The following is a 121,896-nucleotide window of genomic DNA, read 5'->3' on the forward strand; positions in this document are numbered from 1 at the left end:
TCCCTGACTGTGAACTGTCTGGAAGCTTTTGTATGAGAGTGCTCCTGTTTACGAAAACTCCCCATCCAAATCATTTAGGGATGAACATTTGGATGAAGGTTTTGGTAAGGAACAGCTTTGAAAGGATGGAGCCATTCATGGTTTCTATCTTATTTTGGGTCAACGTAGTCATTGGAACAGCCAAGGAGTTTGTCCATTCTGGTGCTGGAAAGATGGATCTGAATACAGCAGAAACATGAACAAGCCACACACTGCAATTAAGATGAGCAAGTTTTTCTATTGGGACATCAGCTTTAGCTGGTTGAATTGAGCCAAAAGGGGTGAGCACCGATCTAAGGTGAGCATGTTCATAGCTTAGCACAGGGAGCAGCAAGCTTTGGTTGATTTTCCTGGAGTGGGCTCGTTTGGTAATTGTGGGTAGTTTCAAATAATGCCTTTCCTACTGTGTGAAAACGCACTAGCTTCACATCTGGAGGGTTCACGGGAGGACCCTTGGCCTTTGGAGAGGGCTGCAGGCCTTTCAGCATCAGAGATGAGTGAAACACACAGGTGATGTAGACAGAACACACACATTCCGACAGTCAGCAGATCCAGTTCACCCTGGGTGACAGATAGTCGTAGGTAAAACATCATTCAAATGATTGACATTGTCTAGCATGGAGCTCAAGAGAGTCAGGCTCAAAGGTGAAGGCAGCAGAAGGGCAAGCATGATGTGTAGACAGAGACATGGGCCTCTTACTCTGTTCAGACGCACACCAGAGGCTAGAGGCACTGGTGAAGAGCCAATGTTTTTACTAAACGCACACTGCAAATTTCTGCAGTGACCTGAGCCACACTTCCTGCTATCCATTCATCAAAGGAGACATCCTGCAGCAAATTTAGTGGGAAGCCAGTTACATTCTGTTCAACTGTATGACTTCTGCAGGTCATGATTAATGAGAGCAAGTGAAGAATGAAGATTTTTTTTTCTTCTGTAAAAAGCTCCCCTGTATTTGCCATGTGCGATTCCATCATGATGCCCATTAACTTGGCTAGTCATGGGCTCTCCAAGTCACTTCATGATCTGACTTGGGGACCTTGGACTTCGGAACAAAGCTATTGAGAAGGCACAAGGACAGAGGAAGAAGAAAGTACATGTCACTTTTAGCAGGAGACAGGTTAGTGCCCAGCTTACTGCCATTTGTTTCTTTGTAATGGTCCCCACCTCACACTACACCGAAGCTGGCTGGCACAAACTACTCCAAAGCCCTTCCTGTCTGCACACCTGCTGTAGCCTTTCATTGTGACAAGGTCTCACCCTGCAGCCACAGGCCTAAAACTCAAAGAGATCCTTGCCCCGCTGCCCCGCTGCCCCGCTGCCCATCTCCCTACTGTTTGGATTACAAGCCTGAGCCACCACACTCAGTCTGGATCTTTAGTAGCGATGGTCAATTATTATAAGTCCTTGCTATTTTGTGTCAACGTGACACAAACCTAGACTTACTTGAAAGAAGGACTCGAAGTTGAGACATTGCCTCCATCAGTTTGGCCTGTTGGGCATGTCTGTGGGTAATTTTTTTGATTGCTTAGTCACTTGTAGGTGGTGCCATCCATGGGCAGACGGGCCTGTGCTGTGTAAGCAAAGGAGCTGAGAAGGCCAGAGGGGCAAGCGAGTGAGCTGTGCTTTCCCGGTCTCTACTTCAGTTCCTGCCTGGCTCGCCTTGACGATGGACCGTGACCCGGAAGCTGAAATACATCCTTTCCTCCTCAAGCTGTGTTTGATTACAGTTGTTTATCACAGCAACAGAAACCAAACTAGAACACTGTGCTAGTGGGGGTTGCATTTTTACTGCAGCCCTTCCTGTCCCCAGGCAACTCACTTGTTTAAGGAACTGGCACTTGGTTCTGAAAGCTTTTGCTCTGTGTAGGGTCTTCTATCTTGTTGAAGTGTGTGCTTTTCTTAACTACTACTTTAGGTTGATTTTCCTTCTCCTCTTGATGTAGTCACTAGTCATAAACATTGGGCGTTTTCCAGTGCCGAGCTTCACCGTACAGTGTAGGGTTATTTTAGCTGTGCTTGTCTCACGTTACTGTGCTGTTCTCAGTGTTATTTGCTGTTGAATATCTCCTTGTTTTCTTTTTTATTTCAAAGTTAATCCTTGGGTAATGTAAGTGTGCTGTTTATTGCAAATATTTGTGATTTTTCTTGTTGATCTCTGAAGGGAGCAGGCAAAAGCACCGTGGCCTGAGTACTGCCTTTTTGACATCAGATTCCATTTTGCCTGTGGGGTGAAATAAAGTTTAGTTTCCCAAGCCCTAGGGAAGCTAAGAACCATCCAATGGCTGACCCTCCTCCTCCCTAAACCATAGAAATAGTCATCACGCATCTTTAGTTCTCTAGAAACATTAGGGCTGGTCCTGTTGAAGGAGCAAATGAATCTGATTGGTTGAACTGAAAGACTTGCATTGTTCATCAGTTGACAATGATGGGATAGTCAAGGAAAATCCCTCTTTGATTTCTGATTGGTGAAAATTGTAACTGTAACTTGGCAACAAATGTTTGTCAATTTTATGTTGATAAACCCTGCTTCTGGGCTGGAGACATGGCTCAGTGGTTAAGAGCATTGCCTGTTCTTCCAAAGGTCCTGAGTTCAATTCCCAGCAACCACATGGTGACTCACAACTACCTGTAATGAGATCTGGTGCCCTCTTCTGGTTGCAGACATACACGCAGACAGAACATTGTATACATAATAAATAAATAAATATTTAAAAAAATAAATAAACCCTGCTTCTGCCCCTGCTCAGGCTGTCAGGGGAAACAAGGCTCTTATGTGGTGAACTGTTAAAATCCTTAGAACCCAGAAGTGTTGTCTCTGTCCTTCCTTGTGGCATAAAACTGGCTTGGTGTAACAATCTCTAAGCTAATTTTACTGTGTTCAGAGGGCATCTTCTATATGGTTTTTGGTCTTTTAACTTTGTTGTTGGGTTTTTGAAACAGGATCTTGCTCCATTCATTAGTCCAGGCTGGCTTTAACCTCTCTGAGTACTGGGACTACAAACACCCTCCACACCTGGGTCAGTCCCTTTAACATTGAAAATTGTTGACTGGCCAAAGATATAAGGGCCAGTTCAGTGAAGAGACCGTGTGTGTGTGTGTGTGTGTGTGTGTGTGTGTGTATGTGTTTGGCTATGAAATTTTCAAGTGCCAACTGCTCCAAGGCAGTGGCTGTGAAGGACAACCCATGCTGGTTGTTTTTTGTCTAGTTCCATCAATTCCTCAAAGAGAAGTTTTCAAATCTTACAATGATGTAGAATAATGCTTTTCTCTTTGAGTCTGTCAGTTTTTGCCTCATGCATTTTGAAGCCCTGTTTTTATGACTATAAATATTTATAACGGTTGTGTCTTTTAGATGAATTAACCAAAATGGATGGTTTTGGAATGTCCTTTCTTCCTGCAGTAACATTCTTTGTAATGAGACAGAATTTATTTTTGTGACTATACAAAATATGGTTCTCCCCACATCCCTCACGCTTGCTGCCATCTGGGTGTCTCTTCCCACAGTTTCTACTTGAGGACAGAGTTGTCCTCTGTTGTGGCATGTTCAGTCCTCCTCTAGACATGACATGGCTGCTGCTGCCCTGATCAAAGCAAGTGTGGTTACCCACAGGAGATCCCACAGGATGGACCTATGAACATTGCCTGACGGAGTTGGGGAGAGTAGCCAGAAACTAACTCACCAGAGACTGAAGTGATCCCCTTGTGCCCTCTCCCAAGCTGTATGTTATTCTTTCTTGAGTCACATCCCTAGAGGTGCCAGGATATGTACAAGGTGGAAGATAAAATGACCAGGGAATCTGTCTGCACAGTTCTCATAAACTGTCACCAATGCTGGGGCAGGGGGGACTTTTCAGTGTCACTGACCCAGTTACCCATGCTTTTGTAACCCATCTCTGGTTCACCAAGATGGACTTTAGTGGGGTCATTCCCGTGATTTGTAGCGTCCCTTTCTGAAAAACAGAGAAAAGTTCACAGCAGACTCTTAGAGATGACATATACCTAAGTTGCTTTTGTTTGTTTACTCTTTTACCCATTTTATAATCTCTGCCTTTTTTATTGCCATACTCACACCATTAATATTTAATATAACAGTTGGTATGGCTGAATTCAGTCTCCATCATAAATGTCTTGTATCCTTGTATAGTTTCTATTAGCTTCTTTGACAACATCTCTGCACTTCCTTTGTTATTTTAACTCTTGCTTAAGGGATGGCAGTCTTCACACTTCGCTACTCCCTCAACTTAAGAGATGTCTTGTAACACTTTCCATAAAGTGTGGAAACTTCATAGTCATGTGTGCTGTCTGTTCCCACCCTCACTGTCTTTGTTGTTTGCTGCCAAGCCCTATAACCTCTTTTTTAACATGGCAATGTTTTGTTTATACAATTATATGGTTTTCTCAATTTTAAATTACATTTATTTTGTATGCTTGTCTCTGTCAGTCTGTCTGTGTGTTCGCACACACACACATGCCAACACGCCTGTGTGTCAGGCCGGGCATTGGAGATCAAAGGAAATCTTGGCAAGAGTCAGTTTTTCCCTTCCACCATGTAGGTTTAGGGTCTCAAACTTAGGTCACCAGGCTGGGTGCAAGAGCTTTTTCTCACTGAGTCAGTTTGTTGACGACACATTTATTTATTTATTTGTTTATTTATTTATTTATGGGATTAAACAGTAGATGGTTCGTGCAATAGCATCTGTTTACCAAGTGCTCTGCTGCTCTCAAATGTCTGAGCCTCAGACACTTGTCAGTGAACTTCCCGTGAGGAATTCTCTCTGCTTTTTCTTTTACCTGCAGTGACTTCATTGCAACTTCATTACCTGTGGAGATGCTTGTCACATACAGAATTCTTGACTAACTATTTTTTCTCTCAGATTATATCTCACTTTTTTTGGAATCCAGTTACCCATGTCAGGTTGTCAATCTTGCCCCACAATTCCCTGAAAGCTGCTCTTTTCTCCTCTTCTCTGTCATTCTTCTCATCTTATCTTTTGATTAGATTTTTCTTCTGTTGATGTATCAAGTCACAGCAGATACTTCCTCAGCTTCTTTTGGTCAGTATCATCTGTTTCCTGGCTGATAGGTCCCCCTGTTGCAGTCACTGTGGGTAAACCCAATACTTCCCTTGAGATGTCTCAAAACCCTCTTCTGGTTGCTGTCTTGAAGTCCTTTAGCATCTCTCTGGCATCTCGGAGGAGTTTCCTGAATCCATATACTGATTGTTAGGAGTTGTATTTGCAACCCTGAGTTTTAAGCTATGCTGACTCTGGATCCCCAAGGAGCACTGATGCTTTCATTTGCTGCAGCGCCTTGGTGCATGCTTAGGTGCATGCTTACACTGTGGGTTATGCCTCCCTGAGGCAGTGGCTGGGATCAGTTCAGAGCTGTTGGTCCTTCTGTACCTGGAAAGTTGAGTTCAACCTAGAGACTGTGCCAATCAAAACACTGTCTCCTCCCCTTATGGATTTCCCCCTTTCAAGATTCCTGTCCCTCCTCTCTCTTACACACACTTAGGCAACCTGAGTGTATAGGGTCCCTTGCCTGTCACTTCTTCCAAGGCAGAGATTTTCTGCCATTCCTTCCACCCATGCAGTGTGGCTATTGGTGATGCTCTGACACTCAGAGGCAGCCATTGCTGCCCCGGCTTAGACTTCTGCCCACATTTTCCCAAGGGGCCCTTGGGGGCTGCCTCAGTCCTTCATCTGAGCTCCACTGCAGGGATCTGGGAGTCCTGTATGTTAGCCTCTGGCTCCTCCACGTCAGAATCAGAGCCCTTGAATTTTTTGATCAACATTCTCCTGCCAAATGAGGTGGTCATTTCCCAAATGCCTCCTTTGTCTCCAGAAGTCTTAGTAGCAGAGTTCCAGCACCTCAGGTCCTCATGTAATGTCAAGAATATGTGAAAGGAGTCATAGGAAGAAGCAGCAGTTAGGCCTGATGCCAGGAGCCCCATGTTAGGGAGGTACAGTGCTAAAGATCCCCACACCACCACTCTGGGGGTCACTGCTGAGGCTACAGAACACTGTATACTATGCCCTGGGTTCAGCTTCCCCAGGCCAGCATGACCCCCTGCTTGGATGTTGCCTTCCCAGACCAGCATGAGCCCCTGCCCTAGACCCTGGCACCCTCAGATCAGTGGGATCCTTTGTGTCTTCCCTTTAGGAGACTGGGATTCCTTAGATTGGTGACTCAGCCTGCTCCTGTGATATTAATGGGAATGGGCAAACAGCAAGAAGTACAAGAACAAAAAGAGTTGAGCGACCCATGAGGATACCATTGTCTGAGAAAAATCCAGACAGGACAGGCAGAACTATAGGTCAAAGGCAAGGAAATGGGGCTTTGTGGAAAATCTGGGGCATAGCTGATCCATCGTTAGGAGAACCTATGTCAAATGCAAGGACCAGAGCCTCCACCTCCAAGGGAGTTCATGAAGGACTAGAGCCCAGAATTTAGCCCCAGCTACCTATCCATCCCAAGCCTGAAATCTCTAGCTCACAGAACCTGCCTTTTGCTCAGTTGTTGGAGATTATCCTGTGCATAGTCTCTGAAATTGCTTCAACCTTTAGACTTGGATGTGGAGGAAAACCTTGCCAGTTTCCCACCAGGTTAAATGTCAAAATGTCAAATTGAAGTGCTGTTAACCTATAGCAGGTAAACTAATCAGAACAAGAGATTAATAAACAAAGAGAGCTCACACCTGTGCCCTGACAAAATTAACATTTAAAAAAATGCACCAAAATAGCAGCTTTCTTGGAATCATATATAAGCAACCCTCTTCTCTTGCTTGACATTAGAAGGTGTCAGAGAAGGACAGCTGTGAGATGCCTCTGGCACACTTGAGACTCTCAACACTGAGAGTTTGGGAACTTGACCATCATGCCATAACCATGGTCACCTGCAGCCGCACTGGGCTGATTACCCTTTCAGTGAGTTTTGAGTTAGCACCTTTATGAAAGAAATCGTAATGCATCATCCTACTGGGTTATTATTCCTAATAGGAGGGACGTTAGGAACAAAGCCATTGCCTCAGTCACCATTCTATTGCTGTGACAGCAGGACCAAGGCAACTCTCACAAAAGAAAGCATTTAATTGGCGATTTTTCTCACAGTTTTAGAGGGTTAGTTCATGATCATGAGTAGTAGTTGAGAGCTTCTGCTCTGCAGGCAGCTAGCAGAGAGGGAGAGGGAAGAGAGAGAGAGAGAGAGAGAGAGAGAGAGAGAGAGAGAGAGAGAGGCAGAGACTGGGTCTGACATGGGATTTTGAAACCTCAAAGCCCAACCCCTAGTGACACATGTCTGATAAGCCCACACCTCCTAATCCTTCTCAAATAGTTCCACTCACTAATGACCAAGTGGTCAAACACATGAGCCTATGAGGGGTGGGGGATTCTCACTCAAATCACCACACAGTTTTGGAGTACTCAATCCTAAATAGAATGTCTTCATCAAACCCCTCTCCTTGGGGCTCAGGGAACCGTGCAGAAGAGGAGGTGGAAAGATTGCAAGAGTCGAAGGGGATGGAGGACACCAGGGGAACAGTGTCTTCCAGACACAGCAGGACGGACACACATATGAACTCCCAGGGACCGTGGCAACATGCACAGGACCCACACATCTGGTTGAAGTCAGATGGGGTCTCTCAGCATTAAGATGGAGAAATGGACACAGGCTCCCACCTCTAGCCAAGAAGCTATCTGCAATTAACATCCACTTGCAAAGGAAAAATGTGTTGTCTCTGGAGTCTCATTGGGAATATAAACTACATTTAAGAAAAGGGCCCATGCCCAGCCATAGATGACCAGCACAAAATGAGCTCAATGGTATTTTTGTAGACGTTTTCTCTTAGATGGCTTTTTCTGGGCACTTTTTCCCATTTTGTGTTTTCATGCATCTCTCTTTCTCTCTCTCTCTCTCTCTCTCTCTCTCTCTCTCTCTCTCTCTCTGTGTGTGTTTCTGTGTATTTGTATTATGTGTGTGTATGTGTACAAGTGTTTATGTACACATGTATTTCTTGCGTTTTTTCTTCTTTTAAAAAGTTCTTTGTAGGTGCGTTTGTTTATTTGCCTATTAGTTGTCTAAAGAGAGAGACAGAGGAATTGGATGGGTAGGGAGGGGGATGTATTGTATGAAATCTTTTTTTCTTAATTATCCTGCTGTGTTAGAGTTTGCCTTCTTTTCAAGTTTTTACCAGCATCAGGTCATCAGACTGTGACTGTGAGCTACAAACTCTAAAGGGTTGAATGGGCTTCTGTGGATATATGCTTCTTCCTCGAGCATGTGTGAGCCCCCTCTGCACACACAGACTTCAGCACGCAGCATCCTCTTGGGATAGACAGAACTATAAACACGTCCTGTGACACCAGTGTGTCTGCTGGAGGCAAGCGGGGCATGGATGTTGCACCTGTGGGTGAATATGATGCTAAAATAAAGCCCTAGAACCCCATAGATTGAGGCCCCCTCTGCTGTCATGTTGTCTCAAATTGTTCAAGGGAACCCTAGACATACAGCAAACCTTCTTGTCTGATAAACTTGTGGACCCTAGGAATTTCACATCATTTACGGAGGCCATCTGGTATTACCCACCCCAGCTGTTCTGTTTTGAAGCAAATCTCAACAGTAGAATCTCATGTATTAATATTTCAGTGTATTTCACAGGAACTTGGACCCATTAGATAAATAACTTCAGCACCATGTCTCATTTAAAATGAATGGCAGCCAGCCTTCTGAACCATCACATGCCCAGTAGGAATCTGTCACACCTTGTGACTGTGTGGTTTTACTTTCCTGTCTCAGGATGTTGCCTCAAGACTCAAAATACCTGACATGGGTACTTACCTGTTAGATCGCTTCTGCTTCCCCAATTTCTGCCTTTGCTGTGATGGTCCTCACTCCTTGAGCTGTACCCCCACATCCCTCCTTTCTGAGTACCCCATTAGTGAGACAGTAGGAGCGAGCCATGTTCATACACAGAGTCTTTGGTTTCGCTCAGAAAAACCTCCATCAGAACATAGGTGACATCTGCTTATCTCTCTTTGGGGAGGGGACTGATTATCATTAAACACTTTAGCAGGGAACTGTTTCTGTGGACAGAAAGGAGGGGGGATCGATGAATGAAAAGGTGGGTAGGCAGGAATGGATGGATGGGTATGAGAGTGGGTAGGGGTGTGTGTGTTTGTGTATGGCTGGCTGGCTGGCTGGCTGGCTGGCTGGCTGGCTGGCTAGGAGAGTGAGCAGGGGTGTGTGTGTGTGTGTGTGTGTGTGTGTGTGTGTGTGTGTGTCGATGGGTGGATGAATGGATGGATGTATAAATGGATGAATGGATGGATGGATGATTGGATGGGTGGATGGATGGATGGATGGATGGATGGGAGAGTGGGCAGGTGTGTGTGTGTGTGTATGTGTGTGTGTGTGTGTGTGTGTAGATGAATGGATGGATGGGTTTGCAGAGTTCTGCCCCAAGGCAAGTATGTACACACTTTTCCCTTGGCCTCTTATTCCCTCATGCATGACTTCTTCAGTTTCTTATTAAAATTAATAAAACTTATATGGAAGTTGCAGAAATAATAGACAGATCTCATCTGTTTCCTGGAGACCTTCATCACTCACCCACATGGGAACTCACTGCAGACACTTAGTTCCTGCCATGCTATACATCTAGTACATTCTCCAAGAGCAGTTAGTGTCCTATTATGGCAGCACAGCCCCAGCACTGCCCTCCAGCCCAAGGCCCCATTCAGCCAAAGGCCCCTTTCAAAGTCCAGGGCTGACTTCAGTCACCAGGGTCTGGGAATGAAGCAATTCCTTAACTGCCCTTGAATTTAGAGCTCCCACAAAACAACTGTCTGGTGTTACGCCCTTTAATTTGCCCAGTCGAATGGCTTGTTTTTTCCAGAACACGGTGCTCTCCTTGATTGTTTTCAGGGAGGGCTATCAGCACCACTCATTTGTCCTGTGCAGATCACCTGCCTAACAGGATGTCTGCTGGGCTTCTTTGTTGTTAAAGCAACTTAGCAAGCGTGATGTGGCTGGCAAGGCAGTGGTCCCCAGCAATGTTCATGTCCTGATACCCAGAATGTGGAATCTACGGAGCAGAAGGGTCCCAGACTACAGATAAAGAACAGGTGGCAGACAGCTGTCCTGGAGACGAGAGTCATTCCGAACTCCTCTTGTGGGTTCCGCAGACAGAGTCTAAAGAGGAGAGAGTCTGAGACTTCAGGGCCAGGGAGAGAGCTGAAACTGCACCTTAGCTTTGAAGACTGCCCTTAATACAGGAATGTCATCATCCATACAGCGAAGAATGTAGAGTTCCGGCAGGACGGTGCGACAAGGTCCTTATGACAGGGGACGATTATGTTTAGGCCGTTTAGAGCCACCAGGTTTGTGTTAAATTTTTTTTTCTTTTTGTAGTCGCTGGAAATGAATACATGTGGCACACATTAATTAAAAAGCAATTAATTCTTATTTTCTGGGGAGATGCTTGGAGACCAGTTTAGTTTTCTATACATCGGAAATTTGCCTGCCAAGTTGGCATCCTCGGAGGACTCCTGTCTAAATTAATAGCTGCCGACATGCTGCTAGTGGCAATTGTCAGAGCCGTGCTCAGTGGAAGTGTTTTGTAAGGCAGAGCACTTGAACAGTCCAGCAGCCATGCCTCCACCAGGTGTTCAGGGCTCTGGGGCAAGGCCATCAGTGGGTAGAGGTCCCTGCTGCCCAAGCTGTTTCCCTTCCCTCCTCTCCTTCAAGTCCTGCCCCCAAACCTTTCTCTTCCCACCTCCAATCCATTCCCCCTCCATTTCTGTTCAGAAAAGAGCATGCCTCCCAAGAATATCAACAAAACAGGGCGTATCAAGCTGCAGTAAGACTAAGCACCTCCCCATGTATTAAGGCTGGACAAGGTGACCAAGCGTGAGGAGTAGGGTCCCAAAAGACAGCAAAAGAATCAGAGACAGCCCCTGCTCCCACTGTTAGGAGTCCCACAGGAAGACCGAGCTGCACAACTCTAACATATATGTAGAGGGCCTAGGTAGGTCCCATACAGGCTGCCTGGTCGTCAGTTCAGTCTCTGTGACCCTCTGTGAGCCCAAGTTAGCTGATTCTGTGAGTTTTTTTGTAGTGTCCTTGACCCCTGTGGTTCCTACAATCCTTTCTCCTCCTCTTTTGTGGGATTCCCCAAACTCTCTCTAATGTTTGGCTGAGGGTCTGCATCTGTTTCCGTCAGTTTCTGGATCTAGGTTCTCTGACGACAACTGGGCTAGGTACCGATCTGTGAGTATAACAGAATATCGTTAGGCATCATTATACTGACATTTTTTTTTCTCCAGCCATATTTGGTTTCATCCTAGGTCTCTGCGTCATCCAGCCTGTGGGTCCCGGTGATCCAGGCGGTGTCAGGGGTGGACTGACTCTCCTGGCATGGGCTTCAGGCTGGTCCAGTCTTTGGTTGACCACTACCTCAATCTCTAGGTCACTCTTACTCCAATAAGTCCCTAGGCAGGACAGACTGTATGTAGGTCAAAGGTTATGTGACTGGTTTGGTGTCCCATCCCTCTACCTGGTTCAGGAGATGGCCAGTTCAGGTGTTGTTGCACATTCTTACAAGCAGACAAATAGCTATCCTGCGTTCACCTTGTACTTGTTCCACCTTCACCCCTGAGTTGGTATCTATGTATACACACAAGTATGTTTGTGCATGTGCATTAAGTATGTACATTTGTGTATGTGTGATATGAATATACATGTATTCATGTGCACACCTGTGTGAGCCATTATGTGTGTGTCGTGTAAGTGTGCCGTGTGTGTGTGTGTGTATGTGTGTGTGTGTGTGTGTGTGTGTGTGTGTATACCAGCATGTATGTGCATTCCTTTGCTTAATCATCTTGGTCATCTGATCACTTCCTCTCCCAGCCCAGGTGATTTCAGTGGCTAGAGCCCCTAAACAATCTTAGAAGGCCTATTCTCCTTGGGACTCCTCCTGCTTCTCCGCAGAGGGGATGCCTGCCCTGAGATGTTCTGAGAGCCTGGCTGCCCAGACCCAGAAGTCCAGAAATTCTGTAACATCTGGGCACAGTTTGGAAAACAGCTCATTATGGTCCCAGGATGCACAGATCTGCTGCCTAAGAACATGAGTGAAGCCCAGTGACTCCACGGGTGCCGATGGCAGGCAGTCTCCTCCACAGAGGGCAAATAGCCTAGGTAGATGGTCAGATGGCCTCAGCCTTCTCTATGTCTGGAAGAAACTAGAGGGGCAGCTTTCCTGTGGCCTCTCATCTCAAGACAGCAGGTCTTTGGGCGCTGGGCAAGCTGCCAGCTTTCTAGGAGGAAGAGAGCCATGGAAAGGAGCCTGGGGTCTGGGGGAAGCCCTGATGTTGGGGGTGAGAAGGGTGTTAGGACTGCTGATCTGTAAGCACCCGAGGAAAGGTGTATCGGTTCCTGGGATAGTAACTCTATCTTAACAGCAGTGAAGTATGAAACAACCTCACTGGGATTTGGCTGGCCATGAAAGGGGTCAATCAGCTCACTAACTGGGCCCCCCTGGGGGACACCACAGCTTCTGTAGCCTGATCTTTTCTCTTCCAGGGCCCAGTCTTGTCCCCAGTAGACATTTGGAACCCTAGCTAGCCCAGCCTTCTCTTGAAAGGCAACTTCTGAGGTCATAAGGTCAGGGACTACAGAAAGAAAAAGCAACCTCTGGACTCCTATTAGCTCTTGTGCTACTACCCTGGAATGTCTCCTTATGAGCGAGGGACTTGCAGACAAGCGTTCAGCCAGCCCCTTAGGCTCTGGTTCTGCAAGTACTCTAGTGTCCTGCCTGGGGCAACTGCGCTCTTCTCAGGGCAGTAAGCAGGCTGCAGGCTGCATGCTGCATGCTGCATGTCAGGGCACCTCTGACAACCTACTTAGGTCCAGCTTCCCACCACACTGGAGTTGTGTCCCTGTGCTGGTTGGTCTACCTGTAGGCCTACTCATCCCTCCTTGAGTTTCCGGCTCGAGTTTCCAGCTCTTTACAGCAGAACAGAGGTCCCTTTGCCATGCTCTTGCGACCCCCATACTTGGCAGACATATCTACACTGTGTTTTCAGCCCCATCCCTAGCACCTCCTTGTCTCCCACACTCACTGACATCGAAAACATGTTTGTGTCTTGTTCTGCTTGAGTCTAAACACTACCTTTCTTTCCAGGGGCGTCCTTTTGCATGACAGCCAGAGCCAGGTGGCCAGGTGAAGGTGTCCCTGTGCGCCCCCTGCCCAAGGCCTTCTGTAGCCTCAAAGCCTATGGGTGAAGGGCTGCCTCTTGCCTGGCTTTAAATAGCTCTGCAGGGAGGTGAGGCAACTCAGCTCAGAGGACAGGAAGGTAATCACGCCTGACAAGTGTTATTTTTACACAGATCTGTCCAGCTGCGGGGCGGGGGTGGGGGCGTTATGTAACTAAAAGCAGGATATTTGCTAAGTCTAAGTAAACCCTCAAAAATAGGAAGAAAGAAAGGGAAGGAGGATGGGGCGGGGAGGGAGAGAAGAAGGGCGGGAAGGAAGAAGGAAGGAAGTAAGAGAAGGAGGGAAGGAGGGAGAGAAGCGGGAAGGCAGAAGCATATAAACAGAGATAGAAGGAGGATGGTTGGAAAGAAGGAAAGAAACAGAGGAGGAAAGGAAGAGGAAGGAAGGGCTGCTGATGCCTGGGCAGCACAGACCATTTGCGGCTTTCCTTTGTTGCCACCTGGTGGTCATCAGTATTCACTACAGGTATGGACGGACCCACAGCACCAGAACCCAGAAGTAACCTGGGACACTCACTTAAGTGGGGCACAAGGGAGAGGCCTGCCCAGCCTAGGCTAAGTACTGAGCCTACAGCTCCCAGCACAACTCGTGGCGGTGTGTATCCTGAGCCTGAAGCTTTGTATACGATGGAATTGTCTCTCTCTGAGGTTCGGGAAACTGTCAGGAAAGTGAGCGCCATGATACCATCCTGCCATAGGGAGGTCACTGAGCATGCTGTCAACTACCAGAGTCCTGATATGAGGATGCCCAGACCCTGTCTCAAGGGCTGGGTGAGCCACCTCCCATGAATAAAGGTGTCCCAACTCCTTGGGCTGAAGCCAGGGGTAGTGTATGCTTGGAGTCCCACACAGTGCGCAGAATGGTTTGAAGCTCTTGCTCTCGCTCCTTGGTTACTGGATGAACTAACAGGCCACAATCTGTGCTTCTGTAACAGAGAGACCTGACCTCAGGAGGAAGGTGAAATGGCTTTCCCATAGTTCCCATGCATGAGCCTGTCTAGAATGGGGCTCTATGTCATCTCCATGAACAAAGATCCCCAACTCCAGCTCAGCCCCATCCATGCCAGCAGCCCCAGTGACTCATCAGCAGGCCTAAATCTCTACACTGGTAGAAACCATCCACTTTGAAATAGAGAATATTTTGAAAGTAACAGAAGGAAGGAAGTGGCCTGCTGCACACACGTGTGGAGACACAGAGGGATACGAGAAAGACAGCAGGAAAAACTTCACCAAGATGAAAACATGTTTATAGATCCGCGAAGTCCAACAAAGCGGAAAAAAAACAAAAAATCACACCAGGGCACAGCAACATCAGCTGAAAAGCACAGACCAGGAGAAACCCCCCCAGCAGTCAGAGGAATAAGAATAATGGCCAGATAAAGATTGCGCTGGTGCTGGCTGACTTCAGGGGAAACTGACAGCAGAAAGAACACATTGAAACCCAGAGTTTTTATTTGTGATTTTTATCTGCAAATATAAATACATCTTTGGGTAAGAAAATACTTTTAAAAATAGAAGCTGGATCTATAGTCAACCAGGAGCATTCCAGAGGCAATACGCATGTTATTAAACATGAAGGACTATATTCCTTTGCTGTCTGGTTCTTTTAAAATTATGTGACGGTTTAACATAAAGAAGAAAACATTGCTTTGGAGTTTATTAAATATATAGATTTAAAGTATGAGATGAAGAGGCAATGCTTGGGGCTGTACTGCATTAGGGAAAATGGATCAGTGTTTATTCTAAGATGGAGAAAAGCCGAAGACTTGCTTCCTAACTCTGCGAGCAGGCATTAAAATAATTGTGTAAAGAGGCAGTGGAAAAGCATAGCCAGGAGAGTTAAAATATATTAACTGACTTTTAGAGAGATGGAAAGAGCAGAAAAGCAAGAGGCAAAAATAAAAAAGAAAGAAAAGAGAAAGTAAAGAAAGAAGAAACAAGATAGCAGCCACGTAGCAGCCATGGCATCTCCATTAGTTGTAGACGGATGGACTCCTCTACTAAAGGCTGGGTTGTCGGACTAGAAGGCTCAGGATGTGGGTCAGGTTGGGCGCTTGCCTGGCATGCATGAGGATCTAGACTCAATCCCCAGAGGTGTCAAAATACTAAACAAACAGATAAAAGTTAAAAGGGAAACGCTACTTTATAGTGTAAGAGGAAGCTATGTTTTAAAGACTCCTTTTATTTTTTTCATTTATGTGGGGTCATGCTATGTGTGTGTGGGGGGGGTACAGTGTGTGTGGTTGTCTTCTAAGGCCAGATGAGGCCATTAGATCCCCTCTTCTGGAACTGGAATTGCAGATGGTTGTGAGCCCCTCAATTTGAGTGCTGAGAACAAGCAATCTGGTCTCTTTATGGCTGAGATATCTTTTCAACTCTCAGGCTATATTTCAAATATAGTTTGGAGAAAAGAAGACAAAAATGCCAATAATGAACAAAAGAATTATCTACAGTAAATTAAAATTAATTACTCAATATCAGACAAAACAGATTTTAGAAAATATAGAGACAAAGGGTCAGTTCATCAATAAGACATATAAACCATAAATGAATATACCCCTATCAGAAACACTTGAAATATAAGCCCAAATCATTTATAAAAAAATAAAGCAAAAACTGAGAGTTAAAAAGAAATATAGGAATTTGCAATCTTGATGGAACATTCTGTTTAGCCTCTTTCCTGATCGATAGAATGAGCAGCCGAGACAGGAGCAGGGAATTAACACTTCCATTCACATGGCCCCATGGCTCCCAGAGGACACTCGTGGTTCCTTCAAACTGCGTCATCTTAGGCATACGTGGAACATTTGCCCACACAGTTGCTATGTTTCACCAAAATAAGATTTTAATAAATTTTGAGACATTGAAACAGTATTGAATATTCTCTAATCACAGTAGAATTAAATTAAAAATGGTGCCAGGAAGATATCTAGGAAAATCTTCTGCCTGCCAGACATTTGGCAATTAGGTGACACACTTTGGAATAGCCTGTTGGTCAAATAAAATAAAAAAGTTATAAATATTTCAAATTGATAGTAAACATTCAAAATCCTCTTATGTATCTTACTTGGATGATTTTAGGGAATGAAAATTCAAAACCATTTATTTTAGGCAAGGTGCTGCCGAGAAACCTGATCACCGGTCAGATAGATGGATAGGTAGGTAGGCTGATAGGAAATAGATACACATAGGTAACTGATGATAGGTAGGTAGATAGATAGATAGGATGGATGGATGGATGGATGGATGGATGGATGGATAGATAGATAGGATAGATGGATGGATAGATAGATAGACAGACGACGGACAGTCACAGAGAGAGAGAGAGGGAGAGAGAGGAGACAAACCAACAGGTAGATAGTAGGTGTAGTTGAAAGATAGATAGACATCTAGATAGTAGGTGTAGTTGATAGACAATGTCATCTATCATCATAGATAGATGATAGGTTAACTAATAGAGAGGTGATAGATACAAGGTAAGTAGAGCAGATGGTAATTTAGTTCAAGTTCAAGGGACTGAGAACCCAAAGGCTGATGTCTGAGGAAACGGGTTTTCCAGCTCAAAGGAGGCTGTGTGCGCCTCTGCCTTTCAGTCCAGTTCAGAGGCTCTGCGGTGTGGTGATACCCAGTCACACTGGTGAAAGTGCATCTTCACTCGGCTCACTAGTTCACCTGCTGGTCTCTTCCAGAAGCACCCCCACAGACACTCAGGGAGTCCTGCTTGTCCCAGCTGTCTGTGCAGCCCTAACTGTCACATCAGGCACCAAACCGTGCAGCCCAGCTCGTAACCTCCTAGGAGACATTTAGACAGATGAGCAGAAGGAAGGAATCACTGAAATAAGACTAGAACTCAACACTGTAGGAAATGGAGAAAAAGGAATTTAATTTTAATTTTGTTTTCATACTTATGCGTATGCCACAGAACATGTGTAGAGGTCAGAGGTCAACCTGTGGGAATTGGTTCTCTCTTTCCACACGTGGATCGCCAGGCTTGACAGCAAGTGCCCTTACCCACTGAGATGTCCTCAGCCCCCCAAATATATTGATTAATTATTTTTGTGCATATGGACTCTTGCCTGTAAGTATGCACTGCACCGTGTGTGTGCCCGATGCCCGAGGAGGCTAGAAGGAGGCCATGGATCCTCAGCACTGGAGTTAGACAGTAGAGAGCACCCTCTGAGTTCTAGGACCCAAATGCAGGTCCTCTGGGAAAGCAACCTGTGGGTCGCTCTCCAGCCCCCAAATTTAATTATTTAAAAAGATAAGAATGATCAAGAGAAGTCAGAGGGTATGTTAAATTACTCTATAGCAAATTTTAAAAAATCGGAAGATTTCATGAAAAGTACGGCTTACCCCCAACTCTGAAGAAATGAGATGGAAAGTCTGAATGCTAGCTCACACTCAGCCCTCACAGAATAGTTGGCCTGAACTCTGCAAAGCTCTCAAAGTCCAGTAATACAAACAGGGCTTAAAAGAAAGTCCACAATTCAAAATCAGGGATATGAAAATAAAACCAGTCACGTGATCCTAGATTAAGCACAGAATGTAGCGAAAGGTGAGAACACTTTGACATCTGGTGGCATCTGAATTATTTTGCAGTAGTTATTTTTTCTGGTGTTAATTTCCCTCATTTTTGATAAGTGTACTTTGGTTATGAGAAAATATGCCCCCTTTTGGAAATGTAGCCATGGAGTATTTAGCAGCAAACTGGCATAGCGTGTTCGGTTACCAACCTGATCTCAAACACACACCCATGTGTGTGTGCACACATGCACGCACGCACTTGCGAGGTGGGCTGTCGGGGCAGACCAGTAAGTTATAAAAAACCATCTCAGGAGCCCTTCCTGAGCAGGAGCCCTTGGTGGGCCTTGAGGTCCTTTGTGTGACTCTGTGAGTCTAAAATCCCAGTCCTTCAAGGAGAGATCCCCAGATTGTTCTCTGGACAGAGGAGAGGGTGCCTGAACCGGCCATGGCCCATAACCATACTGATGAATATTTTGCTTATCACCATAGATCCTTCATCTGGCGAAGGACGGCGATACAGACGGAGACCCACATTGGAGCACCGGACTGAGCCCCCCAAGGTCCAAATGAGGAGCAGAAGGAGGAAGAACATGAAAAAGAAAATCAGGACTGCGAGGGATGCTATCACCCACTGATACAAGGGAACAGATCTAATGAGAGTTTACCAAGGCCAGTTGGACTGGGACTGAACGAGGACGTGATCTAACCAGATTCTCGGAATTTGGCCGGATTCTCTGACTGTGGCTGGCCCGAAGTCTTTCTGAAAAGCCATTGACTATGATACTGGGACCTCTTTCCTCTGCATATACTGGATTTTGGGGATCCAGTCTGTTTGGATACTCACCTGCCTGGACCTGGAGGGAGGGGGGAGGAACTTGAACTTCCCACAGGGCAGGAAACCCTGACTGCCCTAAGGGACGAAGAGGGAGGAGGAGAGGGAGTGGGGGGAGTGGGAGGGTGTTGGGAAGAGGGGTGGAAATGGAAACTTTTATAATTTAATAAAATTTACTCTCAAAAAAAAAAATCCCAGTCCTTGGCCTGTGTGAGCAGCATCTGCCTTATCCCAGACATTGCAGAATGGGACAAGTGGGCTGCAGTCTCTGAGCCTTTAACTACACTGGGTCTCATGCAAGGGTTGGTTTCAGGCTCTTTAGGGGGAAGTTTCACAGTGTGATCACAATTAGTAACGACTTCTATTGTCTCATGTCCTCTTCTTACTTCTTGTCAAATTGTCTCTCTACATCTGTAAAAGTTATGAATTGCTGGCTTAGCCCTGATGCCAGACTTGCAGAGTCGGGTTACAGGTTCCTGGGATGAGGGGAGAGCGCAGAAAGATTATTATAATAATGATGTGGAGGTGTTGCTTAAAGAACCTGAGGCTAGGACTCCTTCTGACTCAGACTTAGAGAGAAGAATTGTCACGGAGGGTTGGTTCTTGAGGCGGAATGGCCCTTTAAAGGCTGGGACAGGCTACTTCCCTGTATTCTCCCACCTGTGCCAGCAAGCCTAAATGGTTGGCATCACTGGGGACCTGTTCACACCAGCATCTTGTTTATGTGTGTGTTGTCTTGCAGTCAGGTCTCCTTTTTATCAAAATCTTGAAATGAAGCCCAGATGAAGTCCTCAGCAGTTCTAGAGCCCACTTTTGCCAGTGCGCGGTCCCTGGCAGGGTGAGTTGTACTGTGCTGCGGGAGGTGGGGCTGGCGTTCTAGCTCCTGCTCTGTGCTGGGACGTGCTCAGAGAGCAGCTCAGGTGAGAGCAGTTTGGATTTCGGGTTGGCCCTATGTGGGATGGCTGGTGTCTTTGTAAGAGGCGTGTGAAACCAGACAGACACACTGGAAGACGGAACAAAGACTTCAAGAGAGGGACTGCCTTTCCTGGGACGTTCCAATGGTGCAGCTCTGCTGACCTGGGATGTTAGGCTTCAGGCACCTGGATTGGGGGGAATAGATGTGAGCTGCGTTCAGCACCCCCATCGCTGCTGCAGCCCAGGAAACCAGAGCCCATAGGTTCCCATGGCCATTCCTCCTGATGATGGAGAATCTATCCAGGGAGCGATGGCAGCTCTCCAATGCAGCTGGTTCAGCTGGTGCAGTGAGCTCCTCAATCAGCCGACCTGGTGTGGTGTCCATCCATCTACGAGAGGCTTCCTCAGGTCCTCCGAAAGTGACAGAGCTGCCTCTCCCTGCATACACCCACCAGGGTAGCAGAAAGTGATCGCAATTAGCAGGCTTTGGGAAATCCCCGGGGGAAGTGAAGATACAATCGAGGTTTAAATTAGTCCCAGTCTCAATCCTGGGAGTTGTCGGAATGAAATTTACCTTCGTGAAAGGAGGCACTCGACCACCTTCCGCTTCCAGTCTGTTTGCATTCGTAAACATCTCTATTTTGTTTTCACATTAGACAGGGAAATCGTTTAAAATTTAATTTCAGTGGCTTGAGATACCAGGGTTGTTCGTCTTGCCCATTGTTTTCTGGGGAAAGATTAGAATCATCTTGCCAAAAGGAAAAATAAGCTTAATAAATAATGAATACAGAACAAATTACTAATGCTTAAATTTTCATACTTCTATGAATATTTAAGCAAATAGTGAAAGGTTCTCCCGGCTCGCCATAATAAGGCTGTCAGGGAGACACCTTCTTCCCAAGACCCTCATGATGTCATTGTTTCAGATGGACACAGGAGCCCCTTCCATTTTCCAGTCCATCGGAGAGAAGATTCATAGGCACAGCATCCCTCTAGTACTGCCCAGGTGCTTTCCAGAGGACTCCTTTCCTTTCCTTCAGCTCCTCAGAAGGCCCCTGCCTGGCTTGGGGCTGATGTGCCAGGCACTTGCCTGTGACAGGGCCACCTCAAGTGACATTAACTAAGGAGGTGTGAACACAGAGTATCTGCCTCGGTATGTGTATACAAAGAAGTGGAAACCTCACATACACCGGAACACATATGTGCACACAAACGCTTACACCCCTACACTCATATTAATACCACATAGTCACAGGTACTCCACACTCATACCCCCTAAACATGCCTACATTTATACACTCGTGTTCATGTATGCCAGTGTACATACACTCACTCATACATGTGTGCACCACCCACATACTTCCATGCACTCATACACACACTTATGCACACTGGTATGCATTCACACCCACAAGGTATGCACTTCCGTACACTTGCGTGCACCACATCCACACCCACGTTTGCTGTCTTAGTTTCATTTCCTTTGCTGTTGACAGAAGCAGCTCGAGGGAGAAAGGGTTAAATAAACCCAAATAGGCTCGCACTTCTGGGTTACCATCTGCCATGTGGAAAGCCAAGGTGGCAGAGCCGTGAAGCAGCTGGTCAGGCCACACTGACAGTCAAGAGCAAAGAGAAGTGAATGAATACGTGCATGCTTGCTGGGGCTCTGTTCACTCACTCCACTCTTCCATAGTCTGGGATCTTCTTCCTAGGGATTGTTGTCACCCACAGTAGATGGGTCTTCCTATCTCGGTTCACACAATCAAGATATGCCCACAGATGTGCCTTTAAGCCAACCTGATCTAGACAATTCCTCACTGAGATTCCCTTCCCAGGGGTTCTAGGTTGCATCAGGGGACAGCTGAAACTGTCCACCACATTCACATACGTGGGCACATACACTCATACATGGCCAGCACCCACATGTTCACAAACTTGCATACTCACATGCTCAAATGTGTGCATGCGTGCTCACACACACCACGTCCATACTCATACATGTCCCCACACTTGTATAGGCATGCTTGCACATATTTGCTCACATACATGCCAACATACTCAGGAGAAGGGGTGATACAGAAGGACTCTCAAACCAAAGCCAAGGATGGGAGAACTTTGCCTTGGTTTTGGTTGGGCAGGAAGTGTGACATTTCTGGCATGCTATCATTTCAGCCTTTCGTTCTTACTCAAGCCCTTAGAGATGGAACTAAAGCCAACCTCAGTCAAAACATTTCCAGATTTTCCAAGACATTTGCTGATTTCACTAACCATCTTTTCTACCCTTTTAAAGGCTTAAACATAAAAGTCCTAGATTCGAGCCGTGGGCTGACCCCTGACACTGCTCCCCATCCTCTGGGCAGCACAGGGTTCTGGCTGGCTTCGCTCTTGCTTGTAGACACCAATAATGTCACTGCTAGAACCACGTCCAAACTCATGAGTGAGGACTTTACTTTAAGGGGTGCGTGGGGTACCAAGAAGTGTGGCTCAGGCCCAGGGCCTCCAGACCTGCACGAAGGAGCAGAGTCCCCTTGGCAAGACATCGTCCTTCACATCTGGCACACGCCTGACCCTTGCCTGCAGCAGGAGGCAGTGATGTTAATGGTAGTGATGCTAACGATGTAGGGTTCTGTACCCCAATGAGCTCTTGGAGGCCTTGCTGCCTACGAGAAAAGTTCGGGGGCCCAGGCTGGATGATTAGATGGGAAGTCCTTCTACTACGAACGAGGATATCCCTGTGACAGGACCTGTAGGAACTGTGTGTCAGGAGCTCTGCTCCCTTCCCCCCACCTAGCCCCACCCCAAAGTCTAGGTACATTCTGCCCATGCCCTCTTCATCCCATGTAGCAGCCCTGTGAGAGACATAGATGAACTGTGTGACTGTACCCCTAGGACACTATGGGCATCATGGCTACAGTCAGATGGTGCATTACCCCATCCCTCCTGGGTTTGGGTCAGACATGGCTTCACCTGACTCCATGATCACTAAGCAGGGAGGTTCCAACTCAGACTATTTACAGTGTAAATTAAAAATACCTACTTCATTTGGCCTAGCCTTGAGAAGACAGTAGCCCTATAGAGAGGGGTGCTGTGGGACAATGTCTGTATCCTGTCAATTATATTTTAAATAAATGCTGATTGGCCAGTAGCCAGGCAGGAAGAATAGGCAGGACAACCAGACAGGAAGTAGAGGCGGGTCAATGAGAACAGGAGAATTCTGGGAAGAAAGAAGTCCTAGTATGCAGTAGTGACCCAGCCACAAAAGAAGCAGGATGTGACTGCCTTGCCAAAAAAGGTACCAAGCCACGTGGCTAACATAGACAAGAATAATGGGCTAATATAAGTTATAAGAGTTAATAAGAAGCCTGAGATAATGGGGCAATCAGTTTATAACTAATGTAGACCTCTGTGTGATTTCTTTGTGACTTAACAATTGCGGGAACCGGGCAGGACAGAAACAACAACAAAAGGCAGACAACAGAGGGGGTCACCTTGATTTTCACTTCTGAGAACCTAACTGATCCAGGTCTTGCCTGAGATGAGAGCCTGGGACCACAGATGGGATCATCCCCCTGGGAAGGCAACCTGTGTCTTCAGTCTAGTGGGAAGCATCCTTCCAGAAGCAAGCCTCAAGGAAAGTTTCATCTGGCTAGGCAGGAAGAGCGTGCTGCATGCCCACTTGGGGCATGTTGTCAAAGAGACCCAGGCCATGTGTATAGTCTCCACCCACATCAGGGCACCTTCAGGGGATTTAGTCAAAGCAGCACGCAGGGGTTGGGGAGGTGGCACCGAGGTCCCAGAGCCTAGGTTGGCATAACCAGAAGCCCCAGGGACCAGGGTTCACAAAAGTGTTTTTAGAGGGTCATGACAACATGGCCATTACCTCCTGAGGCTTTCTGCAGATCAAATCTGTAGTCCTTGCCTCTCCCATTCCAAACGCCCATCCTGGCATGGCTGCTCCTAAGGTTGCACAGCTCCTGCCAGCTTATCCACTTTAGCCTGCAGGGGTCCAACAGTGGCCCCAAGGCCCTCTCAGGAGTCACCTGTCTACCCTGCCACACCCAGGTGCACCCTCCACACTCTAGAGTCCCAAGAGAGGCATGATCCATCCCTACTGGGAGTTCCAAGTCTTCATGGATGCCAACACACACTTGACCATGATTCCTTGGAGGGTTACCCTTTGTTCCATAGGAAGGCCCCTCTCCACGAGACAGATGCCCGCGATGATGTGGGATGTCCTTCTGCATAAGTGATGCTTTTATTGGTTAGTGAATAAAGCTGTTTCGGTCAATGGCTTAGCAGAGTAAAGCCAGGTGGGAAATCCAAACAGAGATTTATAGAGAGAGGAGGCGGAGTCAAGAAGATGCCATATAGTTGCAGAAGGAAGAAGACCCAGACCCTTATCTGTAAGCCACAGCCTCGTAGTGATGCACAGATGAACAGAAATGGGTTAATTTAAGATGTAAGATTAACACCCCTGATCTCACCGCCTAAATTTGGGTAGACCTTGGAGATGATATGAGGGTGAGATCCTTGGATCTGGAGATGTGGGTGATGCCAGCCTGCCTTTGCCACATAACTAGAAGATTCGAAGGGCAAGATTTCCCTGAGGGCTGAGGATCCAGGGCACACAAAGAAGGTGATTGTCCTCTGAAGAAACAAGCAAGCAAGCGGTGCACCGAGTTGCAAAAGATGCTTCCTTGAAGGGTTTAGTTGTCCACTGCTGTTGGAGCAGCTATACATTTCCAGTCCCATTCCCATGACGTCAGAGGCAAGACCGGGGCAGCCCCTAGGCTAGGACATATAAGCTCCAAAGGCAGTCTAGCCTGTGCCTCCTCCAGGCTGTGTATTCAAGGAGTACCCTGGGCCAGTCTTACAGGGACAGATTTGTGTCTTGCCATTCTCCTCCAATGTCCAGTTGAGGTTATGTCCTCAAAAGAAGCCCCTAAGATTCGCTACATATTTGCTGGGCTTGGGAGGAGTGTGAGCACCACAGGATCCTCTCCATCACTTTCCAAGTGGCCCCCACTGAGGCTGATGGCAACTAAGTGTCTAAGAGTCACTTAAGAGTCACTGTCCCAAGCACGGAAGTTAAACATGGCCTTTACTTGCCCGTCATCAGGTGGTGAGGTGATGATCCGTGTCTCACTTTTAGTCTCTTCCAGCTTGGGAGTAGAATTGTGACATCTTCCTCTAAGATCAGAGCATCCTGTCACAGCCACCTGGGCCTGCATTTAAACAGTTTTCTGCTGGGCCCTGGTGCTAGGGAAACAGGAATTGATCTCAGTTCCTAGGCTGTGAGATCCTGTGCTGGGTACCCAAGAATTGCATCAGGCCTCTGCCTCCTGGGATGGCCTGAAGAGGTGGGTGGTAGTTGGTCAGGGTTCTGTCTTCCTGAAGTTAGTCACTAAGAATACCCTGAGTATAGAGGCAACCCACCGGCGCCTCTGGAGTCAGAAGCCCAAGGGGCAAGGCCAGAGGTATGAAATATTCCAAGTTATTGGAGTCCCTTTCTGAGTATCTATTAGACATCAGCCCCCATCTCCCACTCATTCAAACCCTGGACATATCTCATAAACCCAACACAAATGTTTCCTAGGCTAAAGAGACCCTGAAGGGGTGGAGGACCCAGCTCCCTGCACTAATGGAAAAGCCCCTTGTTATCACTTCAGAAAGGTACCTCTTGGCCACAACTGGGTCCCACCCTCTTCCTGTAGCTTTCACCCAGGCACTTTTGACAGTGGAACCAAACTGTCATATGAGTTCATACAAATGCTCCCTGCAGGAAGCAGACCAGGGAAGGGGGAACAGGGCTCCACTGGCATCACCCCCATTCCCTCTGATGAGAGTTGTGTACAGCCTCAAGTGACCTGCATAGACACTGATCTACTATCTCACCTGGCTGCTTCCCCCAGGGTGGGAGTGCTACCCTGAAGGTGGCCCCCAACTAGAGATACACACACTTGTGCTTATGTATACATATACCCGTACATGCACACATGCAAACACACACATGTACACACACCTGTGCTACATGAGACTGAAAAGCAGCAGCCCCATCTAGTAGAATCCAGGAAACCTCTAGGAGTCCAATAGTGGCCTCTGAACCAGGCACAACCACACAGAAACACAGGAAGAGCTCAATTCAAAAGTGGGGCTTGAAAGGAAATGGGGGAACGAGCTTCTGCACCAAATCAAGCCTCAAAGTCCGTGCAACATCAGCAAAAGGCATGGAAGGAAGGCAAACGGAGCAGTACATGGGGTCCTGGAGCAGGAGTCCCCACCTCAGGGCGGTCAGTCAATCCATAATTGAGTCTCTCTCATCCTAAAGGAAATGTCATGGAGAGTTTTCAGTTTTGTGTTTTCTATAGATATATTTTAACTAGACCAGATGACTCAGCATTTACATAAACATGCAAATATGGGCTTGAAAGATGCTAAGAACAGAGACAGCACAGGCTCGGCCTGGCAAAGCAGATGCAGAAACATATTGGAGTTGGGAACAACAGAACAGTGTGTGTGAGCTCCACACAGAGATGCAGGAAGAAACCAAGCCAGAAGACACAAGGCAGTGTGTGTGAGGCCTGCGCAGAGAAAACAAGACCAGAATACACAAGACAGCGTGTGTGAGGCCTGCAGAGACCAAGAAAGAAACAAGACCAGAATACACAAGACAGCGTGTGTGAGGCCTGCAGAGACCAAGAAAGAAACAAGACCAGAACACACAAGACAGTGTGTATGAGCCCTGCACAGAGACCCAGGAAGAAATCAGATCATAGCACACAAGCCAGTGTGTATGAGTCTTGCACAGAGACCCAGGAAAAAACAAGACCAGAATACACAAGACAGCGTGTATTTGCCCTACACAGAGAGCAGAGAAGAAATCAGGGCACACTACAGCATAGTGGTGTGTCTTACACAGAGACTCGGGAAGAATCCAGAGCAGTCCTCACCAGGGCATTGTGCGTGGGAACAGGCTTATCTTATTCCTCACTCTCAAATCAATTGGTTTGTCTAAGACCTTGAAATTCCTGAACTATGGGAGGGCAGAGGGAGTTTATTGGAGGGTTTAAATTAGGCAGGTCTTTCTGGGGAGACAAAAACAGCCAGATTACTGCAGTTACATGTAATTTTTAAAATTCTGGCTGACAGAGAGGAATATGGTATGTACTCACTCATAAGTGGATTCTAACCATAGTTAAAGGTCTTTGAGTCTATAATTCGTGATCCTAGAGAAGCTAAATAAGAAGGTAAACCTGAAGAAAATCATATAGTTAACCTCCTGGATATTAGAAGTAGACAAGATTGCCAGGCAAACTTGGGTGCACGAAGGGTGAGGTGGTGGAAGTAAGGGGAGATGGTTAGAGAGAAGGGAGAAGGGGAGGATTGGGGATGGCTTGGGGGAATGGAAGGGGGGAGGGAGGAAGGATGGATATGGGAGCAGGGAAGTTGATATCTCAACTAAGCGAGCCATTTTAGGGTTTGCAAGAGACTTGATTCTGGAGGGGTTCCCAGGCCCAAGGAGAGGTCCCCAGATTGTTCCCTGGGCAGCAGAGGAGAGGGTGCCTGAACTGGCCTTGGCCCATAACCATACTGATGAATATTTTGCATGTCACCACAGAACCTTCATATGGCGAAGGATGGAGATAGAGACAGAGACACATATTGGAACACTGGACTTAACTCCCTAGGTCCAAATGAGAAGCAGAGGGAGGGAGATCGTGAGCAAGGAAAGCAGAACCAGAGGGAACCTTCATCCGACGATGGATGGAGATAGAGACGGAGACCCACATTGGAGCACTGGACTGAGCCCCCAAGGTCCAAATGAAGAGCAGAAGGAGGGAGAACATGAAAAAGGAAGTCAGGATCGTGAAGGGTGCGTTCACCCACTGATACAAGGGGACTGATCGAATGAGAGCTCACCAAGGCCAGCTGGACTGGGACTGAATGAGCATGTGATCAAACCGGATTCTCTGAATGTGGCTGACATGGGGGCTGACTGAGAAACCATTGACAATGGCACTGGGTCTTGTTTCGTCTGCATGGACTGACTTTTTGGGATCCTGGCCTGTTTGGATGCTCACCTTCCTGGACCTGGAGGGAGGGGGGAGGAACTTGTATTTCCCACAGGGCAGGAAACCCTGACTGCTCTTGGGAATGGTGAGGGAGGAGGAGAGGGAGTGGGGGGAGCGGGAGGGTATTGGGAAGAGGGGAGGAAGTGGAAATTCTTTAAATAAATAAATAAGGAAAAAATAATAAACTCTGTTTTATTACATTAAAAAAATATTAACACCAAATAAAATGTGTATCCCATTACTCTGTTGTTTGTTGGTTTCATTTCTAGGGCCCTAGATGGAAAGGGGAAAAGTTCTTACTCCCAGATGGGAGGCCAGACATGAAAGGTCCGTGTTGCTGAAGGTAACACATGCCCTTCAGACACAGGGCCCAAAGGCCACTGAGCTGGAACTGAATTCAATACCTCCTTCATGAGGACCACCTCTTAAGGTACCAGAAGGCACCGTGCAGGCTTCCAAAGGAAGGTAGCAACTAGTGTCCCACCCAGCTATGAGGCCCATGAGCCACAATGACCAGCATGCTCTGGTAACCCTAAGGGTGCAGTAGCGGCATGCATACCTTGTTGGGAACCAGCTATCTAATTGGACGTAAGACCTGCTCAACAGGAGGCAAATCATGCCTGGTACTGGAAACCTAGCTAACTACTCAAGGCTAGGAAAGTCATGGATCTTAGACAAGAACCTACAACCACTACTTAACTAAACCAGCAATATCTGTCTGTGTGTGTGTGTGTGTGTGTGTGTGTGTGTGTACATATAAGCATGTAACAACATTTAATGGGGGAGACCGTGAATCTGAAAAGAATGAGGAGGGGCAAGTGGGAGGATCTGGAAGAAAGAAAAGAAAGGAGGAAATGATGTGATTATTTATTATAATTTTTAAAAATAAAATAAGTTAAAATAATTTAAAACAAACAAAAATAGATGAGAGATATGGAGATAACCTGGGGGAGTCTCTATTGCGATTCTACCCCAAGGGATGCATGCTTGTAAGCATTTTGGTGGGAAAGCAGTGCTCCTGACAGCTAATGCCATTCAACATCCTGTTGTGCACATGGCACTCTCCAAAGAACTATGTGGTCCAGAGTGTCTCCATGCTAAGGCTAAGAAGCCCTGATCTGAAGTGGCCATAGCTGCAGTGACTGCCACATGGGCCTTTGGTAACTGATGCTGAGTGGATGGATGATGCTTAGGAGGAAGAAAGTGCGGAAGACAGGTGGAGATGCATCGCCACTTCCGCGAACAAGAACAGAATGGATGTGCACAGGTCACCCAAGCCGCGCTGTGACAGGGGGATGCAGAGATGAAGCAAGAAGCACAGAATGACAGTTGCACACTATCAGACGAAAACGCAGGAAGCCAAGTAAAGTCTAAATGTCAGGCTAAATGGTGAATAAGCCGCTTAGCATTTCCATAGAATCCTTACATATGCTTGCGCAGTACTAAAATATCATCCATTACGTGATATCGTGTTTAACTGGTGCCCCGTGTGTCACCTGACTGACTGGAATGGAAGAGCAATAGACGGTTGCTGTGGCCTGTTTGAACATATTCCTTTGTGAAGGGGTGCTGGCATATCAGAGACAAAAGGGTAAATGAAGAAAGACCCAGGTTTGAAATGAAGAAGGTGGTAGAAGCCACAGGAGCATTTCCTGGAGGTTCCAAGAAGTTTCTAGTGCTAGAGATACCCCAGGTACTCAGGATGCTGGGGTGCCAGGTGTTGGGTGCTAGGGATACTGGATGACGGGAATGTTGTACGCTGGGATGGTGGATACAGAAGACACTGGAATGCTGGAGATGTTGAAAAGTTAGAAGGTGGCTGCTGAGATCCTGGGGATGCCAGGATGCTGAAGAAATTTGGATGTTAGGGTTTTAGGGTAGCTGGGGTGCTGGGTTGCCAGGATGTTGTAATGCTTCATTCTGTTTGCAAAGTGGGGTTACAGAGCCCTCCCATGGCCCTCCAGGGAAGTGCAGGAAGCCTCTGCTGAGGGAGGCAACATCCTTTCTGTTCTGGAGTTGTTCCTTTAGTTAGGTGAAGATGGAAGCTAAGTTGTCATTTTCTCCTGCTCTGTGTTCTCCCCACACTTCTTAAAGCCATCAGCCTCCTCTTTCTGGTGAGGAACCAGGCAGTATAGGCTTGGTCTGTCCTCTGATCAACACCCAGAGCCTGGTCCCACACACATGCTCTGTTATTATCTGAGGGTAGAAGGACTGCACCTCTGCTTCCTGGACCAGCAGAAGGTCATATGCATACTCTTATAGACACACTCAGGAACATTTACATCGCACACTGTATACACTCACCTACGTGTGCTCATACACATTACTTGCTCAACACTCACATACAACTCACAAATCTACAGTCACACATATCAACACAATCACATTTACACACATGTGTAACTCGCAGTCATGATCCCGCACTCACATATGTGCCTTTAACTCACTCACATGTACATGTACACTCAGCACACACAGGAGATGGCTTGGAGGACCCACTGACTGGCTGAGCATCCCCTCTACGCCCATCACGACCTACACGGGACCTCCTCTGAAGCAGGCCGTGGATCTGATTTGCACATCTCCTGAAGATCTCTGGTCAGACTGTGCCCACTTAGGGTCACCCAAGCCCACACTTCATGCTTGAATTCTCATCCCATCAGAAAGCAGACTCAGTGGTTCTCAAAGTGAGTACACAGCCAGAAAAAGCTGCCACAGGCTGCTGCCTGCAGTGAACAGAGGGCTCGCTCCCCACGGTGGCTTCTTTCTCGTGTGGGACATGCAGACCAGCAACCCACCGATTTCCTCCAGGGGACATGCAGTCAGGGATAAGATCCAGCCCACCAGTGGAGACATGTGCAGGTAGTGGTTAGCTAGGCAAACCTTAGGCAGTTTGGATGGGCTGTGTCAGGAGGAAAAGAGCCAATGTTTTGGATCGGGGGGCCACCTTTGTGGCCCCCTGGGGGAGTTATTTTTCTCTGTAGACCCTCCCTCCCCAACTTTGGAGACCCCTCAGGTGGCAGTGGCACCACATTCTTCCGAGAGTAGCCAGTGTCCCTCCTGCCCTTTCTTGCTATTGCTAGAGTTCCAGGTGCACTTTGGGTGACCACCTTCTGGAGTTTTGCTTACCAGCTGGCAAGGGCAGGAGAGTCTGTGTCTGTTTCCTTGAATATATTAAGCTCTGGCAAAATACTGGATCTTCAAGGAGTCGGAGGGTTGTAATCACATTAGATGGCTGTGTGGGAACTCCTGGGGTTCACTCCTTAGACGCAGAGAGCCTTGCGACACTGCCATAGCCTATGCCAACTCAATACGGCACAAGGTTAATTTATGGGACACCCAGTGGTGTCTAGAGAAGGTGGGCATGTCCCCTCGGTGGAGGGAAACACATTCCACAGAAATTTCAGAAAGCTTGGTTACTGTCTTCCTGTTTGATAGTGACCTCAGCACTGCCTGGAGGGATGTTAAAGACGCCCTGCTATGGGCACCTGGGCATCTGAGATCCAGAGAGGAGTATGAGGAACAACTTGAATGAAAACGTGCAGACCCCAATCCCAGGAGGCCCCGCCTCGGAAGAACCTGACTCCAGGGTCTCTGCTGTCAGCCGGGAGTCCCTGCTCTGTCTCCAGCACTTCTGCAGACAAAGGACGGTGGGTGGCACTTGCAAGAAGGGGACGTGGGTTTCAGGGGTGACACAAAGAACCCCACAATCTCACACCCTTGGAGTCAAAGGCTGACCTGAGTGGTCCGTGGCAAAATGAGACACATCTAGTCAGAAAAAAAAGTTTGCGTCGCATTCTTCATATTTATAGCTACTATGTAGCCAGAGAAATGAGTTTTAATATTTGATGTGCTTGGATTCGGAAACAGATCTTGCTTCATAATGCGTGAGCGATGGTTGCTTGGTGGGAGTAAATATCTTTATGTTTACAGCAGTGTACACATTGCAGAGAATCTTTATGAATAAGCGAAGACTCATAACAGTGCAATCTTAGGAATGGAGAGATGGTCAAGTTAGAGGGACTTGGGGCTTCTGTCTCTAGGGTGGAATACTGCTCTGGGACCCTTGGGAAAATGTGACATTTAAGTTTCAATATTGTATCAGCCATACCCAACTTTATTATACACCCACACATAGATGGTCCATGGCATTTTCCCGCCTCATAAAGGTGCAAAAGAAGCCTGTATTCAGTAGCGCTCACACTTCAGTATTGGATTCCAATCTCTTCCCTGGTTGGTCCTGTGAAAGACAAAGCTCGGATGATACATAACCCCCTCCACATCTTGTAATCATGTTTGTGTTCTCCAGACCTCGGTGGCTACCCCAACAGACCTTCACCCTTGACATCCTCAAGTTCTAGAAAGTACCTTAGAGATGCCCCAGCCTCCCAGTGCAAGCCCCTGTGATAGATAGAAATCTCAGTCCTTGACCTGCCCAGGGCCCAAGGGAGTTCCAGCCCCACTGTACTCCCTCCAGGTGAGTTTCCCACGCCTGGTCCCACTGTACTCCCTCCAGGCAGGATTCCCCATTACCAGCTCCACTGCTCTCCTTCCAGGTGGGGTTCCTCTCTGGCTTCCGGTTTTGTCTGGTTCCTTCATGGAGGGAACATGAACATCAACCAAGATGCTGCCAGCTAAGAGACCAATCCCAACCTCTGAGGTCTGGTGACCAGGTACCATGTGTGCACCACCAAGACCTTCACCATCAATCCTAGCAGACAGTCAGTCTGAATGTAAGACTCCAGCCTCTCAAGCTGAAACTGTCACAGTTCACCAACATACATATACCACACATGCACACACACACACACACACACACACACACACACACACACACACACACTCGGGTCTGGGCCCATTGTCTCCACATTGCCGGAACTCATCATGGTATTGTTGCCTACCAAGGTTCATTTTTTAAAAACTTTTATTCTTCTCTCATATATTATACCCCTACTGCAGTTTCTCTTCCTTCTGTTCCTTCCAGTCCCCGCCCCCCAATCTCCCTTTATTAGGGTCTGAGCAAAGGCCCCCAAAGAAGACCAACAACCATAGGGTGGAAAAAAACGATCCCCAAAGAAGGTCACAAGCTCCTTTTGAGTGGAGTTTGGGGGATTCCAGAGAGGAGGGATTAATCTGGGGCTGACTAGTGGAAGGTCCCGGTGGTTAGGGACCTTCCAGCAGCAGGGTAGGAAAAGCTATCTTTAGCCTGCAGAAGTCTGAAGGGGGAGGCATCTGCTGATTCAGCAGAAGGGCTTGTGGGGGTGCTTGCTGATGGTCACCCATAGGTTGTGGTTTTCATGAGACCCGCTTGCTCAGCTCTGTCCCAGTCTAGTGAAGTGAAACTAAGGTCTGGTCTCTGTCAGGGCTCTGGTCTGCTGCCCCCTTTCTAGCCTTTTCACCTTCTCCCCCAGATCAACCCCTCCTCTGTTTCCCTTATTGCTGAGCAATAGCCCATTGTGTAACTGGCCATCCTTAGTGAGGTTTTCGTTGGCTATTTGGGTCATTTCTACCCTCGGGCTATCATGAATAAAGCAGCCATGAATACTCTCTACAGAACTTCAAAGGATAGATGCATCCATCCCTCAGGGCAAGCACATGGGAGGAGGATTTCTGGGTCATCAGACAAGTACGTGCCTCAGTTTACCTGGAACTAATGGTTTCCCCTCGGTTGTCACTTTACATTCCCACCAGCAGTGTGGCGAAAGTAGCTGTTTGTCCTCACCAGGCTTCCATCATCCGGCTTCCTGGTTTTAACTGCACTAATGGGTTTGAATGAGGGAGTCATCTCTTGGTGCTGTCTTTTTTGATTAGTGGCAACGTCAGCACTCATTCTGTGCAGGCTGGATAATCACGTATCTCACTTTGCCGCGTGTCTATCCAAGTTTTTAGCATCTTTTAAACTTACTATGATTCATCTGTTGGACTCTTGATCTTGTATCTGAGATTTTACTGCGAATGTTCTCTCCCAACCTGTGCTCTACCTTTTTATTTTCCTAACAGCCTATTCCAAAGTTCAGAAGGTTTTGCTTTTGAAGACAAATTTGTCTGTTTCTCCCTTTGTGGTTTGCCCGTTTGTACCTGCTAAGGTCTCACGGACACATGTGCTGACTCATAGTCCCAGCAGGTGGCGCTATTTTGAGAGGCTCTGGATTCCTTAGAAGGTGGCGCCAGGCTAGAGGAAATAGGTCACTGGAGGTGTGGCCGTGAGGACTGCGGCTCCTTCCTAGGATGCGTTTGTCCTTCTGCACTGCACTCCGTTCTAAATACTTATTTGGTCTTCTAGAGCCAGCTTTGTCTTTGCCTATGCGCCTGCTCACCTGATGCTCCAGGGGTCTCCATCGCTGCCCACCCACCATTGTTTCTTACTCGCTGAAGTACAGCTCCAACAACAGTCGGGAGCTCTGCCCAGCTAGGCCCTCCCAGACTACTGTGTCTTAGCGGGAGTCCTCTGAGAGTCTTCTTCGCCCAAGGGTCCTAGAGCACAGAAGGCGTCTTCCCACCTTTCCTGACTCCACGACTGCTCCGGTCCCTTGGAATGGGGCTTCTGTCCCAGACCGCAGCTACAGGCAGATCTGCTCAGTCTTCACTCCTCACATCCCTAAAAGCTTAGATCGATGTCACAAGTAGACCTGCCACAGGTGGCACCTGAAAATAGAAAGAGGGACTCTTTCCCAGGCTGGCAGCCTCCCTGTCCGCTGGTACCCAACAGCCCTCCTTCCTGTTCCTCAAAACATCCTCTGTTAGATCCTTGCGGACGTGCGTCCAACCCGTGCTCTCCCATAACAGGGAGGTCTTGAGAAGGACTCATATTTTCCCTAACTCAGCAAAGCGGGACCTGAAGAATGGGTGGGTGGATGGGAGGTGAGCGCAGCCTGGCGAGAAACTGAGGAAAGCACGGCGTTGGTACCAATTCAACACTCAAAAGTTCTTGACCTGGCCGCACTCGGGGTCCGCCAGTCCCGCCCCTTCCCCTTCTTGCTTCCTTCCCCGCCTCTTTCCCCTCTCTACTCCGGGAGTCACTTACCCCACCCAAGTGTAGCCCCGCCCCGACCTCCCGCGTCCTCAGTCTGGATCCGTCACTAGGCAACCAACCGCTACTGGTACAGCAGCGTTGTCGCTGTCTGGCTGTGGGCCTTACGCGCCATGGACCTGGTTATCACGCAGGAACTGACCCGTGCCCAGAACCAACAAGGTGGGTCTCATCCTACCTCTGCTAATGGGAGTCTCTTGAGCCCAGGAGAGTGGCACAGAAGGCCTCCCGTGATGCGGGAGTTGTTGAGGCCTAATTGTTGAGTTGGGAGCGTTGTGGGCAGTCTGACTAGGAATTCAGACCCCTGAATTCAGAGGAAGGTTTTTCCGGGGACTGTGTCTTTTTGACACACCCATGCCGGGCCTTTCTGCTGATCTGCCCGACAGATGCAGCTGCCCTGCGACGAGCTTATGAGCTGATCAAGTCCGCGAACCTGGGAAAATCGGAGTTCGACCCCTCAGAGAGCTTCAGCCCGGATCTGTTCGTGCTGTGTGCGGAGCAGGCACTCAAGGTGGAGCCCCGGGCCTGGCTGGCACTGGCACACAATGGACCTGCCCCCCCTCACATTTTGGGGTGTTAATGGCACAGAAAAGGGTGGGGGGGGGACACCGATGAGTGTTGTGCGAATGGGGATGACCAAGCTTTACTTTTGCTGGTTTCAATCTCCTACAGATGGGAAAGCCCGAGATGAGTGATGACTGCATCCAGATGTACTTCAAAGTGAAGCGGCCAGTAACTCAGTTTCTGGGTCGAGCACACCTGTGCAGGGCCCAGCTTTGTGCCCCACAGTCAGAGGAAAACCTGGTGAGAACATCCCAGTCTGTTTTCACCCCACCCCCGAGGATAGCAGCAAGTCAGGTCTTAAGAGTGACTTTTGGCCTGGAGAGATGGCTCAGCGGTTAAGAGCACTGACTCCTCTTCCAGAGGACCCAGGGTTCAATTCCCAGCCCCCACATGGTGATTCACAGCTCTCTGTAACTCCAGTTCCAGAGGATCCCATGCCCTCTAGACCTACATGAAGGCAAAAACAAAAAAAAAAAAAAACCAAAACCAAAACAAAACAAAAAAACACCAATGCTTGTAAATTTTTTTTAAAGAGTGGCTTTTAAGCAAGATGGAGTTGAGGAACCAAATTTTCCTCTACAATGATGCCGAACAGTTAGAGTTCCCGTTTGTGCTCTTCTCTCCACCCAGTATTTGCCAGTGTCTGGCCTGAGTCTGTCTGACCTCCCACCTCCACGCAGCAGTGCTATGGCCTCTGTCTTCTATCACAGGCATCCCTGAGCTGGGCAGGGCAGGAGCCGGGAGTCAGGCACTTCGAGGCACAGCCAGCTGCGGTTTCTGTGCAGAAGCTGGGGTGCCAAGCAGTTTGCATTTGGTGACAGACGTGGAGAGGCATGGTGACGGTTGCTTGGGTGGCAAAAGCGCCTTACCTGTGCCTTTGTTTGGGCTCTTTTAGGAGGAATTTGAGAATTGCGTGACTCAGTACATGAAGGCTATAAACTTCGCAAAAGGAGAACCGAGGTAGGCATGCGGGAGCTGTTTGCTTCTGCTGGATTGCTTAAGACTTTGGTGCCCAAAGGTACCAAGTGATGTTATTTATTTATGCTGTCATCCATCCAGCCCCTCTCCTTTCTGTTTTGTGTTTAATGGAGTCATGGCACAGGCTTGTCTTATTACTTGAGAGAATCAGCCATGTTCATGCAGACTTCCCAGAAGCGGCATCCTTCGCCATGCTCAGGACTTGTTGAGATTTGTTGATGGCTGTCAAAGTGTTTTCTCTATGGCCTCCTTCCCAATCTGTCCCCCAGTACCCCTTGTTCCTGACTTTGGGGGTCAGCCTTTCTGAAGAGAGAAGGGCACACTCTGGGATTCCTCTGGTTGGACTGTGGTCCTTTACCCCTGCACCTCTTTTTGTCTCTGCAGCTGTGAGTCTATGAAACCCTAGCACAGATTTCTAGCTGGTGGTTGTCTTGTTCCCACCCAAACCCAAATTCAGCTATTGAAAAGTTAAGTTAGCATACACTGGCATTGGCACACCTGCAGTGGGACCCAACATTAGAGGGACTTTCATTCATTTTGCCCATGCCCACTGTTCATCTGTTGAAAGCCTTCTCAGGGAACACACTGCACAGGTACAAGGGTCCAGGGTCCAGCCCCACAGTTCTTCCCTCCAGGGTTCAGGAGCTGACCCTGTGCCAGAGAACTCAGTAGAGTGAATGTTTCCAAATATGGCCTTTGGTACCTGGCCATGACCCACTGCAAGGGTCTTGGAGACAGTTATAGCTGGGCTGAGCAGGTCACTGCAACTCACTGGTCTGGTTGCTGCTCGCTTGGTTTTCCTTCTTCCTTCCTGGGTAATGAGCAGCAATGGCCTGTCTGTTGACCAATCAGTGATAGAACAGCAGGGCTGCCCACTCCAGACAGTGGCTTCTGGTAAGAAAGTCCTGAAGCTTCCCTGTATGACTCCCTCTGATGCTGCCCTGCCCCTCAGAGGGAGATGCTTGGGAAGTGCCTCTTCACACACCTTCCTCACCTCCTCAATGGTTTATGCTTGAACATGGAGTTTGTCCTTCAGTCCCTCACTTCCACCTGCAACACGCTGTGTCTGACTATCTTTTGTCCGCTTGGCTCCTGGCTGAGTTTTGGACTTCTTGGTCACGGTAGGATGCCATCTCCTCCAGGAAGCTTTCCTTCCTTGCTCATGACTGAATTTTCATGGGACGTGGTTAATTTGTGGAATGACTGAGGTACCATGTCATCACCGCCATGAGACAGCCACTGCTCATGTGGAACAGGGCTATGGGGGGCGGGGTGGCTCTTCATCCTGGTGCTGATGCAGGCTGGAGAGAAGTATGTCAGATGAAGTACCTGTATCTGATGGTGATGGGACACACCTCCACATCCCTTCTGAATCGGTCCAGGAATCAGGATCCCCCAGCCCTGTGCCTCGAGCATTCTGTTTTCCCCTCCCTGCCTAGGTATTACTTCTTGGTGTTCAATGCTTCTGTTCTCTACTGGAACATGGTACGGCCATTCCTCAAGCCTGGATATCACCAATATGTGATCCCCAGCCTCTCTCAGATAGTCGCCGTGTTAAACCAGACAGAAGAAGAGGACAAGGAGTGGCAGGCAGAGCTGATGATGTGAGTTGGGGCAATAGAACTTAACAGCCCTGGGAAAGTCCTAAGCTTATCGTGAACCTCTTTCTCCCCCAAGGAAGGGGCTGGGTTCCTGACTTGTCAGGGCGCTCTTTCTAGAATCTGTGGCTATTGCAGCAGGTCTTAGAGATTCCTCAGGTCTCAAAGTAGAGGAAATATGACTCTACTGTCATATTTCCTGGCCCACGTTTTTAAAACCTTAGTGCAGTAGGGTTTTGTTGTTGTTGCTGTTGCTTGGTTTTTGTGTTAGCAGGCACTTTGGCAAGTAGCTATGACGATATGAGCATCACATCTGGGTTCCCAGGTGCCTGAGCACGGGAGCTCTGAGGTCGCTGCTCTGAAGCCATAAACTATCAGCAAATGCCTGGTCACTGTGCCAGCTAGACCAAGAGGTGATATCTCCCAGGTTTTGTCAGGATCTTTCTACAGGCAAGAGACCAAGTGGATTTTTGACAATGTAGATCCCAGCACCAAAGATGTCAGTCCAAGTCTAGACCACAGTCTTGGGGCCCCTGCTTGTGGTCAATTGGAGGAACCTCTAAGAGAAAGTTGATGTAAATGAGATCTGCCTTCAAAGTGCCATCTGAAAATGTCCTTGATAATTAAAATGCCAATCATCCCGTGCTGTCTGCAGTAGTTTCTTCCACTCCTGCTGGCCTTGCCATGGGTCCTGACGAGTATAGGGCACTTCCTTGGGAAGCTTTTTAAAAGTCTGTGAAACACAGAGTTTGCCAAAGCCAAGACCCTGACTCCCAGAGATTTGCAGCAAAAGACAGCTAAGAAGGCTAATGTCTGCTGTTTTCTGTTGTCCAGGGAACTTCTTGACTGCTACCTGCAAGCCGGTAAAAATGAGGATGCTGCCAAGTTCTGCTTGACGGCTGCACCGTTCATCAAAACCCATGCGCCACACAAATACCGGCATATGTTCTCAGTCATGGTAAGCAGACACATTACAAGGAAAGGCAAGGAGTGGTGCTGTCAATCATTCAGAGACTATGCATGAAGCCTCAATAAATCCATTTGTTGAGGAATATAAAAGCATACACATATGTGAACAAAACAAGCAAAAATGATGAAGAAAACAGGCAGTTCATCTCATAGGGAAGAGCAAAGTCCTCTCACTACTATTGTTTAAGTATTTCTTTTGTTACAGCATCAATTTTTTAAAAAATATTCACAGAAAATTTGTGAAATACAAGTAATTGCTATAGCACTGTGTCCCCAATGTGTCTACAACCTTCTAATTTTGATGTATAAGAATCAGCATAAATCATATCTAAAAATGTGTAAAACTTAGTGAGAATTTGTCTTAATTACAAACATTAATTTTATAGAGGAAATAAAAATATGTAGGCACAAAATCTGAATGCATCTCTCGTTCCTCATTTGAACGCAAAGTAACATGCAGTTGCATTCCCGGACAGGTGCGTCATGAGCTAATGGATGATCGTCTGTTAAGGGAAGAGAAAAAGCATTCCACGAGTCTCTCCATCACTTACCACATCAATTCACTAAAAGCGTAAGTAGTCTGGGGAAGTTGAGCTCAGGCTGAGAACAGGACACCATCTCCTCTCTTAGGATGCCCTTTGTCAGTGAGAGGAAGTTTTAGGGCTTAGGCCTGGCTATAGGGCCTACCCTAGATGAGATGGTACTAGGGGTTTTGTGGGGAGGGTCTAAAGTAACCCCTGTTTACCACATCCGTTACTGAGAAGCAAAGGGGCAATGAAGCTACCAACAGAGTAATCAGAGTCCCAGAAGGTGAAAAAAGTCCCCAACTGAGTCAGATGCTTCTCACAATCCCTGCCAACCGAGGAGAGTGAGGAGGAGATCATAGTGTGCCTGGTCCTGAGGAGAGAGAGGAGATTACAGTGAGCCTGGTCCTGAGGAGAGAGAGGAGATTACAGTGAGCCTGGTCCTGAGGAGAGAGAGGAGATCATAGTGTGCCTGGTCCTGAGGAGAGAGAGGAGATTACAGTGAGCCTGGTCCTGAGGAGAGAGAGGAGATCATAGTGTGCCTCGTCCTGAGGAGAATGAGGGGATTACAGTGGGCCTGGTCCTGAGGAGAATGAGGAGATCACAGTGTGCTTGGTCCTGAGGATACTCCCCTGGAGTTTTCCTGCAGTGATATAAGAAAAGGAATATTTCTTGCAAAGAGAAAGCTAAGGAGGCATGAAAATTTGCCTGGGAAATTAGGCACAAAGAGAGGAGAGGGATCCTTTATGATCTCCATTCTTTAGGTAGCATGGGTTCATTGATTGAAGACTTTCCCTGAAAATAATTTTTTAATAAATATGACAGGATGATTTGACAACATAGTGTTTAATTAAATCAATTCTAGGAAATTGGATAAACATAACTTGCCAGAAGGCATCGACCAGATTCTGAGGAAAGCCTATAAACACTTGAGTCACTACAATCACCACCGCTTCCCTTCCATCAAAGAAGAAAAGTAAGTGGAAGCTTTGCTTTATCCGCACGCAGAGACACCCACACAGCCACCACACAGCACTCAGGACGCACCAGAGAGTGTGAAAAGATACACGAACACAAGCAACTAGACCCACTTAACTACCCGCTCCACTCCAGGGGAGGATTTGGGGCTGCCTCCCTGGCAATAACGTCATGACGTTTATCCCTTCTGTGTACTACACTTGGGGTGTGGGCCTTCATGTCCTACCTCGGAAAATCAAACTTCACTTCTAAGCACCATCATTTTCAATTCACCACCGTGCCTCGGAAACGTCTTAGCAGCTACACAGAAGAATGCATTGATCTGAGCCTTTCCCAGGAGCCCATCTTAATTCTGAGGTCTCTGGCATTTCTGGATAATGGAGGAGTTGGCTCTGGGCTGGCTCCTGAAGAAAGAGCGGGTGGTGTGAAGCAGAGTTGAAGATCTGGAATGTTCTCTCACAGAGGTGGCAGGAGTCTGTTTCTTGCCTCAGCAGCTGTCCGTCACACCCTTGTGAGCGCTGCATTTGTTTGAGATGATGAGATCGTAATTGCTGCCATGTGTTGACTTTTGCTTTCCAAGTCTCTGATCACCAGTGGGGTGCAACGTTCACCTATGATTGGGGCTTTCGAACCTCCTCCTCTGGGAGTTTATCTTCTGAATTCTCAATGATTTTCTCACTAACCTCTGTTCAATTCTGATGGAAGAAACCCATTAACCCCTTGACTACGATAATTGTTTAAGCCACAGGGCCTCTCCATATGAAGTCCACTGTTACCAGAGGCAAAGCACCAGCTGACCTCAATGGTCATTTGGTCACTGACTTGGGCTGTAGTGTGTAGTTTTGTATACAAGAGGATGCACCCTTGGTGGGAATAACATCCGCATCAGATACAAACGTGATGTGGAAGCAGGCCCTCATAGCTATAAGATCAGATGTGCCAACCTGAATAAAGGTGGGCTCTGATTCCCAGGACAGGTGTCCTTCTAATAAAAGGGAAATTTAGGTCCAGAGACACACATGGGAACAGAAGGTACCAACAAGTACCGGCCACAGCCTGAAGAAACAAGGAGGAATCCTCTGCTGAGTCTCCAAATGCAATGTAGCGTGGGGGAACGCCTCGATCTGAGGCCTGGCCTGAGAACTGGGAGACAATCTGCCTGTCGTTTATGATACTTGGCCTGTAGGGCTTTGCTGTGGGAGCCCAGAAAGCTGATCGAGAACCCATGTTAGCTGTCTGTGGCTGTGTGACAAATGACCACAAGTTGAAGCTCAAAATAGGACACATTTGTATCTTTCTGGTTGCGTCTGTGGGCAAGACTCCCTTCATTTACCAACAAGATGTTAGCTACCTTCCTCAGGTCTCTCTGGCAGCTGAGCCGGGAGAGAGCTGCCCTGCTCACATGGCTGCTGGCACAATTAGTTACTTCTGGCCCATAGGCTATCTTCATGGAGAATGGCTTTCCTTACCAGAACAGCCGGGAAAAGCACCAGCCGTCTATAGACAGGGCTAAGTGTGGTTTGGGGCTGGGGTAGACTCTGCTTGCATACAGGGGCTGCGTAGTGCTTGACACATACTCCTGGGGGACATGCAAAGGGCCACACTTGGGGTTCCAAAGATCTGAATAAAAGCCAGAGGAGAGGGATCAAGTCCTTGTCTGTACCAGATTCCCCACGTCAGCTGCCAGACCCTCCCGACAGGTTAATAGCAACTCTGAGGGGAGTGAGTGCTCGTAATCATTTGAACTTGTAGTCATGCTTGTTTCTGAAAGGAAGACCACATCTGTCGTCAGATTCTCCAAATTTAACCGCAATCAGACTCCAGGAGTCAGGCAGGGTATTCTCCCAGGGGTTTGGTGATGGTGAGGTCCCTTCATGAGAACATACTCATTGTTCTCTGAGGCAAATTCCTAGAAGTAGGGTTGTAGAGTGCTGCACAGATATGCACGCAGGGAGCTTGCTTTTTGGTGACTTCTCTGAGCCTGTAAGGTAGAAGTTCCACTGCTTGACTATGATGAGGCCAGACACTTACCCATGCATGTATGAACTCTGGTTTCTTTGTTGGCCCCCCTTCCTTTCTTTTACCTAACTTTGAAAATGCGGCCTATATCCCCATTGTGCTGCTGACGGATAACGTTCTTGTACTGAGAGCTGAGCCCTTCAGCTTTGTGATGGTTCCAAGTTATCCAGGTGACCAGTTAAGCTTTTCCAAGTTTTGATATACAGAAATGTTATACTTAATATAGAAATGATGTGAGCTAGTGTTCATTCCCACCAATCCTGGGCCAGGTGCTGTCTTTGGTCTTTTACACGTGTGAATTCAACTGCCTAGTGGAACCTGGGAGTGGATGTGTGGATTCTCAGAGGAACTCACTGCCCCCCCACTCCTGGCTGATGCTTCCTCTACCAACACACCTCCAACAGCACACCCTACAGTGAGCTACCGGGGAGCTATTCTCTAAGGCTCCACTTCTGTGTGAACCTCTAGTTGATGTGCACAGGGACCCCCAGAACCCATGTGTCTAGAAGGACCCCAGAACTCTCTCAGATCCCCAGTTCTTTGTGCAGTCAGTACTCACTACCACGCCGAAGGAGCAGCTGTGTAGCTCCCGACTTGCCCAGGATACATCATAAGCAGCCTGAGCTGCCTTAATGGATATAGGACCCTTCCCCCACAAGCCAGAGAGCCTTGGAGCTTCCTGACACTACAGGGCCCTACCGCCATATCTTCATCTGGACTTCTGTGTCTGGAATTCTGACTAGCACAAAAAAGTAACATCTGTTTAAAGCCAAAATGGTCCAGGGACCAGCTCTTTGCCCTTCCCTGAGTTCCTCCTTTTTGACCTGACTATCAAGTCCAGAACTCAGGTGAAGCAGGGAGTCAGAAGTGCTAGCGCCATGCTTTAGATATGCAGAACCTGAGGAGAGAAGGGTGGGCAGAAAAAAGCTGCCCCCACCTGGAACAGCTCAAGACAAAAGAAAGGGAGGGTGGTGCCCCCATGCGAAGTCACTGTGATTCGGTCTGAATGTGTCTCTAACATTACTAAGGCAAAGAGATACTGAGTCTGTTCCCTCAGAATGGCTGCCAGTCTCTGGAGACACTTGATGGTCATGGATAGGGATGTTGCTGCAGTCCAGGGGGAGGAAAGCAGGGATGCAGTGGTGGGACCAAGGATGCTGAGATGCAGGCCCAAGGATGCTGAGATCAGGAAGCTCTGGCCAGTCTCCTAAAGGACGTTGGCTTAGCATACATCTTTCCCAATTTGTTCTCTTTCAAAATTGTTGGTCTATCACAAGTCCCTGCACTTTAACACACTTTTAAGCATCACCCACTAAGACTCAGATTAGTAATAGTGACTGTCTTGACGACATCTCATAAGCCTGTCACAGGGAGGAAGAACCTCGGCTGTGTCTCTCCCCGACATGGCCCTTTTCCAAACTGTGCTCACCAGGCGGGCATCAACAGAACCTCAGTGGGCACCTACACAGGGAGCTTGCGATGACCCAGTATTGCCATGGTCTCATGGCATCTGGGCCTCAGCCTAAAATCCTGGGTGAGGACAGTGTGTCCAGTGGGGACTGATGTGCCATTGTAGAGAGTTCTGGGCCCTGCAACAGCTGCGGGGCAGGGCCAGCACAGCAGGTGCAGCTGCAGCTTGGTATGCCTTACTTCGCTCTCAGCTCCTGCCTCTGCCATGCCACTGCCACGCTGGAGCAAGACTGGCACTGCCACTGCCAAACGTGTGTGCTTCTTCCCCGTGCTGAACCAGAGCCTGATCATTTCTTTGTTTCCAGAATACATCTGTTTTTTGAACTGGCCCGCCTGTCTCTGACCTTGAAAAATGAGTCAATGGCCAACGACTGCCTCTCAGATCTGAAGAAAATTGAAACCAAAGTAAGTGACTGGGTGGTGGCCACGGGGTGGGGGGTAGCTCAGAGGACTCAGAGGCCCCAGGGCTTAAAGAAAAAAAACGTGTTGGTGGAAAAGGCTCCCATCCTCAGCACATGCTGCCTACAAGAGTGTACTGGCCATGTCCACTGGTCTGAACCTGTGTCTTCCTTTTCACCTTTGTCCCTGGCTCTGGCCCTTGTTGCCACCACTGTTCAGCAAAGGGCGGTGTGATGCTCACAGGAGTAGTGACATACCCCTTGATCCTCTGACCCCCGGACATTTAGATCATGATAAATTTTTGCTAATTTCTCGAAGGACTACCATAAAAATTCTGTGCTTAAACCAGCAGTTAGGGACTCCTCAGTGACATGGATTACCAAGGAACTGTCTCTGTTATTTTTTTATGCTTATGACAATATTGTCATCCAGGGGAAGTTTAGGATACACATAGTGGTGAAAGCGGGCTTTGAGATGGTGGCCCTTGTAACTTCCGAGGCATTTCCAGAGTGGAGAGTGCTCTTCCCATGCATTCTGCCGCATTCAGGAATGAGGTTGGATGATGGCGCGCTGGAGAACCTGGTCCCTGTCTTGACCACTGCTTCCTGACATCTCCATTGAGCACCTGCTGTCTGCTCGGTCCTGGTTGCCTGTAAGGGTGATCTTTGGATATTTTTTCAACTAAATAAAGCCACGGGGCTAGAGCAGACAGTCGGGAGCAGCTCACATTGCCAAAGGGGAAACGGGGGTGCAGATGGGGTGACAATATAGAATTGCTTTTTATGGAAAGAAGACGCCATCTGGACTTTGATTATAAGGCAAAATTTGGATATGATTGTCCAATGGGGTGAGGAGAAAGCTGCTGAGGCTGGGGACACATGGAGCGTGGAAGGAGCATATGATAGGTTTATTTTGCAGCACTTAACCGAAGTCTTTTGTGACCCATTTTCTTGGTGTCTATGATACCAACACCCAAACCCAGCATTACCCACTCTTCACCAAACACTGGCTCCCTTCTCTCTCTGAATAGGTTTTGTCTGTAAGGAGGCGGTGCTAACAGGGCATATCTCAAAATGACATCTGCTCTTGGTGAGGGAAGAGGTGTGGGGACAGCCCCAGCTTGCCAGGTAGGCCTGCAAGGGAGACTTTCACAAGACCAAGTGCTCAGCTCTACCCACAGAGCACTGCCCATCCACAGGCCTCTCTGCCACCTGCTGGAGCAGGCCCCAGCTAACATTCCCCAAGAAGGCCACTGGGCTTCACGGCTCTGCCTTCCCTAACTGAAGCTGTGGCCTGAATGGTAGTGCACCTTGGCTCTGGGTCTCTTTAACCTTCTCCTCCTGTTCTGTTTGAGGCCTCCACCTCCATGTGTTCAAGTATGTCATTCCTATTCATGTATATTTGAGAGAAAGAAATTCAGATTTTAGTTAAGGATTCCGTAGGCAACTATAAAATAGTATGTTGGTGTCAGTAAGTTTTCCAACCTTTTAAATCCTGTTTGCTATTTGCTCTGTTTTTACTTCCTGTGGAGAAACATCTCCATTCTTTACTTGTGAGATTGGATGTCTCAGTTTGACCAATAATATCTGTCATTTGTTATGTTCCTTGGTGTGAGTTCAGGGAAGACGGGTCATTTTTTGCCGGTGGAGGCTCCTGGGTCTTCCTGAGAAGTATGCTACATTGTGTGGTCCTTGTCCACCTACCCTGCTGGGATGCAGCCTTCTTGAGATGGGGACACATCTGCTTTACTCTCTACTACACCCACACCTCCTGGTATAGAAGCTGGTGCCTAAGAGCTACTCAGGAAATGTCTCCATCTTGCTGAAGACGGCCAGGCCTGCAGGAAACTATGGCTGAGAGTCAAAGAACCAGGCCGCATTCAGGCTCAGTACAGAGACACCCCTAGGAGGAAGAAGCCCTGAGCCCAAACATCTGGCACTTTGGCCAAAATGAAAGCAAAAACCTAATTCTATGTGACTGTCCAGAAATAAGTGAGCCTTTTGCCATGTGAAACAGTGCAGGGAGACAGTGACGGAGTCTACCTTGTGGCCCAAGCAGCAGAGATGCAGGAACATTGTCTTCAAGTCAGAAGTAGCTAAAAACCAAGCAACATACAAGAAACTACAAGCTTCAAGACACTGGACAGCAGATAATGAGGGAAGTTCTGTGCCATTTAACCACCTGTAAGGAACCTCGGGAGAAGCCTAGGGCACGAACCTGCTGGTGGTGGGGTGCAGTGGGGAGAAAGCAGCTTCAAGTCACAAGAGCAGGGGTGTCAGCCGCCCTGACCCCTTAACTGAGCGCTGAGAAGCACATTCAGCAGCAGCAGCATCATGTTGGGGAAGCAGTTTATCTGCAGAAGACGACAGCAGAGCCCTCCGCAGACAACCTGGGTACAGGTCCTGTCCTCTTCAGCCAGAGAACCGAACTCTGGATTCTCAGGTTGAGTGCTCACAAGTGTAGTGAAGGCCATCCCCACTCTGCTGTGCTCTGGTTGTGTGTCACGAAGCTTAAGGTCAGGAATAAAGAATTGAGCTATGATGAGATGAATTTAGGTGTAAACTCACAATGACTGTGACTGTTTGCACAAACAAGATCAAGCCAGACAAAAGTGCCCATGGTGGAGGGGGTTGCTATGTCCCACCCTAGCTGGGGAATTATTGGCAGTTGATATCTGTTGTCAAGAGAGTAAGTGTTCTTCAGGGATGCAACCCCCAAGGGGGTAACTCATACGCCAGTAAATTATCCTGGACCCATGCTCATTCTAGAGAACTGAGTAGACTCAGTGTGAGATATATATATATATATATATATATATATATATATATATATATATATATATATATATATATGTGTGTGTGTGTGTGTATATATATCTTAAAAATTAAATTAGAAGGGATTTTTTAACAGAGTAGAAATGTAAAAAAACTATCAAAGTTTGTAAATTATAAAGAGGTCATTTTTAAATATGTGACATGTGTTTGTTTGCATGTGTGTGTTTGCACATGTGTGTATGTGTGTGTGTATACATGTGGCAGCCAGAGGTTGATATTGGGTATCTTTTTTTTTTTAATCATTCTACACCTTATTATTTGAGACAGGAACTCTCACTGAACCTGGAGCTTGCCATTTTAGCTGGACTGGTTGACTAATGAGACCCAGGACTGCCGGTTCCTGTCCTGCCAGCACAGGGGTTACAGGCAAGCACTGTAGTGGCTACCTTTTCCATGGGGCCTGGGGATCCGAACTCAGGTCCTTGTGCTTGCACAGCAGACACCTTACCTACTGGGCCTGCTCAGCCATGGAAGATGTTTTTGAAGCAGAGAGACTGTTTGGTCAAGGAAAATGAGGCCTGCATCCACTGAGAACACTTACACAGCACATTCTATTTGGTAGTAAAAGAAAATGGGAAGGAGTCAAGGTGGACATTAACAGGCAGACAGTCAAGTTGTGATGTGTCGATCGAGAAGGAACAACGCCAAGCTGTTCGTAAAGACGTGGCAGGACGAATGAAGCTCTTAATTTTCCAAGGCTTGGAGCAACAGGCAGGGAGCACCATGAGATTTCTTCACTCATATAAGCAGATGGAGATGTTGTTTGGAAAGTAGACGGGATGTTTGGGCGCCAGTGGGCAGAGGCACAGGCACAGAAAACTGGTGGGTCAGTGTTATCGTGTCTTCAGCTGGTGAGGCTTTCCTGGGTTTGTATAGGTGCCAGTCAAAGCCTGCCCATTTGTGCACCTTAAATATTTGCAGCTGGCTAGATGCCCTTCATGCTCTAAGAAAGCTATTTAAAATATGGATAACAGAAAATCAATAAATTAAAATTGCCCCTGAAACAGAGATGAATTTCATCCATGCAGGAACCTCCTCCATCTCCAGAAGCCTGTGCCTTGGGCACAGGGATCTTGAGTTCTCTGGAAATGCTTTGTCATTAAGACCTGAGCAGTGTAACTGTGTAACTCTGAAAAGTTCCGAAATTCTGGTTGTGCCCCTCCCCATAAAAGGCCTCTTTAAGCTTCAGACTTCCAGCTGTGGGATTTTAAGACTGCGATGGGGTCCTCACACAAGGCTCACTCAAAGAACCCTGCAGCGGTCACAGCAATGGCAGGGACAGGGCTTCTGTCACACCCGTCCACAAGGACAGGGCACCTCATACCAAAACCAGGAGTTTTTCTGCTCGATTCCAGGTCAGGCAGGAATAAAATAAAACACAGTTGCTAAATTTTGTAGATGTTGGAAGGTAGTTTGCTATTTAAAACTTTAAGCCAGGATCTCACAGACCTCCACCCTAACATTACAGAATATTGCCTTTGTTCTTAGCTACCCTCCAAAACTTGATGGTTAAGACCCTATTGCTGAAGATACTGCAAGTTTTAGACATAGAATTTAGAGAAGTCAGGTTGGTATGTGGAAGCTTCACCCCTATTGTCTGACTTTCAGAGTACTGGTTCTAAACACACTACCAAGGGAGAAAAGTCACCATTAGCCTTACCCAGTTGTGAATCACGTGAACTACAGTAAGCTCAGGATGGACAAGACATGCCCACTGGTACAATAGTGGCACAAATATTATGGGGGAAACCAACCACTTTCTGACTTCCGTGTTCACTCCACATGGCAGAACTCACGTCTGGCACTGCTAGCATGGCCCAGAATCCGAGGTTATCCAAAGCTAGGCAGGTTACAGGCTCTAGAGATAATCTACTCTTGTTATTCTGCTGAATGGACATCACAACAGACCGACTCCTGAAGAACTGCCGTACCATAGGTCAGCACATCGCTCAGTCTTGTGAGGGAAGTTCCGTATAGCAGAACGTGATCCCAGCGTCCCCCAAATGGTCAGCATGCAGTGAGGAGGTCAGAAAGTTCCTCACTTTCTGAGAAAATATTGGCGATCAATGGCTGCTCAGAGAAGGAGGGGCCGTTTTCTTCAGGGATGTCACCCCAGAGAGGTTACCTATGCTCTGGTAGATGGCTCTACACCAATGCACACGCTGACGCAATAAAGTGGGCTCTGTAGTTTTTTTTTTAAGTCAACACATGGAATTTGGAGGGAGTAGAGGTGGTGCTGATGGAAGAGGAGTTAGAGGGGAGCACGTGGGAGTGAGTTTGATTCAAACACATTGTATGCACTTATGAAGTTCTCAATTAAAAAGGCGAAAGAATTTAAACCAGAGGCTAAGGAGACTTGGTGTGTAAAGGTGCCTGCCCCCAAGCCTGAGCACCTGAGTTTGATCCTTAAAATCCACATTGCAAAAGCAGAGAGCTAACTCTTGCACATTGCCCTCTGCCTTCCAGACTCACGCAATACATTTATATGATCATTGTTTGAAAAAATTTAGGCCAGGTGCGGTGGTTTACTTCTATTGTCCCCACACTCAGGAAGCTGAGGTAGGACTGGCATGAGATCAAAGCCTTCCTGAGCTATATAGAGTGAGTTCCAGGAGTCTTGGCTATCACGTGAGACCCTGCATTTTAGAAAAGAGAAAATGAGAAACTAAAGACAAATTCAAGGCCCTCTAAAGTCAGTGAGGGGCTTCATCCCTCCTGTTAAAAGGTTTCAGAAGTCTCCCTCCCTTTGTGTCTTTCGAGACGCATTAGGTTTTTGTTCCCGTGACTTTGCACTGCTCTCCGACGGTCCGTTTTCTGGTTTCTGTTTCATCTGGGAATGGAAGGCGTTTGAAGGGTCTTTAGGGCTGATGAATGCGGCTTGATTGCCGCCATTTGTGTCTTTGTGCTCCAAGTTCCATCTGCATCCACAGGATCCTGGCAAGCTGCTCGAAATTGAAGGTCTGGAGTGTGAACTGGAATCTTTGAGACTGGAGAGCAAAATTAAAATGTACCTTCGAGGAGCCGTTGAGGTAAAGCCCGAGTCAGAGTCGCCCTGGAGCCAGGATCCCCGGGGTCAGGCTAGCTTTGTGAGCACTGGTACAGCATGACAGTGAGGTGCCTGGATGTGGGGAGCCAGGGACCATGGGGGTACGACTGAGAACATGATTGGTGTGGGGTTTGAGGAAGGCTCAGAGAATCGTGAGTGTGTCCCACAGGTTCTGAAATTCTAGCCTGGAGCATTTCTTCTGGGAAGGACCCATAACACAAACCAGAGGTGATTCTTCTCGGGTGGTGAATGAAAGATTCAGCCCTAGTGAGGAGATGCCAATAAGAAACAATGGGCTCTGACTCCACCCGTGCAAGAAACACGAAGAATCGCAGCTGTGTCTACGCCCTTCGAATGCCTCATAAAGTGCCCACTTCAGAATAGGAAGGATCACTGTGGCATTCTCAGAGGGATCGGGGCCCTGGTCTGATGACCCGCTAATCTGCCATCTACCCTACTGCCATCCCCAGCACTGGCTTTTCCAGAAGGTGACCATGACTAGTTTCCCATCCTCGTCTCCCAACCCTCAGCCAACCACTCAATATGCCCCCTACAGAACCAGCTGAATATCATCAAGAGACTGGACGTCACGCTGCAGCGGGCCATCCGTTTAGGTGACCCCAAGCTCATCCACGTGCTGTGTACCACACAGTGGAACACCTGCCTGCCCCTGCTGCAGCGCAACCTGAGGTTCAACCTCCGGAAGCCACTGACCACCATCGCTGAGATCCTGGAAAAGATTGATAGGTGGGCACCATTTCTCCTAGGGTCGACCTCTCAGTAGGGGAGAACTGGGAGAGTCCAGGGTGTGAACGCCCTGTTTCCAGCATCACTTGTGGGACGCACAGGTCCAAGAGCCCATCTTCCTCCTCTTGTGCAGCTAGCTGATGCCTCATCCTGTCTACCCGTCAGTGGATGGTGGGGGTGATTATCTGGAGAGAGACTTGGAAATGTATCCTCAGTAGCCATTGTGGGCATGTTGTGGATGGCCTGGCATCATAATCCGAAGACTCCTTCGAAGTGCTCTTCCCTTAGCTCGCGCCATACTGCAGGGCTCCTGCTATTTCATGTCCTCACAAACACTTAGCTTGATTCACCCCGTGGCTTCAGCTGTGCTATGGACGTGCACTTGTATTCAACAGGAGATGCTTTTTATTTCCCTGGGTGGGCAGATGTCTTTCCTGTGCTGTTAGTTTTGGTGACCTGCCCACTCAGACCTTATGTCTCTGCCAGTCTAACATGAAGGCCATGCTGACTTTATGTGCTGATTTGTAAGGTGCCCGTCTAAAATCGCTTTCCAGAGGAGTCGATACACCTGCTTGTCATGTTTGCCATCACCACGAGGGAAGTCATCCAGGTCCAGGGTGTGCTTGTCTGATTGTCAATATCCTGAGAAGGCCTTCAGTCTGAGACAGCCCTGAGTCTGGACTGAAATGAGTGAGCCCATTCCCAGAGCACTGTGTCACCGTGCTTGGGTGGTCACGTGGCCCATGCTCTGCATCCTGGTTTTGGTCAGTTGTAAAGATCTCGGGGAGGGGAGCACTGCACGTCCTAGCCAGGGTGTGACGGCACCGCCTTCCCTCTGCTCTGGTAGACACAGTCTTCATTAAGGCTGTGTGCGTGCCTCGCCTGGCATTCTGTGCTGTTTATTGCAGACTGCAACATGCCTGCTTCCTATGCTTCCTGTTGCACAGCTCCACCAGAGCTTGCCTTGAGGTGAGCAGCCTGGACCCTCACCAGAATGCTCTCTTCTTTCTGCCCCTGCTCTATTCCCAGGAACTAACAGAAAGGTCGAGAACTCCCTCTCCCTTCTGTTGGCTTCCTTGCTTTTATGTGTCTCTTAGGAGATTGGGGGGCTCCTCCAAGGTCATAACTGGGCTCCCTTTACCTAAGAGAGCCTGTATGAAGCACTCAGTTCCCATGAGCCCTCTCTCCACCTATAGAGTTGCCAGCCTTATGCCACCATGGTGCGACCCCACAGCTAATCTGTGCCCATTGCACAGATTCTTTTAATTCTAGAAAAATCATAGCATTTTATGTTCACCTCATCTTTGCAGCTTCCAGGAACATCGCCTTCTTCCAAAGAGCAGAGCTCTCCAGCCAGGCGGTGGGGGGGAGGGGCACCCATCCTGGAGCACAGGGTATGGCCGATGGACACCCCTCAACCCTGCTGATCTGAATGGATCCCACCCCATCTCAGTTTCAGAAACTGTTGCTTGTTGCTGGATTCAGGGCTGGCAGACACACTGGTCTTTAAACACCTTGCAGGGGTTTTCCTTCCGGTCTCCGCCATCTCTGATGGGCAGTCCAGGGCAGTGTGGCTCTCTGTGCACCGTTTCTCCTCCTATTTTAAAGCCCGTCTCTTTAATTTTTCAGCATGTTGATTACAATATTCCTGGGAGCCTTTAAAAATTTTAATATAATTCCAGTACGCTAAATGATACTTTTATAAGATTTGGGGAGTTATGAGCTATTGTTTCTTTGGATATATTCCTCTTCCTGGGGTGCAGTGTTCCTCATGGCTCCTGGACACTGCTTGGTGTTTTAACCTTTTTGATCTCCATTCCTCTGATTGGACCATTTCTTTTCCCAGGCTCGTGATCTTGCTGGCTGCCCACTCTGCCATCCCACTAGTCTAGAATGGCCCTTCTTTCACTCACTATGGCTTTTGGGTCTGGTATCAACTTTTGACCACTGTTTTGCCTTTTTTTTTGTGAGCAAGCTCATGATCTGTATATTGTGATGTCTTCTTTAAAAGATTTATCTGCAAAGCCCAACAGCTGGCCCATTGTGTCCTGACCCTGTGTTAGAGTCTTCCGTCTCCTGCCACGACCAATGGCTCCGTGTTAAGCATTGTAGATGGTATCCTATGGATTCTCTGCATTTTTGTTTGTTTAAAACGGAGTCCTACGTAGCTAGTAGACAATGAGGCCCTGACTAGCTTTGAGTTGACCTCCAGTTTGCAATGGTCCTCCTGCCTCTGCTTCCCAAGTACTGCGAAAGCACCACCATGATTGTTGCCATTTTAAAAGAAGTGTTGCTTCAGTCTTAGTGGGCAGTTTAGTGTTAGCTGGTGGTCTGAAAACCATATTGGCTGGTCCACCTTGCTCTAACGTGGCTCTGGGCCACCAGGTGTTTCCCATGTCCATCCCAGAGAGAATTTGCCTGGGACACAGGCTTTGTTCAGGTTGAGCTTTGTGTCTTGCTGGAGGCAGGGGGACAGAGATCCCAGCCATTCAGCAAACCCATGCTCTGCCTACTGTCTGCTCATAAGACACTGTGCCCAGCTGCTCTGCCTCTTGGGATCCCATGGCTACCTCCTTCCTGAGTTTTCTTCCAAGGGACCTCGATTTCATGCTCTCCAGTATCGGTGCCTAGAAACGACTGCCCTCTTGTTATATCATTTTTTCAGATGCTGTGGGTGACCGGGTGACTCTGTCTTCTGAAAGCAGAGGCAACTGTAGCCTTAGGCCAGCTTTCTTGCTTGCTTTCAGGTTGAGAACTCTGGTTTTATATCTGCTGGGTGTAATTTTCATTTCTGGCCTCCTGGGGGCTTCTCTTTATGACCCCTGCTGTCTGCTCCTGGCAAGTGTCACGTGGGCTCCTCTTCCCCCATCCACAGTAGGTACCTTGGTGCACCAGATCCCTGCTCTTTTGGGGAACAGAGCTCCAACACCTGTTACCACAGGCTCTCTCCACTTCTCTGTACAGGCTCATAGTATTTCTATTACCCCTGAGGTCATGGGAATGTCACTATCACTTTTCTTTCTCCATTTTAGTAGAAAAATCAATAAACCTATACTCTAGCAGTCCATAGGTTGTTAGCTCTATGTCCTTTGGTGGTGGTTAAGGCGACCCCTCCATCACAACTGTCCAAAGATTTTACTCGGGTGTAAGGGCTTCTCCAACCCTGGCTGAGTTCCAGCCAGAATGTGGCTAAGCCTCCTGGATGTGTATCCATCAGAGTGAAGACAATGAACTGCAGCATCGACACCTAGTATATTCCAGGAGACAGAGGTTCGTCACAGTAGACAGCAGGGTGGCAGTGACATCTGGGTGGCCATGGGAAAGCTGAACTTGCCCTTGTGCTCTTGTCACTGTAGGAAACACTACACTAACCTTTTCTCTGATTCTTCTCAGCCTGGGCCCAAGGCTCAGTGAGCACGTCTCCAGTGGCCTATACCAACCACTGCAGATTTTTCTCTCCCTTTGTGAGGCTTCTAGAAAAGACAGGAAGGAGACTGGAAAGCAGGGCTCTGGGGCAGCCATATCAGTCCATGCTTCTTGCTGGTGACCGGACAGAAGGCCCCCAAGCATGCCAGCAGCCCACCATAGCTTCCTCACCTTCCTCACGTGTGCTGTTGTCTCTAGTCTCATGATCCTGTTGCGCTGCCAAGTTCACATGGAGCTGGCGTATATCGATCAGGACGAGGACCGGCTGGAGCCCGCCCTTGAGCACCTGCAGAAGGCCATGCGTCTGGACAGCCTGGGCCTCTACGAGGACAAGATGAAGGTCGCTTATAGCCGGCTACAGTTGTGTACCATGCTGTACCAGTCCCCTGACCGTCCCGAGGACAAAGCCACCATGGCTATTGAACAGGTGCAGACCCAAACCATTGTGGGACCAACCTGCAAAGGAAGAGACTAAGGGGGAACCCTCGGGGCAGAGAGAGCCTTAGGGGCCATGCACACCCAAGCATGAGGCCCAGGCTTAGCTACGCAAGGTCTGTCTGGCATCCTGAAGGCCAGTGAGAGTTCTGTTGCCTGAGGGTGGAACCATAAGTTGCCTTAAGAGTCTCAGCTGTCCCAGGAGAGGGGCTACCTCACATGGTGCACATCATCCTGTCTGCAGGCCAAGAAAGCCACCTCGAAAGACAGTGCCCGGAAGAAGCGTGCACTCCTGGTGAACGCAGGCCTGGCCCTTGCCCCTGACACCTTCCAGACTGTGCTGGACAGCGAGAATGAGGCCAAAGGTTAAGTGCTGCCCTTGAACTCACTGCCCTTGACCTTGTGACACACTACATTAGTCTCTGGAAGCACCAGAGAAGGACTGTGTCTACACGTGGCTGTTAGTAGAGAGTACCACCACCAGAAATTAACTTCACTGTTCTAGATGCTGGACATCAGTGATGGGGATGCAAAGAGCTGGTCTCTTTCGGTGCCATCTCCCCTGGCTTGTAAATAGTCATCTTTGCCTCACGTCCTCACTGTCTGTCCTATGCATCTGCCTCAGTGTCCTCTTTGTCACAGAGTGAACAGAGCCTCCTGGTGGTCTCCTTAACCTTATCATTTGTTCAGACCCCATCTCTTGAAAATGAGGCTGTGTTTTGGAGTCCCAAGGGCAGGGCTTGAAAACAGCCTGTCTGGGTACACAATTCAGCCGACAGTGCCATTTGAGGAACAAAGACAGCAGCTCTGGGGTGCTCTTTGTCTACTTCACTGACCTGCTTACCTGGGCCACTTACTTTGTCCCCAGGGTAGAAACAGGATTGTACCACACCCTAGTCACAGCTGCTGAGCCCAACTCTCAGGGTCAAACCAGCAACTCTGGCTAGATGGGTAGTACCACTGTCACTGGGGCCACAGACAGGTCTTGGTTGGTAGGGGCTCTCTCCTGGATCTCCCTCCAGCACAGCTCTGACAGGAAGTGTTATAGAGACGGGAGCCTTGGAGAAGACAGTCTAAAGTTGAGTTGGCTGTAGCCCATGTTGTGTGTCCAAGACAAGGGGCAAGAAAGGGAGGGAGGAGTCATGGCCCGGTGCTGGGATCAATGAAGTCTCTGGAAATGTAGCCCTGCTGGCCCAGGAGCTGTCTGTCTTACTCCACCGCATCCTTTGGCCTTTTCATGGCTCTGGTTTTGTTTTGGCCCTCATGAGTCTGAGAAGCTGTAGGTCTGTTCACATTACATGGGTGGGCCTATCCCACTTGGTTGGTTCATTTCATTAGATGAACATACACGACTGCCAAGAGTCTGCATTTTCACCAGACGACATAGTGCCAAGCTGGCACCTGAGGGCTTATCAAGGCAAGGGGTGGTTTCAGGGGGGAGGGTACCCCAGCAAGTAAATACCTATGTTATATATGGAAGCACAGAGGAGGCAGGAAGTCACCTGAGAGGAGATACACTCCCCCAAAGCCCCAGTTCCCACCCTGGTGTCTCCTATGGCTGGCTCTGCACTGGACAGCTGGTTCTCACTGTGAAGCTGAGCTCTGGGTGGGCGTTCATCTTAGATCTGGAGAAGGGGCAGTGATTCAGAACCTCTACATCAAGCAGACATGACTGCTGAGTTTGGAAGGGACTAGTGGGTGCTTCCTGAGAGGCCAGGGTGTGCGGGGCAGGTCAGAGGCCTGATGTTTCTGAGCAAACATAGGCTGTCTCGGAGGGCTGGAGGCTTTACACACTCCGTAGTAGCTCAGTGTCCTTGCTGATCCAAAAGCACTGAAGATGCCCTGGTGATGGGGCCTCTTCATACCCCTAGAAGGAGCTCAGCTGTCAGAACCTCATTCCTGACTTTGATCCCATTTGTCTGGGTCAGCATTGCTATCCCACGCCCAACCCTGGCCCACCTCCTCAGCTTGGATGTTCCCTGCTTTCAGTTTCCACAGGGAAAAACAGGGGTCGCTTCACCTACCTCTGCGCGAAAGCGCGACACCACATCCTCAGTGTGGACAAAGCTGCTGGGCACCTGAGGCGTCTGGGAAATGAGAACGACAAAGAGAGGTGAGCCAAGGAAGAGGGACAAGGGCACAGAGCAACGCTGTCAAGGTAGGTCTGTCAGCTGATGCCTTCATCCAGGTACCCTGTGAGAGGTGACAAGTCACATAAGCTCCATGGGCAGCCTCTGTGCTGAGGACATGGTTTTTTCCTGTGGGACAACTGAGCCACTTACCAGGGCATGCTGGCCAAGGCCACCACAGCAGTCCCCAACCTAGGGAAAACGGCTATGTGGGGACATTTCTCGTTGTTAAATGACCGGAAGTGTCACTGGCACTGGGGAAAAGCCAGCAAGAGAGCTGCATATGACCTTGGGGACAGTCCTAGTTCTGACCTCTGGGCCTTGACCCTACGAATTGTTCCAGCTCTGACCCCTGAGTTATGACCCCTGCATGACCCCACTGTTCAGGACGATCTTCCGATTCATACCCTCAGTCGACTGTACTTCTATGTCTCATTCAGTACTTGGCACCTGCATGCCGTAGGGTGGCTTGCCCCCCTCCCCCCAGGAACCATCCCTCCAGGTGTTTCTAATTTCACCTGTGCTTCCTTTCCACCACCTGGATCCTGATGCCCAGAATTGTGATTTGGGCCGAGCTGGCTAAAGTGGCCTGGAAGCAAGACGTGTGCGACGTCTGTCGCACAGCAGCCCGCTTCTGCCTTCTGTATGACAACGTCAAGTCAAGGAAGTCCACAAAGCTGAAACGAGGTGTGCATCCCAACCATGCGTCCCCTCAGCATGTGGGCAGGCTGAGCGTCAGGGCTTCGCGAACCTCTGGTGGCTGTGGCAGCCACAGCACCTCTGCACCAATAGAGCCCACCAAGGGACCGCCAGCAAAGGGCGCGCATGGAGCCAATGGGCTCTTCCTGGAAGGGTGCTGGCCATGGGTTTGGGTTGAGAAGGGCCTTTGCACAGACAGCCACATCTCTGAGTACATATCGGGGCTGGCCTCTATGTCTGCAGACTCCACATTCACAAGGTCAGCCACGAAGGTCTGAAAATATCGGCAACGAAAACAAGCAACTCTGCTGAGCATCTCAGCTGAGCATACACAGCCTGCTTCCGGGCCATTAGCCCCTGAACACTGCCCTTTAACAGCGAACCACACGATGCATAAATGGCAGCCAGTGCCATGGTCAACTACACATGGTTTATAGTTCAAAGGGGGACTGTGCAGACCCCATGTGTACTTGGCATCGTTTTATAGAAGGGAGTGGGCCTCAGTACCCTTGGGGGCGGGTCCCAGCAATACTGAGAGGCAGCTGGACTTAAAACTGACCACTAGTAACAATGAGGGCTACAGGGTTATAGCAACCCACGCTGCCCGTCCTGAAGGGCTTGTCCCAGAAAGAGCTGGGCAGAGACTCGGGGAAGCAGGTTGGTGGGGGAGGAACTGCTGTGGTTTGGCTTGCTCAAAAAGGACCTCTCTTTGCCTGCTGCTGTTTTCTCAGGGAGGAAGAAAAAAGGCCTCGATGGCTCCCAGCATGACTGGGGGCAGTCTGAGGTGGTCCTGCACAGGCAGATGTCCCCTGACCTGCTGAGGAAGATCGCGGAGGTGGCCTTCCTCAGTGCTGAGGTGCGTCATGAAGGTCTTGGCTGTCGTAGCTGCCAGTGTTGATGTGGCCATTAACACAACAGAGAGACTTGTCATACGGGCTCCCCTTGGCACACACATCCCTAAACAAAACTGTCCATTAGAGAGAGAAAATTAATTCATTTCTTAGAAGAGTGAACTGAGATGCATTGTGCTGTGTGTTGGTGTAACTTTTCTTCATGGGAAATAATTTCTGAATTCTCTGGGTGTGAAGTTATATTTGGGGATTGAACTTGGAGTTAATTTAGGAAGTCCCTGAAGGAGGTGTGATCTCTGCTAATATGACTTTGGAGCTCAGCCAAGACTTGGGCTGGATCTTGGTTCCCCAGAACCAATAGGCCTGCTCCTTTACAGATGCGGTACTGAGACCCAGGGCTGGACCTGCCCAAAGCTAACCATATGTATTGTGACCTAGCTGTATCCAAAGCCCTTGATGTGAGCTCTTAGCCCCCATACCCGTGCCAGCGCCAGAGGCAACCTTGGCCATCTGTTTAACCCTCACTGTGGTACAGCATTTCCATCGCTTTTACCCAGTGGGTTCATAGCAGAGGCTGGAGGCGCTCACCTGTTTATTCAGAGTGTTATATCAGAGTCTAGTGACACAGGGTGACCAAAGACAAGCCAGATGGCAGTGCTGAGAGCGAACATGCAAGGAGACCTGTGGCTGAGACCGACTCACTGGCCTGCCAGCTAGGGGCTGGCCTGATCTGTGTGTCCTCCCATCCCATCTGCCTGCCAGGTTGGCTTTGCAGATGACTTTGATGCTACAGAGCAAGATTGGGAGGCTTCAGGGCGGTCAGCAGCCAGCCGGCTGCCGTGGGAGAACACGAGGACTGTTCTTCCCGCCTGCCAAAGTGTGATGGTGGCTGTGGGCTGTGCTCCTGCAGGAAGCCTCCTCTCCTGGGGATGCACGAACTGGCAGGCTGTTGAGGCAGGTGGGGTGTGCAGGCCCCTCATGCACTCTTTACTTGCGTTCGGCTTTTTCAATAGCAGAATTTGCTGTGTCTGCCTAACTGTGTCTTCTGTGACCGTGTACTTCCTCACAGGCCACTGTCCACTTGCTGCGCTTGGAAGGTGTAGAGCTGAATGACCAGGTCATCCCCCCTGAGGACTTGAGCCAGCACCCAGCTGGCTATGTGCCTGAACCACCAGATAGCAATCCCGAGTGGATCACGTACAGGTGGGTGAGAGTCCCAGCCACCCTGGAGACCAGCAATTTTCAGCCTGTGGGTCGCAATACCTTTGGGGTCACATATCAGATATCCTGCAGATCTGAGATTTACATGACATTTCGCAACAGTAGAAAAATTAGTTATGAAGTAGCAATGAAATAATTTTATCATTAGAGGTCCCCACAACATGAGGAACTATACTAAAGGGTTCCAGCATTAGGAAGGTTGAGAGCCACTGTTCTGGGCCAAGGGTTGAAGAGCCGCTTCATTTGCCCAGATCCAGTTATGGATGAAGCAGGATATACAAGTTAGGCTGTTTGTAAGCCGTGGCTAAGAGTGACTCGGACAAACCAAACAATTGTAAAACAAAATAGAAGAAGCACACTGCAGAGACTTGGGCAACTCACTAAAGTACCAGCTTGTCTCCTGACAGAAAGACATTTCCCAGCCTGGGCTGATAGAAGAGAAGCTACTTTTACCATGAGCTCTGTGCTGAGTGGCTACATCGCCCTGCTCTAGGTACCACCCAGCAGGCTAGGTGTGCTGGGGGCAGGCACAGCTATAGGCTGTCTTGAAGCCAGGGGGTGAAGGCAGCCAAAGAGGTGAGAGAAGGCAACCCGGGAAAGGCCTAGGCCAGCACCCCTTCTCAAATCAGGGAGCTCTTTGCAGGGCCTGTAAGACTCATAGCATGGGAGGAGCAGCGAGAGGTAACCTGCCAGTATCTGGGTAGTAAGGAAGGACACACTGGCATTTCCAGAGGAGATGGCAAAGTCTGGCTAGGACTAGGTGTAATCATGGACATTGGGGGGCAGTTGCATGAGGGGGGCCAGTCTCTCTAGAGCCTGGATCCCTGGCCTATACACACAGCCTGAAACACCCTCCCATCCTAGGTGGGGATGACCCAGAGAGCCCAGGCTCACTTCTGCAGTGGTGTGTGGGATGGGGAAGGTAGAGGCCGGATATTGAGCTGACCACTACACGGTGTGCTGTTGCAGAACCTGGATAGAAAGCCTGTCGCAGTATGCCATGAACAACTGGCTGCGTGCTGCAGAGATCGGGCAGGAGCTAGGGGAAGCCTGGATTGTGCAGAACGCCGTGGTCTATGTTTTGAACCACAATCGTCACCTCATCGTGGCTGGGAGGCAGAAGGAGCTGGTCGATTCCCTGTATCACCTCCTGAACACCCTCAAGGCCACTGGCTACAAAGGGTGGGTGTTGCCACCACCGCTGTTTATGTTTGGGAGTCACAGCTGTGGGGTCAGGCATGACCATTGTGGGGACAATGAGAGACTGCTAGGCATGGGTAAGGTCTGTGCATGGAGGAGGTGCTCAGCCAGCACTGGGATGACATGACCACCATGACTCAAGGTATTCTCAGCTGCTTCACTGCCCCCTGCTGGCTCTGCTCCAACACTGTCCCCTGCTGGCCATACTCCAACACTGCCCTTTGAAGGCTCTGCTCCAAGCCTTGGCAAAGAGTTCAGCTGAGGGCCCAGATACTCTGCAAAGTAGATCAGCCGTCATCCCACCTTGGGCTGGGGTTGGGGAGAAGGTGGGATCCCATGACTGCGTGTTTCTTTTTCAGATGAATGAGAACTTAGATTAATGTTTCCCCAGCAGAAATTAGAAGCCTGAATGCATCCTGTTAGGTTCGGTTTGAGACCAGCCTGGTCTACAATGTGGGTTCCAGGGCAGCCAGGGCAGCATAGTGAGAATCTGTCAAGAAGGGGGGGAAAGGGAAAGAAGGAAAAAAGGGAGGGAGGGAAGCAAACTAGCATTCAGCAGTACTCACCCGTGGTCTGTGTTAAACCACAACTATCCTCTCCTCTTCTGGGAGGCTACAGGAATGGGCGTGGTGCTGTTAGGTTCTGCCTGGGGCTGAGCCTCGTCCTGCCCTGGCCATCACAGCTCTCACGTTACACCCTCCAGGGAATCAGTCATGCTGGTCATGCTCTGTGATGCCCTTGCTCGAGGCCTGATCATCAGCTGGATTCCCACTCAGACACCTGAAAAGTCGAAAAAGAATGTGCGCCCTAACTTGGTTCATATTTCTACGGAGTCTTCTGCCTCATCTGAGATCAGAGCAGCATTGGAGGTACTGCATCCAGCAGCCCAGGAATGGGTTAGGGAGTGGGCCCTGGGGTGGGCCCTTGGGTAGGCCCTGTGGTGGGCTGTGGGGTAGGCTCTGGAGTGGGCTGTGGAGTAGGCCCTGGAGTGGGCTGTGGGGTAGGCTCTGGGGTCGGCCATGGGGTGGATCTTTATATACTTTATTTTTATATTCTTTGTATACTTTGTTTTTATTTCATTATATATTCATATGTGTATCTATGTGAGGGTGTCAGAAGCCCTGGGATGGGCCCTAGGGAGGGTCATAGGTGACCTTGATGCCTGGGTACAGAGAGCCATGGGGACGGCCAGAGGGAGGATGGCTTAAGGACCCCTCTTAGATTTGCCTCATGATGAAGATGCACTTGTTTTAGGTCTGTGAGTATGCACTGAACATCACTAATAGGAATGTGCCTGATGACATCGTCCCCACCAGTGTGCGGCAGCATCTTATCTCGACCTGGGTGAAGGCCAAGCAGCTACTGCAGCAGCAGATTGGGCAGCGACTGGGCACTGATGAGCAGGTGGATACCAAGGACACCCTGGGGCTTAGGACCCACAGACTGCCTTTCCCCGCCATTCTCGTTATGGTCTTCAGTGTAGCCACAGTTGCTGGAAAGGGGGTGTTTCCGCCTAGTAAGGTCTGAGGTGGTTCTCTGCTGTCACCAAAATTGCCGCTCTTGAGAGCCAAGCAAAAAGTTTTCTCCACCAGGCCTGAGTGCTGGGCCTCTGGGGGCGCTGCCCACTCTCCCTGCCACTCAGTGACAGAGTCATGGCTTTGCTATGGCACCAGCCCACCCCAAACACTAAACCTGCGGGAGTGGGGTCTGGGAAGGAGACGGGAATAGTATGAACTCGCAAATCCTTGCCATGGCCCCGACACAGTAGCAAGTAAATCACAGGGAGGAGCAGTCAGGAGGGACCAGGGGAGGGCTCAGGAGGGACATTTATCCTGGGCCAGACAGAAGCGGTTCATGGGATGTTCCCAGACCAGCAACCTCCTTACCAGGACTCAGCAGCCTTCTCCCTCTGGAAAGTCCTCCTTAGTGGTCAGACAACACTGTCTTCAAGGCTCAGGAATATGCAGACTTCATACCTTGTTGCATAAGAAGACAGCGTAGAGGTTGATTCCTACCAAAATAGCCTCAAATATCAACATTCCGAATACTGTGGTCTGGCTGTCCCTTGAGGCTAATGGAGCATGGGGTTATCTCAAAAAAATAGCTCAGACATCCACAGCTTTTCCTCCGTTTCCTGGGCAGCTATATACTCCATCCCTTCTCTCCCTCCAGGGTACCAATGAGGATATCAACTCCATAACCAGAGTCCTTGTTGCCCTTGAGATGTATTCGTGCAATGGACTGGGCCTCATGGACTTCACGGTTCCCCCGCTAGCTCAGGTGGGTTTCCCTGGGTTTCCCAAGAGGTAAGTCAACAATCCCCATCCAGGAAAGACGAGGAAACTGAGGCCTAAGGTCCTGCCTGAGGTAGTCAGAACTCAAGCCCACAACTCACTGTGCTTCCTGACAGCTGCCGTCTCTCTAGGCACACATGTCTGGCTTTTGTATGGGACAGTCCTTCATACCCATGGGAGGAAGATGCTTCTCTGGGTGGCCTTTCTGTGTCCTTCTTCATCCTAATACCTTCGCCCAGGCAGAGACATATAAGAGGACAGGCATGCCTTCTGTGGTGGGAGAGTCCTGAGGACGGAGCGACTGAGATCAGTTAGGCTTCACAGATCTGTAGCCTGTCCAGGACTGCACATGCTTAGAAATCCTTGAACGCATGCGTGCGAAGCCGTGTGCAGACATCACAGGGTGGATGAAGCTCGGAAGGCTGGCAGCAGGGTGATTGTTGAGGGCCACAGACTGCTAGAGTCGCTGTTGCTAACATGATGACCTTCTCCCCTCACATGCTGGGAAGGTGGTGAAAATGGCTTCTGAGTGCAACTGGTCAGAGCCCCTCGTGGAGCTACAGACCCTGACACGCCTCACCCACTTCGCCTATGTGGCCCACGACCATGAGATCACCATGGCATGTTCTCAGAATGCCACCCAGATGGGCCTCAAGCACCTGAGGTCGTTTGATGCGTAAGTGACCTCCGCAATGGCGTCCTAGAAGCATGCAGTAACATAAGCAGAGTGTGGAATAGGTCCCGTGTCACAGAGCAGGGGCCAGAGGTGCAGCCCAGATGAACAAGGGGCACCTGGCAGGAATCTGACTGCCATGCCCCTTCATCTGTGTGTGCCACAGGACAGCACAGAAAACAGGGCCCACGAAGCTGTGTGGGGTGTGAATGGAGACTCAAAAGACACATAGGCCTCAGTTAGGAGGTCTGTGCACTAGCTTAGCTCTCTGTGTGTGACAGATAGTTAAGAGCTGATGGTTCTCTTAGATGAGGCTTCTGTGTTAAAATACCACAGCTGGGGAGGCCTGAAGAAATGGGGATTTATTGTTCATGGCATAGAAGCTGGACGTTCAAGTTCAGGGCATGGTAGTTGGTATCTAGTGAATGTCGCTGCCTAGTTCAAAGTTGGCCACTTCATGTGGTGTGAGAGATAAAAAGCACCTTTATACTCCCTTATAGGGCAGGATTCCATCCTGAGGCACAAACCTGGAACTTCCCCACCTTCATCTCCCAACAGCCCTTCTACTAATGCCGTCACCCAGGGAATCAGATATTGGCATGTGACTTTAAGGAACACATGTGGTTCTCAGATCAACCATGTTTCAATCCTGATGCAGGCAGCTTTGTCCGAGGGATTTTGGGAGACAAAAGATGCATGGTGCTAAAGTGTATCAATGCCCCTGGACAATGCTCCTGGCTTGTTAAATGAGAGACAGCTTGCTTCTCTGTCAGGTCTCCATGGTAACTGCTGGAGAATGTCAGTCACCAGGCGTATTAGTTGCTTTTCTCACTGCTGTGAACTGATGAGAAGCAATGCAAGGGAGGCAAGATTTACCTTGGCTCATGGTTCCAAGGTCCAGTCCATCATGGAGGGAAGGCATGGCAGCAGGATGCTGGAAGACAGCTGAAGTGTACTGCTGGGATCCCTCACCACGTGTTTTGTTTGGCAGAACAGGAAACCGGGAGGAGACAGGGAATAAGGCCAGGCCACAAAGACCTCATGACCTGTCCTCAATGACTGGCTTCCTCTAGCATGGAAGTGCCACCCCTTATAGGTCCTACAACCTCCCACAACAGTACTTCCAGCTGGGAACCAATGTTCACACACGAGAGCTGGTGAGAGACATTTCTCATTCTACCTACAACAGCGGTGAAGCACCAGAACACATCTATCTTCCTTCATGATTTCGCCAATGCTCCACGGTGTTGATCCGCGATCAGAAATCTTAGTCTTTTCTTCTCCCTGAATCTGGGGCTGTTGTAAAAGGCAGTGTTGTAACAAATGCCCAAGCAGCCAAGACGTTTTTCTTCCAGGCTCTTCTTTTTGGCTTCTTTCCTGAGTTCAAGCATCCTGAAAGATAGAATCATGACCCAGGGTTATAAAGGTGCTTCCTTTGCCCAGTGGCCAGTTCTTCCCCATGCCCATGTCTCGGGTCTTGCACCATGTCTACCAATCTTGCTTTTTGAGCCCTTAATGTGCTCCTGGTGTTTTGGCAGGATTTATGGGGCATGTAACACATGCCTTTTAGTTGGTTGGACTCCTAAGAGGACAAGGCCAAGCACGTGTCCTGCTCACAGTGACAGCTCCAAGGCTATGTTCATACAACTGCCAAGAGTCTGAGAGTCAGCAGAGCCCCATGCTCTGCAACGTCTGTAACGGAAGCATCGATTTGTCTAGACCTCGCTGCACACGCACTGGCATCGAGGAGTAGGGTGCTGTTCCTATGACCAACCTGCTCACGTGGTTCATGGGCCTTTAGAACTGGTTTGTAGGGAGAATGTGGAAGAGTTCGTAGAACTGAGAATTCCTAGAAATGTTATAAGCAAAATTTAGTGGACCATTGTGGTCCGAGTGTAAAAGAATAGTATGCTAGAGGCATCAGCAGGGGAGCCCCAGCTCGTGAGGTTTTCAAGAGGAAGAAGAGCTCTGTTGGGCCGGGGCCACAGTCCTGTCCTATTCCGGCAGAAAATCTGGCCACTTTCTCCCTGTGTCCTGGCCAGGCTATGGCATGGTTACTAGTCACTGTTTTCAGTCAGATCTACAGTGAGAAGGAGCAACAAGGTAAGAAAAGTGTGCAGTCTGGTGAGGAAAGGAGAGGCGCAGGTTCCAAACTTGGGCAGATATGGCGGTCTGGGCAAATCAGGTGTGTTCTTAACGCCACTGGGGAGGGACAGAAAGTTCTTCCCTGAGAGCACGGGAAAGGTGCTTCTGGAAATGCAAATTCATTTGAAAAGAAAAAAGAAAAATGACACACAACGTGTTTTCTGCTCAGAAGTAGCTGTCTAGGGACGTCTTTTCCCTCATTGAGCCAGGATACAGAGACCACCACAGCTTTGGGAAAAGGGGACCTAACTACATCTCAGGCTAACATCAGAACTTGGCAATGTCCGCATGATGCTGATTTTGTAAGCCGGAAAAATTCAAGAGTGAGAGATTAAAAGAGGCTTATACCCAAGTTCTGGAAAGTCATTAGGGCCAGACACTGTGTGACAGGGTCTAGTCTCCTGAAGGGAGATGCTGAGAAGCCACCCCATGAAATGTGAAGGTGTTACTTAAGTTGCAGTGGGGAGCCCAGGATGTTGGAGGTGCCGGGACCACAAGAGCCTCCTAAGGAACACTGTGGACATGAGCGGAGCTAGCCTGAGAGAGACGCTACGTGTCCCACAGGTGATAGAATTGGAGGTGTGGACTCCTTGGTGCTGCTGAACCCATATGATTCCATTATAATGGTAATTCCAGATGCTGAGCATGAGATGCAGGGTTTGGTTCCAACCCTGCTGAGTCTGTCTTTCTTTGGCTTTGTGTTTCTTTGGGAATATTTGTTCTGTATCACTGTATATCAGAAGTTTGTAACTTTTAAATTGTATTTTATAGGGACTCATAAGTGAGAGATTGCCAGAGTCTCAGAAGAGACTGAACCGGTTCAAACTCTGAGGGCTTTGGAAGGTAGAATTGCTTCATTTTCCAATGTGCAAACACAGGGGGATTGGCAGATAGCTTCATTCTGAGCCGCAGGGAGCAGGGCTTCAGATCAGATTGCTCTGAACGAAATGTTCCTCCTTGAAAGCAGTTGCACCTTGTTAGTCACAGAACAAAAAGAAATCCTAAAACAATGTATTTACTGAACACACTGGTGGGGACGGCAGAAAGGCAGATTGCAGAAAAGCAGGAAACTCTGCTATCTGAAGACATTATTCCCTTTTGGGTCAGTGGAATCCAGAGTCTTTTATATTAATACATTTCAAAGGTTTGCCTGTAGTTAGGAGCAAGTTAAGTCAAATACCAGGATGACACATGAATGGCTGTTAGGCGGATTAGCCCAAGGGAGTCTTGACTTTGGATCTGCGGCATTCCAGCTCTAACTGACTGGTCAGTCCTATAGAATCTTTAACACATTTTCCCCTGAAACTTTAGTTCACAGAGAGAATGCTACGGCTTAAAGTGATGCGTTTGAATGTCAAGTTGACAACAGGTCAAGGTGTAGTGGTTAATTTATTTCAATTGCCAGATTGATTATATTAAGACGCACAAAGGACCTTAATGAGGCAGATCTCTGGGGTTGTCCTTGAGGGTGTTCTCAGAGAGGCTTAACAGGAGAGGTGGACTCACCCCGAATGCTGGTGACACCCTCTCACAGGCTGGGGACATAGACGGAGTTACAAAGAGGGACAGGGGGAAGCCCGTGGAGCACCAGTACTCACCTTTCTCTGATTTTTAATTGTGGGTCAGATCCATGTGGCCAATGCCTCCCGCTCCTGCCTTTCCTGCCGTCACTCCGATTATACGCACTAGCGATGAATTCCGAGGCATCCATATCACCTTAAAGGAAGAAACAAAATATCCCCTTTGAGTCATTTAACCAAGAGCGAGTTCTGATTGAGTTCTCTGCTTCACGCTCCCTGTGTCTTCTGTCCTCTGTCTGTCTGGTGCGGTGTGTGAGTCTGAATCTGTGCCGGCCTGAAGACTGTGTCTGACCGCCCTTCTCTCTGCCCCCCCCCCCCCAGCATCCATCTGTTTTGTTTGTGTGTGTCTAACAATGGGATTCCGTCGGTCTTTATTGAACAGCACAGAAAGCTTCACTGGGGAAGGAATAGGGTGCTTTATAGAGATTGCTAATAGAGTTTTACCAGGGATCAAGTCTCTGTTTCCTACTGGTCTAGACAACAGACATCAATCACTGTTCATCAACCAATATCCACAAATGGTGGCTTTCAACTGTTATCACAGATTTTAGGGAGTGGCTTTCAACCTCTGTATTTGCTACTTTCAACAAATGATACACACGCATCCTCTGGGGCAGGGACATGGTTGCTTAGGTTGGAGAAGTTGATGCTATGAAAACCCAAGGCAAGTAAGGTTGATTGCTACGTTGTTTCCTAAAGACAAGTTCAACAGAAGGTTTGAGTACACAGCAGTCTTAAATCTTAAGGCTGTGAGGTACAGCAAAATGTCCGGTCTCCTAGAGTGGTAGAGATACGTTCACAAGATAGTGTCCCCGCAAGCCATGATGGACTATATTCCCTCAGTTGTGAACCAAAATAAGCCCTTCCCTCCTTAAATTGTTCTTCAGGAATTTGGTGACAGCCATGAGAAAAGCAACTAATACAATGTCTTTCGGTGTCCTTGCCTTAGCGGACAAGACCTTTACCACTGAACCATCTCACCCACACTAATCTCGCTCTGGAAGGGGCAGTGGGCGGGCAGAGGAGCTGAAGTCCACTTGCCACAGGCTCTTCAGGGAAGATTGTCAAGGCCCCAAGGGAGGGGCCCAGGAACACGAGGTGACTACAGATTAGAAGACACACCTTGTGGGGTCAGGCAAGACCTGACAGAGGTGGTCCTATTCAACCCTGTGCCAGATCCACTTCCATTACTCCAACATTGTCCTTAGAAGACGTCAACCAATTGCACATTCCCAGAAAGGGTTGCTGTTAGTGCTACCGTACACAGCCACCACCTGCTTAGGCACAGGAAGAGAACTGGGCACAGCACCAGGCCAGGCTAGCACACTCTTCCATAAGTGATCCTATCAACTGTAATTTATAAAGGAAATCTGTGTAATAAATAAAGCAAAGATATTCACGCATACAAACAGCGACAGGAAACCTGGAGATTGCACCCGGCCTTCTGAGGTCTTTTGTAGACCACTGTTGTCCCCTCCTGGTGACTGCTGTCATTGCACCCTGCTGGTTGCAAGGGTCAAAATTTCCAGCTGCCACTCCCCAGGCAGGGTCACAGCCTCCTCTGCACCAGCCTACCACCTATGAGGGGGTTTAATTACTACCCAGCCTCCATTTACCTTCAGCAAATTCCCACCGTACAGCAGGTCCTTGCAGGCTTAGGGTCAGACACACCTTCCCCCATTGCCTCCTTGGAATGTATTTGGCTGTTCGCTTCAGCAAGCAAGCGCCTGTCTTTTAGAGCACCAGGACCCAAAGGAAATGTTGCCAGAACAAGTATATCACTCACAGAATAAAATCTGTGCTGTTGAGCTGAGCAGCCGAAACATGCCCTCCACCTCCCACCTCACTGCATCCCACCCCCACTCTGCATGTGCCCAGGCCACTGCTGCACTGGTTTGGGAGCCAGGACAGTGTCCACGGGGCTGCGGGGCTGCTCTGATAAGGTACTGCAGGCCTATGTGCCCCTCTGAGCAAAGAGCGCAGAGCAAGACAAGACTTTATGCCCAGGAAGCAGAGCCCAGCTGAAGACAGAACCCAACAGATGGTTCTACCTGGCCCATGGATGGATGGAAAGCCGCTTCAAAGAAATGACTAAAAGCCAGTTAAGGAGTCTGTCCCATGCTCTGTGGATTCACTGGACTCTGCAAATTAGTCTGGTTTGGGATCTCTCATAAAGGTACTAGAGAGCCCATCAGTCAGGCACCCACAGAGCTGATTCCCATGTCCCCCAAAGTTCTCTGTGGGTGGGCATCTCCAGGAACTGCCACTGGCCTTGAAGTATAACATCTCTGTAAATGCAAGCATCCAAAGACCATCCCCTCAGTGAATGCCCAGGACACCCAGGTCAAACGTGGGCATCTTAGTTCACTTTCAAGGAAGGCCTCGAAAGGCGGAGCCACATGCCCTGCATCATCTGTCAGTTGGACACGTCGCTAAGGCACAGGGTGGGTTGGAAGTGGGTTGCATCTTTGAATGCACCTGCAGGGCCATGGATAAAAGGGCAGCATTTGCAGTGCGTGGAGCCCAGCATGCATCACTCCCCGCCTCTCCTCTAAATCACCCTGTGCCCTCTCCAGGACTGATGCCAAGCTGGCCGCAGAGATGTTGTGTACCGTGGCCTGCATCCGGGGCCGTAGCATCATGGAAAACTTGAAGGGTAGAAAGCAGCTACGCCTGGCAGCAATCAAGACGTTCGTAGAGAGTGCCAAGTATGCAGCTGGGGATGGGCTGGCAATGTGTGGGGGTGGGGAGGGGAAACTGGTGTAGTGCCACAGTGATGCTGTGGGGGCATTCCTGAGTCCCAGGGAGGGAACTGGGTGGTACCAGCAGGCCTTCGACTACATTCTGTCGTGCAGCCTAGCTCACAGACACTAGGACATCCATGGGCAGTACTGGAAGAAACTCAATAGAGCTGTGAGCTAAGTGGGTACCAAGGCTGTCTGGAGGGTCCCTAAGCATACAGGGGCTAAAGTGGCAAGGGGCAGGGAGACACAGCAAGGACCAGTCCAGAAGAGCCCGTCACTGCCCTGTAATGTGGGCAGCACCTGGCTCATACAAATGCTAAGGTGGAGATATGGCAGGCCTGCTCTTTCATGGTGCCTGCCGTAGTGTGCCAAAGTTGTACCATTCTGTTTCCACTCCTTCCCTACACAGTTCAAAAACTTCAGGATTGGATGTAGCAGGGGAAAGGTGTGGCTGAGTAGCTTGAGGCGCCTACGCAACTTTGGATGAGACATGTCATTTCAGGTATGGGGGCCTGGCAGGCAACAGTTCCCTGGTGATGATGGCCGCCCGACACTACTGGAACACATGGCTCCCACTGCTGTCCTCACCGGGCAACAGGAAGAAGGCCAAGGGATCCCTCCAGCGAATCATCAGCATCATCAACAAGACAGAGAGCAAGAAGCAGGTACCAGAGGGACACAGGCTAGGGTCCTAGGAGGCCTTACCCTCAGCCTAGCCAGACTCATAGGAAAAGACAACCTCAGCTTGACTCCCACAGAGGATGCCTACCTTGGAGCATGGCTTGATTGGGATATGCGTCCTGTGGGACATGACCTTCACTAGACACAACTCCCATGGGACATGGCTCCCACAGGCTATGACCCCAACCAGACACGGCTCACATTGGGCATGACCTCTACCAGACAGCTCTTTCAGAACTTCTCCTGCTGAATAGCAGCATTCTCCAGATCCCAGAGAGGTCGGAGGTTCCTGGCCAACCTCAGTGGTGGCCTCTGAACTCCGGTCCCCAGATCCAGAATTCTCTCCCATCCCCTCTTTGTTTTAAACAACTTTGAAACAGCAGACTTCCCCTATTCTCAGTTTGGTTTATTCTTCCCTCTCTGGTTCAGAATTTTCTGTTATCTGGAGAATTAAAGGCAGGTTATTGATTTGAGAGCTTTCTTCTGCATTGACAGGAGTATTCACAGCTGTTAGCTTGCCTTGGAGCATGGCTTCCTCTATGTCCCATAAGGTTTTTTTCTAATTTTTTATTACACTCTTTTAGCCTATTTCACATCATTGAAAACAACTAGGTCAAGGAGGAAGTAGTCGTGTGTATTACGTGTGCTGTAGGGGATGTGTGATATGTGTGTGTTGTGCTGTGATGTGGTATGTGGATGGTACATGTTGTATGGTATGTGGTGTGTATTGTATGAAGTGTGGGTGGTATGGTGGAGTGTGTGCATGGCATAGTGTTTGACGTATACATATAGTATGATATGTGTTGGCTATAACATATACATATGTTCATATATGTATGTGTGCGGTGTGTTGGTTACAGCTTGGTATGTGTGTTGTGGTACGTGTGTGTGTGATATCATATGTGTATGGTTATGTAGTATTATACCATGGTGTGTATGGAATGTGTGTAGTATGGTGTATGCACAATGTGGTGTCTTGTATATAGTTTGAGAGTGTGTGGCATTATGTATGTTTGGAACTGAAGGTTTGGTGTGTATAGTATGTGTATGGTATGGTCTATGTGTAGTGTGGTGTGTATAATATGGCACACAGTGTGTTACGCATGCTGTATTTTGTGCATGTTGCATGAATGGTGTATGTGCTTAACATTTTGTGACTTGATAGTTGTGAAATTTTGCTGCAATTTCTGCCTTTTGTTTGCTTTTACTGATACTATAGAGGAACAAGACGGAGGGACACATCAGTCCCCTCCAAGATGTGCCATTTGTTTATTTCACTTAAGGAGACAGAAAAAACACTGTTTCTGCACCAGTGGCCAACAGCTGACTTCCAGGGTGGAGGCACAGGACCTGAGGGCCAATTCCTTCCAGGTTGGTAGCTGTGGGGCAGTGGGAAACGGGGAGTTCTGGAAGTCTGAGCATTCCGTGTTTGCATCCCGTGTCCTTTCATGAGGCGCCACAGTCATGGCTATGCCCAAGAGTCTATCTGCTTCTCACTTGATGTTTTCTCTTAACATCCCATGGAAGCCTATTCTGGAGAGAGAACGCCCAGGGTTCTCCATCCTACTAACATGGAGAGTCTTCACTGTGTTGATACACAAGTCTCCTCCTCTTTTTCTTTTTGGTTTTTCAAGACAGGGTTTCTCTGTGTAGTCCTGGGAGTCCTGGAACTCACTCTGTAGACCAGGCTGGGCTCAAACTCACAGAGACCTGCCTGCTTCTGCCTTCTGAGTGCTGGGATGAAAGGTGTGCGCCACTAATGCCCAGCTTTATATCATTTTCATCATATTTTCTACCATAAAACATTTGGGGATGCATTCCTTGGCAAGACAAGGAAAGGGAAACGCTGACCACAGACCTAGCAGAACTACATTCAGTACTGTCTCAAGAAAAAAAAATACATTTTCTTCTCATGATCCGATTCTCTGTCACAGAGCAGTGGTGGCACACGCCTTTAATTCCGGCACTTAGGAGGCAGAAGAAGGTGGATCTCTGGGTTTGAGGCCAGCCTGGTCTACAGAGCAAATTCCAGGCAGGATAGTCAGGGCTACACAGAGAAACCCTGTCTCGAAACAAACAAAACAAAACAAACAAAAATCTAGAGCCCTATGTGTATTTGGCAATTCTTCAGCACTGTGAACTAGAATAGTGGACCCTACCTTGAACATGTTAGAGTCTTTTCACAGGTAAAATTTATTTAAAATTAGCAAAAGTAGTGCCATGTGTAAATAAGCATAGTGCACTGAACCCCCAGAGTTTAGAATGATGACAAACATTTCAAGAAAAACAATACAGATAACATAGTCTGAGAGAAGGACTGCCCCATACTCCGGGGGGATGTGGGGACTGGTGAGGCGCTTTGTTCATATGGAGCCAGACAGAAGCTGGAGGTCAAACTACCATCACCCAGGAAATGGTCATTGGATAGATCAGGAATTCTGTGTCTTTAAAATTTTCCATTCTGGTGCTGGAGAGGTAGCTCAACTGTCAAGAACACTTGGTGTTTAAGAGGACCTGGGTTCGATCTCTAGTACCCACACAGTGGTTCAGAACCACCTGTAACTCCAGGGCATCTGATGGGCATCCATGGGCACAGTCATACATGTAGTACACAGACACACATGCAAGCAAAAAAACCCATACACATAAACAAAACAAAACACTACCACCACCAACAATAACAACAGAGGAAAAAAAACCTCCCATTCTGAACCAGGTGTGTTATCACACATATTTAATCACAACACTTGGGAGGTAGAAACAGGCAAATTTCTGTGAGTTATAAGCCTGCCTGGTCTTCATAGTGAGCTCTAGGCCAGCCAGGGTTACAGTGAAACTTTCAAATGCACAACAAAACCACTTTCTACTCCAGAGGAAAAGCATCAGAAAGTAGCATCAGGCAAGCAGAAATTCTGTAGAAAGAGGCACACTTTCAAACAGATCAAAAAACATCTACAATAATAATAAAGGCAGAAAATTAAGGAATAACAATGTGAGAAATTCTCATATCCAGTGCGGGAGTGTGGGAAATCCTCATATTCAGTGCAGCAGTGTGGGAAATCCTCATATTCAGTGCAGTAGTGTGGGAAATCCTCATATCCAGTGCAGTAGTGTGGGAAATCCTCATATCCAGTGCAGCAGTGTGGGAAATCCTCATATTCAGTGCAGTAGTGTGGGAAATCCTCATATCCAGTGCGGCAGTGTGGGAAATCCTCATATTCAGTGCAGCAGTGTGGGAAATCCTCATATTCAGTGCGGCAGTGTGGGAAATCCTCATATTCAGTGCAGCAGTGTGGGAAATCCTCATATCCAATGTGGTAGTTGCGGGAGGTCAAAGACCCATCAGCCGCTAGTGCTAGCCAGATGAGAGTAGAGCTCTGGCTCAGGGCTCAGCTCTCCCAAGCCTCACTCCCTTTCCGCAGTCTGTACCCTGAGGCTCAGAACTGAGCCTCCATGTAAGGACAGCACTGAAAGACAGTCCACCAGCCCTGCTGCTGGGTGGCTGGGAGGTTTGACAAGTTGGGTCTCTGCCCTAAGTCTCTTACGCACTTCTTGGTGAAGTATCAGGTGGGCGGGGATATGTCCATGGTATATGCCAAACAAGGAACCAAGAACAAAACGTGGAGTCTGAACTACGTAGGATTAAGAATGAACGTGCGTATAAGCTTCCCTCCCATTCCGATGCAGCTGGCAGGTTCAGAGAATAAGTTCAAATAATAAAGAAACTATGAGGTCCCCAAGTATCCGAGGTTAGCCACTTTTCTCAGCCCACCTTGGGTTTGGGGAAAGCTAGCAGAGCCACCAACCTGAGCAGTGCCTGACGGTGCCGTCTTTCAGCCAGCACGAGGCAAGAGCATGGGCGTGTTCAATCCTTTACCCAGCACCCTATGCGAGAACACTCAGCATGAGAACCACGACAAAAGGAAAAGAAGCACCCTGCTGATCACTGCCAGTCACACCCACCTTCATGCTCAGTGCCAGGGTTGGCCCCGGGGACACGTGACAAATTTGGTGGCAAGGCCTGCAAGGCCTGCCACCTTCCTTGAACGTTACTGGGAACATGTAATATACAGAGGCAAGAACAGACTTCCCTTTCCTCATGGCCATGCTGTTACTTGAGATGAAAAGAAAAATAAAAGGCTTTCGGAGAAGAGAGAGGTCATGAGGACACCTTGGCCCTCAGACCATGTGCTGGGCAACCAAGAGACCCCAAGAGAGTTAGAGAGAGTTCCTCAAAGCCAATAGACAGAGATATGTAGAGACCAGAGTGGGCACTTAGAGCTGGTTCCTTTAGACAGAGGAGTACCTGAGTCATGGGCGGGGGGAGAGGTGCTGCAGGCAGGGGCCACATTGATCTACCACCAGCACTATAGGGCAGCTTCCAGCCTTCTGATACCTGCCTGCACATGAATGGAAGACTGTGACATGGCTTGTGAGGGAGTAGGGGTGGGGAGTAAGAGGTCAGAGGGCATGAAGTCAGTTGGCAAGGAGCTGACTGCCCCGTCCCCTTGAGACTCCATCTCTTCTCCCCTTCCCCCAGGGTCTGAGGACGACCTCACCCTCCGTGCGGTACTCTATAGCCTGCTCTTCCACAGCCATGCTGACCAGAATGACTGGGAGATGGGCCTTAAGGTGCTGGATGAGGCCGTACAAGTGCTGCCGAGGACAGCCCACCGCCTGTGAGTGCTCTTACCCAGGATGCTCTCTGCGCTTCTCAGCAGGTCTTCCCTGTGGTCCCTTTCAACTAAAGGACCTCACTCCTCCAGGAAGAACAAATACACAGCACAAAATCCTCAGCTAGGTCCCTATCTGGTTCCATCCCTTCCCGCAGGAACACGGACGGCAGTAGTTCTGTGTGTCATGTGTCATGTGTATGCAGTAGTTCTGTGTGTCATATGTCATGTGTATGCAGTAATTCTGTGTGTCATATGTCATGTGTATGCAGTAATTCTGTGTGTCATATGTCATGTGTATGCCTAGCGTTTTTTTCATCTCAGTTGACCCGTCCTTTCCTATTCTTCAGCTTGATTTTCAAACATATGGTAATTGTGAAGGCCAAACTTGGCCAGAACTTTAGCATGGAAATTCAGAAGTTCAAGGACGAGAGCGAAGACTATTTGGCACACATGTGGTACCGTCTGGCTCAGAACTCGAGCAACATCTGTGGAGAGCTCACCTGTTATCAAAATGCTATCCAGGCACTGCAGGTCTGTGTGGTATCCACGTTGGTGATGGTGGGCGGATTTGTCTCTTGGTTACAGAGAGAAGTCATAGGAAAGCTTTAGAATTAGGGACTTCCTGAGTCGGCTCAGAGGAAGCCACTGTGTAGCAAGCTCTGGCTGAGGCCGGAGACTCACTTCTGCTGATCGCCCCTTTGTCACCCCTCTTGGAAAGGAGAGAGTGGGGAGAACCCTGAGGTAAATGCCTGGGTTCTTCAAAGCCTGGGACTGCTGAGCAAACAGGGCTCTGCATGCAGCTGGCTGGGACAGGCAGGTCTTGCTGTCCCCACTCCGAGCACTTGAGTGGCAGGGTGCTCTGACTTCTTACTTGATGACAATGGTTCTCATGAATGGGCCCACATGGGGCTCCCTGGAGTCCTGAGTGTGGGACCAATGGTGTCCCAGACCTCTGGTTTGAAAGGTTTGGACTGTGAGGAAGCACCTTGAAAGGCTGGCCTGTTTCGTAAGCCCTTAGCATATCCCTGCTGTGAGGTCCTGCGTGCTGCAAGGGCCAGGCTGTGGCTTCAGAGACCTGACACTCATGCACGTGGTTAAAGGGAGCCCTGCATTTTGCTCTTGGAGACCAAGTCTCCTGCTGGGTCTCAGGGTCAGGCAGTATGTGGGCATCTCAGTGAGGAGGCTGGAAGGGCAACTCTCTGAGAAGGGAAAGTCACCAGGCTATAGGAAGAGCAGAGAGCTCACACAGCCAGCTGGACACTGAAGGTTTATCTGTCTTCAGTGACCTTGAGTCTTATCTTTGACACTTGCTTTTATTTACTTAGTATTTAAATGTACTTGTAAATAAAATATGTGTGTGGTATGTATATATGTGCATGTGTGTTCACGTGTGTAAGTTTGAGCATGCACATGCCATGGCAGCCTGTGGAGGTCAGAGGACAACCTCATGGGTCAGTCTTCGCTTTGTACCTTGTTTGAGGCAGGATCTGCTCTCCACTGTGTATACCAGGGTCGCTGACCCACAGGTTTCTGGGCCTTCTCCTGTCTTGGCCTCCCATCTTGCTCTAGGCGGGCTGGTATTATAGATGCACACTGCCACATCCAGAGTTTATGTGGGTCCGGGGGACTCAAACTCTGGTCATCAGATTTTGCACAACAAGCACTTTATCCACTGAGCCATCTCTCCAGCCCCTTGAATTCTTCTTTCTTTCTTTCTTTCTTTCTTTCTTTCTTTCTTTCTTTCTTTCTTTCTTTCTCTTTCTTTCTTTCTTCCTTCCTTCCTTCCTTTCTTCCTTCTTTCCTTCATTCCTTTCTTTTTCTTTCTTTTCCCTCCTTAGGCTTTTCCTCCATCCCTGCTTCCATTCCTTTCTTTGGCACAATACAGTCTCTAGCTTGTTCTCAATGCTTTTACCAATTTGTTTTAGAACATTTCATCACCCTGCCCACCCCCAAATCATGTCTGTTAGCCATCACTCTCCTTCCCAACCCCTCTGCATTCCGGGATCCTGCAGTGCCAGGGATCAAGGACCCAGTGAGCCATCTGGACCTTTCACAGAATGAAATCAGGCCTACCCATGGCTGCCATATCTAGCTTCTTTCACTAAACATGGTCTCGTTCTGTTAGAGTCACACGGTATTGTGTGACTGTCCTGAATTCTTTCTTGTGACTAAGCAATACTCCATAGACACCCACGCACTTGGATTGTTAATTGTTTGTCAGGCCCTTCCATTGTTTCTGAAATCACTTGGCCCTTGTGAGGAGGGCTTTCGTGAACCTGCATGCACAGTTTTTTGTGAACCTATGTTCTTGGCTCCCTTGAGAATGTTCCTAGGAGTGGAACTGATGAATCACATGTGACTCTGTGCTTAGCCAAAGAAGAGCCACCAGGTTGTGCCGTTGTTGTGGACTGACCCTGCTCTTAGTATTGTTCATAGCACAGCATTTCTAATTGTGATGAAGTTGATATCTAGTTCATCTTCTGTCGCTCATATTTATGATATTATATCAGAAAGAGACAAGATCAGAAAGATACATTTTTTTGTTTTCTTCTGAGAATTCGGTGACTGTAGACCTTCTGTCCAGGTGGCTTGTCCATTCTGAGTTGGATTGTGTATGGGAGGTGGATCCAGCCTCGTCCTCTAGCTGAAGACTCTCCACTCTGCCTTACACCTTTGGATGAGAGGAGCATCCTTTCACTCCTCTTGAGCCATCCATGTTTGTCCATGCTTGCCCATGTTTGCCCATGCTTGCCCACGCTTGCCAACGCTTGCCCATATTCTGTCCAAGCCACAGCTTCCATGGCACATCCTGGACTCTCTCTCACCTCCATAAGATGTCTCCTCCCACCTACATTGGAATTCAGGTTCCACGAGGCTACCTTAGGCCCTGACCCCTGCCTGGGGTTCATACCCTACCTGTCCCCCCAATACCCTGTGACACCTTTTCCTCCCAGAAGCTTTGCTCCTCCTTCCTCATGAGACAGCATCCATGTCCGGATTGCTATGTCCCACCTGAGGGCACCACCTGACCTGTAGTGCTTGGTTATGTTTGATTTTCTTGCTTTGAACCCCACGCAGGGTTGGGCACAGGCTAGCCTCTCTCGGGTACTCATTTGATGGGGAATGAGAAAGTACAGGCAAACACTCAGGAAAGCTACAGAGTCAGCAATAGAGGCAAAAGAGCCGTGACTCAGGTCCTGAAAAGTGTGGGGGTGATGCCTTGAGGCTGGGCCAAGGAAGAGGCCTGGAAAGAAAGGGAGTATGTAGCAAGTCTACATGCTAAAGCTCCGGGCTGTGCATGGGTCGCTGAACTTTGAGCCTGGCCTGCAGTTTTCAGCAACCATAGGCCAGGTGTGTGCTATGCTACATCTCTGGCTGTAGTTTCCCTGACCCACAACTGTATCTAGAAGTATTCTCCACAGAAACATCTGTCTGCACACAACAAGCCGTGGAAACTGTTGATAGTTGAGGCAAAAAGCTGTGCATGCATGGGGAAAAAGGCATGGGGCCCTCAATAGAGGACCTAACCCCAGAACCACCCATTCAAGGTTTCAGTTTAGCCTGACTGCCTTGCAGGGAGCCCTGATGAACATCTTCTGCGTTGTAATGGAGACTTGCAGAATTGTTAGGAAGTATAGGGGCCAGTGGGACAGATAGCGCACACTCGCAAAGGGTACAGAAGACCTGGGTATTTTACCAATTTTTTTTCCTACCATACTTCTGTCCACAGGTGGGGCCCTCAGGGAACTTTGATGGCAAGACCCATCCATGGTGACTCTAGGGTGGCATGTGCCATCAGGTCTTTTGCTGCTCTATGTGACTTCCCTCCCCCATGCTAATTAATGGCACATTGACCTGATTAGTGTCATATGCTTTTCTGTCTTGTCCCAAAGAAGCCAGAGAGCAACTGGCAGAAGGTAGATTACATCTTGGAGTTCAGTGAGTGGATGTATTACAAGCAGTTCCCTATGGAGGATGTGATTGCTCACCTCGAGTGGGCCATTGAGATTCTGCTATCCATGAAACCCACTGAAGACTCCCCTGAGCCAGAGCCCAAGATGGAAGGTGAGGGGGACCACGCTGGCTTCTCCTGATCCACATACTGTAGGCCCTATCTGGGCCCAGGACAGCAGGACATAGTGGGACTGTTGCTGGGTCACCAATGTCCTCTGGTCTGGCACAGGCTTATCATTATTTTTGGCTCATAGCAGTTAGGAGTGGGGGAAAGAAACAGAATGGGAAAGTTCCAGAACTTGTGTGAAGAAATAGCTGTAACCCTATCCACTCAGGATTTAACCCATTTAGCTGAATACAGCAGTTCAAACACGCTAGGAACAAAGCAGAGCAGGCCAGCAAATGGCCTGTCAGACAGGACACCAGCTAGGCACCTGCACGGGTAGCAAACCCAAGGCCAGCAGCTCTTTGCTTCCCAGAAAATGGGTCTCTTTGACTCCTGGACTCAGAGAGACAAGTCTGGGACACAGGACAGGCAGAGTAGAAGGTAACCCTGCTGGAGAAACTCCAGTCTGGGGCCTGCAGGAGCCTAAGCCTGTTCATGTCCCCAGACTCACTCCCACCATGCCGTGCAGGGCAGGCCTCGCCTGCCCTGTCTCCCACAGGGAGTGCAGTGTCCTCAAATCTGGAGACAGTTTCCTTGGACCAGTTTCGAAGTGTGAGGCAATTGGAGGCCCTGGCCCGTGTGCACATCCTTCGGGCCTTGATAGTGTCCCCAAGTGCCTCTTCCTATGAAGACGACTGCTTCATGGCCTACAGCTTCCTCAGGCACATCTGGAAGGTGAGGCAGGCTGGAGATGTGCCAGACAGTACGGGACCCCAACCCCATCCTCCAGCCCCTGGGAGGAGACTCTGAAGGGCTCGCCACTGCTGTTTTCTTTGTTTAAATCATCGTAGCATTTTTCAAAGAAGTCAGAGCCTTCCCAGCTACTCTGTGAAGGCCTTTGAGAAGCACGCAGACATGCAGACACTTTTTTCTGCACCGTCCACCTCGTCCTCTGTGCTGAAAGATACGCCAGCATCTCTCTTGGTCCTGCCACACTCGTGTTCTGGATGCTCCCCACACCCACCCCTGCTCTGCTGTCCACCCACCATGAAAGCTTGTAGGTCTAGGCCGCTGACCAGACTTGCTCTGTCCTGTGGGGGCTCCTGGGTTTGACCATGCTGAACAACACCCTCAGATCCAAGAACTACCTCCCACCAGGTGCAGAAAAGGGACAGACATTTTCCTATTTTCTCTCCTCCCTCCAGATTTCCTTGATATCAGGAGGAAAACTAATTCCAGAAAGAACTTTGCACACAGTTAATTCACAATCGTTACTGCCAAAAAAGGAGAAGGAACGAGGGAAAGAGAAGGAGAAGGAGAAAGAACGGGGGAAAGAGAAGGAGAAGGAGAAGGAACGGGGGAAAGAGAAAGAGAAGGAACGGGGGAAAGAGAAGGAGAAGGAGAAGGAGAAGGAGAAGGAATGGGGGAAGGAGAAGGAGAAGGAAAAGGAGAAGGAGAAAGAGAAGGAGAAGATCAAGGACACGAAACAGGTGAGGAGTGGGCGACATGGTGTATCCTCACCTGAGGTGGGAGCTGGAGGGTAACCCCAACTCCACTGCATCCGTGTTGGGGGTCTTTTGATTGTCCCATGCCTTGGCTTCCCATTCCGTAAGACATGCTATCCCAAGTCTGGGCCACAGCCTCCATACACTGTGCCAGAGGCTGGCAGCCTGTCCTCTCCACACTGTGCCACAGGGGCATCCATTTCAGAACTCCATGTTTCACAGTAAATCTTGCTTTCTCTCATTCACAGATCTCAACGCCAGTTCCCAACAAGCCACCCGATGACATCCCCACCAGCATAGAAGAGTGGGCCTCCTACTCCTGCCCTGAGGATCTGCTGTCTGTGTTCAGGCAAGACAGGAGTGACTCCACTATTAACTCCTCAAGTTTCCAGAAGCCGGTGAGTGGATCTGAGAAGCCAGCCAGGGCTTTGCCACAGGGCTGGCAAACCCAGCCTCCCTCCCTCATATATAGCTATAGCTGCCACTTCTGCTGAAGATGTTACCAAAGAGGGACCCATGAGACAGAGGATTCATAGAAAGGGTTAAAAGGGAGCAGTTTTCTGCCTTTAGCACCCACAACCACAAGGCTCCCTCTCGTCTGCACCCTCTTTCTTCCTAATAGCTGCCAACATCTATGAGAAGCTCCGTCCTGCTACATCCACATCCAGGTACACATACTTAGTCTTGGCACTGCTTCTGCCTGCTGTCATAACTCCACTAGCTAGGCAGCTGTGACCACAGGAATCATAGGAACTTGGTATCGCCAGGAACTTGGTCCCTCTGGATGCTTCACCCCACCCCATCTCCACCACCAAGGCCACACAACCTCTCCTCTCTAGCAAATCCAGCACTTGTAGAGACCTCCAAGGTTATACACTCAGGGATGTACCTTGGACAGCCTCACCCTGGTTGTTGAGCATAATAAATACCTTTGGATGCAAAGTCACACCCAGAAGTTCCATGTATTAGGACTCCATGTTCTTAGGGGTCCATGGTCCAGCCACCTTCTTCGGCCTTGTTGGGGCTTCATAGGGATGGAATTGTTTGGCATATTCCTCTTGGTCAGTAAGTTGGTAGGGTTCACCCATGCTGTTTGGGGGTGATTATTTTATTCCCTTTCAATGTTGCAGTGCCCACTGAAGTGAACAGGCCTTGTTGAGCCTGCCCACTCCCCTGCTAATGAACATCACGCTCGTGGTTCACATGTCTGAACACTGGTGCCCATGTTGCTGGACCACAGTGTGGGAAATTTCCCAGTGGCAATGAACATTGCCAATTGACAAATCGCATTCCAGGGTTGCCATGCTGACTTCCATCCCTGTCCTTGCAAGGGGAGCTCCTACTGCCCACATCCTGACCAGCCTGTGCTGGTGTGCATGTGATGGCATCTCCCATGGCTACAGCGATGCTGGGTGCCCTGTCAGCCTGTCCTAGTCTTTTCTCTTTTGTGATGTGGCTAGTCAACACACTGCCATAATTTAGCAAGTTTTCTTTTTCTCTTGTGGAATGAAAAAAAAAATCACAGGCCTGTTCGGAGAGGGACATTCTGACTGTCCTGTATACAGTCACTTTGTGACTTGCCTTTTCTTCCATGCTGGGGTTTTCTGTGAGAAGTGTTAACTTTAGTGTTATGAAAATCAGGAATCTTTTCCCCTGTGACTGGTGTTTCCTTCTGTCCTTTTTGAAAAAGAAAACGAACAAACAAACAAAAAACCAAAAAACCAGTTTCCTTTTCTGAGTCAGAGATAGTATCCTCCTGTATTCTCCCCCAAGGCACAAATACCTGTCTCACCTATTGTCAGATTCAGATCTAGTCTACCTTACATGGTCTGTGTGTATAGGGGTCAGGAACCACTCAGGCTTGACACTAATCCTGGGCATTAGCTTTTTTTCCCCACTAGACACCCAGTTGTATACATATACAAAGAAATTCTGTATTTGGTGGATCATCAGTTTTAATTAGAAAAAACTAAATGGCATATGAAATTAATTAATTAATGAATGCATCTCCTGTGTGGATCTTTAACGATGCTCTGGTGTTGACATCCACAGCATTGCATATGAGAAAGCAAAACCTGAAATGACGGATAGGGAAGAGTGCACCACACAAACTTGTAAAACCCTTGCTGAGTGCTGGGCACCCAGGCAAAGCTGGGTGTATTAACTAACTTTTCTTGCTATTGTGACCAGAATACCAAAGCAACTTAAAGGAGAAAGCATCTGTTTTGGCCCTATGGTTTGAGGGTACAGTCTACCCAGGTGGGGAAGTCACAGCTGCAGGAACTTGAGGCAACTCATCACAATCCATCAGCGTTCAGGAAGCAAAGAGCCAAGCCAGCCTCCTCCTCATTATGCAGTCCAGGACCCTAGTCCATGGCATAGACCCGCCCATGACCTTAGTCCATGGCATGGCCCCGCCCATACTTAGCATGGGTCTCCTCACTTCAGTTAACCTAATCAAGATAACCCTTTACAAAAGAAACCCAGAGTCTCTAACCTACTCTAGATCATCCATCATAGGCATGCCCAGACTTGTCTCCTAGGTGATCCTAATCATGTCAAGCTGATATCGGCATTAGCCATCTCTCTAGGGGACTAGTGTGCTCCCCCTGCCTGTGACCGTGCCCATTTGCTATGTGTTGATGCAGACGTACAGTTTGTACTACATAGACCATTTGGTCAAAGCCCTGCAAAAGATGTCCCTCCACGAGCTCAGCATCCCGGTCCTGCAGCTGGCCGTGCTCATTGCAGATGTTGTGGTGGAGAGCAAGAGCCTCGCAGACCTCTACCACCTACGGTTGGTATCTCTCCTTTACCTAAAGTGGTGAGAGCGGCAGTTTGCCCAAAGCAATATAAAAACAAACAGCACCTTAGATACTAATTCTGTAGCTGATTGTACAAATAATAAATCCCCAAGATAGCCGGACAGTGGAATGGTAGCTTTATTGTAAAACTTTACCTGCTGCTTAGAGAGTACCCTTTTTTTCAGGAGACACATACTGGGGTACTGAAGGATCAAGGGACACTATACTTCCCATTAAGGGTCTAGGAGGAGGAGAAATGGAGGAGGGAGTGGTAAAGAGAACATGTCGACACTCAGGGGAGGAGGAACACACAGATAGTGCTTGAATGTGTTTGCACGGCTACGTCCAAATGAAGTGCTTTAAACAAAACCTCAGCTGAATTTCCTGCTGGAGGCTACGGCAGGGTTTGGCAGAGCCCATATGGGTACCTGGCTGTTAACCTCTAAAGATGTCCCAAAATGTACCCATAGTGAGTAATATCTGAGTGAGTGACAGAGAAATTAACCACCTGAAGTTTCATAGAACCTCCTAGCGTGTTTAGTTAAAATATATATATTAAAACGCCAAAGTACATTTGCTTTAGTTTCCCAGCCCCGATTACGCACCCCCAATCCAGGACCACTCTCTTTGGAGATGACTGCATCTGTGCCTCTTCCCTCCCCGCCTTCCCCCTCAGACTTTTACAGGTGTGCTCTGACCTGAGGTTGCACAGCGCAGCAGCTCATCATGAAGAGGTGGTTGGACAGACATACATTGGGGACATGGAGCAGGCCAGGTGTGTGCAGCACTTGCTTCCTTCCGGGTGTGGGACTCCTCTTTGCAGCCATGGACAATCCGGGCTGTTTAGGACAGCGCTGAGGAAACCCTAGCCCCAAGCCATGGCTCCTCTCAGTCCCAGGCCCATTATGGCTACTGGATCCTCAGTCTGGGCTTGGAGATCCTGGAGGCAGTTTCTAGGGAGGAGGACCTGGGAGGCAGTGCAGAGAGAAGTATGAGCGTCTCCTCCATGGTTTTCATGGCAGGTTTGGGGACTGTCGAGCTGTGGGTGCTCCGCAGAGGAAAGGGAAGAAGGATCAGCAGGACAGGACTGGGACGGCTGTCCTTCACCAGTCCCAGGCTCCTCCCAGGGGTGCTGGAAGTGTCGGCGCTGAGTGACACACATATTTGGCTTTGGGTTTTTGGGTTACTCTGAAGCTCTTGTGGTTGACTGATAGTAGGCTGTCCAACAGTTAAATTAGCCAATTACAGATTTTGTAGCATTCGTTTTCAGACTTAGAGACCACCTAAGGATACATAAGAATGTATACATCGTTATATTATTGTTAACTGTTGCAACGTGACTCCCCCACACATATAAATTTTATGATCATTGTGCAAATTTTAGAAAACAGGTAAGGGAGAGAATAAATTTCACTGTGGGCCCCATCCCTTGGCAGCAATCCCCTGTGGTTTTGCCAATGCACACTGGACCAGTCATGAAAATGCAATTCTACTGCATACACTTTTCCCTCTGCAGCCTTTGGCAGTGAATATCTGTCTACAAAACCATTTTCGTGTTCTTAACACAGTCATTTCTCTGTGCATCCCTGCACTGACTGGGAGATGTTTGCTGAAGGGGTTCAGAACTGCAGTTGCCAAGCCCTGGAGAGGCGCCTACCTCTTCCTGCTCTTGGGTTCACTTTGAGAACCTGCTGTGTGGTGTGGGAGGCATTGCAGGTGGGCTGCAAAAGAAGAAGGTAACCGAGACTGACAAGAAGGGTTGGTGCCAATGATAATGCCAGGGCTGGAGATGCAGAGAGCCCTCGGTTCCAAGAGCATGCAGCCAGGGAGCCCTGGGCAGTTGGATGAGCAAGACTTTGGGGGATCTGTGAAGGGACATCACTGGGGTGAAAGTGTTGGATGCTCTGATGGGGAGAAGCATTGTATGAGTGAGAATTTGGCCAGGCTGGGTTGAACGCTGTGATGCACTGGCCCACCTCCCAGGGGACCACTCTGGATGTAGTATGGTGGGTGGCTCAGAACTGAGGTAAAGTGGTGAGGGAGGAGGAGCATCTTGGGTAAAGGGGCCACCCGGCTGCTCTGTGGGAAACCCTGAGCGCTAAGTGGTTTTTACCTGTTTGGAGGGGTACCAGAGGCAGGTCTGCTCTACGTACATTAAGCTGCAGCAGCTCGTTAAATGACACATCAGCTCGTCAGACAGCTGCAGAGAGAACAGGTGGCTGGTGTGATTCCAGGACCCATACTGCTGCCCAGCTGGAGACTGGCTTTCATAGACACGTGTTGACTTAGTTTGGGTTTTGGTTGCTGTGAAAAGACACCGTGACCCCAGCAAAAATTATAAAGGAAAACATTTAATTGAGGTGGCAGCTTACAGTTTCAGAGATTCAGTCCATTATTATCATGGTGGGGAGCACGCTGGTGGGGAGCAGACAGGGCGTTGGAAAAATAGCCAAGTGTCCTACAGCTTGCAACAGAGAGTTGACTGTAGTCACACTGAGGGAAGTTTGAGAGAAGAGACCTCAAAGCCTGCCCCCACATTGACACACTTCTTACAACAGGGGCACACCGACTTTAACAAGGGCACGCCTCCTAGTAGTGCCCCTCCCTTTGGGGGTCATTTTCTTCCAAACCACCATATGTGTGAATCGTGGCTTCTCCTGGCTGTGTTAGCTTATGTTTCTTTGACTCTAAATGAAACTCACCAATGTCACCAGCCATTGTAATTCTTTTGTTTCACGATGCTAATTCACTTCATCTAGCTGCCGAAAAGAGATTGCATTTAAGAAAGAGAGGAACAAGGAACCCGTGATAGAAGAGAGCCTTCCAACCTTGCATGAGCAGCTGGCTCCAGCCCACTCTGAGGAGTTGAAGCCACTAATAGCTCAAGACAAGGTAGGCTGGCACTGCCTCGGTGGGATCCACAGACCAAAGATGACACTGACTTAGCCTGACTCTGCCACAGTGGGGTCCAAAACCTAGAGGTGATATCAGCTTGGTTGTAGTGTAGGCGTGACCTAAGAGTCAGAGAGTCACCAATGATTTCTGAAGTGCTCATTGCATACGCTCTTAGGTATGGTTTTTATGGGAAACCTGACCAAGTTTGTCCTACCCTGGGACCCTGAATTTCCTCAGGGAAAGCAAAAATTATATGTAAAACAGATCACCTGGGGCCTGAGCAACAACTTAAAGCATCAGCAGGCTGGAAATATAGTGTAATTGTTTACCCAATCTATATAAGGCCCTGGGCTCAGTCAAGGGGAAGTAAAATGGGGGAGGATTTCTGCCAAGAAAAGTACATCCAAGGGTGTCTGACTAGACTCTCGCTGTCCTGTCACCAACTGGCTGCCTCCTTCAGTCCACGGACAGAAGAAAAAGCCATCCCAAAGCACTTTGGTTCCTCAGAGTGCCAACTCTGGGAGCCTGTTGCAGTCAGTACTTGGGGCATGGTGGAAAGTGCCCAACATGGGGTTTGCTTTGGGACCTGAACTCAGAACAGATGGGGGTCAAGGACTCAGTGAGCCATCCACAAAGGGGGTAGGGGATGCTGACAGGTACACGGGAAAAGGGGAGAAGAGCTTATCACGGACATAGACTAGGGGTGGGACACAGACCAGGGGCAGAGTTTCTTAGGGATATGGTGTCTCCCAGATTTTGAAGATAAATGGAGAGACTGGCAAGGGTCTGGAAGGAACATCCTACCCCCAGCTGTGGATGCTCAAAGGGGAGGTCCTACTGGAGCTGGATCTGTACCAACCAGCACGGCTGCTCTTGGCAGAGGCCCAACAGACATTCCAGGTAACGGGACTCACCCAGCTCCGTTGCAGTCATCTTGACCTGGGCCTGAACTCCTCGTGTGTACTCTTACTCCTCATCTAAGGACTTTCAGGCGCATCTGGCTTCTCAGAGTCTCCACTGAGTCCTCCCCAAAAAGGCTTGAGTTAGCTTCCTTCCACAGAACACTCCCAGGGTCCAGCTCTCCAAAGACTTGGGGGCTTTGACTGTTTTTCTCTAAGGAGCTGCTTACTAGAGGAACTTGCACCCAGACCTGGGGACCCAGTACCCACTCACTCCCTAGACTGACATTTTGAGTCTCAAGTTCCAAACTACACTTGGCAGGGATTTTTCTCTCTTGGACTCTGTCCCCTGTGAAAAGCTGACCTTGGACAATCTGGATGGAAGAAGCCATTTGTGTTGTCTGCTCTAATGATGCCTTTCTCTCAAGTTACAATCCCCATGACTCCCCCAAGCTCCTGCGGACAGACTTAGAATTGCTTACAGTAGGAGGATGAGACCAAAATCCTGACACAACCAGTCTGTGGCTTGTTCTGAAGAATTCAAGAACTAGAGGAAAATTCAGCAATGACAGAAAAAAAATCAGTATTACCAAAAAGCTGTGAGCCCAGACCCCGATCCATACAGCGAGAGCAGGGGTGCAGTTACCAGAGAGGGAACAGGCATGTATAAGCAGCAGGGGTGTGACAGATGTGCAGGTGCTGGAGTAGGGCAACAGCTGTGCAGATGTCAGGGATGAGAAAGGTGTGCAAGTGCTAGAGATGGGACAGGTGAACAGGTGTAGGGAAGAAGACAAGGGTAAAGGCATTGGACAGGGAAGAGATGTACAGATATCAAAGAAAGGGACAGGTAAAGAGGTATCAGGGAAGGGAAAGATGTCAACGACTAGGAAGGAACAAGTCAAGCAGACAGATGTTCAGGTACCAGGGAGCAAGTGGAGTATCTTAGTTAGGGTTTCTGTTGCTGCAATGAAACATCATGACCAAAACACAATAACCAAGCTGGGGAGGAAAGGGTTTATTTGGCTTACCTTTCCATATTGCTGCTCGTCGTAAAATGAAGTCAGGACAGAATCTCAAATATGGCAGAAACCGGGAGGCAGGCACGGATGCAAAGGCCATGGGAGTGAGTGCTGCTTACTGGCTGACTCCCCATGGCTTGCTCAATCTGTGCCCAGACACCAGAACCACTCAGCCCCAGGATCTGTGTACTGGAAACCCAGCCTTGGTTGGAGATGATCCTACTGGTGTGCTAACCTTGTTCTCTGGACCCATTAGGTCCCTGACTCTCCCACCTTGGAGCTCAGCACCCTCCTGACAGGATCTGGTCCAGAATCTAGATATAGTCTTATGTAGAAGAAGGTCACCTTCTACCCTCAGACAGTCAGTTTGTCCTGTGGATCTAGAGTCCAGCATCCATTCTCACCAGCACAAGAAAGTTCAGGGCACGGAATCCAGGTGGGACAAGTGTTGGTCAGGACTGCAGACGGTCCAGCTTATCCTACTGACCAATGAGATTTAAATATGTGAATAATCACATGAGCCACCCTGACAGGGATGCTCACACCGCTCCCAGAACTTGCCTGTGTCTGCTCCTGATCACAGAACACTGATAACACCCCATGGCTCAGTGGGGTTTGCGAAAGCAACCTGTCTGTCTCTGTCTGAGCAGACATACGACTTCACATTTTCCCAGAAAGCAATGTCCTGTACCTTCCCGTTGTGAGGACATCAGTGTCCGGCGCTGTATGAGTCTTCACCTTCCTTTGGTGCTTAGCATAAATCGCATTATTCGCCCTGGTGTTTGCCGCACAACTGCCCAGGATAGATGAGGTTGGATACTGTGAGCTGGTAGAACCTTCTGGGCATCAAGTACTTTCTACACATAGACTTACCCATGGGCCTTGACTTCAGAAAGTCCACTGCAAAGAGATCAGTGCCAGCAAGAACCTGGGAGGACTAAGGAGCTGGCCTTGTACTGACCAGATAGGTCACCACACACCCTCCTTCAAAGAATACCCTCTGGCCCGCATTTAGGCCAGAATTTCCTCAGGTCCAGGTAGAACCAACACTGGTTGTCTGTTGATTACCTGACCCGGTTGAGTAGAGCTACTGTCAAGTCCATGCATGCTGTCTCAGTTAGGTTTTCTATTGCTGTGACGAAACACCATGACCACAACAACCTGAGGAAGAAAGGGTTTATTTGGGTTGCACTTATATATCACTATTTATCAAAGGAAGTCAGGACAGGAACTCAGAAAGGGCAGGGACATGGAGGCAAAAAATGTTGCAGAGGCCATGCGAGGATACTACTTACTGGCTTGCTCAGCCTGCTTTCTTGTAGAACCCAGCACCACCAGCCCAGGGGTGGCCCCATCCACAATGGACCGGACCCTCCCACTTCAATCAGTAATTAAGAATATACCCTACAAAGTCAGGCATGGTGGCCTTTAATCCCAGCACTCAGGAGACAGAGGCAGGCAAATCTCTGTGAGTTCAAGGTCAGCCTAGACTATAGAGCAAGTTCCAGATAGCTAGGGCTGTTATATAGAGAAATCCCGTGTTGAAAAACAAAAACAAAACAAGAAAAGAAATGCCCTACAGGCTTGCATACAGCCTAATCTTGTGGGGACATTTTCTCCATTGAGGCTCTCTCCTCTCAGATGAATTTAGCTTGTGTCAAGTTGACATAAAATTATCACACATTCCAACAGCAGCCTCCATAAGGAAGAGTCTGCCAACCTCAGGCAGCAGGGCTGAAAGGCGCTACCAGTATGACCAAAATCCCTTGCAGGCTGAGTCCTGTGACTTCCGGAGCACACTTGGCACTCCTGAGGGCCATCACTCCCAACTAGCGCCTTTGCCAACTTGCGTGGAGCTGCCCATCTATCTATTACATATTGTCTATTCCTGCTTTTAGGAACTAGGTGATAACTGTTCAGAAGCATGGTGCCTGTTGTTTCTAGCACAGTTGGCCAATAAAGAAAAGAACCATGGACAAGCTATGCTCATAATTGAGAGGGCCCAGCAGCTAGGTGGAGCTGAGGAGTTCTGGTACAATTCAACGGTGACTCTGGCTGAGGCCATCTTATCCTCTGAAGATGATGAAAAAGAAATCTCGGTGAGTCACGGTGGCCAGTGGACAGTGAGGGGGGCATGGGGGACGGTATGTGCTGAGGTCTTGTCCCCAGGCCCTGCTGAGTGACTTGGTGGCATGTGATCATCACATCCAGGTTTGCAGACTGTTTCGGAAACTCATAGATACTTTCAAGGTCCTCCAGCATGAAAGACCAAACCGAGAGCCCCTGCTGGAATCCTTCATCATGGAGTTGGAGGCCAGGTAATGATGCCTTGTGTACCAAAGCTATGGCTGCTTCCCCCTCCCACATTCCCTCTCTTGCTGTACGTGTCAAACCCAGGAAGGCTTAGACTCAGTGGAACCATGAGTCCCTTCCCTGCTCTGTGTGTCCCATGCTTCCTCAGCTTCCTCTAAGGAGCAGACCTTCCTTCTACTATATGCCTCAGAGGAGTCATGGCTTCCTCCCAGACAGCCCACATTTCCACAGTGTCTTTCCAATGACTCCTGGAGCCTCTGGTCTCTGTCAGAGAATCCCCACCCCCTGCTCTTCCACACATGCCAATACAGACTTCAAGTTCCATCACAGACCCTTTCCCAGGATCCTCTGAGCTCACTGACCACAGATGCAGGGATCCTTGCCTGCTCTAATTTCTCTCTGGAAAGTGCTGTGAGCTCTGGGTCCCGATGTGAGTCTGTAAGCAGCCCTACATCAGCATTCTTTTCCTGTTTTCCAGGGGTGAACCCCAAACCTGGGTGGGATTGCTAGATTCTAACTTCACTGACCCAAGGCCATGGCTGCATGACATCAATCTTGAGACAAAAAGTCTCGTTGGTATTTGATTCCGTGTCCCTGAGTGGGCCCTGGGCAGAAGAAGGGTTGCTGTGGTCTTGGGCTTTTGAATCTTGTGTGGAAAAACTTCAGTCTCCACCCTCCTGAGAAGTTGCCTGTCTAACAGGTGCGTGGAACTTCAAACTCAACTTGCCTGCAACCTGGTGAACAAAGAACTTCTTGAGTACCCATTTTTGCTGTTAGACCTGGAGAAGCAGCTGTTGGAGGTCCAAGAAAGCCTTGTTCTCAGTGGATACAAGAAAAAATGTGTCGACTTAAAACTAGAGCATGCAAGAATAAAGAAGTAAGGGCATCATCACCCCTCCAACCACACCACTGGAGCTGCCGGAGGTTCCGCCCTCTGAGCAGGGTCCACCTTTGAGCTCCCACAGACAGCCCCTCTCCTCCTCAGCCTCAGCATGGCCAGACCCAACTCCCTCTCCATCCTCCCTGCCAACCCACCACTGCCATCCTGCAGGGTCCCCAGCAGCTATTCCCACTGTTGCCCCAGCTGTGTTTTTCAATGGCTGTGCTGTTCTCCTCTCACAGCAGCCCCCATTGCTTCTCACAGCCTCTCTGCCCGCTCTGGGTACCCACAAGCTCTTTACACATGAGCAAATCCTGCGTAGGTATGAACCTGCCTTCAGGAGTCATGATCAGCCAAGGCCCAAGACACACCCATTACTCTGGGTGTACTGAAGCACCATTGTGGGCCCCCAGGGAGGCAGGAAAGTAGGTGACTGAGCCAGCAGGTGGAAATTGGTGTGTTACTTCATCAGACACCTCTCAGGCAGAGATTTCTTAGAAATGAAATCTTACTCTGCATATACTCTGTCATTCCAACTGTTCAACATCGTGTTTTAAAATGTATTTAGAAGGTTGGGGAGATGGCTCAGTTGGTAAACCACTTGCCTTGCAAGCCAAGGGCTTGAGTTCATTCCTCAGAACCCATACAAAGAAGCCAAGAACGGTGGTGTGCATTTGTAATGCCAGCACTGGGGAGACAGAGACAAGTGGATCCTTGGGGGATGCTTGCTAGCAGTCTAGCCTACTTGGTGAGTTCTAGCCCAGTGCGACACCCTGTCTCCAAAGGACGGATGACATCTGAGGAACAGTGCCAGGGTTGATCTTTGACCTCCACATGAGCATACATGTACCTGTGCACAAAAATGAACAAATCTACATACACACTGAAAACAAATAAATAAAATTGACCGAAAATACCTTTTGTGTAAAACATGTAACTGTAAAATTTTAGGTTCTGATAAAATGTATATAATAATTATGTATTGTAATATTTATTATACAACATATAATTATAGTGCGTTATATAATATATAATATACTATTTTACTATATATATTGCATACTATATATGTATCCAATCTATATGTATTATATATTAATCAGTATAAAACATAATATATTAATTATCTTAATATCTTTGTTCTAAATTCTACTCTTGTGTTATATAAAGGTTATGTGCTCAAAGGGAGAAAGATGAAGAACAAAAAACTGCCTATCGCCTGGAGGTGTATGACTTGTCCCAGACGGCTATAGCTGAGGAAGAGGAACTGTTTCACAGAGTTCAGGGGGGTACTGTCCCTTCACGGTGTAAGTAGGAGTCACAGAGCCCAGGGGGTACTGTCCCTTCATGGTGTAAGTAGGAGCCTGCACTTCGCAGTCATTTCTGTGTGCAGAACAGCACTGCCTGACAAATATAATCTTAAAACAAAACCAGTCAAGCACGGTGGGGCTTGCCTGCAATCCTAGCACTTGGGTGTAGCACGACTAATAAAAACCAAGAGACAGAAACTGGGGCTCAAACTGAAGGTCGGAAAAGCAAAACAGCCAGCCACTGGCTCTTACCTCTACCTCAGTCCAAAATGGCAGTCTTGCCTCCAGGAATCTCAGAATGAGAGTGTGTGAGAGCTGTCTGCTCCCGTCTTATATTCCTCCCTAGTGCTGGGATTAAAGGCGCCCACCACTACTACCCGGTTTCTGGGGCAAACTAGTGTGGCTACTGGGATTAAAGGTGTGTGCCTCCACTGCCTGGTCTGTAAGGCTGGCCAGTGGGGCTGTTTTACTCTCTGAACTTCAATCAAGCTTTGTTTATTAAAATACAAATGAAATATCACTACACTTGGGAAGCTGAGGCAAGAGGATGGGAGTTCTAGGCCAACCTAGTGAGAACAAAAAACTGCCTATTGCCTGGAATAGGCTCCCCAGTGAGGCCCCGTCCTATAAAACCACACACAGACACATCAATATATATTTTCACAAAACCCATATACAAGGACTGGGGACATAGTTCAGTTAGGAAAGTTGTAGGTGTTCCCTGGGGCCTACTGGGCCTCAGTACCTTCCCCAGATCTGATCCAGAAAGTGGAAATTCTCTTGTATAGAAGAGAAGTTCACCTTCTACCCACCGAACCTTTGAATCCGTATAGCAAAAGAAGTAGATGTGCTGGCTGTGTTGTCATTCCTGCACTGGGGAGGAGATGGTGGGCCCCTGGGCTCACTGCTAGGCATCCTGGTGTGCTCGGTAAGGTCCAAACCAGCAAGAGGCTGTGTCTCAAAACAAGGCAGATGGTTTCTAAAGGACAACTCTGAGGCTGCCCACTGGCCTCCACATGAATGTTGTCCACACACATGCCCACACATTTGCACTGAGCATGCACACATATACAAGCACCTACATACATTATATATATATATATACTTGAATATATATACTTGAATATATATATTCTTGAATATATATGTGTGACTATATATTTGAATATAGTCTGTGATATATATATATATATATATATATATATATATATATATATATATATCACAGAGCACAAAGCACCTGATTTTCACTTGTTGGCCAAGATAGAGTAACAGTAACCAGACTCTTGTACCCATACAAAGCAATTGGAAAAAAGAAAAGAGACAAAATACAAGGCTTTTCGAAGCCCCATACATCATCCACGCCAGTTAGTGATCCCTTTGCTTAAGGCTCAGCTAACTGCAGCTACAGAGATGGAACCAGGTCGAGCCTAGATAAAGACCTGAGTCAAGGAGATTGAGACTTGAGAGTCTAGAGAGAAGAAGGCAAAACAGAGCCCACAGGAGAATGCTGTTCACAGACGTCTGGGGGATACCCCCGAGTGCCTAAAGACTAGTCACTGGTTCATGAAAGAAGGAAGCTGCTCAAGATTGGGAAAGAACCACATGGAAGGATTACAGAAAGCACACTGGTGCTGACTAGGGGGTCGCGGAAGTGAGGTGGGAGAGGCTCCAAGACCTCAAGATAGTGGGCGGAGAACACAAGAGGGCCTGACCTCAGAATTTGGCAGTAAGTAAGTAAGTGAACCCGACCATGCAGTGCCTACAAGAAGGCCATTATGGACATAAAGACAGAGATAAAAAGAAGAAAAGTGAAATGCTGGAAGGAATATCCCATGCAAAAGCTGATCGAAGGACAGCTGCAAACATCACCAGGGATGAAAAGATTCACTACATAAGGGAAACGAACTAAGAAGAAAGCTAACCTAAACATTATGACCATGATAGGAGAGCTTTAAAAGCAAACATTGGTTTTTAAAAAAATTGTTAAATCTATTAGAGCCAAAAGCTTCAGTATCCTTCTCTTCAATTATTAGTAGAGTTTCAGGGTCATATTATATGTCTATACAAAGAATGATTGATTGTATATTAAAATTAAAACAGTATCATTTATGGCTACTTAAAAATGAAAATTATCCTCCAAAATGTGAATGTTTATACTATAAACCTTTGCTGAGAATTGTTAAAGATGTCTTAAGTAAAGGAAAATAAAAGTCACGTCCTACATCAGAAGACTAAATATTGTTAAGGTGTCAATTCTTCCTTAACCATAACTAAGATTACTACAGACACTTTTTAATATATGTTGGCAATATAATTTTAAAGTATGAAAGGTCTAAGATAGCCAAGACAGTTTCAGCCAAGAGTAAAATTAGAAACCCAATAGTACTTGACTTTAAACCCTGTTATAGAGCTATAGCATTCAAGACTGTGTGCTTAGTGGGAAAACAAACAAGCAAACAGATCAATGGGACAAACCTGAGAATCCAGAAATAGAGACACACACAGAATCTACAGAGGCACAACTCCATGGACAAAGGATAGTCTTTAGGTGATGCCAGAACAACAGGAAATGCACGTTCAAAAACCTGACCTTCCACTCACACCTCAGCCCGAGGTAGAAAACAACCTCAAATAGATCAGAACCCTAGACCAAAAGCCTAAAACACACAGAAAGTCCCTTGGTGATGAGATATTTAGCATAGACCGGCACCTAACTCATGATCCAATAAAAGGATAAATTGCTAAATTGGTCTTTTCTTTGAGATAAACTACCAAGAAAAGGTGAAAAAACACAGACTGGGAGAAAACATTTGCAAGTTTCATTCCTTGATGGCAGTATCGGATCAGGAATGCATAAAGAACTCTCAAAATTTAAGGTTGAAATATTAAAAATGAGCAAATTATTTGGAGAGGTGTTTCCTCAAATGTGTGGGAAACAAGCACGCAGGAAGACAAACATCATCCTTGTGGCGTATGGAGGAGTCTCCAAACAACCAGATGAAGTAGAGCGGACAGAATGACCACGCTGCTGTAAGATGCCACTTCTCCAAAGCTGATACTGCACCACAGAGCAGCAGACTCTGGAAAGATGGAAAGGCTGTCTTGAGTATGCCCTGCCAGAAACAGAGACAAACACATTTGTTTCTTTTTACAGCATGAGGGTTTATTGAAGAAAAATAAATTCAAAAGGATTAGGAGCGTCCATGGCAAGCAATTTGCCAGATTATCTGCCTACTTTAGTAATCTGGCCAAGGCAAATGCGGTTCTTGTCTTCCAATCTCAATTACAAATATTAACTCATATTACACAGCACACAGTAAGTACTTCTGTATATGCATATGTGTGGGCTGCAGAAGGAATTCAAGTTAAAGAGGCCACTGAAGGGTTCAAGAGGTTTCAGAGGCGGGATGAGAGAAAGTCTACGGAGTTTGAATTGGAAAGAAGCTGTTGCCACAGAGACTGAGCTGAGGACGAGTCAGGTTTGAGAGCAAAAACCTAGTCATCTGCAGAGATGGCAGGGCAGAGCAAGTTTGGGTCTGAATGGGCACACATGTAGACAATCAGAGACAGCTGCGTGACGAAGGGAAGCAGAAGCCTCCAGATTAGTTAGAGATTCTCTGCCTGATGTTCTGGATGCATACACAACAGGTATTGAATGATAAACTGGTTTGGGGCCATGCCTTCACAGTGTTCGGTGTCCATCACTTTATGGATGGTAGGTGAGGGAGTCAGGCCCTTTCTCTGGTGTGAAATTCTGATAACGTTCTTGGGCCTGGTTTCCCTAATATGATTTTAATATATCTGTATACCCTTATGGTTTCAGTTCACCCCAGTAATTGTACAGAGTGGCTTTTTTTCTCCCAGGAATAATCCACGTATCTGTCTAGGCTGCATAGGTGGGGCCAGACAGGTGGTGGTGTTGGTGGGTCCGGCCAGGAGCTCCATCATCCTCCATCTTCAAAACTGCTTGTGAAATGGAGTCTCTCAGGGCAAAGGCCCAACCTGAAAAACTACTGTTTATATACACAATATGAGTAGCTTAGAGCAAGGAACAGCCTGATGGCAACACAGGCTCAAGAAAGGACACAGGGGAATCCAGAGTGTGAACACCACGTTCCTTTTCTTAGGTTAGTAATAGCTGGGCATGTCAAAATAAATATCCATTTTACAGTTCAGTTTTATACTTCAATGCATTCTGTCTATGGCATGTCAGCTATGCTTTGTCAGAGTATTAGCAATGGTTAGTGTCCTCGGGAAGAGGACCCTGCTCTGCCCACCTCCCAACCGTCTCAGTTACAGAACATCAACTCCCCACTCATGAGGAGACTGGCTCACCTCAAACTCCGCCTGATAGAAACATGCCTGGACATGCAGCAGCTGATCTGCAAGGAGGCCTTGGAGTTGCAGATGGAGCAGGGCTCCTTTGAGAAGCTGCTTGCGGGTTTCCTGCACAACACCAGTGACTACTCATCCATCGACTTGGTGACTGCAGGGCACCTTAGCCCCTGTTCTGTCCTGGGGGGCTGACAGCCACACTAAAAGCAGGGTGCCAATCTGTGGGACCCCAATCCCCACCCACCCCACTCCCTGCCACGGCAGCTCTTGACGGCTCCCATGCCTTGCTGCCCAAAGCATTGTCTGAACACCAAGAGGACTTAACAATGAAGAGCTTATTGGAAGGCATTTCCTTTGCAGGCTTCCATTCCCAGGCCTTGGGTTTAGCTCCCCTCCCCCATTCCCTCCCAGCACTGCAAACAGAACAATTTGAATAAATGAACACCAATTTGAAAGAAAACCCTTCTTCCCCTTCCTTCTCTCCCTCCCTCCTTCCCTCCCTCCTTTCCTCCTTCCTTCATTTCTTCCTTCCCTCCCTCCTTCTTTCCCTCCCTTCCCTCCCTCCTTCTTTCCCTCCCTCCCTCCCTCCCTCCCTCCCTCCTTCCTTCCTTCCTCTTTCCTTCCTTTCTTTCCTCCCTTCTTTTTCCCTCCCTTCCTTCCTCCTTTAGGCAGCCCTAGGAATAGAACCCAGGGCCCTGCACACGCAAGGCCAACACTTCACCAGCTCAGCTCAGCTGTAACTCAGCACCTCCCATTCTCTTAAATGCCATAAAAAGTCAGGTTAATTTCAGGTGAACATAAAAGGATCCTATAGTTAGCCTCTATCTATAAGAGTTCTGGTTTATATTAGGAGAAGTTGTCTTTGATTGTCCTCCCAATATCTAAGTCCCAGACACACCCCCTCATGCTACCACACAGGACTGCACAGAGCAAAGACATGTCAAAGTGCCCAGAAGTTCCCTGCTAGGCAGTCCTGGAAGGCAGCTATCTGAGACCTCTGGTGGAGGTCACGTGATAGCCGTTGGTGGTGATGGCATCTCCTTGTCTTCCCGAAGCGATGGTTCATTCTGAAGCGGACCCTGCCTCACACAGTGCTGGCACAGCTGGAGAGTCTGCAACCGCTTTGCGTGGGCTGCATGGACATCCGTGCCCAGCTTCTGGTCCTGGCTGGGAAGGCCCTCCATCTGCTTTCTGTGCAGACAGACCCGGTGTACCCTTCCTTCTGCTGGGAAGAAGACCTCTTGGTAGGTGTCCATTCTTCCCGCTGAAGTCTAGTCTCTGATTGTTCCACCTCAGCTGTAGAATTGGAGCATCAGAGGTGTTCCAGCAACTCAACTAGGAAGGGTCTAGCCTTGGCATCCCTCTGTCTTGGTGGCTTGTGTCTGGTTGTGTGCAGGCCTCTGGGAGCTTCAGAAAGCTCATGCACTACTTGGGATACACCTATGCCCTGGGTGTTGACCTCCATGCTAAGATGCACCAGGATGGGTGTTGTCTGCCTCTATGGCCCCCTATATACTGCACGGCCCGGGAAATCTCCGAGAAAGGCAAATGTCACCATTTCCTCTGATCCTCCCAGGGCCCACCCTCTCTTAGGGCTGGATTCTCTGACAGAAACACTCACTAAATTCAGAAGCCTGGTAACAGCTCTTGCAAGCCTGCCTATCCCTAGTCCCCTTCCTCAGAGCCTGAACAGAGACACTTCTACTCCAAGATGGCTCCAGCCTCAACAGACAAGCCAGAATGCCTAGCAGACAAACCCCTGTGGGATTCGCCCTCACAACCCAGTGTAGCAAGCCATGGCCCAGGACTCAGAACCCAGAGAAGCTCCCAGCCAGCTGCCTCTGAAGCCCTTGGCTTAGAACCTGGGGTTGTTTGTGCTGAATCCTTAGGGTATAGACAGCATGAAACCAATAAGACCCACACTGGGTGAGCAGACGTTTGTAGCTCCTACCCAGGTCACAAAGTCAGAGGCTTGAGATGCAGAAGTAGAAGCCCCACAGCTGTCTGTCCTGAGTTAGGGTCTTCATCTGTAATACAGTGGGGACCACTGTCTCTAGACATGTAATGATGGCGGTGTGGAGTTCAGGGACTCCAGGAAGCACACCTACTTCCTCCCAGACCCCGGAGTCCCCGCCTCTGCATTTGTTCCTTTTCCTCTTCCTTGGCTATGCCTGGCTGCTACCGTCCAGTTTCCTGCCACCAAAGCTTACCCCCCTCCTTCTGAGTTTCCTTCTTGTTTTCCAGGCACGCTCTTTCCTCTAAGCGCATCCCCATGAAGCCTGCTAAGTTTCATGTGGAGAACTCTTGGTCTCCAAGTTCATCTCCCCAATGCCACTGTGGTGTCTCCCTTGATCGGCTCGATGGCGCTCAGTGGCATGTCTAACTCTGAGGCTACTGTACTGTCGCAGGCGTCTGTTCCCGATCAGTAGCCCGAGCTCACGCATGATCACTGTCCTTGGGGATCTGTTAAGGCTGCTGGTGGCCAGGGCCTGGTGGGTTTTGGCAGCACTGACACCCAATGCCTGACTTTTCTCCCACTCTGTATGTGGGCCATTGAGAGACTGCCTCTCAGTTCCCATCAAACTGGCAACACCATTGATGCCCAAACCCATGACTCCTGAGCACTGGCAACTTCCAGGACCTACTGATCCCTACCATCTTCCCCTTCCCTGGCGTTTGTGTTTCCCCTCTTACCATATGGTGTTCACTGTAGGTAGGTACTAAGCAGAGCAGCCTGCGGTCTCTGGAGCCGGAGACAGACACAGAGGACAGGAAGGCAGAGACCACCTCCAGGGACTCGACAACCTTGAAGGAAGCCCCCAAGGAACAAAACCGGAAGGGTGAGGGTCTGAAGGTACGCAGCACTCCCCGCGGTAGTCTGATGGCCTCTGCCTGAAGGGCCGGCCTTAGCTTGAGCTTTGCACTGCCCGCAGAAGAGGGTGGTGTTGGCCCAGAGGTTCCTGGCTCAGACATCGGAAGTACTGCTGCAGTGTTTGCAAGCCGCCCTGAGCAGCAGCCTTCTGGACATCGCAGCCACTGCCAGCTTAGAGATGGTGGAGTGTATTGGCACCCTGGATCCCATAACCACCTGCCAGTTCCTGTCACTGTCACAGGTATGGACCTCCTCTGCACAGCTCCAAAAAGGTCCTTGTCTGTCCCCTTGTCCGTAAGTACCAGGCAGCTATGCTGCTCTCCCTTAGACAGGGCCGGGGTGGCCCTGTAGCTGAAAGAAGAAGAGACCCTCCTTGTTCTCTGAATCTTAGGCTATGCTCGTCCTCAAGCAGTGGAAGCTAGCCAGGTACCTGTTCTTGTAGCTCTGCTAACACACGCTGTGCTCACCCTGCACCCCAAGTCTCCATGGTGGAGGGTACTGCCCCCTGCAAGCTGGCATAACGGTGGACAGAGGTCCAGCAGAAGGTGACCCACACAGACTCCCAGATGCCCACTCGAGGCTCCGTCACCCTCAGCCCTTTCCCACTGCACACACCACCCCTCTCTGCTCCGTTCCAGAGCTGTTCAACCTCAGAGATGATGCGGGATGTCCTGCTCACGGCCACGGACAACACCAGCAGCTCCCAGCTGGCGGCCCTGCTGCAGCTCCACCGGCGGCTGAGGCAGCAGGGCAGGACCTCCACCAGCCTGTTTGCCAGCGTGGAGCAGAGGCTGGCCGCCACTTCCAGGGTAAAGGGCAAAGGAGCCTGCGGAGGTGCTCCTGTGGTCTGTAGGCCTCTGAGCTCACTCGCTGACCGCTAAGAGGACAGCTTCTAAGTGACGCTTACCTTACCCCTTCTAGCTGTGTGGGTCTGGGGGACCACACAACCTCTCTGAGCCTCATGTGCTGTGGGTACAAGGACAAGAAAGCTGAGAGAATTGCAGTTCCTTCCCCCACTTGCCCCAGGGGAGCCTAGGTGTAGTCAGACCTTTTCATCAGGACCGCAAGGTTGCAAATAATGACACGTAGACTTATTATTAATTAGGAATGCTCATCTGATAGCTTAGGCTTCTTCCTAACTAGCTCTTATAACTTAAATTAACCCATTTCTATTCATCGATGCGCTGCCACGTGACTCGTGGCTTGTTACCTCATCCCCTCCATGCCATGCTTCCTCTGCATCTGACTGGCATCTCCTCATAACTCTGCCCTGAAAATCCTGCCTAGCTATTGGCCGTTTAGCTTTTTATTAAACCAGTCACAGTGACATACCTTCACACAGCATAAAGGAATGTTCCACAACACCCAGATCTTGGTGAAGTCCAGTGACTAGCCAGTTTCGTCTGTGCTCTGACCAAGTGTGTCAAGAAAAACTGTGATAACATTTCCCCAGCCGCTGACAGAATGGATGATGAGGGTGGCCTGGCCGAACCACTTTCATTCCTCCTCACTCCTGGATGCCTCTTGGTCCTCCTCGGAGGTGGCCCAGACATTTTCCCTTCCCGAGGATGCTTTTGAGACTCCAGACTGGCTCTTTCTCTGTTGTATGAGGTACATCTTGTACCAATAAGGACACTGGGGGCATTCTGTGACAGCTCTAAGATCCCACCGTAGTACTTCCTTGAAACAGCTCCAGGCATCATTGATGGGGGTGAAGTTACCCCTGAGAACCAGGGCCCAGCCCCTGAGATGGAAAACCCAGCCTCCTTGGGTCTTGGAAGAGAAGGGAACAGAGGGGTCACGTTCAAGGGTAGCCAGGAGCTGAGCAGGGAGGCCACTGACCTAGATGCTGGACCTGGAGGAAGAGTTGATGTGTGTTTAGCTTTACCAGGATGGGGACCAAACATATAGGAATGAGAAAGAGAGTATCCCTGCACTAGTGACAACTACAGACTTCAGAAATTCAGGCAATCCTACCCCAGCACAAACCCCATGAAAAACCCTCCCTGCATACCTCAGAGCAGTGAGAACTCTGGGTCAGGTTAGCAGCGTTCTACTCAGGCAATCCCCCCGGCAGTCAGAAAGAGTGGTATGTGGCCTTCAGAGGGGCATGAAAGAAAATAGGGGCATTTTTAGATACTGAGAAACCAAGATAGTACCAGACAGAAGAAGGGAAACTAAAAGACGCTAGGAAAACAGCCCATACGGGACTGTGAACAAACAGGTCGGTCTGCAGAGTTGAGAGGAGGTCACAACACCCAAAACAGGTACTGTGGCTGAGGCCAGAGCCCAGCATCCATCCTGTCCAGCTTGAGTCAAATCATGGCGCTAAAAGGAGTACAAGGAGCAGGAGGAAGGAGGAGAATTTAAGATCCTAAGGTCCTGGGACCACCAGAGCAGTGATGTGATTCACAAGTCTATGGTGACAGCCATAGTCCCTAGTAGAGCCACTAAAATAATGTGCATCAAAATAGCAGGAAAGAACCCAAATCAACTCAAAAGAGAGCAAGTGGACTATAGAACCCGGGGGTTCTGTTCATAAAGAGCAGTACAGCAGTGGCTATACACCCGATATATGTGCGTGTTAGTCTCTGTGTCTGAGACCAAGAATGAGGCTAGATTTAAAAAGAAAGGACCACAGACTCCCAATGCAACTACTTAGAGACAGAACTTTATACATGAGGACAGAAAGGTTAAAGGTCGGATGATCAGACATGGTGCACTGTGTTACTAGAGATGTAAGGATACCTCAAAAGGACACAGGGGTCAGCTTAGCAAGAATTCACTGTCCACCCAGTGACACACACACACCCCCTCTACAGAAACAAATGGAGCAGCAGGCCAAACTACAATTCTTGCAGGGAACGTTAGACTCCCTCTCCCCAGCATCCACACAGCAAGTGCGGCACAAGCTAGCTCTACAAGACAACCCGGAGATACCACCAGCCCCTGGGTGTCATCCCTCATACCCTGCCCAAATGTGTCGATGTGGCAAAAACCCACCAGGCCCTGGACACCAGCAGCCTTGTCTCAGTTACTTTTCTATTGCCATGGCAAAAACACCAGGACCAAAGCAACTTATAAAAGAAAGCATTTCATTGGAGGATCATGACTCCAGAGGGCGAGAGTCCATGACCATCACGGCAGGAACATGGTGACAGGCAGACATGACATTAGAACAGGTAGCTGGGAGCTCACCTGTGTGATTTCAAACCCTCAAAGCCCACATCCAGTAGTGTGCCTCCTCCAACAAGGCCTCATCTCCTAATCCTACCCACTGGAACCAAGGATTCAAACAGTTAAGTCCCTGGGGCCATTCTTATTCAAAGCACCACAAGCAGGGTGCGCTCACACAACAGAGCACCCTGCAGCAAGGAGAGTTTGGAACCTACACAGCAAAGGCTGCCCACATTCCTGACGTGGCCAATAACCAGGCAGGAAAGCAAACCTCCACCCATAGAAATCTGTTCACAGCCTCGCTATGGAGGAGCCAGGGGTAACAGCACTGCCTGTCTCTTCACCTGCCGTGTGGGAACAGCCATTGGGGGAAAATCCACCAGGTGTTTCACGTAGGAGCTACATGACTCCCTGGTGCTTATTCTTTGACAAAAAGTTTTCTAAGAAACAGTTGCAGTTTTGCAAACTCAAAGTTCTACCTTGAAGCCATGACCATTAGTAGCTCACACAGGAGATCCCAGGAGACTTCCCAGGGCCCATGCTGGCTGCGGAGACCATGAAGTGTGCAGTGTCTAGGATTACTCAGATTATCCATGTACAGTACTCTCAGGGAGCAGAACTGGAGGTCTGGAGTAAACCGACCCCAAGCTGGGTCAGCAGCCTGCAGACTCAAAACTAGGGGGATGCCTTCAATTAAGCTGGAAGAAGCAGTAAGGACCCCATTTTTATTTTGTTTTGTTTGAGACAGGATTTCTTTGTTAGCCCTGGCTGTTGCTGTCCTGGAACTAGTTCTGTAGACAGGTTGGCCTCGAACTAGCAAAGATTGGCCTACCTCTGCATCCCCAGTGCTGGGATTAAAGGTGTGCACTACCACCACCCTGCAGTTAGGACCGTATTGAAGAAATGTTTTAAGGTTTCTGGAAACCACACCAGCAAGCCAAGCTGGACATTTTAGAGGAGCCTGTAAACTTCTCATGCCTCTGCTGCCCCCTTGTGGTCGTAATGCATTTCACAGCCCAAACCACCTGGGAGAGAGCCGTGGCCCTGAGTCCTGAGTGATTTTTCCCCCTGTCACACACAGGCATGGCAGAGCCTCTGTGTCACAGATCAGCATTTCACCTTCATGAATGAGATCCCACCCATGTTCCGGATCCTCTTTCTGCAGCATTCACCAGACAGGTGAGGTCTCCCCTCCCCATCGTTGTAAATCTCTACCGTGTTGAGCAGCGCGGCAAGGAGGCATGGGCATAGCAAGCTCGCCCCACCTCAGCTCCTGTCCTGAGGCAGACTGGGCCATCTAGAAAGCGTGCTGGGCAGACTCAGCTAGCCCACTTGTCAGGCGTGAGCACTCGTTCAATCCAGAGACAAGGGAAGTCCTCTTCCGACCCTCTTGGGAAAGGCCAGGGTGAATTTCCGTGATGACGGGGACTATATCGGGATGGAGGCGCTCTGTAATCTGTGCCCATACAGGGTCTTTCTGTTAGGTCTGTGTATGCCTACGCTGCTGGGTTTTTGGTAATTTCAAGTCTTACTTAGGTTATATAGACTGATTCATGGGCCTCTGCCTGGCAAAGGAAATAAGGAAAGGTACCTATTGGGTGCCAAGTGCAGATTGTCTCGATGGACTCCTGAGACCCATGTGCCTTGCTGTTTACCTCCTCTGGGAATGAGCTGGTGACCTTCATTCTACCTGCAGGTCCTGTCTGTATGGTGCCGCCTTTGAGAAACCAAAGTTCATGCCTGCACCCAAGGGGAAAACGATCTCAGTGGGCGGTAAGCTTGGGTGTGAGCAGGTCTGCTCCCATTGACTACAGATGGGGTACGGTGGCTGTGAGAACTCCTCCTCCCCCCCCCCTCGTACCACACAGAAGGACCTCTCACTTCCAGATGCAGGGCTAAGGGAAGGCTGAGCCCAGGATAGAAAAGAAAATAGAATCATCACATGTTTCTAAGGGATCCAAAGGAGTCCTGCCTCCCGAGAGTTCCCCCTATCAATGACCACTGTGCTTTGCCTCTGCCTGAACTTTCTGGGTACCAGTCCCTGTGCTGCCCAGGGAGGAATGGGGAAGGCCATGTGAAGACCTTTCCATCACACACCTCGCCTCTGAGACATCAAAGTTGAATATGTCCCCAGGGACTCTTCCATCTCCCCTTGTTCACACACAGCTCTGCTCTGAGCCCTGTAAAGCCCGTGGGTGTGTCTCTACAGGTCACTGCAAGGTAATGCGGGTGACTATGAGTCGAACTATCTTCTTGGAACTGTTGACCATGGTCCAGTGGATGCAGAAGCAGACAGAGACCCAGGTACACAGCAAAGATATGACCCTGAACCCAAACCCTTGAAGTCTAAGGCTCCATCTGCAGACTGAGGTCCATTCTAGGGAAATTCAGGCTTCCAAGTCTTGGCTTGGGCAGGGTTCTGGACCCAGTTCTCAAGGGGATTAAGGTGAAGCCCTGGGAAAGGTGAGGAGCTCTCCTGACTCCTTAAGTTGGGTCTGGCCCCAGCAAAGGTACCTGGTTACCTCTTCTCTGCAGAGCGTGGGGTTAGCTGTCCTGGACCTATCCCTACCACTGGGATACTCCATAGTGTCAGCAGAGGACAAGGACAGGGCTGAGATGTCAGGATGGTCTCCAGAAAACCACTGGGAGCGCTGTGCTGAGAAGGACCAAGGCATGCCAATGCTCTATCTGGAAGAGCTGAAGCTCAGTTCTTTCCCTGGGGTTTTCCCAGTTTGGTGGGAAGTCCTATGTAGACACCCCTGAACAATAGGCTATGTTTTGGGTTGGGACAGAAATTGGACACCTTGAATGATGAGGATCGAGACCCATGTGTGCAGAGGCTGAATAACATCCTAGAGTACATGGAGGAATACATGAAGCCCATCGCCCCCCTGTTCACCTTCCCAGATGTCAGGTATCAACATGTCCTTTCCTCTGAAAGTTCCCAGGAGCAGCCAGCTTCCTGTCACCAGGTGATGGGCAGTTGTCCCTAGCTGAAGCAGGAGCTAGAGACTGTTGTCCATGGGCTACAAGTCCCACAGTAACCAGAATCTTCCCAGAGCCCCAGGAAAGGTCAGCTCCGACTCCAGATCTGGACAGCAAAGTACCAGTGTGAGCCGAGTAACCAGCTGTGATGGGTAGAAAGCCAGAGCTGGGTCCTGAGATCTCCCTCCACATGGAAACTGGTCTCTGAGTGCCCGGTCCCTGCTAAGGACAAACCTAAGAGCCTGGCTATTCTGTGGGTTTTATAGGCAGGAATCCAGCTGCTGCAACCGCTGCTGCTGCCCCTGCCCTACTGACCTCCTGCTCCGAGGATGGTGTAGGAGAACTAGCAAGTCCCCAGACTCAGGCTCAGCATTCATTCTGAAAGAAAAGAAGGCAGGTGGAAGGGGGAGGCGGCCTTCTTCTCCAGCAGCAGGAGCCCACTGTGACGTCCCTGTCTGTTGACACTCTGTGAAACTCTCCTGGTAAAGAAATGGCCCTCAGTGATTGCTGGGTGTGGTAGCACACGGCTTCAATCCCAGCACTCAGGAGGCAGAGGCAGGTGGATCTCTGTGAGTTCGAGGCCAGCCTGGTTTACACAGAGAGCTGTGGGCCAGAGAGAGCTGTATTGCGAGACCAGCTATGCCTTTAAGAAACAAAACAAAGCAGCGATCATTGACTGAGCAACAGGCTGGTGGGGCCTCTCATAGTCTTTGAATATCTCCCTGTGCTTTCTAAAGTCTGAACACAGTCGCTCTGAATTTCAGAACACAGATGACAATGTCAGTGGCGGATGCAGGGAGAAACAGAGCCAAAGACAAAGAAAGGAAGCTCTCTCTCCCTTTAGGTGAGTGGCAGGAGCAGACCCACAGGCCACCGCTGGTACCTGAGGAGCCTGTGTGGCTACTCGCCCTCCCATCAGGAACAGCCTAGGTGGGTCAAGAGTCACAGGTTCCATACCCAAACAAGACCCACACCCAAGTGCTACCCAGGCTCCTTGAGGTCCCCAGAACACAATTACCCAAGGCGAGGTGAAAGGTCGTAAATCAGTGGTTCTCAGCCTTCCTAATGCAGTGACCTCGTGTTGTGGTAACCCCAGCCATAAAATTATTTTCATTGCTACTTTTTACAACTGTCATTTTGCTACAGTTATGAATCGTAATATAAATGAGACCATGTTTTCCGATGATCTCAGGCAACCCCTATGAAGAGTCATTTGGTCCCCAAAGGGGTCTCGACCCACAGGTTGAGGACCACTGCCCTAGAAGGTGCTGGGCACGGAGACTGATTGCTCACTGAAAGGGGTTATCAAACAGCAGAGCCACCCTGCCTTTTCTGGGAAGATGGTCACTCCTTGACACACACACAGCGCCTATAGTCAAGAGCAATGGTGCTGAACCCAGCCCTCGCTACCCTGGCCAGGAGGGAGGAGGTGGCTCTGGTGACAGTCTGCTGGTGTTGCTAGGAAAGATGGGCATTGTCGCCCTGCCTTAGGGAGCTCATCAGAGGCAGCCATGGGAAGGGACTCTGTCCCATTCACCTGGTACCCATATGTGGTCTCTGCTGGGGGCACTGTCTGTGGATATCTTTAGCACAGCCCTCCAGGTTTGATTCCTGCTGAAAAGAATGGGAGGATGCTCTTTTTTATTATAGCGTAATGTGGCATTTTATTTATTCTGCCAATTAAAAATGCAATTTAAATATTTATAATATTAATTGAACTTAATATAAGAAACCAATTCTCATGTTTTTACATGTCAATATTGGGTATTAAAAGGACAGTCAATATAATTATGTTCAAAATTATTCATCCCCAAACTTGTAAGTATTTGGTGTTAGGGTGCTGCATAACTCCTGGCAGGGAGGTCGAGTGGGTGCCATCTTGGCTACTTCTGTGATTTTACTAACTTCTTCTTTAAAAGGCAATTTCCTATCTTAAGTGTTGTCTGCTTTTCTATCCCCACAAAGAATTATTGACAGAAGGCCAAGGAGATGGCTGCTTGTCCTCCTTCCCCTCAAAAAAGCCACAAGGCTCCTCCCAAGTCAAGCTGGTCATATTGCTATGACGTAGTAAGCACCACAAGATCTGCAAATTGCGAATGGGTTAGACCTGAATTGGGAAGAAGGGAGGTGGTTCAGAATTACTGCCTCAACCTGGGGTGTGTAGGCTTCCCACTCTGTGGGCAGGCTGGTCAGTCCCTGGGTCCTCAATCGGGTGAGTGCAGGTTTCACACTCTGTGGGCAGGCTGGCCATGCTGTGAGCCCTCGCTCCTAGACTGAGTCTCTGCCCTGCATTCCATTCCCAGGATTAAAAACACAAAGAGTCACTGCTGGGTTTCAGGCAAACCTGCTCTGGTTCTGAAAATTAAGAAAATACAGCTGAAGTGTCTGTGGCCCCACCTCTGGGTACCAGCATCACTGCAGGCAGAGTGGCAGTCCTCGTCAGTCTGTGGCACACATCTGTGGGCAGCGAGAGGCCACCGTTTGGGTCAGGAGAGCGAGCCTTCCTTCCAGGATGCTCTGAAGGACTCACTGTTTGAGAAGTCCTCTGGGAGGAGTTTTCACCAGCCTGGACTTTACCCGTCCTGCCTTAGGAGTCAGGTGTCCTAAGAGGTAGCCTCCTCTAAGGTGTGCCACTAAGTCTGGGCTCTGCCCAGGTCCACACCGTGAGCTTGATCTCAAACCAAACCAGCGGCATCCAAACCAGCGGCTGCCTCAGGGACCCTAGTGCTCCATCAGTGCAGCTGTGCATCTGCAAGCTGGACTGGGGCCGCCCTTTTCCCTCGTATCTCCATGCCGGGGACAGCCGCCACCAGGCCAGTTACCTAGACACGAAGTCAGGGCTTGGAGTGATGAAGCCCAGGCTCTAGAGTCTGTCCTGCCCCAAGAGCTAGTCTTTCTCGTGTTTGAGCTTCTGTCGTTTCCGTTCCGCAGGGCAGCCTAACCCCGAGTACTTGATCCTGATCGTAGACAAGCTCCTCCTCGAGTTGCCCCTTGAGGGGCTTTCCATGCTCAGTGAGGTCACCTCCCTGTCAAGAGAATTTTCTCTCCAGATGCTATGGAATCGTCTCCACAAGGAGGAGCTAGGTGAGTCATGTCTTAGCCATAGTAATGCATAATCTCAGAATGGGAATTTTGAAATTACGTTTCAGATAAAACATTGTTAACTCCTGTCAAAAGGTAAGGAGCAAGGTGCTGGGGGTGCAGCCCAGTGTGGAGTATTGACCAGCATGTACAAGGCCCTGGGTTCCATAGCCAGCCCTGCAAACAATTGCCAAGTGTTTTAACATTTTCCTTGGCCTTTATTCTTTCAAAATCAGTTCCAGAATAGACACTTGGTGCGGTGAATGGAAAGCCCACTTGAGTCCATGTTACCACACAGCAAAGAAGAATCCTGCTGATAAAAAAAATTGACACCCAGAATCGTTTGGTTAGATGTTGAGGGGGCAGTGGGGGAAAGCAGACCCTGAGTCAGGCCTGGGCAAGGCAGAAAACAAGGATTTGGGGGATTATCACCTGTGAGACTGCAAGATACTCCAGTCCGTGAAAGTCCTTCAAACTGTTCCTAGGGCATCCTGCCACTTTGGAATTCATGTTGTACATCAGTAAGCAGCAAATTGGAGCTGAAAATATGGCTCAGCGATAGAGCATTCACCCAGCGTCAACAAAGCCCTTGGTTATAAACCCAGGACTGCAAAAAGTGAAAAGCAGTCAGTAATCAATAAATACCAAATAAAGTTAGAAACCTATTAGACTTGTGTTGCTACTCCAGATAAAATAATACAAGCCATATTCTTCCAACCAAGATGTCGAGAAACCGGAAAAGAGGAAGTAAGCAACCCAGGATGCAACATCCTCTAAGAGAGAGGAAAAAGATGCTGTCTTAGTTAGGGTTTCTATTGCCCTGGAGAGACATCATGACCATAGCAACTCTTGTAAGAGAAAAAGATTTAATGGGACTGGCTAACATTTCCAGAGGTTAAGTCCATTATCATCATGGTGTGATATGGTGGCATGCAGGCAGACATGGTGCTGGAGCAGGAGCTGAGGGTCCTACATCTTAACTAATAGGCAGCAGGAAGTGGTGTGAGACACTATGGGTGATATCTTGAACATGTGTGAGACCTCAAAGCCCGCCTTCACAGTGACACACTTCCCCCAACAAGACCACACCTACTCCACAAGGCCACACCTCCTAATAGTGCCACTCCCTTTGGGGGCCATTTTCTTTCAAACCAGCACACCTGACCCAGGAGCTTCTTAGAGGCTTGTGACTCAAACATGAGCAAGAACACTGGAAAAACCCAGGAGGCTCCCGGGCAGAAGACATGCAGCTAGGAGCCTGAAGGAAAAGCTGAGAAACTTGGGGACAACAAAGCGAGAGGTGACAACTGTTTAAAAAAAACTTACAGAGGACCCCATGGAGGCCAGTGGAAGTGAGACCAGCAACAGTGACCCACAGGTCAGGGAAAGAAACAAGCAGCCATGGAGCAAGGGGATGATAGCTTTTCATTTAAAACAAAGCTGGGTGGTGGTGGTGCAGGCCTTTAATCCCAGCACTCAGGAGGCAGAGGCAGACAGATCTCTGTGAGTTTGAGGCCAGCCTGGTCTACAGGAGCTAGTTCCAGGACAGGCTCCAAAGCCACGGAGAAACCCTGTCTCAAATAAACAAACAAACAAACAAACAAAATCTGTTTAAAATATCTTTGAGAGGGGCTGGAGAGATGGCTTAGCGGTTAAGAGCACTGGTTAAGACCTCTTCCAGAGGTCCTGAGTTCAATTCCCAGTACCCACATGGTGGTTCACACCCATCTGAAATGAGATCTGGTGCCCTCTTCTGGCATGTAGGTATACATACAGCCAGAACACTGTATACATAATAAATAAATCTTAAATATATATATATATATATATATATATATATATATATATATATATATATATATATCTTTGAGAAAGCACTTGAGTGAAAAGAAATAAGAGCAATACTTGTGGGATTTCCCAACAGGCATGGTAAGACCAGAGCAAGAGCTGCGGGAGTGACGATGCAGGCTCTGCCAGGGCCCTATGCCGTAACTGATACAGGGCAGTGTCCCTCAAAGGGGGATGGCAAAATGTAACTAAAGCCTCAAGCAAACATGAAGAACAACCCAAGTCCCGGCGTTCACTCAAGATCGGTGGGGAGTGGGGGAAGAAGCAGACTGTGGGAGGCACACACGAAACTCCACACACGTCCACAGCAGCTAGGGCGGCTGCAGCTGAGCAGGCCGGTGTGGAGTGTGAGGACTGGAGGCCTCCATGCCCAGGGCTGAGCAGTGGATGAGCGAGTTTGGAACGGTGGGCAGATACAGTGGGTGTCCATCAGAGGAAATGGGGTCGGCAAGGTGAAGGAACACCTGTTCTCCCAAGTCCGGGGCATTCCCATTCACAGCAGCCTAAGTGTCCATCCCTAGGTTACAGAAGATGGACCGTATCTACACAACAGGGCACTCTTCAGCTTAGAGAAGAAGGAGGTCTTGCTTTAAGACAACATGGATGAGCCTGGTGGGCCGTGTGCCGCGTACAGACAGCAAGCATGCACTATGCCGTTGATCCTGGGAATCTCAGAAAGTTGAGCTCCACAGCAGAGAGAAAAGGACAGGCAGGGGCTGGAGCAGGGATCTGCTGGCCAAGGACACAAAATCCTAGTTGCAGGAGAAAGTTTGAGAGCTCAGTTGGGTGACATGATGATGGTGGCTAATGCAATGCCGTGTTTCTTTTGGTTTTTGGTTCTTATTTTTAAGTGGCTAACTGGCTTAGGAGATTCTGCCGAGCAGCAGCAATGGGAGTGTGTGGTGTGAACAAACAGGCTCAGCTCCACTAGTCCAGTGTATATGTGCTTCAGAGTGGCCTGCCATGTACCAATCGTGTTTCCCAATTCACATAAAGAATGAATGATTAAATTAAAACTTTTAAATAATAATTAAATGAAAAGATCCGCTGTTCTGTGTAGTGGGGAAGAAGCAGAGGCAGATGCTTACCCACTGTTGGCGGGACTGCTGCTGTTGCTGGGAGGGCACGCAGGAGAGCCACCCTGGGATATGGTCGGGGGGTCATAAAAAGTTACACGCTGGCCCACAGGTGATACATGCACCCCTCTCCTAGGTCTTTATACAAGAAATGCGAAGGCATGTGTAGACAGAAACGCTCTTCGGTCATACAACTCCCCGTGACAGCCCAAACCTTGTCCTTGCACAGTTCTGGGGACTTGAACTGACTGGGACCAGTTAGGGAATGAAGATATCACACACACACACACACACACACACACACACACACACACACACACACACAGAGAGAGAGAGAGAGAGAGAGAGAGAGAGAGAGAGAGAGAGAGAGAGAGAAGCTGTGACAATTGGGTGGACTGGGCTCCCTGATGGAGAAGCCAAAGGACCTTGCTGGAAGCTCAGCATGTTTGTTACAGAGTGGCAGGGTTATTGCATACAGCTGGACAAGGGGATGGGTTATTACAGGCTGATAAACAAGGAGGCAACATTATTATGAAGAGCTAAACAAATCGGCTAACCTCGGGAGGAGTGGTAGTGGAGGAAAAGTCCTCAGACTGTAACTTACTGGAGGGAGAAAGTTTAGCATGATTAATAGAAACCCAGAGACAGAAATTGGGTTCAATCTAATGGTCAGAAAAGCAAAACAGCCAACCACTGGCTCTTACCTCTACCTCAGTCTGAAATGGTGATTCTGCCTCCTGAAATCTCAGAATGAGACTGAGTGTGAGAGCTGTCTCCTCCCATCTTCTATTCCTCTTTAGGGCTAGGATTAACGGCGTGCAACACTACCACCTGGTTTCTATGGCTACTAGTGTGGCTACTGGGACTGAAGGTGTGTGTTACCACTGCCTGGTCTGTAAGGCTGACCAGGGCAGCTGTTTTCACTCTCTGAACTTCAGGCAAGCTTTATTTCTTAAAATACAAATGAAATATCACTACAGAAAGCCATGGTGGACTTTAGTTAACACACTACCAATATCCAAACATGGACTAGAGAAAGGTTTAGCCGTTTCTTTTCGAGTCTTACATTGGGGTATGGGATGGACTTTGCCATTTTCTCATTCATTTAAGGTCTTCCTCTGACCCCCACAACTGAACAGGCTCTTGATGGTCATTTGAACAGCCTCTTGGATGAATGACACACGGTAACATATCATCAGTGAGGAGACTTATGCCCAGAGAAAGATTCAAAAGAGGGCACACAGCAGATGCCTCATTTCTGGAAAATTCTAGAAAAGGCAAATTGGTTTCCTCTTAGAAAGCAAATAAGTAGCTACTTGGTAAGGATAAAGGCCTCAGGAAGCGCAAGACTGAGAGGCATCTGAGGGCCTGTGTGAAGTGCAAGCTGACTCTAACAGAAGTCACCCCCTTAGTGTGCCCCTGAGAAGTGTCCTTGGCAAAATGAGGGTGGCAGAGAGCCAGACCTATGTCTCAACCCCACTGCCTGTGGAAGCCCCACCCTGGAAGACAGAAAAGGGAGTGGAAGGCAAAGGGTGGAAAAGGGTGAAGATGGTCACAGTGTGGGACAGAGCCATTCACACGTAACCTCTGGAAAGAACGGCTCACTGTCCCAGCTGAGCATAGGAAAGACACAGGCTATAAGTCTCTGTGCAGAGACCCTGGAACCATCAGGGGCCCAAATACTACAGGCATTCTGGTGAGTTCCTTGTGTGAGAGGTCAGTGATCAGAAATGGGCGCCTTGAAGCCTTGGGGCTGGTCGTTCTTGGGCCTGGAAAGCTTTGTGTGTGGACATGACAAAAATGGGAATCAATGGTTCTCAACCTTTCAGAGTCGCGAAATTCAAAATCTGATCTGAGCAGCACCTAGTGCCTTCACAGTGTTGCGTGCCTGTTGACACATGACACTTGTCTTTGTCTTCCACAGAAGGCAGTGTGAAGAAAGAGATCAAAAGCAAGGAGTTCAAGAAGAAGAGCCCAGGAAAGAAAGGCGCGAAGGTAGGTGGGTGGGAGCCCAGGGGCCCCTTGCTCCGCTCAGATCCGCCAAGGCCTAGCTGGTGGCCCAGGTGTTGACGCCTCTCTCTGTGTTGCAGAGTACCATAATCCGGGTCATCCCACCAGAGTGCATCCTAATCGACGCAGACACTATCAAGTGTATCCTTTGCTGGGTACTCACGGCCCCCAGGACTCTGCTTTGGTTCTTGATCTTGTCCTTGACTCGGACCCAGTTGTCGTGGACCCTTATGAGGAGGCCCACGGCAAAGGTGAGAGCATCACAGGGCCCTTGGCATATAGGCCAAGGCCACCTAGGCCTTGTGCCAGCTGCTCTCATGGATATACGGAAATCACCTCAAGTGGCCTTGGAGCCTCGGGTCTGAACACAAACTGACCACCTTGATACTCTAAATGCTTTGGGTTTGGGGCCTCCTCCTCTCTTCCTTCTCACCCCCCCCCCCGTTATTCTTCTCTTCCGACGGCTTATCCTCTGCCAGTTCCTCCATCTAAAGAGGAAAGCTGAGGCACCAACCCTCCCACCTGCACTGAACACTCTCCTCCCCAGCCTCTGTCCAATCCCAGTGGCACAGGGCCCCACCCCTCATGCTCTGATGAGGAAGCCATGGCCTGTCTCTTTCAATTCTTGCTGCAGCAGAGGAGCTGAGCCCCGTTTCCATAACCCAGGAAATCCTGGAGAAGTTCCGAGAGACTTACACTGCACGTTGGACGGGGCATCTGGGAAGCCACAGCATTCCAAGGTTGGGACCTGGGTCTCCAAACGCTGACTAAAGAGGCTGGTGCCCTCCTGTGACTCCTTCCCTGCTGGCTGGATCTGCTCTGTAGAACCCCAGGCACAGCACTAGACAAGGGAAGCTGTTCTAATCCCAGGGTCACTCGCCCACATGTGATCCACCCCAGGTGACCTCAGGTTCCCTTCAGGCAAAACCACCCAAAGAAGGTAATACTACTAGCATAGGGTTAGGTAACTCCATGTCGCTGGCCCCTGTGGGGCATGCCTTCTGTCATCTTTCCCTTGATGCGTATGGAACTGGGTCAGAGGGAGCCAAGCCAGTTGGTACAGGGGGAGAGGAATTAGGCTGTCTGGGGCTGGAGTAGAGGTAGGACAGGGAGGGTGATGAAGACCCTACCTAGTTCCTCTCTCCCATATTAGAGGTACTATAGTACTTCCCAGAGCCAGACCCACTGACTGGCTTGAGATGCACGTTTGTTCCTAAACTACCATTCTCAGTGGGGATGTCCGTCTGAGGCCAGCTATACACTGAGGAAACAAAAATAATCTGGGCCCCACGGCAGCACAAAGGGTTCTGTGCGGGTGGCCGGGGAAGCTCCCTGCTGGACAAACAGATCTGGAGGAGGGGCTTGCAGATGCATGCCCCAGCCCAGATGTGTGATCACACCACTGTTTTCACCCTGTGCAGCCAGACTGACTGGGAGCAGGTACTGGACAGCTGCCGAGGCTTTTTCTTCTACGGGATGGAGGGCAGCTTCCTGTCCCGCCTGGTAGTGGAAAGACTGGTAGCCATGGATCTGCAAGGTGAGACCCGTTCCACATCGGCAGCCTCAGCCAGGACTGTTGCTTCTTGATCCAGAGTCCAAGGCGCGCGCTGCTTCAGGAGGGCATAGCACCCTATCCTAGCCTGTCCTCTACTTATCTGAAACCAGTCCCTGTACTCCTTCCAACAGCGGTAAGGCAGCCACAGGGCCACTATCTGCCCTGGTTACCCTTAGCACCTCCTTATATGCAGAGGACCCCTGTTGAGACCTCCAGACCCCGCCCCACATAAGAGTCAGTTGTGAAGTGTCACCTTCTATGGCTGGTCTGGTAGATACCAGAACCCTTCCAGTCTGAACATGGGTGTTTTGGGAGCCTTGTTCTCTCTGTGTGTCTACTGACAACAGGCCCAGGAGGCCAATGAGTCCCAGAAGTGCTGTACCCAGACATCCCAGGGAACCGAAGGGGTTCAGAGAGCAGGTAGAGGACGCAGTACCAGGTGATGGACGGAGTGCTCACAGGCACCTCGCCAGCAAGGCCATACCGACACGGCCCTGACAACACACAGCACTCCAGGACAGCAGGCTTGGTGTTCAGACCCATGGAGAATGTGCTGCAGTGTGCTGGTCTCTGTGGTCCACAGCCATCTCAGCAGCATGGCCACAGACCTCTCTGGTGTGTCCATATTCTTCCCAGATACTCCAAGGTCTTATCCCCACTCACAGGAGGCTGCTTTCCCTGGTCTGCTCAGGGTCAGCCGCCTTGCATAGCCAATAGTTAAGCCTTTCCAGGACCTCAGAGATGCCCCGTCCTCCCTCGTGAGCCATATGGTGGCTCACAGGTTTACACAGCAGCTGCCTGAATACTCTTTCCACACCAAGACACCCGTGTCCACCATGGCATGTGCTGACCAAGTCTACTTCCACGTGCATGCACCAATCAGATGCGAGTGGAGTGAGCAGAAGCCCCATCACCAGAAACACTCAGAAGACATTTCTTGTCCCAGTGATGGAGAAAGTCCTCTTAGAAGGACTAATTCACATAAAGTAGGGGACACATGAGGCATGTGCTGTAGTCCTTTCTAGTGTCCACTGTTCCCAGGAGGCCATGTCCCTTCACAGATGGACACTTTCCCCTTGGGGACAGTTGCCAAAGCCCATCTCAGGGCTCAGGAACAAGAACAACCTTTGCCTCTGGGTCCGTGTCGGTCCTGTAGGTTGTCACGCCAGAACCACACGCTGCCGCTTGTCTCCATGTGCATGCCTCTCCAGGGGGCCCACTCATACTCAAACACTGGGGATCAACTCACATCCACAGCAAACTGAGGGTTTGGTCAGCATCCAAATCCTCTAATAGTGCAAGGGTACGTTTGGCCAGCAGCCCCTCTTCAGAGCCAGCTTCTTATACCACACAACACCGCAGGTAAGTACTGAGGTGAGGCTCTCTCTCTCTCTCTCTCTCTCTCTCTCTCTCTCTCTCTCTCTCCTCTCTCTCTCCTCTCTCCTCTCTCTACACCAGTATGGAATCCCAGAAGCTTCCATAAGTGATGGGGGAGTAGAGCTGCTTATGCTAGGAAGAATTAGGGGTGGCCCTGAGTGCCTTTTCCCTATAGTTTCCTATTTCCTGTGTGCACTCACTGGGTACCTGAAAAAATGCCTGTTGAGAGTCCAAGCCTCAGGCTAATTAGTCAGAGTACAGTGCCCATGGGGGTCTAGTGATGGTGTGGGTGGCCACTGAGGAGCCTCACTGTGTCCTGCAGATTGCCAGATGATGGTCCTGCTGGACTTGACCAGGTCCTCTGAGAGCCGGAAGCGGAAGACAGATTCCTCAGAGAACAAGAGGTACTTAGTGTCCTTGTGTCATCAGGAGCCTATGGATGGGGAAGAGGGTGTTATGAGCAAGTGCTGGTACAGCTCAGCTCACCCCTGGGATGGGTGGACGACCAGAGCTGGTTGGTCAAAACCTTCCACCTCATGTTATCAAGTCCACTGCTGGCGGGCTCCAAGCTAGGACTAGAAGCTGTTACCGGATGGATTTGACAATACTCAAAGAATGCTATTTCCTGTTAAATGGCATTTAACTTTTGCGTGTGAGATTGAGAGCAGCTGGTGTAGGAAAGGATGGAGGGAGGGCCACCGGTCCCTTGGTACCAGTCTGTGTATCCCCACAGCACATCACAACTGTCCTTGGAGAAGCCCATCGAGACCGCCATCCTTCTGAGCCTGGTAGGGGTTGAGAGCATTGTGGCTAACCAATGGCCCACGCTGCTGCAGGACAACGCACTGAGGGCCACCATCCTATGGGATAGTGAGTGGGCACCCTGGCTATCCCAAAGTCTTCTTGGGCTTTTGCTAGGAGCCTGCCAAGTGTGTCCATAACCCACCTGAAGGGTCTTTTTTTCTGTCCTAGACCTGCTAGCATTTGGCAAGCCACTTGGGAAAACAGTTCGTCTCATTCAGAGGCTAGGCAATGAAACCATTAACCAAGGTAAGGCAGAGACTGCCCTTCTGTAACATGAGGCCTGGCTGGCTTGTTGGGGTATCTGTCCCGCCTGGTACCCCACAGCCGGCAAGCCCAAAGAAAATCACACACAAGACTCCATAAGATTATAAACTGATTGGCCCATTAGGTCAGGCTACTTATTAGTCCTTGTAACTTATATTAATCCATTATCATTATCTATGTTAGCCATAATGGCTCAGTACCTTTTTCAGCTGGGCAGCTTACATCTTTCCTCTCCGGTGGTCTGGGCAGAACTGGCAGAGGGAGCTTCCTAGAATACTCCCAGTCTCTTTGCTCCACCCCTACTTCCTGTCTGGTTTTCCTGCCTATACTGCCTGCCTGGCCAATCAGCGTTTTATTAAAATATGATTGACAGAATACAGATAATTCTCCCGCACCACCCTTCCATTTGCATGTCTGTGTGATGTGGTTACCTTGTATCTGCCCTCAGGGATAGGGTGCTCCCCACTTCATGAAAGAAAAGGAGAGGAAGAGGGAGGGAAGGAGGTAGGAGTGAAGGAGGGAGAGGGCATGAACCAATAAGCATTGTTCTTGTGGAGAAGCCAATGTAATCTGCTCAGTCTCTGGGTGAGCTGGGGCTAAACAAGAGCAGAGAGAGAGAGAGAGAGAGAGAGAGAGAGAGAGAGAGAGAGAGAGAGAGAGAGAGACAGACACAGAGAGAGAGACAGAGAGACAGACACAGAGAGAGAGACAGACACACAGAGAGAGACAGAGAGGGAAGGAGGAAGGAAGGAAGAGAGGGAGGAAGGGAGAGAGGGGGAGGGTAAGCAAAAGAGCTCAGCTGTACTCTCTAAGAAGAGATGGAGAGACCTGGGTGGTCCCTGCACTTTCTCTCTGCCCAGAGAGAGGACTCTGGGAACTTGGCCACCTAGGCTGCCTGGCCCATGGACTCCATGCAGCCACAAGGTCTCCCTAAGCCAAGACAAGAAAACATCTAGGAGGAGGAACTCCCAGATTGGGGGTGTGTCCTGCTAGAGCCAGGAGGATCACCCTATTTGCATCTCCTGCCCCAGTAAAATTTCACAGCCTCTAGTCTGGGGCGGGGGTGGGGGGTAGGGTAAAGCTTCAGGCAGGACTGGAGGATGTTGCCTGTTCTACAGAAGACAAACTCCACCTAACCATCCTTCAAACAAACCTTGTACCAAGAGGCGCCAGCTGCGGTGAAAGAATTTGCAGATAAATTTTACATGTGGATACTAGTGTTAAAAAAAATCAGATAAAACTCTAGCTAATTGCATTTAGCAAATACACTAAAGTGGAAACAGAGCATAAGTCACAGAGATTTATCCTGGGAGGGCTGAAAATTGAGGAATCTGAAATACATTCGATACAACTCAGTAGGAGATTAACTTCTGAGAAATCGTGTGCTCTCCGGTGCCTGGGATGCAGCTGCCAGGGAAGAGGGGAGCTGAATGTGTAAATGAGTTCGGAAGAGTGAATGAGTGGCTGAAGAGTGAACGGGGTGAACATGTGAGTGTATTTGTGAGTGAAGGAGGGAGGGAGGTAAGAAGGGAGGGACGAATGAATGAATGAACAGTGAATGAGTGGCTGAAGAGTGAACATGTGAGTGTATTCGTGAGGGAAGGAGTAGGGGAGGGACGAATGAATGAATGAAGCTGTGATCTAGGGATTGAATGAATACATTTGTGAGAATAAGTAAGAGCAAGCAGCTGAGCAGTCAAGTAAAAGAAGAGGGACCAGAGAGGTGGACAAAGGTGGTGAAGCCTGGCACTCCTTCCTAACAAGCCAGAAACAGGACTGGGCATGACTCTGCCCCGTCCTTCTGTTCTCCAGAGTGACCAGCGTGCTGCTTTGCCATAAACAGAGAAAGAGCAAACCATGCAGGCCTCACGACCACCGCTGTCAGTGGTGGTCTTTAGTTCCTGTCATCACAGAGGGGCCCAAGCATGTGTGTGGAAGGAAGGGACCAAATGATGCTTATGCCTGTGAGTCATCCTGCCCAGAGTAGGGGTGCCTCTGGGCTTCACAGAGGAAGCTATGAGGCCAGTCTCCAGCTTTAAGATGTTTCAGGAAGTCCAGGGGAGTAGACTTGTGATCAGATGTGATCACGTTCTGGTACCGTCATTGACAACCACAAAACCAGACCACCGTAGCGTCTACACTTGACAGCACTGAGGAGCGGGAGGTAGCGAGGCTGTTGTGGTCAGCCTGCAGGGAGAACTCATGGTCCCTTGCAGCCAGAAGCACCAACCTGCTCCCTGATGCTCTCCTCTCCCTGGTACCAGGCCCTTGGTGAGGCTGGACATCCTGGCGGGACCCAGGCTGCTGCCAGAGAGCTCTGGGGTTTACAGCTTGTGTCTCCTGCTCCACAGATGAGGTTCCCCAGGCTTCCAGGGAAGAGCCACGCCCCACGACCCTCAGCTTAGTTCTGTACGGACTGCCTCACCAAGCCATCGTGTGAGCTAAATCCCGGAATCTGTGGGGCCACTGTCCCTAGCTCCAACCCTCCGAGGAGCCTCCCCACTCAGGACTTTTCCTTCACTTTCTGGGGTTCACCCCAGCATTGACACAGCCTGATGTGTGTCCTGAGAAGACAGCTGTTGGTGGGTATACCACCTACGCTCCTGCTTGTTCTCTTTAGCCCGCAAGTTTGTTTTCTGCTTCAGTGTTTTAGTAAACGACTAAACTTTACATGTAACTAAATGCGTGGTGTGTTTCTGGAGGTCCAGGACAGGAACTGGGGCGTCTGGCTATGATCACCAGCACAATTCGGACTCCATCAAAGCTGACAGAAGGACTCTATCCTTGTGTGAGCTAAGGGCCACCACATTCACCCCACACACCTCTGGAGACTTGTATGGTCCTCCTGCCCCCTGCTCTCCTGACTGCTGTGCGAGGGCTCTTGGGGAAATACCCATCCTCGACATGATCCTTGTACAGTTCCCAACAGGCTTTTCCTGATAGGGTCATCAAGGATGGTCCATGTGATCCTGGAGGGTGCTTTCAGCCATGGACTACAAAGCCCATCTGTGGGGCCTCTTTGCCCCTTCTGGCTCTCTGGCCAGGAAAGTGGGGGCAAAGAGCAGTCTGTAGGGCAGAAGCTTGAAGTCCCAGCGTGTTTCGTGAGCTTCCCTGACTGCCGCCTCTGCTAAGGGGTCAGGGTGGAGCTATTTCCCATTTTCTCTGCTAATGACACACGCTACAGAAAGTGCAGAGGGTCATTTCGCCTCATGGTTCTGGTGGCCCAGGGGATTGCATCCAGCAAGGGCCTTCCTGCTGACAA

At 49.1% G+C, this 121,896-nt stretch overlaps 1 protein-coding gene and 1 long non-coding RNA gene across 2 annotated transcripts; one reads left to right on the forward strand and one right to left on the reverse strand.

The window, feature by feature from the left end:
- Positions 1-31,494: 31,494 nt before the first annotated feature.
- On the reverse strand, positions 31,495-35,114 carry LOC125413674 (uncharacterized). Its single transcript, XR_007236005.3, has 4 exons — positions 34,861-35,114; positions 34,153-34,297; positions 32,186-32,245; positions 31,495-31,892 (listed from the first exon to the last, which is right to left on the reverse strand). It is a non-coding gene; the product is annotated as an uncharacterized LOC125413674 (long non-coding RNA).
- On the forward strand, positions 34,705-121,316 carry Cfap46 (cilia and flagella associated protein 46). The gene is made up of 60 exons (XM_087908309.1): positions 34,705-34,844; positions 35,069-35,193; positions 35,355-35,486; positions 36,142-36,206; positions 37,664-37,828; positions 38,657-38,780; positions 39,268-39,362; positions 40,181-40,291; positions 44,088-44,187; positions 49,946-50,044; positions 50,618-50,808; positions 54,433-54,661; positions 54,914-55,034; positions 56,659-56,782; positions 57,355-57,485; positions 58,229-58,353; positions 59,418-59,551; positions 60,539-60,751; positions 61,473-61,638; positions 62,024-62,173; positions 62,942-63,049; positions 63,573-63,739; positions 70,038-70,169; positions 70,708-70,870; positions 72,170-72,257; positions 75,427-75,565; positions 75,910-76,093; positions 79,456-79,627; positions 80,152-80,357; positions 80,828-81,112; positions 81,376-81,525; positions 83,776-83,924; positions 84,608-84,706; positions 86,691-86,823; positions 87,580-87,726; positions 90,643-90,843; positions 90,956-91,062; positions 91,758-91,934; positions 93,108-93,206; positions 93,253-93,289; positions 97,544-97,732; positions 98,641-98,829; positions 100,299-100,439; positions 100,519-100,698; positions 101,096-101,266; positions 104,716-104,813; positions 105,331-105,407; positions 105,844-105,938; positions 106,427-106,548; positions 107,384-107,463; positions 109,551-109,703; positions 114,549-114,619; positions 114,715-114,775; positions 114,850-114,885; positions 115,272-115,374; positions 116,056-116,171; positions 117,889-117,970; positions 118,300-118,436; positions 118,539-118,616; positions 120,986-121,316. The coding sequence occupies exons 1-60, from the start codon at positions 34,796-34,798 to the stop codon at positions 121,072-121,074; spliced, it is 7,860 nt and encodes a 2,619-aa protein (XP_087764435.1). The 5' UTR covers positions 34,705-34,795; the 3' UTR covers positions 121,075-121,316.
- The last annotated feature ends 580 nt before the right edge of the window (positions 121,317-121,896 follow it).

Source organism: Myodes glareolus, chromosome 7 (assembly GCF_982192425.1).
Source record: "Myodes glareolus chromosome 7, mMyoGla1.1, whole genome shotgun sequence".
In the NCBI taxonomy this organism is placed as follows: domain Eukaryota; kingdom Metazoa; phylum Chordata; class Mammalia; order Rodentia; family Cricetidae; genus Myodes; species Myodes glareolus.

Excerpts from the sequence above, each read along its gene's own strand:
- Cfap46 (XM_087908309.1), top strand. The coding sequence starts at position 34,796 with ATGGACCTGGTTATCACGCAGGAACTGACCCGTGCCCAGAACCAACAA. Across the intron at positions 59,552-60,538 it reads CCCGAGTGGATCACGTACAG|AACCTGGATAGAAAGCCTGT; the intron begins GTGGGTGAGAGT and ends GTGCTGTTGCAG. Across the intron at positions 62,174-62,941 it reads GACTGGGCACTGATGAGCAG|GGTACCAATGAGGATATCAA; the intron begins GTGGATACCAAG and ends CTCTCCCTCCAG.